Here is a 144179-nt window from a genome sequence, read left to right on the forward strand (position 1 = left end):
GAGGGAGATATGCAATTGTCTTACTTTAATCCATGTAGCTAATAACTGGTGATGCTTAGGACACAGGTCTACTTCAAAGCCACAAAGATTGACTATTGTTCATACAAAGAATACACACTTCAAAAGAACCATAAAAGGGGCTCTTGAATCCTGATCCCTTTTATCTCAAATCTGCTTATGCTTCCTCAAAGGAAGCATAAGCTTCAAAACTGAGGTTTCCAATTTCATTTGAATCACCATCGGATTGGATATTGGACTGAATGGATGGACTAATTATGAAAGAACTCTTTTGCAACTCCAAAGCTCACCATCTCTTCCATGAAACTGCTCTGAGAACTGTACTCATGTCTGTATGTATAATGATCTTTAAACCAATACTCTCTCTCTCTCTTTCTCTTCTTTTTTAATAAAATTGTACTTTAGTTAATTTAGTTAATAAGAACTGGCTGTGAGCATGTATTTGGGTAAGATATGAAGTATCCATTAAGCTGGGAGTGGGTAATGAATCTGAACTTTTGGGACTGGTAGAGCTTTTTATATGATGACAAGATTTCCAATAAACAATTAGAAGTCCTGTGGCACCTTATAGACTAACAGATTTATTGGAGCATAAGCTTTCGTGGGCAAAGACCCATTTTGTCAGATGCATTATTTTCAATAATTCTCATCATATTTGACTTGGTAGTCTGGGAAGAAATGCCAGGCTATGTAGCTTTAAGAGAACTGTGCTTTTGGCTTCCAGGTAACCAGTAAAGAATTGGAGAAGCTGTTTTGTTGCTGGACTGATAAGTCTAAGTATTTGAACAACCACCAGTCTTGGGGAGTGTCTGTCCAATTCTTTGCAGTTTGCCCTGGTTTAAGCAATCCCAGAATGTCCTCCCTGGGATCCCAGTCACAAACCTAATGTAACAAATGCTCTAGAGTACATTTATGGAGCCTGTATAGAAGTAATTTTAATATGTAAAAAGAACAAATCAAGAAAATTTTATTATTGCCAATCTGTGATGCAATGAAACATTTCTTCTCAGAAAATAATAAGTTATTTTGTATATTCAATATGGTCAATGATGGCAAAAACAAATCAGGTTCTCTATAACCATACGGCTGTCATGGCTCGAAAGGGTAATTTCTGAAACAATAGTGGTGCTTTGGAGTGTTCTCCATGGCTGTGTCCAGACTCAGGGTTTTTTTCGAAAAAAGTAGCCTTTTTTCGAAAAAACTTCACCTGCGTCTAGACTGCAGCCACATTCTTTCGAAATTAAATCGAAAGAACACGGCTTTTCTTTCGACGGCGGTAAACCTAATTTCACGAGGAAGAACGCCTTTTTTTGAAAGTGCTCTTTCGAAAAAGGGCGTTCTTGAATGCAAACAGGGGTTTTTCGAAAGAGAGCATCCAGACTGCCTGGATGCTCTCTTTCGAAAAAGCGACTTGCTTTTTTGAAATTTCCGCTTGCAATCTAGACGCTCTTTTTCTAAAGAGACTCTTTCGAAAGAGGCTTGCAGTCTAGACATAGCCCATGAGTACTTTTTTTTATTTTTACATTTTGTCTTTCCTCAACCTTCTCATCAATGTTAAAGTCATTCATATAAACCTTCAGACTTTGCAGAATCTCACTCACCTTTCCACAGGACAATTCTGTGATGTTTATGGCACCCAACAGATGGTGATGGAAGAATCACCTTGCAAATGGCTTTGTAAAAGTTTTAATCTTGGCACTGTCAGAGTGGCTCAGAGTTTGCCAAAATCCACTAGTGAGTATAGTAATTATGCATCAGTTTACTTAGAGCATGTCTACATGGCAACATTATTTTGAAATAACTAGTGTTATTTCAAAATAACTACCTGCTACGTAGATGCAGACTAAGTTATTTTGAAATAATGTCAAAATACTGTCAAGCCAGAGAATTTCTTCCTCTGGCTCCTATAACCCTCATTGTATGAGGAGTAAGGGAAGTTGGAGGAAGAGTGCTCTATTTTGAAATAAGTGCTGTGTAGTCACTTTCAATTTTGAAATAAGCTATTTCGAAATAAACTACACAATTGACATTACTCAAAATAAGCTATGCAAACTGAGCTAAGCCCTGCTGTGTCGACATACCCTTAGGCTGTGTCTACATTGGCACCCCTTTCCGGAAAAGGGATGCTAATGAGACACTTCGGAATTGCAAATGCCGCGGGGGATTTAAATATCCCCTGCGGCATTTGCATGAACATGGCTGCCGCTTTTTTCTGGCTCGGAGTTTTGCCAGAGAAAAGCGCCAGTCTAGACAGGATCTTGCAGAAAATAAGCCCTTTTCCGGAAGATCCCTTATTCCTACTTATTCCTACTTATTCCTACTTACAAGATCCCGTCTAGACTGGAGCTTTTCTCCAGCAAAACCCCGAGCCGGAAAAAAGCGGCAGCCATGTTCATGGAAATGCTGCGGGGGATATTTAAATCCCCTGAGGCATTTGCAATTCTGAAGTGTCTCATTAGCATCCCTTTTCCGGAAAGGGGTGCCAGTGTAGACACAGCCTTAGAGACTAGCTCTTTCATGGTGAGCAGAAGATTCCTTCCTCATGCTTCATTGACCATCTTTAAGATCTATAGCACTATAGATATATAGACATGGTATTATGTTTGTTTGTTTTTCCCGTAACAAGTATTGCAGGGCATAACAATCTGTTGGACCAATAATTATACCACCATATTTCTGTCAGGTTCTTTCACCCCTTTCTTCCCCCTCCTATTCAGCTTTTGAAATAGCAGGACAGGCATTTTCCAGTGAGATGAGCACTTGATCTCATTTAAGCAGCCCATATTTTCCCAGACACCATCTTGATTTCGTAGCTGCATTTTATGAGGCCAATTTCAGTGTCTATGGTTCAATTTAGGAGGTTACTTGCAGTATCACACATATAACCCTGGCCTTTATATCTGATGAGGTCTTTGAATGGATTTAGGAGACATATCTGTCTCCCTGGGTGCTTTTGCATTTTCTTGAGGTGCATCAGCTTACAGCTCATCTCCTCAAAAGCATCTTTACAAAGAAGTCACCTCTGCTCCTGAACCAATTTTAAATGTAACAATATTGTTTGTCTAGCAATCATTGTCCCAACATGAGCATATACGTTGTTTTTTAACCCAATCTCAGAAAGTCCAAGCCAAAGGTAAATGATATCATGTTCCCAGCTTCCTTTGATATGGCAGGCATAGACTCAATGTCATTTATTTCACGAGTCCATTGGATGGGGAGATCTTGTTTTTCCACCATTCTTTCAGCTCCACTGTTTGTAACTATAGTGAAAGTGCTAATGTAGATAAGATGCTGACATATTATCCATTCTTATGCAGTCCTATTCTAAGTGGAGTTTAATGTAAGGATGCTTTAAATGCTGGAAGCTACCTGGAGCCATGTCTACATTAATGCTCCCACGCTTCCTCCCACTGATGGAGATTAAATTAATTATAGCAACAAGAGGAAATTTTGAAGAAGTTATTCAGACATGCAAGTGAATACTTATGTACAATTTTGTACTGTATTCACCCCATCATGTTACAAAGAGACCTCAACTGCCTATCCTTGTACAAAATCCACCAGAATGCTGGTTTCTCAACTGGGTACATCCAATGTAAGCAGATGGAAAATTACTATGTAAACAGATTAGTTGTGTCTTAAAATATCTCAAGTGCAAAAAAGAATCACCCAGGAGAAGACTTTTAATTCTTTGTGTGTAAGCAGACTGAAGCTATAAATCAAACATAAGTTTTCAATTTGTTTACCAATTAAAATTTTAAAGCTGGTTTGATTTAAATTCTATTTCTCTGACTTTTGGGCCACAATATTGGTACTTTTTGCTGTACGTATTTCTCACTGTGCATGCTGAGACTTTGGCTAGTCCCATGGCTGAAGTTTAAAGAAGATAGGTATGTGTACTATGCAAGAAATGTTCATAAAATCTTTGTTCAGGAACACTACAATGAGTGGTTTCTTCAATGAAAAATTTCCTCTTGGATGGGTTCTTTCCTCTTAATCCTATCTCAGAATAAATCATGCTAAAATTTCTGAGCATAAATACATTCACTATACAACCAAATTGCTGTTCAGATCACATTAATAAGGACAAAAATATTTCTAAGTAGATCAGCCAAAAATCATTCTGAAACAAAGTAATTCTGTTTGGTGTGATCATCTCTTAAAATATTATTTACATTTTTAGCCAAGTAATAGATGCACCTTCAACAAGCCTTAAGGATAAAAGGAATTTTAAAAAATGATATTACGTTGATAAAAATCCATACTGTTGTCAAAACAAAGTTCTAAATTTTCTTTTAAAACAGAGAATTGTGTGTTCCCATGGTTGGGATATTTAAAAAAATAACGTGCACTACTACTCAATCTATCTCAATGCTACATACCAAAATCTCCGGCTAGACATGTTCTCAGGCTGAAGTCAAAGACAACAACTGTTCCATATGAAGAAACACAAAATTCAGCAAACTCCACTAGGGGCAAAGAAAACACTATCAAGGCAGAGACACCAACACACATCATAACATTTCCTGATAAATAAATCAGAAACACTCTGTTCAAAGAAGGATTGATCAAAGAAAAGTGGCAGGGGGTGACCAGGACAAAGCCAAAACACTATGTAAGCTGAACTGAAGAAGCAAAAACTGCATCACACCTCCCATTTTTAGATGTGAATGTGATACAGGTAACATGAATAGTAGCACAATTAGCAGACATGAAAATGTAAAACAGATAAAACAGCAAAAATCCTCCCTTTCTACAAAACCTTCAGACTCGTCTCAATGGGTGTGTCTAGACTATATGGCTCCGTCGACGGAGTCATGTAGATGAGTTTACTCGGCAAAGGGAAATGAAGCAGCGATTTAAATAATCGCCACTTCATTTACATGAAAATGGCCACCGCGCTGTGCCGATCAGCTGTTTGTCGGCACAACGCGGCAGTCTAGACAGGGATCTGCCGACCCCAGAACCCTTCGTCGGCAGATCCTGTAAGCCTTTTTTACAAGGCATATAGGATCTGCCAATGAAGGGTTCTGGGGTCGGCAGATCCCCGTCTAGACTGCCACGTTGTGCCGACAAACAGCTGATCGGCACAGCGCAGCGGCCATTTTCATGTAAATGAAGCGGTGATTATTTCAATCGCCACTTCATTTCCCTTTGCTGAGTAAACTCATCTACATGACTCCGTCGACGGAGCCATGTAGTCTAGACACACCCAACGTGAAAACATCATGGAGGGGCTCCATGTAACCTTTTGGAAGAAAGCAACCAACTGAAGGATGGCTGTACCTAGGGCACAGCTTCTCAGCATTCTTCCCTTTTGTACTTTGCTGTTTTCACTCCTTTTCTGAGTCCTGCAGACTATCCATGGGAAATTCATTGGCTGTTAATTACAGCTCTGTTCCATTAGCTGTGCAGCTGCCACACACATGCATACATACAAAAGGACTGGGTAGCCTGGCCATGGCAGCACATGTTCACAGGAGCCTGCTGTAAAGGGGAGTAGTGAAGAGGGACAGGTCCTTTGCACAGATGTATTATGACCTGTGGGATTTTCTGGTTATCTCTAAACATCCATGTTGATCTAAAAGGTCATGCCTCCTTTCACTCACTTCTATGTCCTTCATACTTTGCTCCACTCTGGATAGGGGTCGCAGAGGATTACCTAAAGTGTAATGGGATGGAGCTTCTCTCCACCCCACCCTTACTCCTTGTAGTCAGTGGCATTTCTCCCCTGCTTTCCTCCCGCACATGCTCTGTGATACAGCGGAATAAAGCAAAAGTTCCCAGCCTGAAACCTGGGAGTAGAAGTTTACATATTCAGTTCTCTTGTTATGCATGCCAAGTGCTCAGTGTTGCACGGTAACTTGACTATCCCGTTTACAAAATAATGAAGGAGATTCTGATCCTGGCCCTGTATAAACTATTATGGAGGAGAACTCTCCTAACTTCAGCATGCCTAAAGAGGAGTTTGATTACAAGCTAGTACAGTAGTGTCATCTAGTGGACAAAGAAAGACTTGAATGCTAGGAATAAATTGTGAAAGAACTTCAACATTTTTTTTTTAAGAACTGTACTGTGATTCAGGATATATAACACAAACATCTATTATCTCTCCAGTACAAGAATGTGCAATAAATATATAATGGGATACAAACTGAAGATAAGCCTTGGGCTGAATCATTTCACAGAGGATGATCCAGCTAGTAGTGCATTGTGCATACACCAGTGTAGCTTCTACCTAGAAATTTGTCAAACCCTGTGTTGTAGCCCTGACATATAATAATAATAATAATAATAATAATAATAAATTTCAGCTATCTCAGTAGATCTGTGTAATTATTTTTAGCAATCCTACTTCTCTTTCTTTTACCACTACTCCTTGGTAGTGGCCCCCAAAGTAAATGGAAGCTCAGAAGATCCTTCTTTCAAACTTTTATGAGACATTTCATCTTTCCATCATTTTGTAATACATCACTTTCACATTGCTTCAATAGAGAACACGGTCACAGCTCGTGGGGTAGATAGTATGTTAAGCCTAAGAGGCCTTCCATTTTACCATAGATATAGATAATGCAACAACTAAAGCAATATGGTGCTTTTTCCAGCTCTTTGTCTGACTCTTCACATCTTTGCTCCTTTCATTCCCCATCTGTAAAATGAGAATAATTCTATTTGCACTGGGAATTCGTTAAAGAGTGTGTGTAAGGGGGTATATGGTTTTCTTAACAATGTTCAAGGAAAATTTTCCAGTTTTTCAAACTCTTCTATTTGCACTCCTTTGAAAAATGCTGTGAGAAGTATGGATGAAAGTGAACAATATCAACTTTATTCATGGACAGCTTTGGGGTGTTAGCAAATCATATAGTTCTCACATGCCTACCTATGTGCAACTTTTGAGTCTTTCATTAAAACTTCTGAGATTGGCCTGATACACGTATTTCCCTCTGATTTATCTTTTTTGAGGATGTAGAGCCAAGATAAAGTCATTTCTGTAAGACAATAAAAGATGTATGAATAGTTTAAGCAAAAAACCCTGGCTCATTTTTGTTCAGAGCACAAACCTTGCACATAATCACATTACAGAATGTGCAAGAATTCTGCATTAATGACAGACCCGAGGCCTTTTCAGAGAGGAAAGGTCAAACTTCTTGATGCCAGATCTTAAGCTGGTGTAAATGACTGTAGAGCCACACTTTGGTGGAATTATGACAGTTTCCAGCAGCTGAGGCTCTGCTCCAATGATCTTATTACCCTGGTTAGTAGGGGGCACTTAGTATATATTTCTGGGTTTAATATAGCTATTCATTTTGGCTTTTGCAGTTCAACTGTCATGTAATGACAAAGTTGGATACCAGTCACAGTATGCAGAACAGCAAGATCTAAAAATAATTGAAAGAGATCTATTGTAAAGTTTAAAGATGTTTGTTATTGATATTATGTTCTATTTGGGTCTGGTAGCATCCACAATGTGGTAGGAGGCACTTTCAAGGCATAAGGAGGGCAGACTGGGGCATAAAGAGCTTATGAACTAACCCACGCTGCCTCAATAAGAAACAAACCTACTGTGTATAGATGTGTGTGTGTGAGGAGAGGTACAATATATAAATTAAAAGGCCAAGATGGTAATTGAGAATGGTGGGTTGTAATTATTATTATTTGTCTTGGAGTAATGCCTACAGGCCTCAATCACATTGACCAATTGTGCTGTCCACCATAGAAACATATCCTGATAGAGAATGTAAACCCTTTGGGGCAAAGAGTATCAAAGTTAATGTAATGTATCAATTATTATTAATTATTAATGTATTAGTTACAGCCATACAAAGCTTACTCCTAAGTAGTTATATCCTCTACATAATCAGCCACTTAGTTTCTTGGAGATACCATAGTGGAAGTGAGTCTCTCTAAGGTTTGCAAACTGCTGCTTTGTGCTTTATTGCTAAATATTTGCAGCTGAGGAGAGCAACGGTGACATCAAGTGGCCAGCACGAGGTTATCGTTATAAATGGACTCATTTTTCAGTGAACTGAATACAACACAGGAATCACAAAAGATGTGAATTAATTCCTATCAAAGGTTAACTGAGGTTTCAATTAGATTTTCCCCTCCTAGAGATCATAGTTTGCATTTTGATTGAGCATCTTGGTTCTGATTTCAAATGAGCTCATCTTATTTCCATACATTTAATTTCAGAATATTGTAATAAAACATCAAGAAGATATAGTTGCATTTTGAAAACTTGGCTGTAATTGGGAAAAATAATAATTCGTCCCACTGTTCAGCACCTTGAATTGCATATGAGCTGAAATTCAAACTATGATTAGCTGGTGATATCAGCGGATGTTTATTTTATACTAAGGTTTATTCAAAATGATCTAATTGGGAAAAAGCCAAGAGGGCAACATGGTAATGTTTCTTCCTTTGCTATATTTCGTGCCTTTTTGAGAATGTAAATATATAATAGAGGGTATTATAACTGAGGGTGAAAAGTCTGGTGACTTTGTTTGTTTATGAGTTCAAACAATTGAGTCATGTTACATTAACATCCATTCTACATTACTGACTTGCACTTGTTCGTGATCTGGGGTAAATTTTTCACAAGTGCAGAAGTCCCATTTTCAGTAGCGATTTAGGCACCTACATTTCATGCAAAGTCAGTGAGACATGGAGTCCTAATAACATGATTTTCAGATGTGCATAAGAAGTTAAGTCCCCATGTGAATGACACACCTTTTGTAAATCTCAGTGCTACCAACCAAAGTCCTTTGGCTCAGAAATCACAAAGATTCTTTTGAAAAAATGTACCAGTGGTGCCTTACGGTGAAGCTTCAAAAGTCTTCAAAATCTGAAAAACGTGGTTTTCATAAACAATTTAAGGGTGGTAGAAATATGAGAGCAGAGAAGAGAAAATGCCTGCATTGAACCAGTCTGCGCTAAGATTTATAGTTCTTATGTCCTGTGTGAAACAGTTCTACATCTTCAGAGTGATGGTCTGGGTGGCTTAATAGACTTGCTTCATCTCTGACTAATATGAAACCATAAGTCAATGAATCCATTGACCTTTGACAGTGCTGCCCCTTACCATCTGTAATATTCCAGAGTGTAGTCACTTTATTAAAACATCTCTGGGCATATGGGTTTTCTTTCTTGATGAACAATATGTAGCGATAAATAGCCTTTCATCATGCTTACATAAGTTTGTATGTGAGTGTTGATACGGAAACTACTTGAGTAGCTTCTGTAAACACAATGCTCCTAACAAAGAAAACAGAATATATACACCACCATTTCTGTCAACCGTTGGCAATCAGAATAAGGTGAATGGCATTATACCACTCTTAAATTCCCGTTCACAACATTTAACAGCCTAAGCATAGGCTATCTATCTTAGGTATATATATTCCCCCTTATCAGAATGTCACAATTTCAATGTATTTATCCCTACAATGCAAGGTAAGAAAGTACTATTGCTTCTGTGTGAACATGATCATGTAATTAAAGACTATGAAAAAGCATAAACTCAAGGGAATTGAATTAAGACAAGCTTAATACTGGCATTTCTTAACTTCAGAACACTTGACATTGAAACTATAACATTCTTTTAATATTGTTTTTGGCTATAATTATATATATATGCAATACAGATTTTGTCTTTCAAAGTTATGTATGATTTGCCTCTTTGAAAGACATATATTTATGAAAATATGAAAGCAGAGTAATTTGGGCCAAGTCCACCTCAAGCAGGTACTGGTGGCAACTGAAAGCAAATGGACAGTATTAGTGGTCCCTCACCCCAGTGTCAGTATAGAGTCATGTTTCCTCCACCTCATTCAGACATCTTCTTTATTTTGTTTTATTTAGCCAGTGTTCTCCTTTGTCTTCACTCAGATTTCCCGTTTCCCCCTTCATACCCTTTTCCTCTACTCCTCCTTCTAGGTTTCCTTGTCCACTGGGATTGCAGCACCGTGCTGCACTTTGGGTGAGCTCTGCTTTGGTTAGAGGAGCTAGCAGCCATGCTGGGCCCCTGGGCAAGGTGTGTGGGTGGGGTGGGGGCTGGCTTTGCACTCCCAGATGGGGGAGAATTGCTGGGTCCCAGAGCCACTACCCACTTTGCCCCCCCATTGGTAGGCCTGGCTTTGGGCAACTTCTAAAACTTCCTTTTCTCTCAGAATATATAGGCAAAGTAGGAAGTAGATTTGTAGTTTTTTTGGGTCCAAAAGGGTCCTTTATGATTACCTGGTCTGATCTTCTGCATAGAACAAGTCAAGGGATCGCACCCAGTATTTGCTGCAAAATGGTAGCACAGACCTATATACATCTGTCTGGGCAGTGAGTACAATAGAAAAGGTGAATGGCACATGTGGACCAGAGTGATTCTAAGCTACAACACTGTGGTACTTTGGAAGAAACAGTCAGGTTTAGCAAGACCGTGGGAGACATCTGGGCTTTTGTCATGATGCAGTAACACAGTTCAAAAAGGAAAATTCATTTCAGTGGTGACCCTATTGCTATCCAAGAGCAAATTCTGGAGATGCAAATGAAAATCATCCTACAAGCAGGAAAGATTAATGTAGTCATCTACAAATATTACCAGCCATGGTCTTTGTGCTTTCAAACTGCATTAAATCAAGTTAGTAAGGAGATGGACGGGGATACAATGTGAGAAAAGAAATCAGCCTGTCCATTCTCTTCTCTCTGCGAGTGTCAGTGGGGTGACACACAGCATCTCTGAGTTTCACCTAGCGCCATCTGGGGAGGACTGTGCCACAGCCAGAGCTGGAACATGTATAATGCATGCTACAGAAAAGAAGCTTATTACAGCAGACTGCTTACAGTAACCTGGCCCTGCAAGTATCATTGAACTAAAACAACCCTGTAAGGGAAAGGGAAAAAAATCAGCAAAGATAATACACTAAAAAAAAAGTCTCTTGGTTCCAAGGCAAAGGACCCTTAGCTACTGCTGCCTTGCCATCATATTGTACCAGACACCACACAATACCTGGGAAGCTAACTACCATAAAGCCACAGACATACCAAGGGACTTCCACAGTGCTGCTTCCTCATTATTCAGAAGGGCTGAAGGCTCACTATCAGGGGAGCCCCTCATTGCTAATGCTTTGACACAAAGGTTCTGGCTCCTCGAGCCTCACACCACCTTCATACTACTAATTCTACAATTAGCCAGGCTCTTGTTCCTCCACCATCCCCGCTCCTCTTGAACCCTTGCCCTCATGTTCAACCTTGACACCAAGCGGCAGACTCTCTTACCACGCAGGAGGGCATGGGGTCTCTGGTGGGCTAGTCCATATTCCACTCTGATTCCATTGACCCCAAGGGATATTAGTGTCTCCTTCACTGAGCTGTGAGCATGGGCCTGTATCTGGTATGGGTCACCCATCCCTTCTGTAGTGAGAAGACCCTGGTGCACATTTATAGGTATGCCAGGTTGCAGGCCCTCTTCTGGCTCCTCCAAAATTTTCTCAAACCAAGATCTATTCTCACAGTGCACACAAGAGGATACAATCACCATAATTACCCAGAGGCATTGAAGGTGGATTGGCAGGCCTGGCCTTACGGCAAGGCGAGCAAAATGATTAGCTTGGGCCCCACAGCTGAAGGGCCCTGCACTGCCTGGCACCTGCCCATCCCCACCACATGTTCACTGCCCTGGTTGGGAGCCACCTGGCTGCATGATGCGGTCAACCACAGAAACTAACTTCGTCAGTTCCTGCCCCTGCTCCCTCTCCCGCAGGTACCAGGGGAGGCGCTGGGCTCAGTCCTCCGCTCCTGTAAAGGGGAGGAGACAGAGATGGCCACCAGCCCATCCTGCAACTGCTTATAACACACCCACACCCTGAACCTGTTCTGTGCACGGGATGCCTAGGCCAGGCAGAAGAGATTCCAAGTCTGGGATCATCTCTGTCTAGGAGGATGCCCTGGTCAGAGTGAGGTGAAGAGAAACCCTGCTCCATTGAGAGAATTCCTCCTTCCTCCCCATATCCTGTAACATCCTCCTCCTGTGTAAGGGACAGGAACAGGGGAGAGGGATCCCTGGGTCTGACACATGGGGTAAACTTACACCAGCTCACTGAAACATGAAGCTGACTCAGTCGTCTTCAACTGTATTGAAAATGGTCTCAAGTCACAGAAAATCGTACAATAATCTCCAAAACCAAAACATTTACCTTCAATACAAGTCTTTTACTCTGTTAGGGTATGTCTACACAGCAAAGTTATTTCGAAATAACAGCCGTTATTTCGAAATAACTTTACCAGCGTCTACACAGCCAAACCACTATTTCAAAATTAAATCGAAATAGCAGAACACTTATTTTGAATTTGGTAAACCTCATTCCTGGAGGAATAGCACCAATTTCAAAATAGCTATTTCAAAATACAGCCGCTTCCCGACTTACGGCCACCTCCACTTACGACCATCCGCACTTACGACCAAAACGGTCATAAATGCGGATCTGAGTTACGAAGGGCGATCTGCGCTTATGAACAGCACAGTCGCCATGTAACTCTATGGCCATAGAGCCAGCAGTTGCTGCACCTGACACATTGGCCACAGCATGAGCCAGGCAGCCAGTGCCAGCCAGCCCTCCACTGCTCCCCAGGACCAGTCTGCCAGCTCTCAGGAGCCTGCCAGGGGCCGAAAAGGCAGGCACCTGTCTGGTCCAGTGCAGAGATCAGGGACCTAATTCAGGTTTGTGGGGATTCCTCCAAAGTCCATGATCTCCGCACTAAATGGAGGAATGCAACCATCTACAGGCAGATGGCTGCCAGCCTGGCCACCAAAGGCCACATGCGAACCCAGGAGCAGGTTCGCAAGAAAATAAAGAAGCTGTGGCAGGCATATACCAGGGACACAGGGGGCAGCTCCCAACCGGGGCAGACCAGACCCCTGTCCCAATTTTGGTGCCGTAGACTGCATCCTGGGGGGCAGGACACTCTGTGCCCCCCAGGTGGTCATCGACCCTGGGGCAGTGCTTGCTGCCTCCTGCTGCTCCAGCCCCTGCTGTCTCCCCAACTACCGCTCTTCCTTTCACTCCTTCTCCCCCTCCCGTTTCTTCCTCCCCACCCTCCCCACACCCCCAGGGATGCCGAGGTCCCCATACTCTCAGTGCTGGGAGACAGTTGAGCTGGTGAGACCTCCAACCCTGAGCCCTGAGCTTCTCCTCCCTGTTCCTTCCCTTGCCTCTCCCTGCAAGCTCCCTCCTCCCAGGTTTTCCCCTCCCCTTTTCCACCCTCCCCTCTTCCACCTTCTTTCCCCAGTCTCATCTCAGTTTCATTTGCCTCCACCCGAGTTTTGTTCAATAAAGAGGATTTGTTGTAATGAATACACGTGTCTTTTATTGTACAGCAGGAAGGGGGGTGAGGGAGGGGTAAATGGAAGGACGTGAGGGAGAAATGAGGCACAAGCCTCCAGTGGGCCACTCCAGGGAGACTGTTACTGCCTGCAAAACATGCTGCTAGGCTTGCAGCAACACGTCTAGGAGAAGCACCAGAGTGCCCCGGGGCAGCTCCGGCACCATGCTGCAGAGTGCTGCGGTGTCCTGAGTGAGGGCAACCAGAGTACGCAGAGAAAAAATTGCTTTGCTGTCCCTCAGCGAGGTAGGAAAGCAAGCAAGCAGGGAAACCTTAGAACCGGCTGTCGGGGGGAGGGTCCCTTTAAGCACAGGTCTCAGGTAGCCTCAGGCAGCAGCCACACAAGGTAACTCCTGACCTGATGCCCTGCCAGAACCAGTTCCGACCAGCCTTAAATGCGATTCAGTGTCCTATCAGTGTGGATGCACTATTTCAAAGTAGAAAAATGCTATTTCAAAATGTATTTTCTGTCTAGACACGTTATTTTGAAATAAGCTATTTCGAAATAACGCTGTAGTTAGACATACCCTTAGACGCTAGGAGTACCGACTAAATGTTTAATAGACACCAGATCTGTTTAAAAAAAACCTGGGTCTCTAGTATAAGCTGGAAGTCTTGGACAGTTTATACTAATAGACATTGGGGGCTTCTATCAGTATTGATGTCATAGGGTATGTCTACACTACAAAGTTAATTCAAACTAACAGCCGTTAGTTCGAATTAACTTTGATAGGCGCTACACAGGCAAACCACTAGTTTGAACTTAATTCAAACTAGAGGAGCGCTTAATTCGAACTAGGTAAACCTCATTCTACGAGGACTAATGCCTAGTTTGAATTAAGTAGTTCGAATTAAGGGCTGTGTAGCCACTTAATTTGAACTAGTGGGAGGCTAGCCCTCCCCAGCTTGCCCTGGTGGCCACTCTGGGCACCACCAGGGAAACTCTTCTGCCCCCCTCCCAGCCCCAGAGCCCTTAAATGGGCACGGTCTGGCTACGGTGCCTGTGCCAGGTGCAAGCCTGCCAGCACCCAGCCAGCAAACCCTGCACCTGGTACGGCACGAACCAGCCACCTGCTGTCACCCAGGCCTCCGCCTCTTCCCAGGACCAGGCTGGTGGCTCCCAGGAGCCTGCCCGGGGCCGCAAGAGGCGGGCGCCCGCCTGGTCTAGTGCGGAGATCGTGGACCTCATCCACGACCTCCGCACTAGGTACAGGAAAGTGGTCGTCTAGGGCAGGATAGGTGCCAGCCTGGCCACCCAGGAGCAGGTTGGCATGAAAATCAAGGTGGTCCAGTGAGACCCCCAACCCTGAGCCCTGAGCTTAGAATGGCCGTACTGGGTCAGACCAAAGGCCTGTCTGCCGACAGCGGCCAACACCAGCTACCCCGGAGGGGATGGACCGAAGACAATGACCAAGCCATTTGTCTCGTGCAATCCATCTCCAGCCTTCCAAAACAGAGGCCAGGGACACCATTTCTATCCCCTGGCTAATACCACTCCATGGACCCAGCCTCCATGAATTTATCTAACTTCTCTTTAAACACTGTTATAGTTCCAGCCTTCACAGCCTCCTGCAGCAAGGAGTTCCACAGGTTTACTATTTGCTTTGTGAAGAAGAACTTTCTTGGCCATAAAGAACTTTCTTTATTAGTTTGAAGCCTGCTACCCATTCATTTCATTTGGTGTCCTCTAGTCCTTCTATTATGAGAACTAATTAAGAACTTTTCTTTATGCACCCTCTCCACACCACTCGTGCTTTTATAGACCTCTATCGTATCCCCCCTCAAGTCTCCTCTTTTCTAAGCTGAGAAGTCCCAGTCTCTTTAGCCTCTCTTCATATGGGACCTGTTCAAAATCCCTGATCATTTTAGTTGCCCTCCCCTCTCCCACCCTCTCTCTTCCCCTCTCCCACCTCCTTTTCCCAGTCTCCCCGAGTTTTGTTCAATAAAGAGAGTTTCTATTTTTGAACACATGTGTCCTTTATTTTGTACATCAGGAAGGGGGGCTAAGGAGGGGTAAGTGGAAGGAGGTAGGGAGGAATGGGGTACGAGCCCCCAATGGGGAGGACTGCGGTGGCTCTGTGGGCTCCTCGGGGTGGAAACTCTTCTGCAGCCCCCCGATTGACCCCTCCCAGATGGCAGCCTGCGGCAAGTGCCGCCGGGCTGATGGCCAAGTGCTGTGATGTGCCGAGTGTGGGCATTCAGGGCACTCCAAGGCAGGACTGCCTTGCTGTCCCTCATCGAGTTAGACAAGCGAGCAGGGAACCCCTGAGAACTTTCTGTCCGGGATGGGGCCGGGTCCCTTTAAGCACAGCCCTTGGCTAGCCTGAGACATCAGCTCCACGCTCTAAGTCCTAATCTGATGCCCTGCTGGCACTGCTTCCGGCCAGCCTTAACCTAAGTTCAGGGACCACTCAATGTGGACATGCTAGTTTGAATTAGCAAAATGCTAATTCGAACTAGTTTTTTAGTCTAGATCCGTTAGTTCGCATTAGTTTAGTTCGAATTAACTAATTTGAATTAAGTTAGTTTGAATTAGTGCTGTAGTGTAGACATACCCATAGTGAACAATAAAGCATGGCAGATGACATTGAAATCGATGCCTGCGATGAATTAACATGGTCTCCAGTTGACCTGGAAGGGGAAACACTTCATAAGACCCCTTGGTGGATGGGGTCTGAGCTGGCCAGTCCCACCCTCAGGAGCCAGAAGGGCGGGGCTGGGACTATAAGATTAGGGGCTTAGAGTTCAGTTAGAGCCCAGCAGGTGAGCAGACCAGATGCTCTCCTGGCCTCCCCAGGAGGGAGGCACAGCTGTCCCACCATCTGAAGGATGACTGGATTTGGACCCCGGGACCACTGCCTGATCTTGGAGACAGGCCAAGGCCACCCCAACCACCACCAGACGCCCACAGGCCGAGAGGGCCAGGTTCCATCCCAGGCCCTGGAGACTGGGTTGCACCACCAGGACCTGTGAGTGACCCAGACCCTGAGCCTATGGACACCCTGCAAGCACATCGTCTACAAAGGACCCTGAGAACCAGCAGGTGCACCAGGAAGGCCCCCAGGGGAAACTGAGAAACAGCCCAGGAGTAGCTGACCCAGTGACAGCTGATGAAATGGAGGTCGGGTGGGGCAGCATGTTGTGGCCTGGACCTTGCTGACCCACTGACCAGGTCATCATATTGTGGGAAGGATCCCCGCTGACCCAGTGGCAACCCACGCTGCCACTGTTAGGGCCCTGGGCTGGGACATAGTGGAGCAGGTGGGCCTACGTCCCCCCCTGCTACTCTACCATCTGGGGAGGCAGGTTCCCCCTGTAGAGAAAAAATGCCCTGTGCTTGTCGGCTCTCCTCTAGAGCAAGGAGATCTGACTACCACTTAGCCTGCAGACAGGCCTGAGCATTAAACTGTATAAACTGCCTTTGTACTGAAATGCCCTGACCTGGGTATAGCTCCACAAACTGCTGCTCAGTCTATAATCAGACCTGAGCCTTTAACTGTTTTGCTTGTCTGTTTGTTGCCCCTCCCTGAACCAGGGCCGTGGCTACTGAACTTTATAACTGCTTGCTTGTTTGTTGCCCCATCCTGACCCAGGAACCGGAAATTCCTATTTTGCTTAGTCACTATAGCAGGTCAGCATGTTCTCCCGCTGACCCGGACTGTTATAATGCCTTTTGACATTTTTCTTACATCTAGAGATGTTGTGGACTATATCCAGTGAGCGACTTGTGCTGCCTGGGCTGGACTCTGTAACCCCTCAGCCGGGTTTGACTTAAACTAGAGCATCCAGGGGCCAGGCCCTGCTGTCAGCGTGCTGCCTTGGGCCCCACAACTCCTTGACTGGGCCTGTGGATTGGCTATGTGCTTTGGATGGAAAGTGATTCCCTGATCAGAGTAGCAACAAGATGACAAGCAGAAATGAAGCTGCCCAAAAACAACATAGCAAAGAGCTGTGGAAACTGAGCTGAAAAGTCTGGGCACAGCTGGGGGACCATTGAAAGGCTTGATCCCAAGCAGAAGTGGAGGAGCTTTGTTGTTGCCCTGAGCCCCAAAGGTGTAATGGGGACATAATGATAATGATCCCTGACAGATGTTGGTCTAACCTGTTCTTAACTGACTGGTCTTATCTAAGCACTTGTGGCATTTAATTTTCCTACAGAAAATTATGTCAAATGTTTGTAACAATTTCCTATGTCAGGGGAATGGCCGGTAGTCAAATGTAAATGAAGAAAGTCTCCCTTACAGATCCATTTAAACAAAAATACTTCCTTCCTCGGGAAGAGAGAAGCCTGGACAACAATGAGCACAGACACCTTCCATTAATAACAAAGTTCATTTCAGATGTTACTATTATGCAAAGTACCATTCCAAATACCTTATATCAATAAAGTGATAGCTGAGTCACTTTCAGTCTTGGTCTCACAAATCCAGTAAAAGGAAAATTACTTGGCCGAGGAGCTAAAGAATCAATGACAATTGTGAATGGGAAGAAAATAGGACTCATAGGGTTAACCCAACATTTTTAAACCTCCAGACAACCTAACTTGTAATGCCTTCCATAACACAGCAGGATCATTCTTCCACATCCTACTTAGAGAATGGCATGTATGAAGTGAATAAATTAATTAGCTGGAGATACATGGGTAGAGATAGATAAGGATTTTAAGTAAACTGCCTATAGAAGACAGCCTGCCTTTTTTTAATCTTTGATCTGCTGATAATCTTCAAAAGGAGTGTATGATTTCCACTAGCCAAATATTTTTATCTCTGTTGGGAGTGTTTTGGCAGGTTTTCCATCTCTAGGAAATGAATTGGAAACATGAGTGAAACTTCAAAGCAATGGCTTAAGGTGATCTTTCATTTCATGAACTGCACACTGCTTCTGCAGTTTAACAATATGCTCAGTTCTTCCTGTCTAATGTGCTTTTTTAGCCGTCGAAGAAGTTACATTCATGAAAATCTTACTTCGGTACGTGAAATATTTTTGCAGAAATGAATGTGGAGTATTTTCCAATTTACAGGTGTAAAGAGAAGTATTTTATATTCAGCTTACATGTTGTCTTTTACCAGTTTGTTCACTCAAATAAGATAAATTTGGATTTCATTAGTTTTTTTCTTCTTTTATTAGAAAGTTCCAGTTCAATTAGACTGTTTTCCAGTAAAGAATAATAAATATTACATACCTTATCTGTACAAGTGGGAGCCATATTAGTGACTATTAAAATTCTAGATATTTATGTGTAAGTAAGAGAAACTTTCACTGTATTTGAGACCTAAAATACCAATCTTGCAATTACAGGGCATCCCCACTCTACATCCAAGATATGTTCAAAAAAGTGAACGTATAGAAAAAGGACATAAAGCAGGGAATTTTTTTCCCACGGCTGACTTCCTTTTGCACAAATTGGTCGTGTGTGTGTGTGATGGAAGAGCGGAGAATGGGAGGACTTAAAATAGAACAGTTCCCACAAGCGTCAATGATGCTACTGCAAAACCAACGTATACTGGGGAGATTTATGGCTGGGACGCCCTGTAGTTCAATAGGATTTCAGAACAAAAACTGTGATTCATTCATGCCATGCTCTGTTATTGGCTTACTGTGTGATCTTGGGAAAGTTGCCATGCCATTCATTTTTACTTCAGTATATCTAGTGTAAAATGCAAACAATAGCCATTAGATTTATTTATTTATTTTGCTCAGAAGGAAATGGGAGTAGCCCTGAAAACTTCTCTGGAGGAATCAGAAATATAAGAGGGATGTTCTTCTGGTTAAGTCTCTCGGGGTACATCAAAACTGCATGGCTATTTCAAAATAAACTATTCTGGAATAGTTTTTCCGAAATAGGTTATTTCAAAATAGCACATCTATGCTGCAGGGAAGCCTCAAAATTAGTCCAAGGCAGGCTTCCCTAAAGTAGATGTGCTATCTCTATTTAGAGTCCCAGGAGGCACTGGGTTGGAAGAACTTAGAATGGCCCTGGTGAGGGGCTATTTTGAAACAGCAGCAGTGGAGCATCTACACATGCCTTATTTCGAAATAGTTATTTTGGAATAGGAGTTATTCCTCATAGAACAAGGTTTACAGATTTTGGAATAAGCTGTACATTATTTCAAAATAATTTTAAAATAACTGAATGTCTGTGTAGATGCTCACATTGTTATTTCAAAATAACATTTGTTATCTCAAAATAACAGTGCAGAGTAGACACACCCTGGGAGATCCAGGCTCTATGAATACAATCTACCATATATCTTTAGACTTCATGAGTAAACTTAGGAAAATCATTTAATTTCTCTGTCTCTCAGCTCGGTAAGGTAGGGCTAATACTTCCTTTCTTCCCTTGCCTACCTTGTTCATTTTGGCTATTTCTCCACTTGTCACACCAGAGATCAATCTTTTGGCATTCAATTTAGTGGGTCTAGTAAGGACCCGCTAAATCGAATGCTGAGGGTGCCCCCGGTTGGCTCCAGTACTCCTACTCCTCACAAGGAGTAAGGGAAGCCGACGGGAGCATTTGCTCCTGTCAACTTCCACTCTATTGTGATGGCACCATGCTTGGCTTGAGCTATGTTTATTCCAGTTACATTATTTATGTAGTTGGAGTTGCATACCTTAAGCTGACCTTCTAGACCTAATATATACCTGGCCTTCGAGTGTAAACTCCTCGGGGCAGGAACTGCCTCTTATTGAATGTTTGCATATTGCCCAGCACAACAGGGCACTGATGTTTTTTGTGTCTTATAGATACTGCAGTAAGAATTGTCCTCTATCAGGCTATGTCTAGACTACAGGCTTCTTTCAGAAGAGATCTTCCAAAAAAACTTCTTCTGAAAGAGAGCGTCCACACACAAAAGTGCATTGAAAAAGCAATCTGCTTTTTTGAAAGATAGCGTCCACACTGAATAGATGGTATCTCACATTTAAGTTGATATTACTATGGACATAGTGACCACCAGGACACCTGTGCTTTTTCCTCTTTCTTCTTCTTTTCAAAGAACTCCCTCTTCCCCATTCACATATGCCTTTTTCCTAAAGATCTCTTTCGGAAAAAGGCTTCTTCCTCATAGAAAGAGGATTATCAACACCGGAAAAACCCCTCTGTTCTTTTGATTTACTTTCAGTAGAACGCAACTGTGGTGTGGACGTAACTCAGGTTTTGTCGGAAAAACGGCCATTTTTCCAACAAAACTCTGTAGTGTAGACATACTCTTAGTTACACTAATACTGTAAAAAACAACAAATGGTCTGGCGGCACTTTATAGACTAACAAAACATGTAGATGGTATCATGAGCTTTTGTGGGCACAGCCCACTTCTTCAGATGACCGGACTATGAGTTCCAGTCTCAGCATCTATCTATTTATTTTGATCTGCTTAGGTTTAAGTATGCATTCTTCAGATACTTAATGATGTCTCACACACCCATTTCCTTTTTCCTTTTTTTTTTCTTTCTTTCTTTTTCTCCCCCTCCTCCTTTCCCTCTCCTATTTATTTCGAATTTTCATATCTCCTACTCATAGTCCAGTCATCTGAAGAAGTGGGCTGTGCCCACGAAAGCTCATGATACCATCTACATGTTTTGTTAGTCTATAAAGTGCTACCAGACCATTTGTTGTTATTTTCTGTAATAGACTAACTCGGCTACCCCTGAAGCCACTAATACTGTAGTTCATTTTGTTATATGTTATATATGGATCCTGACTACATAAATTAATACTATTTGCCTCCACTCCATGAATTTCACTAGGTGAAATTCTACGGCATGTGTTGTTTCAGGAGAAAGTCTTGATAATCATGGTGGTCCCTTCTAGTCTCTAAGGGTATGTCTACACTACCCCGCTAGTGCGAACTAGCGGGGTAATGTATGCATACCGAACGTGCAAATGAAGCCCGGGATTTGAATTTCCCGGGCTTTATTTGCATAAGCCGGCCGGCGCCATTTTTAAATGCCGGCTTGTTCAAACCCCGTGCCGCGCGGCTACACGTGGCATGGGCTAGATAGTTTGGACTAATGTTCCACGAGGCGTACAGATAGTTCGGAATAGCTTGCTAGTCCGAACTATCTAGCCCGTGCCGCGTGTAGCCGCGCGGCACGGGGTTCGAACAAGCCGGCATTTAAAAATGGCGCCGGCCGGCTTATGCAAATAAAGCCCGGGAAATTCAAATCCCGGGCTTCATTTGCACGTTCGGTATGCATACATTACCCCGCTAGTTTGCACTAGCGGGGTAGTGTAGACATACCCTAAATCTATGGAGGACTTGCTATCTCACCACTGCTGTGGTTTCCATGCATGATTTTAGCAACTAACTGTGGCTATTTAGGTTCCAAAAGTGACAGAGGAGAATTCATCTTGTTTAGGAATAGTGTGGGACTCACATAACTGGCCCTCTCGCAAGGCCTGATAAGAGCAAAGACTGGGGTGGGAGAGGGTGTGTCTGGGGTGTTTACCATGTTCACTGTTATGAGATTCTGGGTGATGATACTGCTGGTGGCATCCCTCTTGAAGCTGTCACAAATTAGAGCAAATCCCAGGGCTGCTCTCACTTACAATTTGGGCTGCTCCAGTCCAGAATTCAATGGGCACAAAGGACATCCTCTACCAGAATTAAATTAGATTTATGACAAGTGGATATAACAAACAAATTGAGTGTGAACAAAGAAGGTACAGTATGAGCAACCTACTGCCACATAACTTAGCTCCTACACAGTTTAGGTGTGTGTGTGTGTGTGTGTGTGTGTGTGTGTGTGAGTGAGAGAGAGAGAGAGAGAGAAATTAAAAAGTTCTCACTTGAACTAGAAGATATATAAATGAACAAATAAAACAGAACTCAGTAATCCCTGCCAGCAATCTCCCTAGCCTTGGTATGATGCCCTCTGGAACCCAAAACGGAATAATGTATGTAGATTTTTCAACTCTACCTTGCCCTAGAGAAACTGTGCCTGCAATTAATTAAGAGTATACAAACAGTTTTACACATTATCACAAAATCAGCATAGTTTTGACTATTAGAGTATTCATTCCAACTCCATTTTCCTTTTTCACATTCTCTAATCATTATTTTTAAGAGACTCAGCTTCCTACTCAAAAATAAAAGTGGCAGTTCACAGCAGAGGATATTAGCGAAAGGCAGAGAGAATACTGTATTCCCATAATTATTGCTTCAGTGTTTAGCTAAATATTTAATGCCCTACATGACTGGCAGGGTTCAAATTACTAGTGACCATGATAGGTTGGAATCATGCAATGGTATCTCAGGTGAAAATAAAATCCATACAAATGTTGAACAGATTATTAGTTAAGAAAAAGATGACTTATCCATATTGATATTCTTAGCACGTTAATTTGATAGTAGAAGGTTTGAGATGGAAGGGGTGAGAGGTGTAGCTCTATCGGCACATCTACCCAGCAGAGCAAAAGTCAAATTAAGCTATGCGACTTCAGCTACATCAACTGCATAGCTGAAGTAAAAATAGCTTATTTCGGCTTTTGGCACTGTCTACACAGCAGGAAGTCAAAGGAAGTGCACTCTTCCTTCGACTTCCCTTACTCCTCATAAAATGAGGGTTACAAGAGTCAGAGTAAGAAATCCTCCAGCTCGACATTATTTCAAAATAATGGCTGGCTGTGTAGAAGCGCATTTTATTATTTCAAAATAACGTCAGTTATTCTGAAACAACGCTGCTGTGTAGTCATACCCTATTAGAGTAGTTTTTTCCCAGATAGAGATAAAAGCCTAGGATCCTTTGTCCTGATCCCACTGGTGCATCAAGTCCAGTGCAACTGCCTCTGGTGTTTCCGAGGAAGGCAAAAGCAAACCAACCAAACAAAAAAATCCAAGAACAACAACAACAAACACAAAAACCCAAGGCCAGCTGGCCAAATCTTTGCAGTATTGGGAGAGGATAGTCTCCAAGCAAGAGATCTGATTACTCTTTAGTCAATAAAAGGATGGACAAAAGTATAGAGCAAGTTAGGCTACGTCTACACTACAAAGAAAAGTTGGAAAAAGATATGCAAAGTGCAAACCACAATTTGTGTATCTTTTTCCGCTTTTCTTTTGAAAGAGGCTTTTCTGAAATGTGGTACATGTACACGGTGCCAAATTTCAGAAAAATCTTCTCTTTCGAGCCATCCCTTCTTCCTCATGAAACAAGGTTTACAGGGATGGTGAAAGAACACGTCCACTTTTTTGGAAATTTTTCTGAAAAAGCAGAAAAAAGCATGATCCTTAGACATGGCGGAGCTTTTCCAGGATACTAAAAGGAAAAGAGCTGAAATCTAGATATAGCCTTAGTGTGTGGAATGAGAGGAATAATAATCGCTGTCTTATTAAAGGCACATTTGATAGGGAGAGGGAGGCTCTAGAAATTAGACATACAAAGCAAAAGCTTCTTCTGCTCTTCTAAGCAAAGATTAGTAAGTATCTGTTTAGGAAACAGAAGAAGGTAAGTGTGGAGATGATTGGTCTGGCAGTGCCCTCATGCCACTGAAAACAGGAGTACGTGTAGCTGTACGCTCTCAGTGTTGATGACATCTTACCGCTGAGTTGAGCTTTGCTGCAGCATCTAGAATCCCACACTACTTTTAGACAGAAATGAGCTTGATGTAGCTCCTCAAATCCTGGTTACAAACTCCAATCCTATTGTTTTGAGTCCAACCTGGAAGCTATGATAATATTTATATTTATATGGTCTCCATGCCCACTGTTTCTGAGAACCTTTCAGATGTTAAGAATTTATCCCTCGAATTCGGCCATGTCTACACTTGGGGTGCGTCTACGCAGCACCCTAATCTCAAAGTGGGATACGCAATTGGTGCTATGCAAATTCCATATCTTATTTTGAATTGATTTCAAAATAGCTTATTTTGAAATTTGGCGTGTCTACACAGCTCCATATTTTGAAATAACACACTATTTTGAGTCATTCCTTATTCCTTGTCCAATGTGGTTTACTGGGATGGAGAAATAGCGTGCCCATTATTTTGAAACATATTTTGAATTAATGGGAGGCTTGTGTAGACATAGGGTAGCTATTTCGGGATACCTTAAGTATCCCAAAATAGCAGTGCAGTGTAGACGTACCCTTGGAAACTATTTTGAAATAACTACATTCAACTTAATAACTACTAAATTTACAAAATTGAAATAGTGTGTCCCCTCTACAGGGATGTCTCAAAATTAGTCTGAGGCAGGTTCTGTTAATGTGGACATGCTCCCTCAACTTAGAGCTCCAGGAAGCACTGCGGAATAATTAGTTCTAATGACCCTGGAAAGTAGTTATTTCAAAATAGCAGCATTGGCGCTTCCATACTACCACTAATCTGACATAACCATTTCAAAATTAGCGATATTCCCTGAGAAAAGCAGGAGTACAAAGTTTGAAATAAGCAGCCCCTAGTTTCAAAATAACGGGCTTGGTAGTATGAATGCTCCACTTATAAATTCGACTTAAGGGGGGTTATATCAAAATAAAGCCCTAGTGTAGACCAGGGCATAGTCTTAGATCTAGAGGCCAGAACTGACCACTGTGATTAACTAGTCTGACCTTGAGGGTATGTCTAGACTACATGCCTCTGCCGGCAGAGGCATGTAAATTAGACATACCGACATAGTTTCACAAGGCATAAGGGATCGGTCGGCAAAGGCTTTCCTTGCCGACCGATCTGTGTATCTGCGTCTTTACTGCCCCGTTGTGTTGACGATAGCTGAGCCGGCACAACGCGGCGGCCATTTTTATTTTAATGCAGTGGGGGATATTTAAATCCCCACTTCACTGACTAAGTTGGTATCTCTAATTTACATGCCTCTGTCGGCATGTAGTCTAGACACACCCTAACAATCCTAGGAGAGAGATTAACAGAAAGAGAAACTGAGGTGCAAAATAGCATTAGCAGGTTCTGTAACAGAGCTGGGAAGTGAACAACAAGCTCTTGAGTCTCCCATTCAGTTAACAGCATCATTTTGGCATGAAAGAGGCTTGTGTTCTAGTTATGGTTTGGATGTAGCTTGAGATGTCAAATTATTTTTATTATAATTATTATAGTTTTGTGATTTATTTTATAGTAGTGTCCACAGGCCCCAGTCTGATCATGCTCCTATTGTGCTGAGTGCTCGTCCCATGGGCTTACTACTGTTTAAGGGTGAGAGCATCTAAGAACAATTTTTGATAACTTTTTGTTATCAAATTGCAATCCTGGGTTAAACTCAAACTCAAATTTTAAACCTGATTCATATCTAAACTGTCTCCTTGAGTACTGAACCCAGTTATGCTACTGATTCTGTGAGAAATGTTCATCCAGTTTTAACATCAATGAAGGGTACCTACAATTGGTCACCATCAAGAGCGATATGAGTAGCAACTTAAGTAAAGTGACCTTGATCATTTGCAACTAAATATAGCCTTTACGTTAAATATGGTGCTTCTTTTTTGACAACCATGTATATATCTTATATCTATATGTATTTATTTAGGCAATTATATAACTTAAATTACACTTATTTAGATTCTTAATTTTACATTTTGATTATATTAGAGAATAGTTAATGATGACATTTTTTAGTTACTAGATTTACTTGTGATTTGAGTCAGTAAAGTTCAAATTAGATGGCAACTTGAATTCAATGAAAAATTAACCCAAACAGCACTTTTTTTTTTTTAGATTAAATAGCACACTTTACCAAAAAGTTTATCAAAACATGGGTTTTACATTTAAAAATTATTGCTGCCTAGGAATCTTTCACTGCAAAAATGTAGGGACTAAGTAAGTTTAGACACCCACAGAATATAACAGCTGAGCAGAGCTTTTGAGAATCCTAGTGGGGCCTGATTTGGGATTTAGGCACCTAAAGTGGCAATTAGGCACCAGCAGTTTCTGCTGAGCACGCCTGAGAAGATGCACTGAATCATCTCAATCCACAGCTACCTTGTTTATTCCCCCATCTTCAGGAAGAATCTCCTGGAGGGGAGACTTGTGAATTGACCTATACTATATCATTTATCTTCTTCCTCACCTGCAAAAATCTATTTTTTCTATAACAAACTGGGCAGGACTTAGTGATTCTAGAGACAATCTATCATTTGCTGGTTAATTTGGCAGCTCTAGGGACTAACAACTTTGATCCCAAGAGGTGATGAAAATACACATTAACATTTGGGTGAGTTCAACACAGGGCCAGATCCTCAGCCAGTGTAAAATGGCACAGCTTCTTTGAATCAATGTAGGTCTCCCCTTCTATCCATCCAAATGTTTTTAATCACTTGGTGCTATTTCCCTTGTTCCCGTCCATATGAATATGCCCATCCCTGAAGGTTATAAATTGACAGAAGAAGCATTATAATTATAATTGCACTTGGTAAAATTAAACTAGGAAAACTTTGCTATAGGTCACTGCACCATCCACAGTCAGAGCTGGAATGGGGGCATTTCTACTCATGCCTTTGAAATTGGATCCATAGATTTTTCAAATGAAAAAAAGGAAAGCCTAGATATTCCAGATTTACTTTGGATCATTTTAAATCCTAAATCATCAGAGGACCAAAGAAATCATACTGAAAGGGGGTTCTTCTTTTCCCAATGGCTAATAATATTGATGTGTTTCTATTCTGATGTTTTAATCTTGTACATTCATTTTTCTCCAAGTAGCTTGCTCTGTAGTGTTGATTCAGTGGGAGAAAAATGGCAGAAGGGGTCAGCCAGCAGCAAAATGAGACGTGAAAACTTGAAAGCTGCTAGATGAATATTTATGCAGAACAATCTTCACCTTCATATTATGGTGCATAATGGGATCAGCAAAGCTAAGAGAATTCATGCTGGGTGAGTTTCCTCTGTAAGAACTCAGCTTAATCTGTACATCAGACTGACAAACCATGAACACAGAGAAAACATTTGGTGGCATGTAAAAATGTTATTAAAAATAATGTTTCTGAATACATCCAGAACTTGACAGAGGCAGAGCAAATACGAGCCATCCATGAAGATTTTAAACCCACAGGCCACTTTGTAACATGCCAGCTAAGCACTTGGGTAGCAGGCTTTGTTCTTTTGGTTCATTTCTGATTTGGTACTTCATAATGGCAAATGAAAAGCACCCTATACATATAATGAAACGGTGTTCCTAGAAAGTGTGACATTGATCACCAGTTCATGACTGATTATTAAAAAGTACATGTGGGCAAAGCTTCTGTTCTTGATATTGCAGGATTGTAAGAGAACACTTTTCAATAAAAGATTCATGCCAGGTGCACTTATGGTATTCAAGCTGTTTTGCAAGATTATCAAATAATACAGTCAAAAAGTACTTGCAAGTTCAGAAAGTTATATGCATTCCCACGCAGAGAGGACAGCACAAAGCTGATAAACTCTTTTGAACGTTTAATTGACACACACACTTTGGGTACTTCTACATACAGAGGAAGATCGAAGCAGCCTGCGGTTGAACTTCCAGGGTTCAAATTAGTGGTCTAGTTAAAACAGCTAATTCAAAGTGAGAGGTGCACTCCGGTTGATGCCAGTAACCCTGCTTTCACGGGAAGTAAGGGAAGTCGAACGAAGAGTGTTCTTCTTTGACTTCCTGCATTGTAGACTGTGCCAAAGCCAAGTTAAGCTACTTCAACTTCAGCTACACAATTAATGTAGCTTCAGTTGTGAATCTTAATTTGACTTTGTCCTGTAGTGTAGATGTACCCTTTGTTCTGGTTCTCTATAATGAAGTAAATGTCACCCTGAAAGAACAGATCCTTCTTTTTTAAGTGGGTGAGTTGTAGGTGCTGATACTCTTAATACTGATAGGCAAACCTTAAAAGAATAAGAAGTGCCATGTGGAGTAAGCAGTCAAATATTTTGTCTGTTATCCAAATCTGCATAACTGGGCAAAAAACATTGCAAGCAGAGGTTGTGTCTTGAGATGTCTGTTTCCTCCTGATGCTTTAGATGTGGCTGTAGATAGGGCAGTAACAGTTTTTCTCACTGTATTTTAGCATTTCCTCTTCTAACCTGAGGCTGTGATAATTACTTAGCTTTTAGTATGTAATCCTGCTTTTCATGCTGCCTTCATACCTGCGAGATGGATTCTATCATGGACTCCACAGGGGCCCAAGAGATATGTATCTTCTCTTGAGATACAACCCCCTTGATGTAACAAACTTGGGGTTCATTACATTCCAAAATCTGGTGAATGAGAAAGAAGGCCTCATAGTCAGGTTCTCTTTGATTTTGTAGTGAGAACACCTGTTTCACTAGATTGACATTCTCACATGTAGCTGGGCTAAAACTGGCATCACTGCCTTTAGAATTACCATGAAAGGGGACCTATGGTATTTTTATGGTTGATGCTTGTAGTGTACCACTCCTTCATTGGCGTATTTGTTTCAGAATAACCATTTACTTTTATTTTTGCTGGTTCCAGTTTTGTTCTTATTTTCAGTGTCTCATAATTTAGTTCAGACAGAATATTAACCTGAACTCCTGTGTCTGGTTTCAATGGAATAATTGGTCCATTCACTGTTGTAGCCAGTATCCAGTTCCTTTCATCAGACTTGCTTGATCCCAGTACATCTATGAAAAATCCTCAGCCAGATTGTCTTTAACTGATGCACTTGACTTTTCTCCATTTGGTATCTGTAGCATTTCACAGAATGATTATTTTCTCCACATTTACTACAGTTTCCTAAGGGCAACACAGTGCTTGGGGCCATTCTGCGATCCACACCTTCCACATGACATAAGAATAGCCATATTGCTTTCAGATCAAAGGTCCATCTAGCCCAGAATCCTGTCTTCCGACAGTGGCCAATTTCATTTTATAGGTAACAGGTTTAAAATAGACAAAAGGAAGTACTTCTTCATGCACCACACTCTAGGCAGAGTAAGTATGTTCATGTAAACACAGATTGCTCCTGAAGTCTCTCCCCCTCCGAGCTAGTTGTTGGGAAAAACTCATTCAGATTCTGCTTACATCTGAAAATTGCAGACTGGAAGGAAGTTGCAACACGTCCATTTTTGGCTGTTCCCCCTCTTAAGCTATGAAGGCTACTACAGTGCTCATCAAACACAAGCAGAAGCCTCTATGCCTAGTGTTGCATGGTCTACTCTGGTGCCTCCCTTTGTCTCTGCTTTCGTGCGCAAACAAAGAAGTTAACTCCAAAATAGCTACAAGGTGCTTCTCACTCAACACTTCTGACATCATGTCACAATCTTTGGTTCATTAAATAACAAACCAGTGAATGAGAAAGGAATAAAACTTTAATCAAACAAACTGGAGACCATCTCTGGGGAACTGCTGCACACAGCCATGTGGTGTTCCCAGCCGCCATCTCCAAGGCACATCTTCAAATTCCTATGTTCATACTGCTGTCCCTTGTGAGGCAGCATCTTCTACAATAACATATCTCTGCATGCAAACATATCTCTACAGTCACCTGATGAGTTTAATTGAATTAGTGTATAAATGAAAGTGCTTTGTTGAAGTTGGGTCTAAGCCAGCAAAAGCAGAGACAAACATCTTAATAGTTATCTGAGGGTATGTCTACACTACCCTCCTAGTTCAAACTAGGAGGGTAATGTATGCATACCGCACTTGCTAATGAAGCCCGGGATTTGAATTTCCCGGGCTTCATTAGCATAAGCGGGGAGCCGCCATTTTTAAATCCCCGCTGCTTCGAACCCCGTGCAGCGCAGCTACACGGGGCTCGAACTAGATAGTTCGAACTAGGGTGCCTATTCCGAACTACCGGTACACCTCGTTTCACGAGGAGTAACGGTAGTTCGGAATAGGAACCTAGTCCGAACTACCTAGTTCGAGCCCCGTGTAGCCGCGCTGCACGGGGTTCGAAGCAGCGGGGATTTAAAAATGGCGGCTCCCCGCTTATGCTAATGAAGCCCGGGAAATTCAAATCCCGGGCTTCATTAGCAAGTGCGGTATGCATACATTACCCCGCTAGTTCGAACTAGCGGGGTAGTGTAGACATACCCACAGTTAAAACTGAAGATTTTTTTGAGATTCAGGTTAAGATTATTTGATCAATAAATTGATTAATTGGGTCAATAATTCTAAACTTTCTATTAAACACAAAGCAATAGCCATTCAGGAAAGCAAAATTATAGACTCAAAGGACAACTAGACACCACATTACACTCCATGTGGTTTTATTTCATGTACATAATCACAAACTGGATCTTGAAATATAAACAATTTAGCCCACTGTATGGATTACAATATTTGCCTCATATTTATTAATGTACAATAAAATCTTACAGACTCTCATGCATCTAAACATCATAGAAAATTATTTTCATGCTTTCATTATCTTTAATAACAAATTCTATATATACATTGTATTCATGAATCTCCCTAAATGCTTTGTTCTGTGAATTTCATAAATTCCATTTGCAGAAGCTTTTTTCTAGAGAGAAAGGTAACATGTCCTTCACACTATTCCCTCTGCCGCCAAAACATTTAGAGCGTCAGGTGCCAACTATATGTATTGCACAGATGTTTAAAATAGGCATTTTAGTCTTTCAGAAGTCACAGTTTGAACTGTGTGATCCTTTCTTGTGCCAAAAAGAAATTTAAAAAATTAAGAAAACAGAGAAAATCATTAAGGAATAAATGTGTATGTCAGCAAAATGACATCCTGATTTCAGATGTGATTACTTTTGTTTTAATTTAAAAGCCCTGTTAATTGCATTCTTTATTGTAATTTCTTGGAAAAAAATAATTTTAATAAGTAAATCAATATATATTCTTTATTTAAAAACTAGCATCTAGCATCTTTCTAGCAATTCAGGTTTTATTTGAAGCAATAGTATTTAAAAAAAACCGCCTGAAACTGTTTGCTTTTATTCTGCTGACATTCATTTTTCGTATCTATCACTCTGAAACTCTGTCTGTGTGTATGTGTGTATGCATGTGTTTTTGGTCATGCTAAAAATAGACAGGGCAGCCTAACAACTAGCTTTCCATTGGCTACAAGCAAAATCCACTCAACCTATCAGAGACGATGAGAACCAAAGCAATCTATTGTGTGTGAAATACTCTACCCATTTCAAACAGCTCCAGGCTGTAGAAATGATTTTGGTGGTGGTTTAACAAGGTAATAAGACATTTCAAAATGGTTTGAGATAGAACAAAGGAATAGATAAATCTATAAAACAAATATAGGATTTGCCTCTAAAGGCATGAATCATTCATTGTCTCAGGAAGGATTTGTACACTGCATGATTTTTACAGACAGCAAAGAGACTGTGTAAATTACAGGCGTTCAATAACTTGCTGCTGAATATAAGAGATTTTTCTTGATTATTGTCAAAAATTTCCCTCAACTTTGACAAAATCTTTTAAAAATAATAGATCAGCCAATATGCCACGAAAGATTATGTAAATTGGTCCAGTGTCGATAATCTTTAATAATAATGGTATCTTGGTGTCATGTACTGAAATGTGACCAGAGACAAGTCAAACAAAAAAAATCCCCCCAAAAATAAATGAGGAGATGAAGAGAGTCAGAGTATGGTTTATATAAGTCTATAGTATTTTGCTCAGCTACCTCAACACATTAGTCCTCCAGGGGCTGCTGTTACACAGCACAAAATCCTTTGTTTCATTGCCTTTATATTTAAGAGAAACTATTATCGCTATGAGGATTATTTCTGTTGGTTTAGTCATGTTCTTATATTTGTACTCATTGAAGAGTAAAGGCCTGGCTCTGTTTCTTTGTACTCCTCAAACTCCCATTAAAGATGTTGGAAGTGCACAGAATGCAGCATAGGAAACAAACTGCAGAAGTACCATACAGGCAGGAACTAGCGGACATACTGTGTATTTGAAACACAGACTCCTGTTAAATAGTGCTCAAGTGCTGTGAACATTTATAGTACTATACAAAAGATTGCTCATAGTAATATTGTATGATTTATGCCACAGTGGTATACAGACAACTTACAGCTAAACAATGGAGATGAAAAGTGGCTGACGGTAACTAATGTTTTTGTAACAAAATGAAATTTTCTTTGAACATATGATAATCCTCAAGAAATCTCTCAGTAGATCTTCACACCTTTCACGATACATTACAAGTGGTATACTGTATCTATGATAGAATCAAGCCCTATATACAAACATCTTCAACAAAAATCCTGTTAAATCAAAAACACTTAAGTTGCTCACCACAACTTCACACAAATCTCTCCAAAATTGTCTTGATCTTTTGTGTTAACTGAAACCAGCTACCTATAGTCAAAAATCTAGTACTGTTTTACACGTATGAATATAGCTGGACAAAGAAATCTTTCAGACCCCGATTCCGCCAAACAGCAAAGGATATCCCTAAGTTTCTCACTGCTTAAGGACCTCAGGCCTAATGGTGGTAATCCACGGGCACATTGCTGAGGCTTATTCATTTCCATGGGAACATTTTACAGATAAATAAGAAGATACAATTCCTGCCCCGGAAAGCTTAAAATAGAAGACTTGGGGTCATGTAAACAGCACTTGCTCACCTTTGAATCAATATGACTAGTCATGTCTAGAAAGGTAAGCATGTTGCACAGGTGTTTGCAGGATCAAGGACTAAGCAAGCAATGTATTAATATATATATATATATATATATATATATATATATATATAATGTGTTGTTTGTTTTTTAAAAATGTTACTGAATTGTTTTCAAAATAAAATTATCTGTCACTCGTGGACAAACCCTCATGCAGCATTTCTTTCTCAAAAGACAGATGAACACGACAAAGGGATAATGTCAATACCGTGTACAAGCCCTTCAGCATTTAGCCTTTGACGCTTTTCTCATATATGCTTTAGAGTTTAAGTATGTATATGTGGTGGTGTAGCTGCGTTGGTCCAGGGATATTAGAGACACATTGTGGGTGAGGTGGTATATTTTATTGGACCTATAAAATAAATAACATCTTGTAGATATTAAGAACATTTCAAATAATTCTATGTATAAAACAATATGATGTGTAAAATATTGAATGTATAAATCAAAGGGGTATACAGAAAGTGAAATTGGACCCTCCCGAAACACAAGTGTTAATCACTGAATTAGAAAGAATAACACCTATTTTCTTATTGATGAGTTGGAGCCCCGCGTCTCAATTTTTTTTTTAATCACAAAGGTGTTCACTGAGAGCTCTTGTGAATCTAACCATTGTGATGGGGGGAGGGGGAAGGGCCTCTCTAACAGCAGACAAAACAAATACTTGTTCCACATTAATCTTTTTTTTTTTTTTTTGGCTTACATCGATACCAACCAGTTGCATGTTTTGTTCATTCTCATATCTATGTATTTATTTTAAATTCTGCTTATCTTTAAGGACAGGTGACCAGCAATGCATGAATGAACCATTTTGTATTTCCTACATAGAAGCACCCAGTGTCAGCTCACAACTTATATAAATCTGCTGAAGCAACCTGTGACTTGCAACCTTCATTGGTAGAAAAAAAAAGTTAAGTGGCAACTATGCAAAGGGTTTCTTAATTATGAGACACAAGTGCATATGAGAGACCAGCATAATTACCCACCATCAAATTTCAAATATCTATGAAATGAACACAAACTTTTGCTGACAGAGAGAAATTATTTATTAACATACCAATTTGAGTCTTGTAACAGGAAGAAGAAAATCACCATCATTTATGTACTAAATTAATTTCAAATGGGAGGATATTTTGTCAAAAGTTAATGGCAATGTTACAGATAAAATAAACTATTATCTAACTGGGGCATTGGTATGTGAGTTTTCTGTGCATTCTCACTAGCCCTTCAAGCTAGTGGGATTTTGCAGGTGTGGATAAAGTCAACAACACCATTTGGGTAGGCTGAAACAGGTTTTCATCAGCCCTACAATTTGACTATAACCTGTACAGCACAGTATGTAACTAGGTGCAGATCTAGAGTGAGGATTTTGGGGACTGTTAGTAAAACAAATGTTTTTGTTAGGCTTCAGATGTAATTGATGTGTAAAATCCATAATTTTTACATAGGAACAGTTAGTGGGTTTATTCTTTAGATTTTCCCCATTTTCCTGCTGCAGAAGACAATTCAAGCTGTTTTTGCTGTGGGTCTGTGTGCAACTGGAAATGTTTTTACAGTTGTACAAGACACAGTAAGAGATCTATTGTGAGTGAAGTTTGTATTTACCTATGATATGGCATTGCCAGATATTATATAGCCCCTATCCTACAGATCTGCCATTTAACAGTGTTGTATTTGCACTCTCATACAGTGTAATACTAAATAACTATTGAGATTAGTCCCCCATCAGGAACCTGCTTAATTTTTAGAACAGTTTTTCTAGTGTGCTATAATGAAATGAATTCTTAACCCTCGTTATTAACATATCTTATTATCTTGTTATGATCAATCTACATCATAAATACACTTCTTAATTTTTCATCATATATTTTTCTTGTTCGTCTGCTTAATCTTCAGCATAATTTCTTATAAGTGAATCAGTCTCTGTACTGTGAAACTCACATACAGCCATTTTAAGATGGCATGATCATGTTGTGCATATTCTTTTTTTGTTTTCATATTCATTTAAGTTGATTATATCCTCATTGGTGTCTGAAGGGCATCTGTTCAGAGGCCTATGTATAATTTCTTTTCCTGCAGTATTTTAGTTAGTCCTTTTCTTAGATGCTGGCATTATCCTTCCTTTATCTTTCAGCTCATCTTATGCCTGCAGGCTCTTTTTCTCAGGGCTTTAATTTTCTGGTTGTCTCTGGAACAATTACATAATTAAGTGGATTTCATTTTTAGCCTGTATTTGGTAATTATAACTGCAACTCTGAAAAGTGCATCAGCTGCATTGTGAAGAAACGAACTCATTAAAATAAAATGTACCTAAAGGAGCAAAAGGCTGGAAAAGCGGTTACTGATAAAGAATATATGAAAATGAAGATCCCAGTGTGCTGTAGCCCCTAGAATTCATTGCTTTAATTGACAAACCTTTAACTTCAATAATTTCAAAAAGACCCATAAGGTAGATGTGTAAATATACTCTATTTCTTCCTCAACTAATAATTATAATGACTGCTCCTGGCAAGGAGTAGGGATCCCAAGAAAACGGAATTTTGTGATCATTTGTTATTTTTCCATAGGTGTTCTTAATTTCAGCTTTATAGGTGGATTTTTTCTCTTCTCTTGCTCCTCCTCTCATATCCCTTTTGTGTGTGTGTGCATTTTAAAACTGTGTTCGTATTGCACTATTTGTCATACATGCATGCCTTAGCAAGGGGAGGGTAATAGGTACCTTATGAATAAAATTATGTTCAGATAAGGCAAAGTCAGTTCCCACATGCACCTGTTAAGAACAGGGCTGAGGAACATTCCAGGTAGATTAAGAATAGGGAGTAATCTTGCAAGAGCCTGTACACTGCATAGTTCTACTGATGTTCCTGGGTGGTTAGGTCCAGATCCTGAATGGTATTTAGACTCAATCCTTCCAGGACACATTATTTTAAAACAAGCCCTATAGTTGGGCTTCTAGGCCTGATCTACTCTAGATCAGGAAAGTCGGCTTAAGGTACGCTACTCCAGCTATGCAAATGCAAAATGGGTAGCTGGAGTTGGCTTACCTTAAGCCAAGCCTTGGCAGTGTCCACACAGCAGGAGGCAGATGCTCCAGTTGGCTTCCCTTACTCCTCGCAAATGGAGGAGTACTGGATGCTGGCAGGAGCTGCTCTCAGTGTTCGATTTAAGAGTCTATCCGAGACCGCCTCAATCAAATGCCAGAAGATCAAGCTTCAAAGCGTTGATCTTCTGATAAGTATAGACATGCCCCTACAGTGAAATCCTGGCCCCACTCAAGCCAGAAGTAAAGTTCCCGTCTATGTCAAAGGAAGCAGAGTTAGGCCAATGCTGGGGTCTCTTGCAAACTCTCAACCCTAATCCCACTGATTCTCTTTGTGGCTCAGTTAAGTCACTTCTTTAGGCAGCTAAATGTTGGCTCTGAAGCCTAACCTTAAACTTCTCTTCTTGAAAATCCTGGGCTATATACTTATTTTTCTATAGAATGTATGCAGAAACACTATAAAGTCAGGAATTCTAAACACATAAAACACATGTACGTGCTCCAAAGGAATTTCTTGATGCTCTGAGTAAGGTGTATTTTTCTTGTCTCCAGAGTCTGATTTTATTTCACTATATATGTGAAAAGTATTATCCATGCATTCCTAGGATCCAGTACCTTGTGAATGCCATTGTAGTGAGTTCTCAACAGCAGTTAAGTATAGAATCAACTTCACAATTCATTAGTATTCCCACTGCTCAATAAGGATCCTGCTCCAAAGCCAATTGAAGCCAATGGAAAGTCAAGCCCCAACTGAGAAGATGGCTGAAGCCGTTTAAGTTTCAGCCACATGTTTAACTTATGTCCCATTGGGGTAACTGAAAGTTGAAAATGGCCTGAAGTCCTTGCTGGTTCATGGCCCACAATGGAAAATGAAATGGGTATATTATATGCTATCTAAAAGAGTTTTTCCAGCAAGAAGCATTGCTAAAAATGACTGTGTAAGAGTAGATGGAGATATCTACAAGACTCTCAAAATAGTGCTGCGCGAGTATTTTGATTGTCAATAAATATGTTTAAATGGTTATCTTTATTTAAAATACATTTATGAAATCTACCAACCATGTTTATTTCATAACTCAGTTTTACCATATTATGGGCAAAATGCATAATTTTTGTGGAAAAAGGGAACACTTTACCGAGTTCCTGAGGCCCTGGGGAGCCCAGCCCAGGCTGTAAATTGTGATATGTGTGTGGGAGAGGATGTGTTATATGTTTGTAGTGGGCCTGAAAAAATTATGCTTGGGCCCTGCAGGAACAGATAAGTAGGAGTGTGCACATATGTGTGCATGCAACTAATAAATGGACCGGAGAGGAAAACTGGATAGCCATCAATTTATAATTATTTTATTTCCTGATAAGAACATTCATCTAAAAATGGACTGTTACAAAATATTTACACAATGATTTTATGAAAGTAGTGAGTCTCTAATTGTGGTCTGTGGATCAACAGCCAGACTTTGTAAAATGCTTAGGCCAATCTCTAACTGGTAGAGAGAAAGGCAGGAACCACGGAGGCAATACTGCTCCCACCTGCATATTGCAGGATTCTTACATCTTTTTGTGTTGGCCACTGTCAGGCTATATCTACTCTGCAGAGCTTTTCCGGGATACCAGAGGTCTCGTCCAATCTCTACGACGTTCAAGGAATGCATCCGCTTTTCCGAAAAAAATGTTGGAAACGTGGACGTGTTTTTTCGGAATCCCTGTAAACCTTGTTTTATGAGGAAGAAGGGATGGTCCTTAAAGAGGGTTTTTTTTTTCTGAAATGTGGCCCAAGCAGATGGGCCAAATTTCAGAAAAGCCTCTTTCGGAAGTAAAACAGAAAAACGTATGCAAATTCTTTTTTTAATTTATCTTTGTAGTGTAGACAGCCTCAGAGACAAGCTACTGGACTAGATGGACTTCTGACAGAGTATGGAAATTCCTGTGTTCCTAACGATTGTCAAAAGCCTGTTTGTGTGTGTGTGTGTGTGTGTGTGTGTGTGTGTGTATGTATTGTGAGCCAAAGACTAGGAATACTCATTTAACAGAATGAAAGGTGGGCCATCGAGAACATCCCTCATGACTATTTTGTGGCTCGACAAACTCCTGATCTATAGAACTATATGGAGACTATTGCATCTTCCTAATAGCTGATAGAAATATGTTTGCACATAAAGGTTCTGACTTTGCAGTCTGATCAGTGAGGGTGGATCCTGGAACCAGTGTAGAACACTATTGATTTCAGTAGGACTCCATGAAGTTTGGTTCTTATGCCCATACAGAATCCAAGAGAAGAAAAAGGGGTTATTCTTAGGTACAGGAATCCATCAATGACTGTAAGATCAGGGCCATATTTTGTAACCCTTTATTTATTAAGTTAGTTTTCATAGCAGAAGAAACATAAAAATAATGTAATGTATCTCCAATGTTTCTCATATCAAATATTAAGCTGCACCAAAACATGCTTCAGCTTTCACATTCATATTTTAAATCAACCTGATTTTGCTTTCCTGCATACACTGAGCAGCCATCATTGGCAGAGCTCCACATACATGTCAGTAATAATTTAGTTCTTGGGAAGGCAGAAATCCCATAGATATGCTGACATTCATTATTGATCAAGACTCTGTCTCCTCAAGTTGAGGCTATTATTTTCACTCGAGTCAGATGTCATAGTACTTTGATGAGGAAGAAACATGGACTTGGTCCAGCTATTGATATTTCAAAAGTGATTATCTGGTGCAAAATCTGACCACAGTGATGTCTAGCTTCACCACACAGCTCTTATTACATGCGCCTGTTATAAAGTAATGCCTTTGACTTTGGCCTTTTGCATACCTTGTGCCCACAGAGCCTAGTGGTTGTAGGCTTAATTGGTTTTAACTGTAAGATTATTCAGCCTTTTTGTTCTTATATGTTATTGTCAGCAAATCAGCAACTGCTCATATTCATTAACAGAAGGCAGATTTTTGGAGTTAATGGCACGTATAGGGAATTTGTCATTGGAGGAAGAGAAGAGAGTGTCCATGGCATTTCCCTCTTCTTCCTTTCAAGGCAAGCCACTGCCTCTTTTTACCAACATGGGGGTCTTATTTGATTCATCATTAAGACTCTACCAAATTCACAGATCAGTCTAGTCAATTTCACTGTCCTAGTCATTTAAAAAATGTGTAAGTTTCAGGGTTTCAGAGTTTTAGATCTGAAAATTCACAGTGTTGTAGCTGTTGGGGTCTCAACCCAAAAGGGAGCTTCAAGGGGTGATCACAAGACTATTGTATGGGTGTTTTGGATGACTTCCCCTACTTCCTGTGCTATTGCTGATGGCAGCTCTACCTTCAGCAGTTGAGGAGTTTTCTGCAGCTAGCAAAGGTTTCCAAAGGTAAGTCAGATCTGGCCCTGGCAGTGGCCCCTGAAGAGGAAGAGGAAATCCAATCCTTCCTGTGCCCATACAGGACTAGCATCTGAGGCCTGGCACATGGGAAAAGCCCACATACATGTCCTACAGTAGCCAGATTTCACAGCGGGACATCAGATTTCACAGTCGATAACGTATTTTTCATGGCCATGAATTTGGCAGGGCCCTACTCATCATTGAGTTTCTTCCAGCTAATTCTTTTTTACAGATGAAGACTTTGCCACAGTGCTCTATGCATTTGTTGCCTCCAGACTGGATTACTGTAATTAATCATATCTGAGAAAGGCACTGGCTGGTTCAGAATGAGGCTACCCTTCTCTTCATGCATTACTCCACTGTACAGTATCATGGTCCAGTACTCTGGCTCTCAGTTCAGCCACCTGAAGATTTTGGTTTTCAAGACTGTTAGTACAGAGGAAGTGCACACTGCTCTTGTGCCTTTTCTACATTAGGTAATCTTTGCAGAAATTTCCACTGGTGTTTGAAGGGCTCTGATATTTTTCAGCATTTTTAGACTCATATCTATTAAACCTCATATATCACCAGTTCTAATAATTCTTCCTGGAAGAATAGTTTGTAATAAGCAACTCTTCATCCTCCCAAAAGCTTTAATGTGGAATTTCCCTTCAGCATCCCACCTTATTACCCCACCCATTTAGCATTTAAGTAAGGCTGCTAGGAAGAATTTAAAAGTGTCTTGGTCCGCTGTCCTATCATATGCTCATGATACTCAGCTCTACCTCTCTAAGTATTATTATAATCAAACTCAAATTCAGTACTCTTCTTGCTTTTCTGGGATATTGGCAAATCAAGATATAGGATGAAATCTAGTTGACTTGACTTTGATCTGAATCAGATGTAGTTGATGATGGTAGGAATAGACTTTCTACCTCAGTTATTTGGGGGTATACCCACCCATCCTTGTAGTTTGCAATCTGAAGACCCTAATTAATCTTTTGTTTACCTTAAATGCCCTGGTAACAGTAAAGCCTGCAGTGCCTTTTACCCTTGGTCCCAAAGCTATTCCATAAGTCAATTGGCAGGACTGTCTCTGTGAATACTGTCATCTTTGCAATTAATTAAATTTTCCCTGGCACAAGGAGCAAGAATCCGAAATATATTTCCAGCTTTAAACTTCCACATTAATTCATAGCATGCATTTGTCATATCTTTAGGCCTACTGGGAATTTTAAAAAAATGAAGATAAATTAAGCCAGCTTCAAACTCTTAAGCAAAAATACATATAATAAGGCATTTGTTTGGGTGTTACCCTGTCCAGAATACTAATGATCACTGTTTGCCTTTCTGGACTTTACTCTTCTATATCTCATAGAACTAAAGTATCTTTCAATACTTAAATAAAATGGATATCAAATAAATTCTCAGTATGCACTTCATCCTGCAGTCTTTTAGCTCATCCAGTGCAGCAACTGAAATGAATAATAATGCTCATAATAACAATAAGCCCCAATAGCAACAAGTAAAACTAGCATGATTCAAAAGGAGATAATTAAATTGCTTGGTTGTCATGAGGCCAGCATAAAAAAATGAATTGACTCATCTCCCTTCATGTGCACAGATTATATCAAAGAGGGGGAGGGAGGAAGAGAATTATAGAGAAAGAGAGGGAGAACATGCCTGGTTTTGATTCTTTGGCCAAATGGTGTTACTTTATAACGTGGCTTAACTATTTAGCTAATTTTGTTCAAAGAGTTTATTTCTAGTTTTATCATTAAACCACAAGAAAGCTGCATGAGCACAAATGCAATTAAGTTGTATGGAAGTATTGTCAATTATCTTACTTTACATGAGTGCATCAGTTCAAAGACAGCTCTCCCAGAGAGATCAGATATGTTATGTGGAAGAATGAAGGCAGCTTTAGAAGAAAGCTAACTCTACAAAAAACAATGCCTACCTATCAAACACAATTAGTTCATGATTTATACCTGAGAAATAAAAAAGTCAAGACATTCTCATGTAAGGTTCCAATACCAACCTTCTTTCCTTTGTAGCCCTCATTCTTGCTTTTACCAGCACAAAGTCTAGTTATGAGCTTGTCACTGAGGGTGCTGCACCCGAAATAGCACCACAGTGTAGACATAGCCTGAGAGTTTGGGACTCAGGACATGTCACGACAGGGTGGATTTTGTTGCCAAGAATGGGGTCAGAATTGCACAATCAGTTAGAATGACATGTAGGTCAAAAAGGTCTAAAAGGCCATCACTAGTAGAGTGCCAAAAGGTTTTAGGAGCAAGTTTTTTCATACTAAATTATGAAAGTCAAATAGGAATTTAGGGTCCTAAGTCATTACGACACTTTATAAAACTTTTAGCCTAGGCAAGTAAGTTCCATTTTCATAAGGGACTTAGGCCTAGATTTTTAAAGGCATGATCAATGTTGCAATGTCTAACAAAATTAGGAGCCTAATCTTATTTTCAAAAGGGATATAGGCAGTGAGGAGTCATGGTTCCATTGACTATCAATGAAAGGTAGACACCTAAGTCACTAGACAACGGGACAAAGATTTTGAAGGGTATGTCTACACTACAAAGTTAGTTCGAACTAACGGACGTTAGTTTGAACTAACTTTCATAGGCGCTACACTAGCGCTCCATTAGTTCAAACTTAATTCGAACTTAATTCGAACTAACGGAGTGCTTAGTTCGAACTAGGTAAACCTCATTTTACGAGTATTAAGCCTAGTTCGAACTTACTAGTTTGAATTAAGGGCTGTGTAGACCCTTAATTCGAACTAGTGGGAGGCTAGCCCTCCCCAGCTTTCCCTGGTGGCCACTCTAGCCAACACCAAGGAAACTCTACTGCCCCCCTCCCGGCCCCGGACCCCTTAAAGGGGTACAGGCTGGCTACGGTGCCCGTGCCAGGTGCAAGCCTGCCAGCACCCAGCCAGCAGACCCTGCACCTGGCACGGATCGAGCCACCCACCCGATGCCCCCCAGCTCTCTCCCTCTTCCCGGGACCAGGTTGGCGGCTCCCGGGAGCTTGCCCGGGACCACAAGAGGCGGGCACCCACCTGGGCTAGTGCGGACATCGTGGACCTCGTCCACGATCTCCGCACTAGGCACAGGAAAGTGGCCGTCTAGGGCAGGAGAGCTGCCAGCCTGGCCACCCAGGAGCAGGTGTGCATGAAAATCAAGGGGGTCCACTGAGACCCCCGACCCTGAGCCCTGAGCTTACAATGGCCGTCCTGGGTCAGACCATAGGTCCATCTAGCCCAGTAGTCTGTCTGCCGACAGCGGCCAACCCTAGGGATCCTGGAGGGGATGGACCGAAGACAGTGACCAAGCCATTTGTCTCGTGTCATCCCTCTCCAGCCTTCCACAAACCTTGGACACCACTCCTACCCCCTGGCTAATAACACTCCATGGACTCAGCCTCCATGACTTGATCTCACTTCCTTTTAAACTTTGTTCTAGTTCTAGCCTTCACAGCCTCCTGCAGCAAGGAGTTCCACAGGTTGACTCTTTGCTTTGTGAAGAACAACTTTCTGTTACTAGTTTGAAGCCTGCTACCCATTCCTTTCCTTTGGTGTCCTCTAGTCCTTCTTTATGGGAACTAATGAAGAACTTTTCTGTATGCACCCTCTCCACCCAACTCCTGCTTTTAGAGACCTCTATCCTGTCCCCCCTCCGTCTCCTCTTTTCTAAGCTGAAAATTCCCAGTCTCTTTAGCCTCTCTTCATAAGGGACCTTTTCCCAACCCCTGATCATTGTAGTTGCCCTCCCCTCTCCCACCCTCTCTCTTCCCCTCTCCCACCTCCTTTTCCCAGTCTCCCCCAGTTTTGTTCAATAAAGACAGATTCCATTTTTGAACACAATTGTCCTTTATTTTGTACATCAAGAAAAGGGGCTAGGGAAGGGTAAGTGGAAGGAGGTGAGGGAGGACTGGGGTACTGGCTCTGCGGGCTTCTGGGGGTGGAAGCTCTCCTGCAGCCCCCCAATTGCCCCCTCTCCCCAGATGGCAGCCTGCGGCAAGTGCAGCCGGGCTGATGGGCGAGTGGTGTGATGTGCCCAGTGTGGGCAGTCCGGGCAATCCAAGCCAGGACTGCTTTGCAAGCGGGGCACCCCTGAGAACTGTCTGTCCGGGGTGGGGGTCGGGACCCTTGAAGCACAGCCCTCGGCTAGCCTGAGACAGCATCTCCACGCTCTAAGTCCTCCTCTGATGCCCTGCCGGCACTGCTTCCGGCCATCCTTAAGCCTGGTTCAGGGTTCACTCTGTGTGGACATGCTAGTTCGAATTAGCAAAACGCTAATTCGAACTAGTTTTTTAGTCTAGATCCGTTAGTTCGAATTAGCTTAGTTCTACGTTAGTTCGAATTAATGTTGTAGTGTAGACGTACCCGAAGTTACTTAGGTGCCTTTGAAACATTTACCCATTATCTCAGGGTCCACACTGCAAAAACTTAGAGCATGTGGAAGAGTGGAGGAGGCAGGATAACAACATTTTAAAATCTTTGACAAATTATTTGTCATTGGTTCTAAAAATATAAATGAATTGGTACATTGGGTAGAGACTGAGGTCTAAGTCGGACAGCTTTTCTCTTCCTGAAATGATGTTCCACACTTGTGGCTTTTAAAGTGATCCTGTAAAGCAGAGCCGTGCAAAATGTGATGGTTTTGTTTCCTACAAATTTATGTAAATATTAATACTGACAAAATAGTATTCATGCTTATTTAACCCTGCTTTTTGTCTGGGAGTCACTCCTAGTTTCCATGGATGTATTTATAGTTCACATTGTTCTCTGGAGTTTTTTAGTTGACAGTTTTCAGCCAGTGAGTCATTTACAAACTGTTCACTTTGATATTCTCCCAGATTTGTTAAATATTTACTTCAGTTCAGTCCATTTGGTCAAATGAATCAACATTCCATTCCAACAAATTCATTGTCCACCAGCACAAGTTATAGAGGAACATTTAGATTGCTTTTTCTTACAGAAAAGGCTGGTTTATCCTCCAGGGGCAGAAAACAACTTGTGCCTCAATTTAGGTGCTCCAAATGCTGCTGTGGCACACCTAGCGACCTTGCCCTCTGTTTTGATTTTGTTTTTCTAAAGTATGAACTGAAACCTTTGCATGACGTTAACAATTACAGAAAACTGTTTGAAAAATGTAAACATTTCCTGTGAAACCAAACTGTGCTAGCTGAGCAGAACTACAGATTGAAGTGAACCAAAATCAGACATTAACCAACCAATACATTTTTTCTTGTCTAAGATAAGCAAAAAGCTACACATAGAAAATCAACATACATAGTGACATGTAAATTGCAAGCTGGACTGTTCACTTTGTGGCACCAATTTTACGCTACTACAAATCTTCTGAAATCACTGGAGTTACAGCAGTGTTGGACTTGTGAAATGAAGCAGAGAATCAGACCATCAAGGGCAGATCCTCAGTTGGTTGCTCCAATGATGTCAATGAAGCGATGACAATTTACACATACTGAGAAACTTTCCCCCTTCCCATGACAGTTTTTTTTAAGTTGTCTTTCTAATTAAGCCACAGTGGTATTATAAATGCAGGTAATATTAGTCGTATATTGTCCCTTTAAAGCAATGCATACTCAGAAACTACATAGCAGCAAGTCTGGCAGAGATATGAATATCAGCAGCTTAAATTGCAATTTATTGCAAATGTGACACAGCTGTGTGTTTTCACACTCTGTGCTATATTTTCTTTTTCTTTTCTTTTTTTTTCAAATTCAGGTTTAGCATAAAATCTGCAGGTTTTGCAAAGGGAGTTGTTTTAGAACATATATGTGAATGGAGAATTTGGTCCCGTGTGCTGTAGGACTGAAAGAGGGATCTTTAAGAATTTTAAACCAAAACATTTAAGGTATGTATTCTGAACATCCTCATGTACAGGTAAAGTCTATCTGGCCATGGTTCAGTAGTAGTCATGAGATGCATGCGCTGCTCTTTCTCTAAATTTTTGGAGGGAGGGAGTGTGCCAGAGAGACCAACTATTGGACAGAGGTTGATTTTTACGATCCAGTTATTATTCTTGACATTAATCTTCACATCTAGGCTATGGCTAGACTGGCCCTCTTGCGCAAGAGAATATGCAAATGAGGTGAAGTGGTGAATATCGCCGTGGCTCATTAAGTATGCAAATAAATACTTCCTCCCCTTCCTTTCCCCTCCCGCTCACCCCCGACCACTTGGCATAGGATTATATCAACCACAAGGGTTACTTTTCTATGGTGCTGTATGCCCTAATGGACTAGCGAGGTTGCTTCACGAATATCGGGTGGTATGGGAAGGTGCACGACACCTGCATCTTCAGAAACTCCAGTCTGTTCTAGAAAATGCACACCAGCACCTTTTCCCCCAACTGCACAATAAGGGTCGGGGACGTGGCCGTGCCCATGTACCTGGTGGGGGATTCAGCCTACCCTCTGCTCCCCTGGTTGATGAAGCACTATACTGGACACTTAGACTCCACCAAGGAACATTTTATTGCCAGGCTCAACATGGCCCTCATGGTTGTGGAAGGTGCCTTCAGCTATCTGAAAGGGAGGTTCCAATGTCTCCTCACTTGCTTGGAATTTGGCAAGCGGAATGTCCTCCAGGTGGTATCAGCCTGCTGTGTCGTCTACAATATTTGTGATTATAAGGGGGAGACATTCCTTCCAGGGTGGGGGTCAGAGGCCAAGTGGTTGGCCAGAGTCTTTGAACAGCTGTGCATGGCTGCCATCCGGCAAGCCCATCAGGGATGGTGCAAATCCGGGAGGACCTGAGGGAAAGTTTCAGACAAGGACACTTGTGACACTCTCCCCTTGGCCTCCCCACAAGGGAGGCCTCTGAAGTGCCCCTCTGTGCCTTTCGTCCCACACCTTTCCCTTCCCTTACTCCCCCCTGCCCCTTTTCTTCTCCCGCTCACTGCAGATACAATTGTTTAGAACATGATATCTTTTGTTTTGGAACAAGACACCTTTTTTTCTATTTGGGGTAAATGGAGCCTGGGAGGAAATGGGAAATGGAAGGAGAAGAAGGGAGGAGGAGAGGCTCAGGGATGGGGTTGGGACAAGTGCCTGCCTTGGCTGGTCCCACTTCCTCATGTGCGGGGCCCTCAGTGGCCAGGGGGGACTAGTGGGAGAAGCTGTAGGGGTAAGGGAGGGAGCAGGAGTGGGTGTGAGGAGGGTCTTGGGAAGGAACAGGTATGGGAGTGGGGTGGCGGCTTGACAGCTCAATCATGGTGACCACACGGTCGATGGTGGTGCTGTATGTCGTGCACATGCTCCAAGCCTATTGGGACAGCTCCTGCCAGGTAAAGTGGCGCAACTCTGCATGACGCTCCTGCAGGTCCATATCTAACCTCTGGTACTGCTGGTCCAGAGATTGCTGGAGGGAATGCAGGCAGGCTGTGTGTTCCTGCTAGAGGTCCTTGTGGGGTCGGCAGGGCCTCTGGGTCACATGGGGTCAGCAGGATGGTGCAGGAGATGTGGCTCATGTCCCATTCACAGCTGGTCCAGCTGTAAAGAAAAGAGACAAGAGTAGTCATTCCAGGAGACAGTGTGCCTGAAGCCTAGTCCTCAGGTCTGAGCCGACACCAAAAGGTCTTAGGTCAGATGATGGCGATGTGCTTGGAGCAAGGCCATGTGAGGCCTTGACAGCAGACACTTTCCTGCAGGGGCACGGCTGTCCCCGGGGGAGCTTCACTACCCACATGTCCCGGGGACAAGCAGGCATGGGAAGGTGCCAGCCAGGCACGAAGCCTCCAGGCATGAGGAGGATGACAGGGTGACTCAGCTTGCATCTCTGCCATGCACGCTTCGGGTCTCACAGGGAGAGGACTTCTATCCCTGCCCTCTGGAAGAGAGGGAAGGAGGGCGTTGAGGGAGCTGTGTGTGAGTGGCAGATGCCACTTGCTGGGGTGGGTGCTAATAGGGTCCCTTCTGTTGCCTCCCCATCCTGGCAGACTTTCCTGGCAGGGGACCGGTGTCCTCCCCCTAGCCATGCTTGCCCGGGAGCGGATGCTGCCCTAAGAGTGCAGGCCCGATCATGTGCCATGTGCGGCACTTCTGTGCTTGTGTCCCTGACCAGAGCCTCCTTAATGGTGGCTTGTGGGGAGCAGGTGTCTCACCACAGGGTTGGGAGTAAGGCAGGCCTGTGCAAGAACCCCGTGAGCAGGAGTGCAAAGTTCCTGGGTGGCAATCTCATTGTGGCTGCCTGCTCTCGACTAGTGCTCCATATGCACCCACGTGTACAGGCTGCTGTGTGATTCCCAGGCTGAGAGAGCCGGGCGAGGAGCACACAGCACCTCACCACCCTCCACTTCCCCCAAGGTAAAGTAATGGAACTCACCTAATAGGCCTTCCCCAGCCTCATCCAAGTCCTGGGACACATCCTGGTGGGGGAGAGGGGGCATGGCAGCTCCAGGGAAAAGCTGAACTCCTGGCTGGAGGGCATGGTGTCAGTGCTGGCCTCCTCATCTTCCTCCTTCAGAACCTCTTCCTCCACAGCCACACCCTCTGGGAGGCTGATGATAGGCATCTCCCGCCCAGAGTCCACCACAAGGGATGGGGAAAGGGACTGACCACTCTCCCAGGATGCGGTGGATCTGGTAGAAGTACTGTAAGATCTGGGGTGCCACCCCAAAGCAGAAGCTGCATTCCCCGGGCGTGGTATAGGCCTGCTTCAGCTTATTCAATTTCATCCTGATCTCCTGGGAGCAGCTGTGGCCCTTCTGATCTGGGCTTTCAGCCGTGTGGCCATAGACATCAGCATTTCTGCATCTGGTGTGGATATCCTGGAATAAGATGCCTGTTATTTCGGAAGTATTTTGAAATAATGGGCTTGCTGTGTAGATGCTGACTTTTCAAAATAACGCTGATATGTAGACATGCCCATGATAAATTATATGTTAGTAATCATTCCAAGAGATAGTCAAATCAGTGTTTTCTAATCTTTTCATGATATGTGCTATGTTAATCAATAGCATGTCACAGACCTATCCTGTGAAGGTCATTTAATAATTACAGCCAACATAGGACAAGTGATGACAAATCAGGACACCTTTATTGCCACTTATCTATATATCCTGTTTCTGTAGCTCAAGTCTGGCTGGGCACCAGGCTGAGGACTTTCCTTGGCAATGTTGCATTCACAAGAAACTGCACTTTTTCGTTCTGCTATTACTGAGATTTATGTTGGGTCTGCTGGGTTGTGTGGATGCAGCTGCAGCTGCTGCTGCTGAGAAGAACTCCTGCCATGAAGTTGTTGTTGTAAGGTGACCATGAGACTCCAGGGATATAGCTGTGCCTGCTGAGATCAGTGTTTGGGGGGCATTGGTACTGAGAATCCCAGGGCCTTCCAACTGAAGTCCTCCTTCTGAAATCGCTTCTTGCTACTGTTTGCAAAGAGGATTCAATTCTGAGGACGCTTCTGGGGCTCTATATTCATTTCCATGTCAGAGGAAGGCAGAAGATCTGTGTCAACCCTGAAGAGGGTCAATTCTACCAGGTTGGAGGGTCCAGGAGAAATTTGCTGGACTTCTCTGGATTCTTGACCTTCCAAAGCCATGTCTGAGAGTGACACAATGCTTCATTAGCCATCACTGCTTCCAATTCTGTGCTATGGAACCCCTCCTTTGGGGACAGCTGCTGTATATGGGAAACTTCGGCTCAAGATCCAGAAGTAGGTAGTGTGAAGCCACATGGATGTTGCTTATCTCTTATGCATCTTCCTTCACCTATAACTTACAGGAATGAAACTCCTGACTTTACTGAGAAAACACCTTCTCCTGCAGGAGGGAGGAACAGAAAACACTATGGCCTGGGACTACAGCTTGGGATTTAAGAGCATGATTTCCTTTGAGGGACAGAAGTTAACTTGTACCTCTCCTCAGGATATTACTTAAACGGCACCACTCTCAAGCTACGTCTACGCTGCAGAGTTTTTGTGAAAAAACGGCTGGTTTTGCGCATAAACTTGTGGAGCGTCCATACTACAAGCACGTTCTTGCACAAGAAAGAGTACAGTAGATCATCAGAAGACAGGGCTTTTTGCGCAAGAGTTATTCCTTTTTCTATGAGGAATAAGCCTTTTTACACAAGAGCTCTTGAGCAAAAAGGCATGTGTGGATGGAAAACAGGGATTTCTTGCACAAGAAACCCCTGTGGCTAAAATGGCCATCAGAGCTTTCTTGCACAAGAAAGCATCCACACTGCCACGGATGCTCTTGCACAAAAGTACATCTCTTGTGCAAAAGCACATGGCAGTGTGGACACTCTTGCTCAAGAACTTTTCACGCAAGAACTCTTGTGCAAAAAGTTCTTGTGCAAGAAGTCTGCAGCATAGACGTAGCCTCAGTGTGTTGGCTTTTTTACTCCCATTCTTAGGCACCACATCCCTCCCCATTTATTGTATAGAAATCCGAAGTGCCTAACTCAGAATCCCAGTGCCTTTCTAGGCACCTCAAAATTGGGCACTGGGACACTAAGCTGGTGGATGAGAGGCTGTCTTCAATCGCAGCAGGCAAGGGTCATGTGGAAAACAATAGTCATGTAATTAAAGACTGTATCGTAATGCCTACACATATGTGTAAACATGAATTGTATTATGCCCAAGTGTTTGTGTCAGGCTAGCTTCATAGCTGATGGTGATCTGCCCTTTAAAGAGAATGCACAATGCAGCTTTCTCTTTAATAAAAGAAAAATCAGTCACTATTCAGCAATGCACGAAGACTTGTGGAATGGTGCTTTGACAGCAGTAGCATCTTTGTTTACATTATGCATTGCTGTAAAATGCACTTCAAATCTAGCAAAACCTCAGGCCTGGAATGCAAATGAATATGCATAGCACTGATGAAGTGGAGAATTGTATATACAATTTAAAATGAAACCAGCAATCATTGGCAGATTACCTATGGGGCTGAGGAGCAGTGTTTCCTGTAAGCTAGGCATCTGGGCAGCCACCCAGGAGAGATTCCGGTGCCATCCAGCCAATTAGCAGAGTGCCCACAGCCTCCCACAGGTGAGAGCATGTGTTTCTATTGGAGGGACACCTCTGCACATGCCTCAGTGCACATTACAAAATTTATCATGCACCCGGATAATTCCTGGATGGAAAAAATTAGAGGGACCATTGCTGATGAGGCCTGTGCTCAGGGGCCCCAAACAACTGGGGGACCCTGGTAAAATTCTGCTTTGGGCAGTGGAAGCCCAGATCCTCATCCCAGGTGGGTGGGGTGAGGAAAGCCCCCTCCCCGATGTTGCTTCCCAGCAGCAGAACCAGAGCTCTGAGCTCACACCCAGACTGCAGCACCAGGAGATGGGCAGGTGGCCACCATCCCCAACCCTGTTCCTGGAAGAGGCCTTGGGTGGGAAGAAGCCCCAGCCCAGCACTTCCCAACCCTGTCAAAATGGTGGAAGCGGGGGGGGGGGGAACCCTGGGTGGAACAGAGATGAAGTCTTGAGGAAGGGGCAAAAAGGGATGCAGCTGTGGGTGGGGCAGAAGGGGTAGAAAGTAGGCAGGCATGTAGGGGGAAGGGGTGGAGAGGAGCCACCATGTGCTCTGTCCAGGGCCAAGAAAACCTTAACTCGCCTCTGAGTAGAGTTTAAAAATGAAGGAGAAAATATTGAATACCAAACTCTAATAAGTTTCAGTGCAATATAATGCCTAATAGCTGTACAAAAGCCATGAACTTTTCTGGGTTACAGACATCTGGTAAGCAGATCACAAGTAGCTGATGTAATGTGTTTGGTTCATTCATGTTAATAAAGGCCTCATTTGTTATACAAATTTAGATTTGCAAAAATGCAACTGTTTTGACTTTCTTCATATGTTTTATTTGCCAAAGGGCAGCTCAAACATCCACAAGTCTTCAGCCTAGAAGTAAATTCTGGATTCCTGAAATACCACTGGAGCAGAAATCCTCTAAGAGTAGATGCTGAAAGTATAAAAACTAAAAGATTTCACAACTTTTCAGGCACTAGAATGAATTTATCCATTCACATTAAGGGACCTACTCAGGACTACAGAGCTAGATAAAACAGGTATTAAGATTCAAAAATCTCTTTCACACATACCTGTTTTTAGAGCACATCCTCTCCAAAAAAATAAACAAAAAAACCCCCCACATCCTTAAATTGCTTATTAAGGGCTAGTAGCCCTTGGGATGCATATCTGAGTTTAAAAATTCTATGCAAAAGCCAATAGGTTTTCCAATAACTTTGCCTAAAATATCTATCCATTTTAAATATTTACCACTATGAATGATGTTTCCTAACAGTGGCTTCACAGTACAGTATACAAAATACTGCAATCAGCAGAACTTATCAATGAAAGGTCTTATTTCAAAGATTGGACTAAGAAGTACCTGAAAAAGCATTTTCACCCTATAGGATGTATATGACAAACACGAGCTAAAAGATTCTTAATACTAATGCCTCTTTGCAAAGAATCAGAAAGACATTTCCCTGTTCCACAAATGCGCTAATTGCTTTTTAGGTCTTCCATTACATGCTTTATCCAAGTCTTGAAATGTATATTTCTACAAAACCAGTCAAGCCGTGGTCTACATATTTGAACACATCGAAATGTGGAAACCTAGAACTTCTGGGTTCTAACCCCCTTTGTGACAAGGCTCTTACCACTGTGGATGATGTAGCTGGCAGAAAAAAAATCAAATATTAAGATAAAACTGGAATAATGACACTGACCGGCTTGGTAAAGCACCTGTGAAGGAAAAACACTGCATAGCAGCAAAGCATTATTATTATTCTCCAACAAGGTCGGCTACATTGTCTTGTGATAAAAATAGTGGAATGGGGTCTGAGATCTAGGTTCAGTTCTGGGCTCTATTCATTCATGACTTCAGGCCAGGATCTTAAGTCACATGATCACTCTGACTCAGGTCCCTTCTGGATAAAATGAACATATAATTTTTCTTCACAGCTTTGGTCGGTCTCTGTGGCCAGACAGCCTGCCTCCATATTATCCATCTTATTTGCCTCTCTGAAGCACAGGGCAGAGAAGGAGCAATAATATCAGCATAGTCTATGCTGGCTCATCTGATCCTGAAAAGCTGAAACACAGATATGTGGATAGAGAGTAGCTAAGTCAATAAGCTGGCCTCGAGGCTGCGGCTGGCATCTATGTTGATTCGAACACACACAGTCCCAGGAAGAGGAATTTCCCACTGAGAAAACAATGTCCTGTACTTCAAAATTTAATCATCTCAAATCTCTCTTACAAGTGTAAATTAAGTTCACAACTCCCTTGTAAGAACTGGTCTCACAGCAGACAGACCAGCATCAATTGGCAATTAAGATAAGAAAGAGAAATACGTGACCCCATGATTATAAAAGATGGGCCCAGCACACACTCACTTTGAGTGTCATTCTACCCTCTACCTGCTGGTCGGGTTAGGTGTTTGACCTCCCGAGGTTCTATGGGGACGCCCACCTCGTATTTTCGTCTTTCCTAGGAATTGAGGGACCGGCCCTGGCCTGACATGCTGGAGTCGAGAGGCACAGAAGGGGGTAAAAATGGTACCTGGATGTGGTCCTCTGTCTTAAGTGTACACATAGAAAGAGTAAGCTGTTACTTGGTACCATTATTTCTATTTTTCTATCTTTATCTTCTTTGTAACCATTTTTAAGCTTTAATAAACCTGTAACTGTTTAAGCTTTAACCTGACTCCTTCAGTTGCTGTAACAGAACCAAGCACAATTTAAAAGAACTTCAGCCGGTCATAAAGGGACAGTTATAGGAAGAGCTTGGGCGTTTGGATCTGTGTCACTCCCAGGTGACAGGACCCACTGGGGCATCTTTCAGTCTTTCCTCAAGGCTGCCCGCTGCGAAGGAATTATGAAATTCTAGCAGCTGAAATCTAAGATGTAATAAGCTCTTCCTATATAACGGGGCGTCTGTTGGCCTGCTGGCCACCCTCTGCGATGGGACCCCGGTCCTAGCAGTAAAGGCACGGACGTTAAACCTTTTCTCGGAAACATACACACACACACTGCCCTGACCGTCGGCTGACAGTCTCCTAATTACACTGAAAATTTTGAGGGACAGGAACTGTCTCTTATGAGGTGTTTTCAGAACCTCTAATATAGTGTGGCCCTGACTGAAACTGGGATGTGGGAATACTATTGTATAGAAATAATAAATAATTATTACTATAATGATTACTATAAACTACTACTATTACAATAATTTCATAAATAAATACATAACCTCTTCTTTAGTTTTCCCATATGTAAAATAATTTTTTACTTTGCAGAGCAAACCAATACACTAAATGCTAAATTCAGCTCTGAAGTAAGAGGTTTTTTGTACCTACTAAGCATTAACATTGTTCTTCTTATTATTAATCTCAATTCATCTCTTACCCCCTTTGCTTTACTGGAACTCTTCTAAATGACATCAGCTTCACTCAGTGATTACAGGCATTCCCAGAAGTGCCCCCTTCCACATTTTTGAATGAAATCATAACACATAGGCCCTCTGATCTGAGATAAAAATAAGTCAGTACTGCCTGGTACACTGTACCAGAAAGGAAATGGCCAGCAAAGTCCAGTATGCCAGACCAGTTATTTACAGCAGGTGCAGTCTATCGGAGAAACACCACACCTACCACCCTGACCCCTCCACCGAGTTGCCTCTCCTCTGGTTCCCTCTGTACGACAGCAGCCCTGCAAGAGAACAGGGTGGAATGGGGGAAATGGGAGTGGCACAACAGCTGGAGCAGCTGTTGGCAGTTCTGTGGTTTTCCCTGCTGCCCCTTCCAGCCCCTGCAGCTTCTACTCTTTTTCCCATGGGCAGGAAAGCTGCAGAACTGCTGGCAGTTCCTCTAGTTGCCATATTGCCCCCAGCCTCCTCCCCTCAGGTAGCATGGGATGGGGAGGGCAAGAGCTTAGGGTTCCTGGGCTGGGGGTGGGGCAGAGTCACATGGAGGGTCACAAAGGGAAGTTATGTGCTTCCCCTTAGCTGTTGTTCCCCTCACCACCTGGGAATTTTCAGCCCTGCCTCTGATTGTATGGATTATCATCAGTTGATATCTGTATCTCCTCTATGCACTACTAGCTTAGTCACTGAAAGATTTCAGAAAAAAACAACAAATGGTCTGGTAGCACTTTATAGGCTTAAGCTCATGATACCATCTACACGTTTTGTTAGTCTATAAAGTGCTACCAGACCATTTGTTATTTTTTTCTGTAACAGACTAACTTGGCTACCCCCTGAAGCTCCTGAAAGATATCAGTTACAGTATTTCTGCAGGTTCAAGAAGAAATGGATCCTAGCCTTCTCTTCTAAGAAATCAATTCTCCTTTGTGTCCTGACCCAGTGACCCCTTTCTGTCTCTTTCATATTCAGCTTGCAGAATGCTAAATACGAACAATATCTTTTTCAGGCTTAAAGGGTGCTCTAAGCTATATAAAGACAAAAGTCATATTATTTACAAGGCCTCAGTGCTCATTAGTGTGTGTGGGGGGGGGGGGGGGAAGGGAATCTGTATAATTCCAGTTATCAACACTGCTACAAGAAAATAAGAGAAAAGCAACATTGTGTATGAAGTGTATTGAATTGCAAACTGCTTTCTCAGCAATCAAAGCTGCACTCTGATTCAAATGAGATGCTTACATAATGCTATTATACGGGAAGTGTGACAAAGAGCTGGAGTGATTAAGATACTCCTTATGTGTTGCTACTGTTCTGCCTTTTCACCTAAAGCAGAACATTAACAAATTGCCATTTTAAATCGACCATTCTAGCACTACACACAATCAAACACATCTTCATCCACTGTTTGTAGCTTCCTCTCAAACAGTTTTATTTTTTAGATATGAGACAGAGCATAACAGGAACAAACAAGCCACTTCTCAAAATTCACATCTTGGTGTGGTAATCTAATCTCAGATGTACATTTACAGGCTGCAGTGGATTTTTTCTAACTATATAGCATGTCACACGGCTAAGACTAGGACCTGGCCTTTAGCACACTTCTTGATGTAAAGCAAAATTGTGACTTCAGACGTGTGCTGTGCATCATAGGGCATCTTAATACCCCTTCCCCCACCAAAAAGACTAACTTTATAGAGGCCACTCAATGTAAGGTGATGCAAAACCCCATTAAGAATTGGTAGTTAACAAAAATATGGTTCTGTATAATGGGATCTCTGTAGTCAAATCAGATGCAAGGACATAAACTTCAGGAATAATATCTCATTTTATTTTATAATATTTAGTTTTTAATCCTAACACCAAAGAAAGCACAGAGGTGAATGAAATTCACCTCAAATCTTTTGCTATTGCAATAAAACTTTGAGAGGCCACTATCAAAACCAAAAAACCTAAAGACTTTTCTTAAATAAATTGTGATCTTACTTATGAATGCTCCTAGCCCCAAATGAAGTCCAAGATTCCAAGTGAATCTAAGTCATTTTGTATAAAATAATGCCTGCTTCTCAGGCCGAATAAAACAGGTCCCTTTACTTTTCCTGATTTGACCATAAACTCAGGCATCTGTGAAAATAGAAAGACATCGTGAACATACACAGGGCATTAACTGTGCACATATCAGTCCCTTCAGATATTTTGTTGCCATCTTATGTTTTCATGTCCAGGATGTGTATTAAAACTCATTCACTTTGCCCCTTTAAAAATGCCTTATGTTGGAAACTGACTAAACATAAAAAAGGTTTCTACATATGTTGGCCATAAATAAGAGAAAATAAAAAAAAAGAAAGGGCATAACAAAAAGATAACGAATACTCTCCCCTCACTGCTTTCTTCAAGTTATGATTCAGAAGAGATGTATCATCCTGATAGAATCACAAATAGGAGGAAATGCAATATTAGGAACTGGAGTCTACAGGAATGAAGTAATCACTCTGGTCTTTTGGCACAAATTCAACTTAAATGACCCTACAGTAATTGTAAAATGTGTCAGGTTATTTTATTGTTTCATAAATGAATCAGAAGAGTGAGCATCATGTGTGGTTATTAGGGAGTTAAACTGGAGACCATGAGGGAAGAACTCCTAACAGATTCGGCCATGGCACTTAATCAGTTAATAACCCATGACAGATATACAGTACATTTCAAAGAAAGGGGATAGATACCATTCAAGAGGAAAGGGAATAGCTTGTCACACATAACATAACTGTCACATGAATTTGTGAGCCAACAGGATGCTCTATACCATGGGATTAAAGATGAATTTTCAAAGTGGTTTGCAGGAGTTTATTTGTCAGCAAGATATAACCAGCTTCTTGTGCATTGGTGCATGACACTGCTATGATAGATACATCTGATGTGGTATCTGGTTCTCAGGCCAATTTTTGCCATGAAAATGGATTAATCTTTTTCAACTATTTCCATTTCCCTCAAACCTTTAAGACTGAGCTCAGGTTTTTAATGGGATGTTCCATTCTTATTACTATCTCTGTCCCAAGTATGAAAGTCAGTAACAAGACTAACTGGTGTTGCAGTGTTATAACTCATCTATCTGACAAAGCCAGAAATGAGAACTGACAATGGCACAAAATGAATCCATTCCCACTCCAGCTCCTCACATTGTAATGGAGAAGGAAGACGGCACCACATTTACTCATTCTAACTGTGACAGGAATGAGAAATGGTACAAAGACAGTCCCAGTCCCTTCTCGCCAGATGCTCTGAAATGTGTACAGTCCTTCCAGGAGTCTCAAGCAATGACTTTCCCATTGTTCCTCTATGTTTTCTGTATTGGCTCACCTTTCTAACAGAAACATTTAGGAGAATGAAAACTGCTTACAATGTTAATTTAATTAGGGCTTGATCCTGAAAGCATTGGTGCAGCACTTCTACAAGTTCAAGTAAAAAGCAATACACAGAACAGAGGATGGAAGGAAACCTGATCCTACAGCAAGCACTGCTACTTAGCTACCAAGTTAATTCTAATACTAAGAAGGGGTAAAGTCAGTAGCTAAGAGCCTCAAATTGTTGGCAACGTACTTATCATAATTGGGTTCTAGTCCATGATTCCTAGGCTCCTAGGTACTATGATAATGTAAATTTGCATGCTGAAGATCAAGTTTAAATCCATATCTCCACAGTCTTATCCATATTCTGACCTCTCTTCCTGTTTTTTGCCCTGCCCTCATCCTTGTATGAGAGCAAAGTAGGCAGCAGACTTGAAATTTCATGTAAGTGAACAGTACTTACTATTGCGTCCTGTTTGCCTCCATGCTACCATCTGTCATCCTCTTAACGAGCACAACAACTTTGCACTCCCTTCCACCCTTCGCCACAGTATAGAGGGAGATGAAGAACCAAAGCCCTCCAGACTGAAATGATGGTGCCTTTAAGAGGACAGACCTATGTCTTTCAAGTCATAAGCACACATAACACTCATATTTTGTATGAAATATGAAGTTAATTCTGAAATATGAGTGGTGATGTGCTTATGACTTGAAAGACTTTTGTCTGTCCTCTTTAGAACCACCATCGATTTAGATATAGATATAGATATTGAATAACACATAGGCCTAAGCCCAGAAAGTAGGAAATCAATATGAGCCAGCTGTGTTCTGTTCTTGGCTTTGTCCTCTTGTGTGACCTTGGGCAAGTCCCTACACTTCTCTCTGACCCTATTTCCCCTCCCATACTTTGTATACCTACTTTCACTGTGAGTTCTTTGGGGCAGAGACTCTCTCTATGTATCTGCATAGTGCCTACCACAAGGGGATGCCAATCTCCAGGTGCTACTGCATGACAAAGAATGAATAACAAGTGAAAGGGAAATGAGGTGCATTTATAAAACACCAGAGGCACGACCATGTGTTCTCATCAAGAAAGCATATGGGCAAACAAAACACATTACTAAATATGTCTCAGCTTGAAATGTAGTTGGGAAACAAAGGCACAGAGCCAGTAGGATGATGGAATGGGTGGGGGAGATGAAAAAGGAGCTAACTAGAGCCCTCTCAGAGATGATATGGAAAGAACGCCCTAAAAGAGCTAGACTATGTTTGAGAAGTAGCAGTGGCAGCATGATCCCAGCCCACTGAGAGGAAAGGTGGTGGCTGCCTTGTGAAACTGCTCTGACACAGGGGCTCTGAGCCACCTGCTCTACTTTGTTTCCTTAGAAAATGACAGAAAGCATGACAGGCTGCTCTTTGCTACACTCAGCACTGAAAAGAAGCCACTGATGGGGAAACATACACCAGGGAGAAAAAGATGAAGCATGAAACTGATATGAACTTACCAAACAGGCAAACAAATGTTTATAAAACCCTGTTGTGAAAAGTTGCCAAGAAAGACATCAGCTATGAACTAACTATGTCAGGGTCTCAAGGAATACCATGTGCTCACCCTTCATTGATTTTCTCACTGCAGCATCCACCTGAGCCTAACTAAAGACTCTTTCTTGTCTTATCTGATTTCTACCAGGAAAATAATTAACTTCCTCTCATTTCAGGAAACAAGAAAAATGAATAAACTGTTCCTCCAGCGGTTAGCTAGCTAGAAATTCATCTATGCCTGTGATCAGACTACAAATTAACTGAAAGTGTAAACCAGGATCCAGAACTCATATCCTGTCTGCTGTTTATTTAATATATACATCTGCAGCCATAATATAAATAAAAAACAGCTCCCCCCAAAGATCCAAATTACAGGGTGAAGCAAAACCAGACTCTCATAAAATAAGAATGCTCTGAATCTTTGCCTGAGGCTTGATCGGAACTGAAATAAAAAGTCTTCTGAGGTTCAGAAAATTCAAGAGTTTTTAATTGCCATTTGCCTCTTTTCATTGCCAGGGACATGCGGCAGAAATGCCAAAGCTGTCCTGGAGAATTTCCACCAATATTTATCTGAAATTGTAACTGAATTTGATTTGCCTGTTGAAAAAGGATCCAGGCCAATATACATAGGACAGAAAAAGAGGTAGAAGTGCTGGGGCCTGAGAGAAGAATCCAAGAGTATTTTTCTTTTACCCTGCCCTTTACTGTATCTCTCTCTGTTTTATCCTAAAAGTGGGAATGGTGAGATGAAGGCAAGGAAGATGCTTCACTGAACAGACAATTTTTTCTTTTTCCAGCTGCCCTCATTTTTCCATAAAGATCTCTCTGACACCTATCAAAACTGCTCCCTACAAACCACTTACACCCAAATCTAGTATCATAATCATAATCTTTGCAGTCTGACTCACCACACTGGAAACGATGATGTTTTAAATGTCTTATTGCCCCAGGTGACTACCTGTTATGCTTTCTATGGCTATGTCTAGACTTCAAGCCTCTTTCGAAAGCGGCTTTTTCGAAAGTATCTTTTTGAAAAAGCCTCTTTCGAAAAAGAGCATCTAGACAACAAGAAGATTTTTGGGGAAAGCCCTGTTTTCATGCAATAGCACCTTTTTTCAAAAGATGACTTTTGAAAAAAGGCATTATTCCTTGTAGAATGAGGTTTACCGCTGTTGACAAAATCACCATGTTTTTTCGATTTGCTGTTGACAGAACATGGCGGTAGTCTAGACGCAGGTAATTTTTTTTTTTTCAAAAAAAGGCTGCTTTTTTCAAAAAAAAACCCTGTAGTCTAGACACACCCTATGGTACAGGCAATCCTGAGCAAGTAGCATTAACTGAAGAGAGGTCAAAGCTGTGAAATTCAGAGCCAAAAATACTATATCCTTCATTCATGGAAAGGATACTGCTGCCATGGGGGATGGGATGTAGGGTCACAATGGGTTTCTTCAGAAATATTGTCTCGAAGGTGAATGTTTAGAGTTGCATGGGCTTAAATAAAGGATTGTGTAACACTGATTCCAAATGAGGGCTTATTGCACTGCTTTTAGGACATTGTGTTGGAGCACTGATACCACTGACTTCCAGCTAACCATGTATTTGTGTGAACATGACATTTTACAATCTCAGATTTGTACCTATTTTATTAACTGGTTGTTTTCGGCCCTTTTTATGGACATTTTTGAATGCAGTCTATAAGGTATATGAGGCATGAAGGCAACGGAGTGGAGGCATAGTAGATAATCAAGGACTATTTGCAGGTATAGTCTTGTACCACACTTGGTTTCCCATAATCCTTATTAATAATAATGGACTAAATCAGATATTCTCTTCCACCCCCAAAGCAAACAAATAGAACAAGACAATATATGCCACAACCATAGTTTTATTTTATGGAAACTGAAGAAGTACAGGGAAACCTGCAAAACAAATGTCACAGCTTCACACAAAAGAAAAGAGTTTAATAAGGAAATAGCTGACTGAGAAATCACTGCCAGCAAGATAAGGCGAGTGAAAACAATGAACAGGGAGTTTTCATTAGACAAACACAAAAGAAATAGTACTCGTGTCAGGAAGATGTTGCCGTTGTCATTCACACAGGCATATAATCTACATAAGGAGTATTCTATATGTTTGTAATGTCATGTAACCGTAATCTATTATTAGACTACTGTAATAGACGTCAGAAAAAAATTCCGTGGGGTTTACAGTAGAATTAAGAAACTGAACATGACCAGTGTGTTGCTGCCACAAAAAATGAAAACACAGCATCAGGCTGTGCAAGTGGAGAGGTATTGCATGCAAAACTAGTAAGTTAAATACTTCTCTCTCTTCAGTACTCATGGGTGTGTCTAGACTACATGGCTCTGTCGACGGAGCCATGTAAAGTAGTTTACTCGACATAGTCAATGAAGCGGGGATTTAAATAATCCCTGCTTCATTAAAATAAAAATGACAATCAGCTGATCCGGCACAGCATGGCAGTCTAGACGCAGTGCGGTTGACAAGGGAAGCCTTTGTCAACTGCTCTGGTATGCCTTGTGTAGTCCATGTAGTCTAGACAGACCCCATGAGACCACACTATGTATAGTAAAGGTGCTATTCTAAGGTTAGAGGGAGTGCCAGAAAGGACAACTAAAATAACCATGCTTGGAGAAAATGACCTAGAAAGAATGGTTAGGAAAGCCAAATATGCTGGCAAGTCTGGAGTCTGGGGGAGAAATAAAAAATGACAGAGATTTTAAAGTTTATACATTATAAACAGGTCATATTTGACAGACTGAGGAATAATGGGTCTAAGTTGCCAATAGAAATATTAGATTACATTGTAGGAATAATTGTGTAATCATAAAATGAAGTAGGCCATAGAAAGTGGTTCCCAAGAAAGCAGTGGTATAGGGTTTGCTAGAAGTTTTCAAGCTAGAACTTAATGATTTGGAGAGGATTTAGAGATCTAACATCTCCTACAACTGTCCAAGAGACTACTTTCAAGAGATTCTATCTGGGTTTCCAGCCCCTATGATTCTCAGAATGAACTAAGCTATTCTTCTTTTACATGGCAGGGCTGGATTCAGTCAATCTGGAATACCCTGTATGATTCCCAGTGGGGCTGCCCTAGCAGTACTGTGATTCTAACAGTGCTGGGGTGTGGATGACATAAACTACCCACACATGCCTGCTGAATGGTCAAGACCCTACTGGAACTCCTCTTTGGGCACCAAAAAGGGAATTATAACTTGGCCAGAGGTAAAAATATCTATGAGAGGAAGTAATTAAATTACTGATACTTATTTGCAAAATTGAGAAGGTCAGATGAAAGGTCTTCCAAGATACCAATAATTAAGACTATTTTGTAAGGATTGTCTTGCTTATGCACTTAGTTGTGGATATTCTGAGACCAATATTTCCACTAATTTTCTTTATAAAGCTCAACTACTATCATTGCCTCAAGTGAGATGAGGGGAAGATTTATGTTTTGATTTTGTATGACTTCCAAGTCCCCAGACACACTTCCCTCTGTCTCTGTTTTATCTTCTCCATTTTGTGAGGTCCCTTCCTAATTGTCCCCTTCCTATATCTTACAGTGAACTCTGAAATCTAGGTAATATGGTTCATAGACTAGGCCAGAATGAACCATTCTGACTTTAATATTACCTTCCAGATGAGTATTCCAGAATGCTTTATAAATATTAAGCCTAACAATGCTCCTGTATGGTATTATATATAGTTTACAATGGATGAATTCAGGCATATGAGATTAATGATTAGCCAGGTTAGACAGCAAGAGCTTTAAAGTCAAGTAGTATGGATTACAACTATTTGAGAGACCATCACTCACTCTATGTTATATTGCAGCATGTGAGGTCATCTAAAGGTGTGTCTAAACAGCAGGGCTTCACTTAAAATGAGCTACACAAATTGAGCTATGTCAATTGCATAGTTTATTTCAAAATAGCTTTTTTCAAAATTGGGAGCATCTACCCTGCACTTATTTCAAAATAGAGCACTCTTCCTATGACTTCCCTTATTCCTTTTACAATGAGAGATACAGGAGTCGGAGTAAGAAGGCATCTCCTCCAGCTTGACAGTATCTCAACATTATTTCAAAATAACTGCTTGCTGCGTAGACACGACTAAGTTATTTCAAAATAATGCTAGTTATTTTGAAACAATGTTGCTGTGTAGACATACCCTAATGCACTCAAGTTAAGCCGTTTCCTCCTCTCCTTATTTATTTTATATTTGAGAAAGTTTGTCTGTCTGTCTGTTCAAGAATTCCTAAATAGTAAGTGCTAGGACCACCAAATTCGGTACATAGGTTCCTCTCATCATAGCTTAAAAGCAAGGCAAAATTAGGAAGGGACCTCACAAAATGAAGAAGAATTCCTGGCTTGGTTGTGCCCGGAAAATGGGATGTGCCTGGAATGGGATTGCTTTTCATAAAACCATACAGAAAAGAGACAGAACATTCAAGGAGGTGAAGGGGACTGACTGGGGAAGCATTCCCCACACCTCTGTGTGCAGGACTGCCCCAGCCCTTTAGGGAGGAAGCAGTGGGACTGAAGCTTTCCGCTCCCGGTTCATATGGCTGTTCCCCTTCATCAGGGAGTGAGGGGAAATTACACAGTTTGCTGCATTCCACACTCTGCCTGGGAAGTGCAAAGGTCACATGAACCTGGACCTGCCTCAGATGGGTGACATGTACCCCTCTCCCATCTTTGCCCACTGGAACTGCAGCAGCCATGGTAATGTGCTTCTCAACTGGCCCCAAGTTGCTGTGGTAAAAAAGGACTGGGGCTGTCCTCTCTCCTTGGGGCAGCCTGCATACTGAAGCCCTCATCCCCAGCCCCACCAGAGCTCAATGATTCAAATGAAGCATGTACATTTTCATTTTATTTTCCCAAAAAAACAGAAATTAATTGAGTTAAGGATCCAAGCCACACTGAATAAATCTTCTAGTGGTATAAATAGGAAACAGTGTTCAACTAGTCATCAGTGATGTGCCTCTTGCACTGAAATTTGCTGATCAACATGGTAAGTTTTAGGACCCATCTACCTATAGTCCCAAGCACCTCTTCCATTGCCAGATCTGGGCATATCTTGATCCTGGAGTTGGTGAGGCTTGTCCAGGAAGCAGAGTTACACTGTGATGATGGAAAAGGTACAGCACCTTTTCTCTGTGATTCAGTGAGCCGTGGCTGTGTTCCGTTATGGTGGCAACGCAGGGGAGGTCTTTTTGTGATCTTGTATGAACCATTTAAAGTTTAGATACACCATTCACAGCACCAGATGGGTGTATTATAAACAAGAATGAATATAATAACTAAGAGTCTGGATGAGAGTTAATACAGCATATGTCACAGTTCTCTTTCTCCACAAAGACAATTGCTTTACTAATTAAATCTCTGGCAAGTATAGAATTAGGACTTGGCCTTCTTTTGGGGGGTGAGGGAAAGGGGAGACTCAGAAGAGTTAAAAAAGATTAAATCAATGTAATTCTGCACTAGTCTGAAACCTTTCCAAAGAATCTAAACCTACATCCTATATCTGATATGTGGACTAAAGCTTGACTATATTAGTGGCACAGCACACGAGGGGTGACAGTCCAAAAAATAGCATCTGTCTCAAGCCCATAGCAGTGAATTTCAAAAACAATTTGCACTTTATCTCTGTGAAACCCAGAAATCACACATCAACCAACACACTGCCAAGTAGCAAGAACAAATCAATGCCTGGCCTACCTCCCAAGGTCTGTCCCCTGGTTTTATCATCACTGGCCACTAAGTCTGTGTTTTAAGGGTAGTGAAAAATGACCAATTTATAGATGTGCTAGGTGTTGCACAGTTGCTAAACCGACCAGGGTATAATCTCCTTGAGAATGATGGTGATAATTAACAATTTCTGGCACAAGCTCTCAAAAGGGTGACCCGATTTCATTCATCACTTGAAGGCCATAAAACTCTTCTGGAACAGCAGAATAGAAAGTATCCAGCCATGTACAAAATACAACAGGATGTAACTGCTCAACTTTTTAAATGTTGGAAGCAAAAAGCCACATTAAGCATATGCAGGCACATAAAGTAGGCAAAAGAGAGGCATCTAGCCACTGGAAAAGTGTGCCAGGTTTTCCCACCCCTTTTAGAGGAGGCCACACATGTTGCCAGTAAATGGGAACCAGCTGGAAAGTAATCTTTTTATGTCTCAAGCATACTGGCAATCGAAATAGCAAGCTATATTTTGCAAGTGATACTACTGAATCTGCTATGCTGGAACATGGTTTATCTGGGGTATTTGGTATTAAAAGAATTTCCAAACTAAAACTCAGACCAAGCATTCCAAGTTCATTTTCTCTCGAAATGACTACATAAGTAATTTTAATAAATGGGTAGAATTATTCCCTCACAAGCATCTGCAGTTTAGCGAGCAATCCTGATCCTACTGAAATCAGTGGCAAATTCCCATTGATGTCAGAGAGGGACAGACTATTAAAATTCATCTCTATTTATCACACTGACTTGTATCCTATCATTGCCTCCTCCATTTACAATCTAGGGGTAACCCACTTATGGTTGGGCTTCAATTATCTTCTAGTAACATATTTCAAGTTTTAACCCTTTATATCCAGTATCCTACTTACTTGTGCTTTCCTACTTCTTAGATCTCTCCCCATCTTACAGAATTTATTACCATAGTCTAAAGTCGCCTGACAAACACTTATAGTGTGGGCAAATGAACAGATGATAAGTGCCCTGTTTGTTTGCACCTGACTGATTTTTTTAAGGTTTCTAATGGAAGAGAAGAGGGACAAGGCATGTGAAGTAATATCTTTTATTGGACCAACTTATTGGACCCAAGAATGAATAGAAACAAAAATCAAGATAGGGCTTTAGTATTAAGTAGTACTCAACATGGGTGACAAAAGAAGGTAAGATGGGCTTTTTTAAGCATTTGAGGCAAGGTGTTTTGATCTTCTGTGGGTCATAGTTAATTGCTCCAATTTAGATCCAAATATTTTGGAGGGATTGAGTAAATTGCTGTGAGGCAGTAGAGCTTTGAAGATAGTTTTTCACCTTCTCCCCTGCACGTCCCATGAGAAATTAGTGTTCCTGAAAGGAGACATGAATGAAAGTTCTATAATCTAACTCAGCTTTGCCTCAAGACAGTAGGAAAACCTCTTTATTATGAGAGAAGCAGACACTCTACTGAAAAATATGGTTTAGTTCAAACTCAGGTTAAAGAGCAGCGCTGGTCAAAAACTAAGAAGAACTAACTTCAAATCTTTGAATTCTGCCTTGTCCTAAATGAAGGCAGCACTCAGTCCTTCTGGTGCTTCAGGCTGACTCCACAGGCCCATGCAGAGGACGATGGGACCATGATCCTGCAAACTTTCCAGGTCCTATCTGTGAGAATATGCGTGTCCCTAGGGACTCCTGGAAGGAGAAGTTCCTGAATATCTTTGAGTGAGTCTGCATGGGTTGTGCAGGGGTGAGGTAAGTTTGGGGAGAAAAGTTCCTTGCCCTTTCCTACTCACCCATTCAATGTCCTATCATAAAACAGTGCTTTTGCTTTGTCAGTGAAGAGCTTTCACATAATACCAGGGGCTCTGACAAAAACCTCAGTCTCAGCTAAGATCTGACTGTGTTTGCAAATTGTGAGACCTTTTAGTCAAGCTAAAGAAGTATCAACATTAATTGCTCAAGGAGAGGTGAAGGCACAATTTTGCTTTCAATGTGCCCCAAAACTCAGCAGCCTCAGAAGAGGATTTGCATTAACTATAGAAGAAAAACCTTCAGCACTTCAGCTGAGAGTTCTCCAAATACAAATGCAAGAATATATCCCCCCCAGATCCTAGAAGTTTTTTCTTTTAATTCAGGAAGACTCATTTTATCTCTTTTTCACACTCAAGAATATTTTAATGTCATGCTTTCTCTTCTGGTTTCCATTCTATAAGCTTGTGATTTGACAAGAAACTTCTGCTAATATCTGACTATAAGCTGGAACCTACCCAGGAAAACAGCTTACTTACCATATTGATAGCCTTAGGGACTTGCTAGTTTCTTACTACCCAATGCATAGAACGATATTTAAAGCAGAGCACAGCTTTAAATACATATTAGATTTAAAATCTAGGTCACCCTTCATATTAAAGGACAAATAAGAGTTTTGTTCATTTCCTATTTTTACTGGTTGACTTGGTCATTTGAAAAGGGAACAAAAGTTAAAAAAACTGATGTAGGTGACCATGCAGTTAAAAATCAAGAGTAATTTCTCTGCATTAGGCTGGGCAGTGTTCAGATGCCAGGGATCAGAATGATGAAGACATATACCCGACACTCTCTTTACAGTGCTGCTCGTGGAATATAGTTACAGTCAGGTACATCTTAATGAGGGTTTTCTAATAATTTTCAAATGTTGAATTGTTTAAGAACCAAGGAGGCAGGTCCATGTGTCCAGGAAAATGATACTATAAGATCTAGTGCACAGCACTCTGCTAGTGGCCTACGTGTTTGTTCTAATATAAAACCAAGCTGACAGAGAATTGTTTGTTTTTAATTATCTTAAATCATAGCTCTGTGTTATCTGATAAGTGTGCAGATTTCCAGCTTTATTATTTGTTTCACATTCACCCACTCACTCTCTCACTCTCTCTCTCTCACTCACACACACATGAAATAATCAGATTTTTTAAAAAATTACAAACACTGAAAGGCAGAATGGTTTGTTAATTTGTTGTAAACAGCTTTTTAATTGATGCAATTAAAATGTAAAAAACCAGCTGTTATGCACATGTGCAGGAATAGTAAGATGGCCACCACGTCACAGACACTATAAATAAATCTGCTTATCACTGAGATTGATAAACCAGATCCTCAGCCCACTGCACCATTTTTATAGCATGAAAGGGACTTCAAATGTCTTAAGTGCCAGTCCTTTCAGCACTGCACAGTGGCAAAGGAGGAAGGTAGGAGGTTGTAGCATGCTGCACTCCAGTGACCCTATTGCAGTGTAACATTTTTTCAGGAATATTATGAAGTGGCACAATTTAGAAATGTACTGAAGCTGCTGTGAGCTAAGCTGAATCCAATCTGGCTCTTGGATCCCTCAAACCCAAAGAAAGGTGATAGAAAAATAACATGCCTGGGAATGGGACAAAGATATTGAACACAACTATGACACTAGGATGAGTATGTGTCTGGTTTTCAACCAAACACCCAGTTAAAAAGGGGCCCTACCCAACCCTTCTGAGCCCATTGAAAATGAGTAAGTGAGGGTGAAGGGAAGCCTTGGAGGTGTCTTAGAGAAGGGGCAGGGCAAACATGTTCAGTTTTGTTCATTTAGAAACCCTGATGTGTTGAAATTGGATTGGTCCTAAGTTCTATCTTTGCACCTCTGTAACAGTCAAAGAGGTTTCTGCCTGGGAGAAACTGATGGAATATTGGGCCCACAGAGGTACCTTAGCATCTAACTTGCTGAGTACAAAAGCAATATAAAGCTGCATAAAAACTCAAAGAAGTGTAACACAATTTGTCTAACAAAGTGTTAGAAAAGGCAACAAATTCACCAGTAAATGAGCCTCTGGTATCTACATTTTCACTTAACTCTGAAGAAGAAGGATGAGTCAAAAGAAACATCCTACAGAGCCATGTCTCTTCAAGGTGACCACAGAACGTTGTTTAAAGGACACAGATTTACTTGTGAAACTAAAATTAAAACATATACCAGAAGTCTTCATAGAAGTCTGTCATCAAAATGAAAAGCCTAAGCTCAAAGCAACCTGAGCATCAAGCTGCATTTGACTACATCTTGCAAGATTTCTCTGCATTTGAAGCAACTGGAAAATTAGAATTCATCACACACCCCTCTAACTATATCTATCAGAAAGCTGCAAAAAGGTGGTGCTATACAACAAATGTGAACAATAACAAATTGATGGTAAATGCTGCAAAAGAAACATTTTGACTCACAGTAGTGCTTCAAAAATCCAGTGTTTTAAATTTAATTCCACCATTAATTCTGTGCCCTTTAAACATCTTTCACATATCTGATTTATCAGTTCCCCTCATCAGAGGAAACCTGCACAACACTTTCAAAAGACAAGGCTTTGGAGCTTCATTTCATAACTTTGCAAGATGCTAAAAATCTTGGAGTGAATAGAGACACTGAATTTATGACTTATTACAACAATTAATGACTCACTAAAAACTACCTCAGCTGTCTCTCTGTCTCTCCCCTCTCCCATGACTGAAGGGCTGTTAATGGACCGCATCACCTTGAATAAGTCCTTGAGATATGTGTTAATTACTTTTGCTACAATATTTTTTCCACCTTGTCTTTAGCTGTGACACAGTGAGTACTTTTTTCAGACCTGAGGAAGAGATCTGTGTAAGTTATAAAGCTTCTCTCTCTCACCAACAGAAGTCGATCCAATGAAAGATATCACCTAACCACCTTGTTTTTCTTCCCTTTTATCAGACTCATAAGGAAAAATTAGTCCGATGCAAACAAACAGACCAGTGTGCTTACCACCTGTTCATTTGTCCTTGTTTGTCAAGAGACTTTAGACTATAGTAATAAAATATGTATACAGTTCAAAGTACTTTTTTATATAGTGTTTCTTTAACATTGGCAGAAAAATATGTAAACACCATAAATTAGTTTGTAACATTACAATCTACCCCAAGTAAAGGATAGCATACAGCTATTGTACCCCATAAGCAGTCCAGAGAACCAGCTGCTTCTGAATCACAATTCCTGATCACCTTGTTCTTGGGTGAGAGATTAAGGTCCGGCATTTCAAAGGTTTTTAGGCAACTTCTCCCTTTAAAATCAATGGAGGTGGTTGCCGAAATACTTCATCACTTTTCCTGAAGCTGCTTATTCCATGCTGTTTAGGTTGTGCACCGGGCCAGCTGGTCTGGCTGATGAAAAGGGAGCAGAACTAGAACCCCTTCCACGTCCTGCTCCACACCTGTAATTAAGACACAATTTTCTAATTTACATACTTCATTTTGGGGAAGGGGAGGTTCATTCTGCTTCTTGGTTCTCTTTAAAAATTACCATCATTGTGTGAGGGACTTTGTATTAGTTAAATTGTCTTGACCCTGCCCTCAGGAAATGAGACACCCACATGCGAACCGCCATCCCCTTCCAGAAGTAGATTGCCATTGCCCTCTGGAAGCTTGCCACACCAAACAGCTACCATGCCATCAGGTCAGGAACCAGTTCGGCATGGGGAGATCAACCGTCAAGGGCATGGTCATGCAGATATGACTCTATCATGCTATTGTCCCAGGAGGGTTCTGAACTGCTGGAATGGGGTTCCCTAGGGAAGGAAAGGGGGAGCAAGTTCCCTCCCTGGAAGGTTTCTCAATCCTGCCTTCACAAAGCCCTGCCAGGGGATGGGATTAGTTGGGGGTTGGTCCTGGTGTGTGGGAAGGGGGGTTGGGTTTGGGGAACTCCTGAGGGCTCTTCCAGGTCTATGATTCTATGATTCTATGAACTCCCGAAATCCCTGGCAACCCTGTGATCTCTGTTTGTCTCCTTCTACAGGTGGTGAGGGCCATCAACACCATCCTGCTGCACATGGTCATCAACCTTGTGCAACATGGACCTCAGCATTGCCGGCTTTGCCAACACAGGCTTCCCCAACTGGACCCCCAACCACCTGGCCTTTGATTATATTATCCAGAAAGGATACTTTTCTATGGTCCTGCAGGCCATCATGGACTACCGGTTCACAGACATCAACATCAGGTGGTCGGGGAAAACACACGATGCCTGCATATTCAGGAACTTCAGTCTCTTCCAGAAGATGCATGACAGCACTTTTTTCCCTGACCACACCATCAGGGTTGGGGAAGTGGACATGCTGATGTGCATCATAGGGGACGCAGCCTACCCTTTGCTGCCTTGGCTGATGAAGCCCTACACCGGGCGACTTGACCGAAGCAAAGAGCATTTCAATGCCAGGCTCAGCAGGGCCTGCATTGTTGTGGAGGGTGCCTTTGTCCATCTAAAAGGGAGGTTCTGTTGTCTCCTCACCCACCCTGCACCTTGGAAAGTGGAACGTCCCCCTCTTGGTGGTGGCCTGCTGTGTCCTGCCCAACCTGTGCAATAATAAGGGGGAGACATTCCTGCTATGCTAGGGGGCAGAGGCTGAGCAGCTCAGAAGGGCCTTTGAACAGCCACACACAGCTGACATCTGGCAGGCCCATAACTATTTTGAAATAGACATTATTCTTCGTGAAATGAGGGTTATAGAACTCAGAATAAGAATCCCGTTTTTTCAAAATTATCTCAAAATAACAGGCTTGCTGGGCAGATGCTCACTTTGTTATTTCGAAATAGCACTGCTGAGTAGACATGCCCTAACAGATTTATTTGGGTATAAGCTTTCTTGGATAAAAACTCACTTTGCCCAATGTATCTGACAAAGTGGGGTTTTACCCAAGAAAGCTTATACCCAAATAAATTGGTTAGTCTTTAGGATGCCACAGGACTCCTCATTATTGTTGCTGAGAGTGTCATTTTTAGTGTGAAAAGGCATGTAGGTGACAGTAATATACAAATAATCTAGGCATTATTATCCTTATAATGTATTTATTGAAATCATTTTGATATTTGAAAACATGCTTTGTATCAATATTTTCCAATGTTGCAGGACCACCTTAAACTCTCCATTACATTTGAGGTAAAATACATGAAATCAGAACAAAAAATGCATTATTGGAGGGGGTGGGGGGAATAAACAGTAGAGGCTGATACTGAGCAATATAAAAACAATTATAACTTGCATTATAAACACTTCAGAGATCTTTGTGGAATCTCTGAACGTTCTTCCTCACCTCCACAGTTCCTAACTGAAGGTTTAGCTGGACAAGCACAACATATGCAGGCCCAAGAACATAAGTGGTTCTTATGAAAATACCATACCTTTTTAACACAGCCTATTTATTTACATATTATGACATATTCCAAAATGCACACACAAGTCTTCTCCCCACATTTCACACTACAACTTTGCATGAAGAAGGCAAATTAAAATTATGTAAATCCTTTTGAAAGCTAATTCATTCTGCAACTGGTATTTGGAGAAAGATGTATGTGTTTGTGTGCATTTAAAATACAATGGGATCAGGCCTTCTACTTTAAGTTATGCTCATCTGACAAGCTATCCTGACGAAAATAGCGTGCAGTCTGAATTAGCTCTTGTCAAAAAAGAAGATGGACAACTTAATTGATTTCTGTATTGCAATGAGCTCTGTGACTGGCAATCTGAGGGTGAATGGCAGATCCTAGTTTCCTCCTTCTATTAGATATTTTTCTGCAGTGACAATTATTGAAGCTTCTAAAATTTAAATAGATAAAAAGATGAATACTGTTGCCAACTGGCTAAGTATTGCGCATGCAGCTAGTCCATGCTAAACAATCTTTTTATTACTTGTCCCTATCTTTATTACATGTCCCTATTTGTCTCATCTGCCTTGCCTTTTAGACTGTAAGTTCTTTGAAGCAGGGACTGGCATTCAATGAGGCCAGATTTTCAAAGGTGCATTTAGGTGTCTAGTGGAATTTACTAAAACACCTAAGCAGGTTAGGTGCCTACTATACTGACAGTGCCATACCTATCTAGTCTAGTAGATACACAGTTGCATGTTCAGATGGGGCAGGATGGACATCAGTAAATCTATTGCTACAACTAGATAGAGACATTTTTCCCTGGCAGAAAAATGATATTTTTTGTCAAAAGAAAAGAAAAGAAAACCTATACCTGATTTACTTTTCAATTTTGGGCTAAAAAAACCCTGTAGCCCAAAACTGCCAAAATCTGAACAATTTGGGGATTTGGGATTTGGGAGTTTGGATAAAAAATTGACTTTATTTGAGGAGAGCAGACATTTTCCATTAAGATTATTTTTGTCCCCAAAATTAAATTGTTCATTAGAAAAAGCAAGTTGATGGACAAATTTCAAGCATTCCTACTACCTGCAGCTCCATGACTCTGTGCCAGCATGGCCCAGTCAGCATCTTTGTACTTCTAGGCTACGTCTATACTGGCATGATTTTGCGCAAGAACTCTTTTGTGGAAGAGTTCTTGTGCAAAATCTCTTCCAGAAGAGAGCATCTACACTGGCATGTGCCTTTACACAAGAGCATCCATGCCAGTGTAGACGCTCTCTTGCGCAAGAAATCTCTGTTGGCCATTTTAACCACAGGGCTTTCTTACGCAAGAAATTCGTGTTGCCTGTCTACACTGGCCTCTTGCGCAAGAACAGTTGCACAAGAGGGCTTATTCCTGAGTGGGAGCATCATAGTTCTTGTGCAAGTTCTTGATTTCATACATTAGAACGTCAGTGTTCTTCCGCAAGAACTCGCGGCCAGTGTAGACAGGTGGCAAGTTTTTGCACAAAAGCAGTCGCTTTTGCGCAAGATCGCACCAATGTAGACACAGCCCTAGTGTTGCGCCATTTCCCCTGCCATGGGCATGTGTTGGGCAGCTGGTGCAGTAGCTAACTTCATTGTCTTTATGCCAGCAGGGAGCTTCTCCCCTGTGCTCGTGGAATTCTCCACTGACCACAGAGGTCCAGAAGCCAGACACTTTGTTCTTAAAAAATGAAAATGTTTGGAGTAGAACCAAGAATCTGTCCCAGAAAGTACAAAGAATGTCTGTCAATGATTCAAATGAATAATTCTGAGTTATCTCTGATTAGCTAAGTGGAAGCCAGTGTTTCCTCACAGCAACAGAGATGCAGTTCTGCAATTATGTCGTAACCGATCTTTATGAGCCCATTCTCTCAGGGTTCCTTCCTTCCTTCCAGATTTTTATAAATGAGACTTAGCAATTAGCAAAGTTAATTAATTTCCCCTGAAGAGGGTCTGCGTTTGCCCACTCAGACACTGGGATTGGAATAACTTTTAATATGTTTTCTGAACCTCAAGGGTAATTAAAATATTTATTTTGTTGTTCCTATCCTATGCAGAGTGCTGTAATCCCTCTCATTACAATACATGTATTGGAATAAGCAACATACTGCAAACCAAACAGATAATAGACAATGAATGTGTAGGATGACACTCACAAGGAGCTACCAAAATCCACAAATCACCGAATGTCTTCTTCCTCTGTCAGACTGACTTTAACAGCCAGTGCAACCATGCATACTCTTTTTCAACAATCCCCAGGAGCTGTAAACACCATTGGATGGAAGAGCTGTCTTTCATCTCTCTGGCAAGTGCTGGGGGTGACAATGGGGAAGGGATGTTAGTGATGTCAAGGTTTCCTCGTCTATATGATTGTCTGAAAATAAACTTCAAGTTTGAGGAGGTGGACTCTAATTTGGCAAACAGATCCATGAGTGGGGACTCAGATGCCTGTGCAGAACTCCATGGAATTCAAAGAGACCCTATGAAGGCATAAGGGTCCATGTATGTGGAACAGATTGCAAGATGAGAATCTTAAGAAAGGTTTTATTTCTTTGAGCTTCTTAAAATGAGACCTTTCGCCACCTTTCACCACCTTCGTTCAGCAACATTCTAGAAAAGCTAGTTTAGGAGCAAACAATCCATGTGGAAAAGAAGAATTAATAGGGAGGGAAGAAAATGAGAAAAATTAAGTTCAAGCATAGGTGCTGGAACTAAGGCTGCTGGAAATGCTGTTGCATTCCCTGACAGGAAGTGGTTTCCATTATACATAGGGGGTATGTCTAGACTACATGCCTCTGCTGACAGAGGCATGTAAAATAGGCTACCTGACATAGTCAATGAAGCGGGGATTTAAATATCTCCAGCTTCATTAAATAAAAATGACTGCCGTGCTGTACCAGCTCAGCTGATAATCGGCACAGCGCACGAGTCAAGACGTGGATCTTGTCGACCGCTCCATTATGCCTCATGAAATGAGGTTTACAGGAGCGGTCGACAAAGGCTTTCCTTGTCGACTGATCCGCGTCTTGACTCGCACGCTGTGCTGACGATCAGCTGAGCCGTCACAGCATGGTGGCCATTTTTATTTTAATGAAGCCGGGGATATTTAAATCCCCGCTTCATTGACTATGTCAGGTAGCCAATTTTACATGCTTCTGTTGGCAGAGGCATGTAGTCTAGACATACCCAAGGGGTGCAGTTTGGTTCAATGGCTCTCATCACCCCCACTATGCATATTGTTCCAGCACCCTTGAGCATGTCGACACAGCAATGTTATTTCAGAATAACTGACATTATTCCAAAATAACATACTGCACATCTACACAACAAGCCTTTATTTTAGAATAATGTCGAGCTGGAGGACTTCTTACTCCGACTCCTGTAACCCGCATTTCATGAGGAGGAAGGAAAGTCGAAGGAAGAATGTTCTTTCTTTGACTTCCTGATGTGCAGACAGCGCCAAAAGCCGAAATAAGCTATTTTGACTTAAGCTATGCAATTGACATAGCTCAAGTAGTGTAGCTTATTCTGACTTTAGGCTGCTGTGTAGCTTTATCCCCTGAGTTCAAGGTTAAAAAGTACAACCAAAAAAGTTCAGTAAGGTCTGAATACCTTAGGCAGTCTGCATTTTGACTAAATTTCATAAAGTTTAATAGTTAAACTGCATTGATGAAAGAGCCCTGAGAGTGCTTATTATTAATCATAATCGCCATCAAGGGCAAAAAGAAGCAGTAGTCTAAAGTGGCCATTTCTGACAAAAGAAGATATCCATAGCTACAGCTAATGCATTCAAAACTGCAGCAATCTTCAGAGATCAGAATTTCAATTTGCTATAGCTAAGCATTTTATAACCTTTTTTTTTTAACTAAAAGCTATTTACAGTTGCATAGGGCATGGCTTAAAAGTGAAGACCTTGACAGATGCACTGCTGCTGAACTGAAAGAATTGTTCAGAACCATGCTCCTGATGACATGAGGACCTCCATATGTGAACTCTTACAGACTGAATGATTCTTAAGGTTCATCTGGTAACACTGAGGCCAATGGGAGTTTGAACATTGCTTTAAATGTGTGTTGGATCAAGCCCTTAGCTCCTGATTCCAGAAACACTCTTGCACATGATGAGAAACTTATAATAGAATCATAGAACCATAGAGCTGGAAGAGCCCTCAGAAGGTCATCAAGTCCAGCCCCCTGCTCCAGGCAGGACCAATCCCAACTAAATCAACCCGGCCAGGGCTTTGTCAAGCCAAGACTTAAACACCTCTAGGCATAGAGACTCCACTACTTCCCTAGGTAACCCATTCCAGTGCTTCATTACCCTCCTGGGGTGTGTCTAAACTACATGGCTCCGTTGATGGAGCCATGTAGATTAGGCAGATCGGCAGAGGGAAATGAAGCTGCGATTTAAATACAGGCAGTCCCCGGGTTACGTACAAGATAGGGACTGTAGGTTTGTTCTTAAGTTGAATCTGTATGTAAGTCGGAACTGGCGTCAGCCACTGCTGAAACTGATCAGTTTCAACCGCAGCTGAATCTGGACGCCAGTTCTGACTTACATACAGATTCAACTAAGAAACCCAGGCGTCCCCAAGTCAGCTGCTGCTGAAACTGATCAGCGGCTGATTCCAGGAAGCCTGGGGCAGAGCAACTCTGCCTCGGGCTTCCTGTAGTCAGCCGCTGGTCAGTTTCAGCAGCGGCTGACTTGGGGACACCTGGGGCAGAGCAGCTGGGGTGCTGCCGGGTTGGTCTAGAGCGGCGCTGCGGGACCAACCCGGCAGCCCCCAGCTGCTCTACCCCAGGGGTAGGCAAGAAAAGCCTGGTCTGCTGGTCAGACCAGGGAGACGGGGAGCAAAGCCTTGGAGCACGCCCGCAGCGGGACAGCCCTGGTGCGCTTGAGCTGTCCCCCTGCGGGCGTGCCCGCAGCGGGACAGCTTGGCTGCCGTGCTCGTTTCACAAGAAATACCTGCACTGGTAGACAAAGGCTTCCTTGTCGACAGCAGCACGTCCAGAATGCCCCGATGTGCTGACAAACTGCTGATCATCAGCTGGTTGGCAGAGCATGGCAGCCATTTAAATTTAAATGAAGCCCCGATTATTTAAATTGTGGCTTCATTTCCCTCTGCCGATCAGCCTAATCTACAAGTGCCTCAAAATGGATTCCTTAAGGATCCCTTCCACGATTTTTCCAGGAACCGAGGTAAGACTGACCGACCTATAGTTCCCTGGATCGTCCTTTTTCCATTTTTGAAGATGGGCACTACATTTGCCTTTTTCCAATCATCCAGGATTTCTTCCGATCTCCATGACTTTTCAAAGATAATGTCCAAAGGCTCCTCAATGACATTTGCCAACTCCCTCAGTACCCTCAGATGCATTAAGTCCGGACCCATGGATTTGTGTATGCTTAGCTTTTCTAAATAGTTCCTAACCTGTTCTTTACCCACCACGGGCTGTCCATCTTCATCGCATCTTGCGTCACTTAGCGCATTACTCCGGGAGCCCACTTTGTCCGTGAATACAGAGGCAAAGAAAGCATTGAGTACTTCAGCCTTCCCCACATCATCTGTCACTAAGGGTACGTCTAAACTACATGCCTCCGTTGACGGAGGCATGTAGATTAGCCAGATCGGCAGAGGGAAATGAAGCCGCAATTAAAATAATTGCGGCTTCATTTAAATTTAAATGGCTGCCCCACTCTGCCGATCAGCTGTTTGTCGGCAGATCGGGGCAGTCTGGACGCACCGCACCGACAAAGAAGCCTTTCTTGATCGGCACAGGTATGCCTCGTGAAACCAGGTTTACCTGTGCCGATCAAGAAAGGCTTCTTTGTCGGCGCGTCGCGTCCAGACTGCCCCGATCTGCCGACAAACAGCTGATTGGCAGAGCGGGGCAGCCATTTAAATTTAAATGAAGCCGCGATTATTTTAATCGCGGCTTCATTTCCCTCTGCCGATCTGGCTAATCTACATGCCTCCGTCGACGGAGGCATGTAGTCTAGACACACCCTAGGTTACCACCTTCATCCAGTAGGGGCCGCACACCCTCTCTGATCATCTTCTTCTTGTTAACATGCCTGTAGAAACCTTTCTTGTTATCCTTCACATCCTTAGCCAGTTGCAATTCCATTTGCGCTTTCGCCTTCCTGATACCCCTCCGGCATTTTCAAGCTATACATTTATACCCCTCCCTAGTCATTTGTCCAAGTTTCCACTTTTTGTAAGCTTCCTTTTTGTGCTTAAGTTCACCAAGGATTTCCCCTGTAAGCCAATCCGGTCTCCTACCATGTTTGCCTCTCTTGCTTCACGTCAGGATAGTTTCTTTTTGTGCCTTCAATAAGGCTTCTTTAAAATACTGCCAGATGTCCTGGACTCCTTTCCCCTTCATGTTAGCATCCCAGGGGATTCTGCCCATCAGATCTCTGAAGGAATCAAAATCTGCTTTTTTGAAGTCCAAGGTGTGTATTTTACGACTCTCTTTTCTTTCTTTGGTCAGGATCCTGAAATCTACCATCTCATGATCACCGCTTCCCAGGTTGTCACCCACCTCTACTTCCCCTATTAGTTCCTCCCTGTTTGTGAGCAGAAGGTCAAGCTGCACACGGCCCTGGTCAGATCCTTCAGCACTTGTGCCAAGAAGTTATCCTCAATGTTCTTCAAAAACTTCCTGGATTGCCTGTGTACTGCCGTATTGGTTTCCCAGCAGATGTCAGGGTGATTAAAGTCCCCCACGAGAACCAGGGCCTGCGATCTGGAAGCTTCTCTCAGTTGTCCGAAGAAAGCTCATCTACCTCATCCACCTGATTCAGTGGCCTGTATCAGACACCAACCACAACATCACTGCTGTTGTTTGCTCCTTTAAACGTAACCCATAGACTCTACACAGGTTTCTCTCCCTCTTTATACTGGAGTTCAGAGCAATCATAGTGCTCTCTTACATACAGCGCAACTCCTCCTCCTTTTCTCCCCTGCCTGTTCTTCCTGAACAGTCTATACCCTTCCATGACAGTGCTCCAGTCATGCGAGTCATCTCACCAAGTCTCTATTATCCCAATTAAATCATATTTCTTGGACTGGGCCAGGGCCTCTATTTCTTCCTGTTTGTTGCCCAGGCTTCTCGCATTAGTGTACAAACACCTCAGATAACCAGTTGATCACCCTATCTTCTCCATTCGAATCAAGGGTCCTCCTTTGTTGCTTGTTCCTCTTTGCATTTCTTCCCGGTATCCAACTTTCCCACTCCCCTCAGGGCTTTGGCCACTGTCTCCCAACGAACCTAGTTTAAAGCCCTTCTCACTAGGTTTGAAAGCCTGCCCGCGAAGATGCTCTTCCTGTCTTGGTTAAGTGGATCCCATCTCTTCCTAACAGTCCTTGTGCCCGGAACAGAGTCCCATGGTCGAAGAAACCAAAGCCCTCTCTGCGACACCACCTGCGCAACCACGCATTTACTTCCTCAATTCAACGATCCCTGCCCAGTCCTTTCCCTTCAACAGGGAGGATGGACGAGAACACCACTTGTGCTTCAAATTCTTGGATCCTTCTTCCCAGCGCTACATAATCCGCAGTAACCCGCTCAAGGTCATTCTTGGCCATATCGTTAGTTCCCACATGGAGAAGCAGGAAGGGTTCTATACAAAGGTTTGATCAGGAAGGGTTCTATACAAAGGTTTGATCAGTTTGGCAAGCCTCTCAGTCACATCCTAAATGCGAGCTCCCAGTAAACAGCACACCTCTCGAGATTCCAGGTCCAGACGGCACATGGATGGCTCAGTCCCTCTTAGGAGGGAGTCCCCGACCACCACCACCCGTTGTTTTCTTTTGGGGGTGGTGGCCGTGGAACCCCCATCCTCGGGACTACGCATTCCATGCCTTCCAGTAGATGGTGTTCTCTTCCGGTTTCTTCCTTGTGAGGTCCCTTCCAAAGCATTCAGCACTGCAGAGCCTGTGGAGAGAACCTGAAAGCGAGTACTTACCTCTATAGCATTGGGGGATTCCCATGCTGGCCTTTTTCCCCTTTAGAAGTTACATGCTGCCAGTTCTCTTCCTGGTCCCGTACTGCCCTCTCTGGCTCTTCCGCCGACCGTGATTGAAGGATTAAATGCTGCCTGCTATCAAGAAAGTCTTCATCCTCTCTGATCGAGTCTAGGGTCGACACTTGGGCCTCCAGTCCTCTAATTTTTTCTTTCAAAATGGCGACCAGCTTGCACTTAGTGCAGATGAAATCCATTCTTTCTTCCAGGAGGAAGACAAACATGGCATACTCCATGCAGGTAACAACAGCAGATCTATCACCATCCATCGCTGCTGTCCTGGAGAAGGGATTTAAAAAGAAAGGCAAGAGAACCTCACACCCTTCCCAACTCCCTCTCTAAACTCCCTGTTAGCACTCACCTGTTTGCAAGCTCTTTGGTCACTTGCCCACTGCCTTATAAATCCCTGGAGTTCCTGAAAGTCCCTCTCCCTACCAAGGCTCAGCCAATCAGCAGAGGCTTCTAGGATTCAAACTTTAATTAGAAGCCAACTGTTTTCACCTGCCATCACAGCACACACTCCATGAATGGGAAGGGAAGGGCAAAGGAGAAGTGGAAAAGAAAAAAGAAAGCCTCACTCACAAACACAGGGGAAAAAACAAACAAAAACAAAAAAAGAACACACACCAACCCTCACTCACAAACACAAGCTCAGCACACAGCAAGAAAGCCCCAGACACAACACACACTTCCCGCAACAGTCCTTTATCTGCTTCTGCTCTACCTGGAGAACTCCCTCTCTAAAGCCTCACTCACAAACACAGAGAGGGAAAAACACACACACACACACCACCACACACCAACCTTCACTCACAAACACAAGCTCAGCACACAGGAAGAAGCCCCAATAACAACATGTACTTGAGTAGCTCCATTCACTCAGTGGCACTTCTCCCATGCGTAAGTGTTTGCAGGTAGGGGCTGGCATTCAGAAACTGAATGTTTGTGAGGTAGATGATCTGAGTAGCAGCCATTGGAATCACATCATCCTTAGTCTCTATTGTGAAGTCTGAATGTAATATAAAGCATTTCAGTAACGGAAGCAGAGACCAGTATTTTAAAATAACAGAGATCAAAAGGAATGCAATAGTGTGATAAGAGCACAACTCAGATTAAGGGTAGCATATACATTGCAACTGGGATATGAGTAATTGGGTAATACAGCTAAGATTTGTTAAATAAAGGTTTGTGGGTCGCCACTGTAATTTAATCAAGTTTAACCTGAAATACACAATTGGTTTCCTGTTCATGCACTTCAATTTTATTGTGTGAGAAGGCAATTTCTCCCAGGGCTTGTCTAGACTACATGGCTCCATCGACGTAGCCATGTAGATGAGTTTACTAGACATAGGAAATCACCACTTCATTTACATCAAAATGGCCACCGCGCTGTACCGATCAGCTGTTTGGCGGCACAGCGCGGTAGTCTGGACGTGCCACGGTCGACAAGGGAAGCCTTTGTCGACCGCTCCGGTAAACCTCATTTCACGAGGCATACCGGAGCGGTCGACAAAGGCTTCCTTTGTCCAGACTGTGGTGCATCCAGACTGCCCCGCTGTGCCGCCAAACAGCTGATCGGCACAGCATGGTGGCCATTTTGATGTAAATAAAGTAGCGATTATTTAAATCGCCGCTTCATTCTCCTATATCTAGTAAACTCATCTACATGGCTCCGTCGATGGAGCCTTGTAGTCTAGACATACCCCCAGTGTCACAAAGCATAGGATTCTCTCAGACCCATCCACCTATAAAGTCATTCAGAGCCTTCCTTTACTGACAAGAGCAATCATGGTACTTTATGTAGAGCAAGGCACTACACATAGAAATAGCAGAACTCCCAAAACTGTTATGAAGTCTTCTGGGGCATTATGTTGCTTCATGAGTCACATTTCAATTGACAGGCAATAGTTTTCCATTATAGACTTCCTCTCTTAAATACACTTTTCATATCTTTCTCTCTGGGATCCCTTGAATCAAGCAAGATTTCCCCTTGGACACCTATAACTGATGAGTGTGAGGATGAGAAATTAGGCCAGTTCTGGCAAGGAATACTCTCACTTGAGGTCTCTATCTCCATTGGTGCCGGCTCTAACAGCACCCATTCAGGCCCAGGCACCTTCTTTATGTTGCGCTTTCTGATCTTCTTCCTGGAGACAATGCTTGATCTCAAAGTTATGGGCACCATTCTTCATGGTGGTCCTCCAAGTTACCTGATCCTCCACCTGCCTCTCCTAGGCATCAGCATCAATGTCACACTTTACCAAGGTGTTCTTAAGGATGGCTCTGCAGTGCTTCCTCTGCCTGCCACGAGACCTTGCCCCAGACCTCAGTGGGGCATAGAAAATCTGTTTAGTCAAACATGTGTCAGGCATCCTGATCACATGACCAGAGCATTGTAGCTGCTTGTGGGTGATTATTGCCTCAATGATGCAGGAATCAGCCTCTGCTCAGACACTAGTAATGGTCCATCTGTTCTGACACATGATGCCCAATATTCTCCTCAGATACCTTTGGTCGAAGTTCTCCAGATTTTTAATATGACGTCTAGAAGGGAGTCCAGGCTTCAGCTCCATACAGCGACGTTGGGATGATTATGGCATTGTAGACATTGATCTTGGTCTGCGTCTTGATGTCAAAGACTTGCCTCTGTAAATGTTCATAAGCCGCACTGGCACTGGAGATTCTGTGCAAGACTTTTCATATACTGCAATGGTGGCTATATGCATGCACATAATAGTGGCAAGATGTTTATCTAAATTAAATTTAGAAGACAGGCTTTTGATGACAGCTGGATTACAATGAATTGCTAGAATGCGGCATTAAACAATGTCTCCTTTGTTTTGCAGTTGGCTAAAACCTTCTAGAATCATAGAGCCTATACTTAATAAGATTTAATTATTTTACAACTTATCTCTTTCACATTAGTGATCCTGCTACATTTGCAGTCTTCAAGGGAGATAACTCCAGTGTAGCAATATCGGTAATATATACAAGGTCAAAAAACAGGCAAGAGTAATTTGCAACAACTAAATTGCTTGATGTAATAGTTTGGCTTGATAGACTTTAAGAGGAGGCTTTGCATAAGTCAAAGGTCTTTAGAGCAATATGCAAATCAAAATCCTACCATTTTCCTAAATCCTTTTAATCCAGCAGTTAATCTCAATAATGACCTAGTTTTTCGAACATTTTTACTATGCCCAGACACTTAATCTCATTATCTAGTTTTTCCTATGCAGACTTTGAAAGGAGAAAATGTGCATGCATATAAAATCCTGCTGACATTTAACTGAAGCTCATGCTAAACAAAACAGTGCTTCAAAGAAAAGAGCAGAACCTAGTGTTGTGTCATACAGGCTCTCTAAACCACTCTTCTATGCAGTTTTACAGTATGCAGAAGAGCATTGTCTATTACAAACCAAAGATGCTGTTGCCTGCACTGCTACTTTTGCTTAATGAATCTTTGAGAAACATCAAAAGGGGTGCTTTTATTCAGAATCACAGAAAAGTTTTGGCCAGTAAAGAGCAGGGTTAAAAGGTTTGGGCCTTTGTGCTTATCCATCTAGCTGTCCTGTGCTGTACTGCTGTTTTCCAATCTGAAATAAACAAACTGCACAGCTGACGGATGGAAAGGACATTTTGGAAAAGTAAATGGGAGCAAAGGATTAGTGTGGACTTTGAAACTATAAGGGAGGAGGACAATGAGCCACACAAACAAAAATGCATGTCTTGCCATTGTTTTGTGACTCCTTTGGGGAAAAGACAATACTCCCTATTTCAGAAGAAAATATTTTAATATGGGAGTTCTTCGCAAAGAGAACTTGTAGGGTCAGGCTCAATTCTAGAACCTACTAGACAAAAACATAGGGGCTGTGTCTACACTGCACCCCTTTTCCAGAAAAGGGATGCAGATTAGACACGTCGGAATAGCAATGGAACGAGGTGTACAGCCTAATCCGAACTAGCCAGTCCGTGCCGCGTGTAGCCGCGTGGCACGGGGTCCGAACTAGCCGGCATTTAAAAATGGCGCCGGCGGCTTTATGCAAATGAAGCCTGGGAAATTCAAATCCCGGGCTTCATTTGCAATTCCGTATGACTACATTACCCCCCCCAGTTCGAACTAGGGGGGTAGTGTAGACATACCCTTTCACAGCCAACTGTATACAAGTGAGCATGCTGCCAACATCACCTCCTGCTACCATAATCCAGTAGCCCACATATGTGGGTATCATTTTAGGATAAGATTGCGCATGACTCAAACCCCTAACCTCCAGGATTGTACCCTTCACCACTCAGCCATCACACTTCTGTGCTGGGGTGTAATGGGAGCCTTTGCCCGTGGAGAATTGGTAAAAGAGAATCGAGCTTGGACACATCCCCTGGTCTGTCTGACACAACCCCCTCAACATGCCCCCTGTGCTAGGGTTGGAAGGCAATGGCTCTACTGCTGCAGAGATGCATCAGCAGGGAGTTCCCTTACACCAGTGCAACCGGCTGCTGGTTATGTGTGGCTGAATTACAACCCCCTTTACACCAGCTGAGTGGCAGAAAAAGGCTGGAACTAAACTTAGAAACCAAGCTACAACTGCATTCAGGCTTGCCAATATGGGGTCCAATAGGGAAAGTTGCCCCAGGGCCAGTGAGTCAAAGGAGTTCAGGGCTTCCTACCAACACTGCCACTTTAAATTGCCATCAGAGCCCTGGGCAGTGCTTTCTTAACAGCATTGGGGGGGAGGGGGGGACATGGTTCCCGTGCTGCTAAGGGTCGGCTGTCCAGGCCCCGCCTCTTCTGCCTGAGGCCCCCACTCTTTGTGGGAGCACAGACCTGCCTTCCCCCACCTTCCCAACCTTGCCCAGGGGCCAGCAAGTGTCAACTCGCCTGGCTGCATTTATTAGAGCCTGCTGGGTAGCTATCTATCTGGATAACTACCAACATACCAAATGGGTCAGGTAAATTTCCAGATAATCTTATAATACAACTTTTTTAGGTTCAGTTTATAAAATATCAAATCTTCTCTATTTACCATTCACAACCATCCCCTCCCCCCAATGTTTTGGAAATATCTACAAATAATATTAGAACAATATCTCAATTCTTAAAAACGTTTAAATATTTTTTTCTAAGAAAATACTTCTTCTCAAACCAAAATTGATTGCTCTTTTGGGTAATAATTCATAGCCAACCTATGCTACCTTTAAAAGTGTTTGTAACTTTGTGCCTTGAAGATACCATATAGTGAAAAACAAATTGCACCGTCTTGAACTGGTTATGAATACAGACATTAATGTATGCACTCTCTCCATGGAGTCACAAAAGATAAAAGCATGTATAAGTGCTATAGGGCCTGAAAGGGTATGACAGATACAGTACATGCTCTAATAACTAGACATAACAAGTCTGAGTTGAGGGTTATCTCTTATGATAAATTCATACAGGCAGAGCCTCAGCTAGCATGTACATATAAGTTTTTCCACTGATTTGAATGAAACCTTCCTAGTTGACCCAAATTGAGAATCTGGATAATAGACTTCAAGAGTGATGATACCAAAGGTGTTCTAAAGAAATTGAATAGTAATAGAAAATTACTATAATGCCTAGATTCACAAAGGAACTTGGCACTGATCATTGCTACATCTAACTGTTAGTGCTAGAAAATCAGTGGGATTCTAGAGAAAATTTTCAGCATGAAGGGTGCTAAGTATACAGATATGTTTCCTTCTGAGAGCAAGCCACATAGCCCTGGGCTACAGTAGGACTTTATTTTGAAATAGCTCCCACAAGGTCGAATGTATAAGTGGAGCATCCGCGCTACCAAGAATACCAACTCTATACTCCTGCTTTTCATCAGGAGGAACGCTAATTCCAAAATAGTTATTTCAAAATAATGGTAGTGTGAATGCTCCGGTGCCACTATTTCGAAATAATTACTCCTCAGTGATTCCTGGAGCTGTAAGTCTGAGGCAGCACATCCACATTAATGGAGCCTGCCTTGGACTACTTTTGATGCTTCCCTGTAGTGAGGCCATGCTAGTTCTAATATGTTAAATCAGGAGTTCATAAGTCAAATTTAGAAATTTCTAAATAGTTTCCTAGAAATCTCCATTGTTGGGTGGGATACTTATGGTTTTTCCTCCTCCCTCATGTTGACCCATTGCTCCAGGCTCTGTCCTGACAAATATAAGAGATGTCTCTGTTCTGAAGAGATTACAATCTAAATACACATAAACTGACAGTGGATAGTGAAGGAAAAGAGCTATAATACACAAATAGTTACCAGAGTGTCGATTGGAAAATACCATGTTCATTCAAAGGGATTTTTATATTTTCTTTTGTGGAGGTGCATTCCATTTTTGTTTATATACACTCACACATATGTTGGGGCCCCATTTCTGAAAATACGTAATCACATTATGTGCATGAATATTCCCAATTAAATCAATCTGAATACTTGTGTGAATGCAGTTAAATACATACAAAAATGTTTTCAGTATCAGGGCCTAATGTAAAATGGGGCAGATGTAAGGTAAAGGAATGGGGGCAGATGTGTTCATAGACGCCCAAAGGAGCAAAGAACACCACAGACAGCTATAGGGTATCAGGTTGGTAAAACAAATGTCATTATTTTCCCTTTCAGTGATGTACTGGAACTTCACAAATGTCAGACATAATGAAGCAGAACATAACAAAATCAAGCTATATTTTGGAAGATTTCGCGTAGCATGAAAAGCTTAGCTCACATAATGGGGGGGAGGGGATTCTCTCTCCATATAAATCCATATAAATAAGTGCAGATTAAATGCTTTCTTTACTGTTCATTTAGAGCTATGTGAAAAACTGATTTTCCAGTTTGCTGACAATTCCAAACAGATCAAAAATAAATTTTGTTTCAGATCAAACCAAGTAAAATTGTTTCAAATTTTTCAGCAAATAAAAAACATTGAAGAATTTCTTTTGATGATGAGTATTTTTGACTATATAAAGTAAAGGATATTAAGGGCTGGATTTAAAATAGCACAGCAGGGGCCATATGCACCACAGCTCACTGATTAGAGCATTCATTTGCTACGGAGAAAAACTGGGTCCAACTCCTTGTTCTAGTATTCAAATCTGGCCCTCCCACATCCCAGAGGAGTGCTCTAAACACTGGGACATGTGATTAGGGGGTGCTCTTATCCCTTAGTGAGATATGACAAAGGGCAGAAAAAAAGGTATTTTCCTATATTTTTTCTACGTTCTAGTAGCATTTTAATAGCAGTAAAATCTTCTCCCACAGTGCAGCAGGCTCTGTGTATGTAAAGCAAGAGTAGCCTTTTGTTAATAGAAATATGTCTAGCATAGGAAGGAACAGATGGTTGGTAGAGCAGGCGTCAGCCTGCCACCAATCAATAATGTGAAGCCTGATGCTATATGATTCTAATAGAATCTGTGGGAACGAAGAAGTGTGTGTTGGCTCATAATTCAGACAGATATGATTCAGACATAGAAAGAAGAAAAGAAAAATCAATACTAGGAAATCTCATCTGTGGTTGCCATCTGCAGGCTCTGAAGATTGAGCTTTCTGTAACTTGAAACATTAATCTTGATGATCTGCAGGGGTTAGGGAGGCAGGAAAGGGAACACTGGATAACAGAATAAGACCTCTTAACAATTTCATCACATCCCATCCTCCATGTCACTCAAATAAAAATTCAGATGGAGAGCACAAAGGTGTCCATCCTTTCTGGTAACTTGAATGTAAATGGAAATAATCAGGAAAACATCGTTTTGAAAAGTCAGAAATCAAGATATTGGTGGGGCCATCATTGCGTTCCCCCCACACCTGCTTCCAAGTAAGAAGCAAACAGCTTTTTCTACAGCACGTTTCCCAACCACAGATGCAGAAATATCAAGAAGGCCGCTTGCACTGCTCATAATTTAACCTAAAACAATTTGTAGCTCATCTGCCTCTGCAGCTTAATACAAAAAAGACACTAATGCATTAAGTACAATCAAGGGTAATTTAAAAGTTGAAAGGGCAGAAGGACTAAAGTTGTAATCAACTCAAATCCCATCTAGGGTGAAAATGATTCAGTGTCTGGAAGGAAATACAAAAGAAAAAGAGAAGTTAGATACAGTAAATGATGATTTTTTGAAGTGCTATTGCATCAAGGCTGCACACTATTTATATCTGAAATTCTCAGACAAGCTTAGCCAATCTCTCCAGATACATGATATAAATGGTCGAAAAATCGGGTTGATTTCCAAAGCTTTTTTAAATGCTTACCGGTACTTTAATTCGGTTTTTCTGGTTTATATCTTCATCAAATAATCCTGTTGGAAGTTAGCCAGGGGACACAGCTGGATCAAATGGTAGGAAATGAATATAATTTTCCTGATACAGAAAGACTGAACATTTTAGGGTCAGAGTGCTTAGTCAGTAGTGACAGAGGAAAGGGGTAATGGAGAAGGACAAACTAACTAAAAAATGTCTTGGCTGAGAGGAGAGCACTTCCACTGCTGTGCTTATAGTACCCTATTAATGCTGGCTTTGTAAGGTCAAAAGAATCATGTATATTTCTCATTATAAGTTCTAGGCCAGTGGTTTTCATCCTGTGGTCTGCAGACCTCTGGGGGCCCATAGGCTATGTCTAAGATTTCCAAAGGGGTCTGCACCTCCATTTGAAATATTTTAGAGGTCTGCAAATGAAAGAATGGTTGAAAAGCACTGTGCTAGGCCATTGGTTGGCAAGGGAATAAAATAATGCCATGTGAAGCCTCCTCTAGCAGCATGCAGCTGCAACAGGGTTTAGCAAAATCTAAAGAACAGCAAGGCATCTCCTAACTATTTCTATAGTTGCATGCTGGCTGCTGTGAAAGAATAAGGCTTTTCTGGCTTGCATAATAGGGTAGAAGAAAACCAATACTTGACCCTGTGTCTGATTATGAAGAAAAAACGTGTTGGGGCCCCTTCTTAAGTGTAATACACTTTATTAAGTAAGGAAAGTCTCAGGCTAAAGGGTCATATATAGTGTTTAAGGCCAAAGAGGCCCACCGGAATATCTAGCTTTAGCTGTGCTCCACGGGCCACCCAGCCACCCCACGCCAGGCCACCAACCAGAACCAGGCCAAAGTATTATAGTCCTCAGGAGTGTTCAGTTATGCTGCCTAGAGCAGAATCACCTCAACAGGAATGCTACTTACTACATGCCACAGGTGCCTAGGGGAATCCACCGACTGCTACTCACCTTTCAGAGGGTGCAGCATATTCTCCCCTGGACAGCCAGCCAGCTGTACTAACTGCTACAGAGGAAACACAGTCATAGCCACTTTGGAGCAGCTAGCACCGCAGCCAATGTTGGCAGGGAGTACTCCCTTCATACAAGATAGTGCAGAGTGCAACCCAGGCACCCCGGCCGCATTGTGCTATGCACTGTACAGATTTATACAAAAATGTGTCCATGAGATACAATATAAGAAATTGTGTCTCTCTTCTATCCACAGTGAGGAATGACATCCTGTAGAGTCATGTGGAAGTGAGCCAGCCACTCTTTATTTTGAATTTTTACACGGCAAAGCCTCTGTCGACAAAAGCCTGTAGTCTAGATGTACCCTAGGATATGGTAACCCAACTCAGTATTTATGAAGTGATTCCTATAATAGTTAAATAGGTTAATAAATATTTCTAAGTATATTTGGGCACCAGGTATTTCACAGAAATACCACTAACCTTCCTCCATTCCCATTGGACTCTATTCCTTTGTCTCAAGGGCCAGATTTCTTTCAACAACTGACCAGTAAAACTCAGTAAAAACCCTCCTTCCTCCTTCTGATTACAGGGAATGCAAGTGACATTCTTATTATGATATCTGTCTCTCACTGGTTCTGCGTTCACCTTCAGGGAAACTCCTTACATGTGAGTTTTCTTAAATAGAGGGAGATTTATCCTATGTTGTTATATTTGATTGTTCCACACAGTTTTCTTTACAGGGCATGCCTGTACACTAGGGTTTCCCAAACTTTTTCAGCTGCAAAGCCCCTATGGAGACCTAAAAATTTGGCAGAGCCTTTAAAATAATTCAATGTGTACCTAAATAAACAGACAAAATTTTGGAATTCTATTTTTATTTCTTATAAATATTTTTTTCAATAAAACTATCAGAAAATTAGTAACAAAATAACAGAGTCATACAACTGTCATTAATATTTTCTCTTGGAGCCCCTAGACCCATTGTGTGTAGCTCCAGGGCTCCACGGAGCAGACTTTGGGAAACCCTGCTGCACACTATTATATCTGGGACCAGCTTCTTAATGTAATTCACAGAGGCCTGTGCCAATAATACTAATTAACTGAGACAACTTTAATGTTGTAGAATCAAGGACAAGGAAATCCCTGCTCCTTCTGTTTTTACTGTACAAGTGGGTGAGACTCCATGTTTAATTTATTATTATTAACACTAGTGCAGTAGAAGTATGGAGCCTCAGCGAGGTCAGGATGCTTTTGTTTAGGGACTGTAAAAACCTAAAGTAACAAATAGTCACTACCCCAGAGTTTATAATCTATAATCTAATCAATAGTCTATAATCTAATTCTGCTTGTATTCCCCATCCCATCCTTTTTTTCTCTTTCTGTCTCTCGCACACACTCAGCTAACACAAAGCTTCTCCAGAGTTCCTTTTAATTATATAAACATATATATATATATATATATATATATATATATATATATATATATATATATAATTATTAAAATATTGCAATTTAAAACCTAAGCCTAGGCATTACCAACTATGGAAACGTTCATTTAAGGATCCTGCCTATCATATTTACAGAATTACTAGTGTACCCATAACTATAAATTAGCAAAGTCTTTTTTTGCATGGAAATTTCCTAGTTTTTAAAATTGATCCGTAAATAAATATAAAGAGACCTGAAATTTAAAATCAAGTTGGGTAAAAAATGTATATAGCGAGTGGCATTTGTTTTATGCACTTAAACATTTGCCTAACAAATGAATTTATATACAAAGGGACTGTCCAAGTAACTGAAATTATGGAAGTGAATTGGAGAGCCTTCCTGGGGCAGAGTGAAGGAGGAGAATAACAGCAATTCCAACATCATTCTTGGTCTGTCAGGGCACATCTACACAGCAGAATTAAAGCCAAAATAAGATACGACACTTGCACTACATCTTTTGTGTAGCTTAAGTGGAAATAGCTTATTTTGGCTTTTGGTACTGTCTACACAGCAGGAAGTTTGAGAAAGAGCACTCTTTCTCCAACTTCCCTTACTCCTTATAGCGTGACGGTTATGCTACAAGAAGTCCTTCAGATTGACATTATTTCTAAATTATGTCAAAATTACTGTTTTCTGTGTAGACGAGGACTATTTTATTTCAGAATAATGTCAGTTATTCTGGAATAATGCTGCTGTGTAGACATAGCCTCAGTGACACATGCTTTGCTATGTCCTCATGAGCTGTCTCACAACTTCTCCTTGGAAAAGTTTTAAAATGAAAACACAGTCTGTTTTCTCGTTTCTTCCCCCCTCCCCCCTTAATCATGCTAAATCACAGTCGGTAGAAGAAAGACAACAACCGTAAACTGAAATTACCAATAACGATAAACTAAAATTTCCCAATACACCAATCAGCTTTCTTTGCCCTTTCTGATCCATGATGTGGTATCACTACTCTGTAGCTTTGCCCTATTTTCTGTACATCATATGATGGGTGGATTTGATGAAAATAAACATCTTACATAACAACCGGGCTGTGCACTCAGCCTTCTTGTTTCAAGGAGATTTTCCCAGCATGAATTCTGCACGTACAATTAACATTTGCCAAATTTCATCTGCAAAATCTGTTAGGAAGTAAAAACAGATTAAAAGGTACAGCTGGCATACTCCACTATCTTTTTTCCCCCTATAATCACCACAGCTTTGTATTGGGGTTGGGGGAGAGAAAGAGGCAGGTTAAAATTGAAAATCATTCTCTGGCAAGAACTCATGTAGAAGATTGTGGATCAGAATGATTGTGTGGTTGGGATTAAATCAGACCTTTTCAGCATCTGTTCACAGAAAACATAAGGGATCCAACATAGACTAGCAGAACAAAATATGATGACCTACTAGCTTGCAGTGTTCTGTTAATAGTAAAGACAAAGATGGATTTTTTTACATATTGTAATCATTAACACAGGCTATCAGCTCTCTTTGATTTTATTGCTTCATTTCTATGTACCTGACTGAGGAATGGGGAAGAAATATATGAAGTAATTATCATTACTAAAAAATGATTAAAAAGAGAAATCTCCCAAAACATGAAAAAGGAACTACCATTATATAGTGTAAAGAGTTTTAAAAGCTTATATGCTAAATTCTTTCACAGATAAGCAGGGAAGTGTATACTGTGGTTGAGATTTCCAGAAGCGTTTAGCATTGGCCTCTTTTCATATTGAAGTCAATGGCAGTTTTACCATTGATTTTAATAGAAGGAGAGTAGAACCAACATTGAGGCTGTGTCTAGACTGGCAAGTTTTTCCGCAAAAGCGGAAAAACTTGCCAGCTGTCTACACTGGCCGCTTGAATTTACGCAAGAACACTGACGATCTCATGTAAGAAATCAGTGCTTCTTGCGGAAATACTATGCTGCTCCTGTTCGGACAGAAGTCCTTTTGCGCAAAAGCTTTTGTGCAAAAGGGCCAGTGTAGACAGCTCAGATTTGTTTTGTGCTTTTGTGGAAAAGCGTCCGTGGCAATCTAGATGCTCTTTTCCGCAAATGCTTTTAATGGAAAACTTTTCCGTTAAAAGCATTTGCGGAAAATCATGCCAGTCTAGACGTAGCCTGAATGTTTTGGAAAACAGCATTGCCAGCCCCAAACTTTTAAAATCATGGGATTGGTTTAAATTTAATGAAATTTTAAAAGTTAATATATTTAGGGTACTTTTTCTTTGCCTTCTGGTTTTGAACCTTAACATTTCATATTTACAAGCTTTCCTCCACAACCACGAAGGCTGGTTTTGGTTGTGGTTTTTTTTTGGGGGGGGGAGGGGAGAGGAGGAAGTCACAAAATAAAGTTTCATGTAACCACATCACTCCAGGAGCTGGAGCTTTAAACACATGCAAACAAAAACCAAATATCAGCAGACTGACAATAAATGTCAAGAATTGTCAATGTTCTAAAAATAGCACCCTGAAGCTTGCCCTTGTAGCCTTTATTTTCCTTACATGCTTGCTATTTTCCCCCATTGGAAAAATGCTTAGAGGCCCATGTAACTTAGGCCGCACCAACTCCCATCTCCTCCATGGACTTTGGTATTCTTCCATTTGTTCTTCTGTCAAAATCCTTTGCAGTGCCCTTTAGTGATAGAGGACATCTCTATCCATGTTTAGTTTGACTGAGTTCTTAAATGGGGACTTGGGCTCCAGGAACTCTTTACCCATCAGCCTCTCCCATTACAGGGTAAGGCAGTTTGCATTAGACCCCTTTCAAGAGTGGACTTAAAACAAGAGTTATGAAAAGCAAAGAAAAATAGAAGTAAAACAAAAGGAATGGTTTATATAACATAATTCACCTGAATAATTTGCAAAGCCAGTTAAGTTACAGAAAAAAATGAGATAAAACCTTGTGTCGCTCGAAACCAGATCCCCTCACACCTTTCGTTGGTCAGGCTCCTTTGCTATGTTCAGAGATCTCCTCCCCCTGCCCTCACCCCCTACTCTCTTTCACTCTGTTTATCAAGTCCTTAATGCTAGAGTTCATAACCATATCAGAATGATGTCGCATCACTACTTCCAAAGGACACAGTTTTATCAGGAGTACCTTCTTCCAGAATTGCCCATGTACATTTTAATTCCCCCTCATCACTTTCAGTTGTTCCCCACCTTCCTGTCTCCAGGTCCAGAATTTCAGAAGCCATCTTTCCAGTTTTCCAAGTCAAGGTGACTGGCATTTTTCCTTATATCTTTAGAGGGACACAGCTCCCCTCCAGTGCCCTGAAGGATTGCCCTTCAGTTCAGTTCTAAGACAAAGAAGGATCTGCCGACATTTAAAGCTAAATTCCAGGGATACAGCCATGGGAAAGGTGATATAAGGCTATGTCTAGACTGCAAGCCTCTTTCGAAAGAGGCTCTTTCGAAAGATACTTTCGAAAGAGCCTCTTTCGAAAGAGAGCGTCTAGACTGCACGTTGAACTTTCGAAAAAGCGGCTTACTTTTTCGAAAGAAAGCATCCAGTGAGTCTGGATGCTCTCTTTTGAAGAAGCCCTATTTACATTGAAGAACGCCTTCTTTCGAAAGAGGAACTTTCGAAAGAAGGCGTTCTTCCTCGTGAAATGAGGTTTACCGCCATCGAAAGAAAAGCCGCGTTCTTTCGATTTAATTTCGAAAGAACGCGGCTTGAGTCTGGACGCAGGGGAAGTTTTTTCGGAAAAAGGCTACTTTTCCCGAAAAAACCCCTGAGTCTGGACACAGCCTAAGAGAATATACCCTCAAACATTCAGTGCTGCTGAGACCACCAGAAACTCAGAGCTGGCATGCTGAATTGTTTGATTTTACAGGGGCTGGGCAACCATCGCTTCATTTGAAGTCAACAGCAGCTGCAAGTGTTCAACATCCATGAAAATCACAACCCTTATATTAAATTATAGAACAAAACTTTCCCTATACTGCATTTGCACATTAAAAGTTCCCAGCTTGCCAGTGCATTCAAAGGCAAACTAATCAGCTTTAATGCTGAAATAAAAACAAATACAATAGAACTCTTGACCACCTAATGGAAAATTATATTTATTATTAGCTGGCCTGGAGTTTAGTCAGAAGTAATCCTAGGTGTACGTTAATGTGGGTCAGGTTGCCATGAGAATTAATATGTAGTGAGAACATTGGTAAACCCTGAGCATCCAGGCCTTATCTAATCAGAAAGGATACATATTGGCTGTGTCTACACTGGGCGACTTATTCCGGAAAAGCAGCCGCTTTTTCGGAATAACTTGCCAGCTGTCTACACTGACCGCTTGCTTTTCCGGAAAAGCAGTGATGATCTACTGTAAAATTGTGTGTTTTTCCGGAAAAACTATGCTGCTCCCATTTGGGCAAAAGTCCTTTTCCGGAAAAACTGTTCCGGAAAAGGGCCAGTGTAGACAGCACAGTAGTCTTTTCCGCAAAAAAGCCCCGATCGCGAAAATGACGATCAGGGCTTTTTTCCGGAAAAGCGCGTCTACATTGGCCATGGACGCTTTTCCGGAAAAAGTGCTTTCCTGGAAAAGCATCCTGCCAATGTAGACGCGCTTTTTCCGGAAATACTTATAACAGAAAACTGTTCCGTTTTAAGCATTTCCGGAAAAGGGTGCCAGTGTAGATGTAGCCATTGTGTATGATTTATGAGTGCTGGCAGTTAAACATTGGACTGAGTCTGTTCCTTAAAATAATTGTGCATGTTTGTGTGTTTGTGTGTATGTGATATAAACGACAAATGCAAAATATATTCTCAGAAAAGAAAGAGAAATCCAATCAAAAGGATTAACAAGATTTAATATATCAAAACTCTCTCTTTTCCAATTGCTACTCTAGAAAGTACAGAACAATCAACTTTAAAAAAAAAACCTCAGAACTCAGACTTTGCCAGTCCTCCATTCCCCAAAATGATACCACACAAAAATTCTGAAGGCAGGAAATGAAAACAAGTTCACTTCATTCCTTTGGGGAAAATATGGGGTTGTCATTGCTCAGACTCAGTTCAGCAGATTTTTTTTCTCATCAGCCTATTTCAAAACCATCCTGATTAATGAAAAGACAATCACTGACTTCAATGGGCATTGGACCAGGCCCTTAAGTGAGAAATCATTCTGCAGGCCCTAAGAATACTAGAAAGTAGTGCTTTAATTGTGTTTCTCTCTGTGTTATGGATTTTACACAAAGTGCTTCAAAGTAGGAGTGATTCAAACATTTTCAGAGGAAGACTTTGTTCATGAGTTTCTTCTAGCTTCCCAGCCAATTAACCACCATCATTAATCAGTTTGATAGGAAATTAAAAAACATTCTTAAGGGTGAGATTCTGTAGTGCATGTCTAAGTCATCTTTGCACCATCCTGATCCTGGATTGTTTCAGGGACTGGAGCCTTAAGACCTTTCACTGGCCTTCCTGTGCTGTCCTATGGACCACAGCTGCAACCCCACCCTCAGAACAACCCTATCATTTCCAACATGCCCCTTATATAACATCCTGCAAAGGGTCCTTCAATAATAGCCTTATGGCTGTCTTCCACAGTGCCTGGGCCAAGGAAATCCTTCTCTTCCAGGACCTGGGCTTTTTGGACTCCTTACACCCCTTTGACTCAGTGTAAAGGGGATGGAGAGGAGAGTAAGAATCTCACACTAAGCCTCCTACCTAAAATTCAGTATTATTTTCCATTATTGTCTTCTATCTTTCCCCCATACACACCTCCATTGTTTAACTCTTTGGAGTGTTTAGTGGCCTCCTTTCTTGTTGTTCCTTCTAGCCCCAACTACCAGATGAAGCCAGCAGAATGGAACTAAGATCCCATGGATTCCAGCCTCTTGTTGGGCCACTGGCAAGACTACTCTACATAGGAAATTAAACTGACCTGGACCAATTTAGTCTGATTCTGGACACAAAGAAGTTTTCCTGCAGCCCAGTAATCCTTGAGTGAAATGGACTGTGTTGTGCTGATTTCTTTCCAGTGCTGTTATTCTTGCCAGCTCCCTTGGGAAGAATCCAGTGCAGGAGTGTCACTGAAAATGTGGACTACGTGCAATCACCTGAGTAATTCTAGTCCATGGAAGGGTTTGTGTTATAGTCCTTCAACCAAACTGTGCTCTTGATCCACTTTTATATGTTTCTAATGCCAAGCATGAGTAGTTCCACTGAAAGCAATGTGATTATTTATGTGCTTAATGTTTATTATTATATACTTAAGTGTTTTGCTGGATCAGGCCTAGTAACAACTGGTGCTGTGACAATTACAATCTTAATGTGACTTTATTTAATTTCTGTTTAAAGTTGTTTTTTAAAAAAAGGTGGGGGATCATGCAGTGCCATAGCCGTTGCCTTATCTATGGGGAAAAAATAGAGTCCAATAGCTCAAAAATGCCCCAAGTGCACGCCCTTAAATTGTTCACCTAGTTATAGGTGTCTGAAAATGGATTTGTTTATTCTTTCAAAGTTCATAACAGAGGACAGAAAATAAATTAGCAGAATCCACCAAGGTTTTGTCACTCAATTACTTCAGCCAGATTACCAACGGAGTCAATGCTGCTGCAGCTGTGTTTGCACTTCCATACAGTCCTCCTCTTTTTCTAGTTCTGAGGAAGACACACACTGGCAGACTGTTGCCTGCTTGACACATTCATTGTTCCCCTTGTGCTAATAAAATAAATGACTTTCTTCAGTTTCTCATTCGGTGGGTAGGAATTTTATTTCATTAGGGATGGATTGTGACCCCCCTGGCTTCTTCTTTGAAACTCTGTATTCACTAGAATACTTTTTAAAATTCTTCACAATGACTGACAGTTAAAAACATTGTGGAGTGTATATATCTTATTCCCTTAGTCACTCAACTGTTGGTAAAAAGAAATGCAAGGCCCCTAACTGAAGAGAGATGAGCAGTAATAATTACAAGCAGTATTAACCACCCATATCCTGGTGAAAGCATCTGAAGGAGCGATGATAATGATAGTGATCACCTTTCATAATAAATGTCATTAGCATTTGGTTACTTTGAAAAGAAAATCTCTTAAAACACCACGGGTTTTTCTCTAGGCTCTTTGTCAGGCACATTTTTAAAGTTTTGAATTTCCCACAGATATAAAGCTCCCATCATTAGTATGAGCAAGCTGCACTTCAGTTTTCATTCCCACAGTCCTTCCACCAGTGTTTTGAAATGTAATATTGTTTGCACAATGGATTAGGTGTGGTTCTTTCATAATAGAGCAAACATAGCCATATCCTGCAGGGATACAATTATTTATACATGGGCACTTACGGTTCTTGACCAATTTATGAACATGAATCCATTATCGCTGGTTTGGATAAAATGAAAAATTCTTACTCTGCCACCCAAAACTCAAACCAAATCTGATTTGAAATAATATCTCCTCATTCTTTGTCATTTCTACATTCACAGACAAGATCAGGAATGAAAGTGCCAAAGTACTATGTGAGAGGCTATTTCTATAGTATTTCCAGACTGACTAGAAGCCATCATTATATGGGGGCTAGACTGTCCAATGGTTTCCACTGTATTACACGAATGTAACTCACTAGCCATATCTTTGATGAAGACTCCGAAGATCTAAGTTTAATGCATGACTCTACCACAGACTTACTTTGTGTGATCTTGGGGGAGTCATGTAGGCTGAAATTCACAAAGGTACTTAAGTGCCTAACTCCCATTGGGAATCCAATTTTGACCTCCATTGATTCCTAGTTCCCTATCTATAAAATAGGACTACTAATACTCCCTTTCTATTACCCTTTGGCTATGTCTACACTGCCCCCTCTTGTGCAAAAAAATATGCAAATGAGGTGAAGCATGGAATATCGCTGTGCCTCATCTGCATAATTAATGAGGGGACTTTTTGCTCAAGAGGCTTTTGCGCAAGAGCCATTCTTCCTCTTTTTTTCAGGAAGAATGGCTCTTGTGCAAGAGGGGGGGTTTGCGCAAAAACAGCCTCTAATTAATTATGCAGATGAGGTGTGGTGATATTCCATGGTTCGCCTCATTTGCATATTTTTTTGCGTGAGAGACGGCAGTGTAGACATAGCCTTTATGTGTCTGGTCTATTTAGATTATAGTACACGCTTGTAGCCAGAGCTGTCTTTTATTTTGCTTCTATGTGAGTTACAGAAGAACAAAGTAGCTCCATCTTATTTGAGCCTTTTAGGTACCATCATCATATAGATATGTCTATATTAGAATGTATCTAGATGTCTGCACATCTGTTTGTCCATTTGTTCAAGAACTTCTCTTAAACCATAAGAGTTAGGCCCACCTGATGTGGTAAACAGCTTCCTCTTACTCTAACGTAAACCAAGGTCAGGGTTTCTTTGTGCCTAGAAAACAGAAGTGCCAGGAATGGGGCTGGTTTTGATAACATGGAAAGGGAGGGAACAGAGAGTGGAGTGACACGAAAGGGAGGGATACAGAGAAGAGGGACACAATATTGAGAGTGATCACTAGGGGCAGCTGCAGCACCAAGAGAGTGGCCAGCAGGGCTGAGACTCCACCATCTTTTCTGCCTCCAGACCAGGTAAGCAGCCCCTGAAGCCTGGCCCCTCCTCAGATGGTCTGCAGGACATGGCAAGGGAACCCACTGGAGGAGGCATCCCCTGAGCCTCACACACACCCACCCCATAGACAGCCTGCAGACTGGGAGGTGGGGGACAGTTGGAGAGGTGGGCAGCCCCCGGAGCTTGCATGCCATGGAGGGGCTATTGGAGGGTGGGGCCATCCTGCAGCGTGCTGTGCTCCCCCTCCAACAAGCTGTAAGACAGGGTGGCCTCCTCTGGAGAAGCTGCAGACTGGGGGGTGGCAGCTGTAGGACAGGGATTGCCCCCCTCAACCGTCTGCAGGCTTGGGGGGGGGCAGCTGGAGGCCAGGGCCAGCCTGCAGAGCCCCAATCCCCACCCACCAAGCACACAGACCCAGATCTCCCCCTCCCAGGAGGATCTGCCCTCCAGGGAGCACAGGCCTGGCACCTCAGGAGGAGCCGCTGGCCGGGGAGCACTGCCATAGCCCCCTGGGAGGAGTTGCCATTGGAACAGCCCCGGTAAGCCCCTTTCTATCCTCCCAGTTCCCTGTCTTGAGCCCCCTGCCTTGAGTCCTGCACCTCCCACCTACCTTTACTTCTGCATCTCCACATCCTTCCTCATGAGCCCCCCAACTCTTTCCCCCTGCCCTGAGGCCACTACTCCCTGCCTTGAACTCCCCACTTTCCTCCGAACCCTCTGCCCTAAGCCCCTCTCCTTACCCCCAAATCCTTACTCCAGCCTTCTTTTCCCTTCATTTTTAAAAAATATAATAATTGAAATAAAGCATGAATACTTTTCTTTTATTTTCCAAAAAGCAATATCTATCTATCTATCTATCTATCTATCTATCTATCTATCTATCTATCTATCTATATTAATGCTCAGGAGTGGCCCTAGATGAGCTGCCGGCAACTGGTGCCCTAGGCGAAGCGCGTGATCGGCGCCCCCGCTTCCAAAGCCCTCAATGACTGTTTATCTTGGCGCCCTAGGCGACCGCCTAGTTCACCTGTATTGACGGGCTGCCACTGTTAACGCTGGGTACATCTGCTAGTGTTAAAATAAACTGCTTTTTGACCTGTCATTTTCTAGTTAGTTTACCATGCTCACGTCATTGGTTCCAATAGCTTTATTTTGTCGTAGTCATTTCATACTTAACAGCATTTAGACATGTGGTAATAAACAGTCCTTACCCTGAAGAACTTGTCATCTAAGAAAATATGCTCAGTTGACTACTGAAGAAATGAACAATTTTTCCTTATTATTAGGCGCAAAATGGTTTATTTGCTCTTTGGTAAAATAAAATGTTAAAAAAGTATAGGATTATTGTTGTATGAGTGTGAATCAGGTATTCTTTACAATGCTTTTTCCTCCTATCTTTTCATACACCGCTAGAATTTTCCAAGCCTTTAAAATATCTAATGACATACCATGTTGCAACTTAGTATGAAACATACATTTTCTTTCCAACACTATTTTTAACCTTTAAAAAATAGTTTGTAACAAGCTACATAAATAGAAGAGATACCGTTAAGTACCAGCAGTTTCTGTTCATGTTTCTTAACTAGGAATCAGAACTGAATAGATGCTTGTCAATAAATGTGATGGTCCTGCATTATACAAAATATTACAATGGGCTTTCAAATGTGTATGCATGTATAATGCATAAATCTAAAAGTGATTGTGTTCATCATTTGTCCAATAAGGTGTCGTTTGTTCACAATAAAGACTCAGGGCATGTCTACACTAAGAAAGTATTTCAAAATAAGTAAAATTGAAATAATAACACTGGATATAGCAAAATCAAAATAGTGTGTCCCCACTACAGGGAACATCAAAATTAGTCAGAATGATTTTGAATTAATAGCACCGGATCATCCACACTATCACTATTTCAAAATAATGGTTTCAAAATAAGGAAAGCAGGAGTACAGACTTTGAAATAACTGGCCCATTATTTCGAAATAATGGGCTTGGTAGTGTGGACTCTCTGCTTGTTATTTCAAAATAAGGGGGGTTATTTCAAAATAACTCCCTAGTGTAGACCAGGGCCCATTGACCTTATCTCTAGCTTTATGCTACGTGTTCCTTACTCAAACTTGTTGATAACAATAAGAATTTTCCATTACAAATGCAGTATGTCTGAAGAGAAGACTGTTTCTTCTTCTTTTCTCATATATTTTTTTATTCAATCAAGCACTCTGGGGAACAGCAAAGACTGCATTATGTGCTTGCTGTTAATTTACAGTTCCACCACAGCCACCTTTTCAGCTAAGTAACAACAAATTCTTATTTTTAAATCAACATCCCTGGTTCACTAAAAGACATGTGTATATGGAGAAGCATAGGTAGTTGAGGACTCCAGTGCTTGCAGAAGGTTTGCAGTGGAGTTAAGAGAATAAAATGAACGGTGTCCAAAGATAAAAAACCTGGGATTTTGGTATTGGGCCTTGAGCTAATGTGACAGGGTGAGACATTGTGGCCCTTGCAGTCTGATTTCCCCACCCTGTCCCGTGTGCATGAGGGGAAGGTGCATGGGAATAATGGGGGGAAGAGAGATCTAAGTATTACATGGCAAGGACCCTGTAACTCTAGAGCCAGCTACATGTTATATGGTAAGTAGTGCTGTAACCCCTAGACTGGAACCGTATAAATGCCTGGTTTAGGAGAATATGAGTAATGATCAGATAGTGCTGAAGTTTAATAAACATTGCTGCCTGATGCCTAATTCCAATCATGTATCTGTCCACATCTTGCCACTGTGCTCACATGACAGTCCAAGACCATTTGTAGAACTAGAAGAGAACACAGGATGAAATCCTGACCCTACTGACATCAAGGACAAATTTATTTCAATAGGGCCAAGATTACACTCAAATTTCCAGTGCCCTAGCCATTAAACCACACTACATCTTACTGAAGCTATCCTGATTTACACCAGCTGAACCACCAGCTGACCCAAGACTGTGTTCAGCTCTGGGCAAATGATTTTGCTTTTTGTCTTCTTACACAAACAGGTTCATGCACGAGTCTAAACATTAGATATTTAAAATGTAGGCCTTACTCTGGCAGAACAACCATTGACCAAAGAAGGCATCCAGGATTTGCCCCTAATTTGAAAGAAACTGCATGCATCAATATGAAAAATAAACAGCTGGAAAGCCCCTGTATTACAGTTGGTAGATAATAGCCTAAGATGAAAGCACCTTGAGATGGCTTTATAGAAAAGATCGTTCAGCAGAAACAAAGTCTAAACCTTTCCAGTGCATGTTATTGGTATTTCATGAGTGTTTGAAAAAGAGAGGCATTAAAAAAGATGATGTTAAATTTGTGAAGGACAATATGTGCCTTTGGAAGGCAACAGAAGGCATTGCTTGAACTTTGCAGGTACAAAGTACTTGAAGTAGTTAATTAATTATGTTAATGAAAGAAAAAACACTTCAATGGTTGCCATTTACATACAAAGAGAACATGAATTATTCAGTACTATTGATGGGAGCTCTCACTGTCAAGCCTTTGTGTGTATGTGTGAAAACATTTTTGGAGGGATCCATTATGACTGCCTCTTGTTGAGGGATATATAACAAGGTTTATGAAATATTCTGAGTTAACTCTACTACTCGGCACCAAATGAAAGATCTCCATGGATGGAGAATCTCCCTCAAAATAGAAAAAATTGAAAAATATGTCCTAGATGCTTTCATTATGAATAGCTTTAGCTAAAGCTTCTCATCAGAACAGTTTTGTGTACATAATGCAGTGTTATCCAACTCCAAACATTTCCTGGAAGAGTATTGATTTTGATTAATTTGTGTTGTAACAAATCCAAGTGGATCATTTTGACTGTCTCATGTTTTTTAATACTCTTAAAAATGTTTCATTTCAATAAGGTAAATGTTTTATTTTGATTCTCTCATTTTCATTTATTTCATTTTCATATTTTATTTCATTTTATTTGTATATATGTACATTGTATTTATATTTTATATGATATGTATTATGCTTTGAGCTTATCAACAGGTTTTTTTCTTATCAGAATGAAATGTTTCAATGGTTACACACAGAAATTTTTCAATGGGAAATGTGTGTGACATAAAAACAAATTTTAAAATGTTCAGATTTTGTTCAGAAAGGAAATTCTACTTTCTGGCCATTATATTTGAATCATACACAAAAAGTAAATCTGACAGTTTATCAAGGAGGGAAGCACCGTTGTTTTTTTAACAGAGAAACTGTCTCTGCAGAACCTACCAAAACAAACCAACTCCCCCATAGCCAGTAAATGTCTTTAGAGCCCCAGCCCAAAGGGCAAATTTATTCACAGAGCAATAAATAAATACATGGCTTATGAAATGTGAAGGATTAGTAGCCTTGGAAACTGTGTAGTCCCTGCCCCATTAATATGACTGGAAAAAGTCAATTTTAGAAACGAGAAAGGCAGCTTAATTTCAAAGTCCATTCAAAAGTTGCTCTCTCTGCTGACATTGCTAACAAGGTTGTTCAATTAGGGTGTGTCTAGACTATAGAGTTTTTTCGAAAAAAAGTTGACTTTTTTCTAAAAAACTTCACCTGCATCTAGACTGCCACTGCGTTCTTTCGAAATTAAATTGAAAGAACGCAGTGATTTTTTTCAAGAACGATAAACCTTTATTTATGAGGAATAACGCCTTTTTCAAAAGAAATCTTTCAAAAAAAAGTTGTGTGTGCATGCAGGGGAGCCTTTTTTTTTTTTTCAAAAGATCTCATACTTCTAAAGTACTTGCACCTCTGTTGTTCCTGTGTGAAGCCATGTTTTCAAGGCACAGGCAGCCAGGAGAAGCATTGTGGCAGGAAGCCATATTCCAGCAGGACCCTGACCACAAGGCTCTCCCTGATAGGCCAACAGAGAGCCATGTCATAGGCACAAGCCCTCAGACATCCCCCCTGGCCCTTCCAGGGACACATCCCATGAGCAAGCAAGGGGCACCAAATGCCAGGCACCATCTTGGTCTGGCCCAGAGATAAAGATCCTCTTGGAGCTGTGGACTAAGGAGGAGTCTCTTCAGGCCCTGCAGTCCAGGGGGAGGAATGCGGACATTTATGGCCAAATGGCCGATGGTGCAGGGTGCGGGGGTGATGGCCTTTCTTTGCAAGGCCACATCAGAGCCAAGGTCAAGGAACTGCAGCAGGAGTAAGTGAGGACCCGTAAGCGCAGCTCTCGCTCTGGGGAAGCACCACAGTACTATGCATACTATCAGGAGCTGGACAGAATCCTGTGGGGTGGGGAACCCCTGTCTCAGGAGAAAGTTGTGGAGTCTGGGATGGAGAGATCTGTTCAGCAGCGCTCACAGCTCCAGGATGACAACCCTGATGACCAGCAGCTCCTGGACGAGGAGGCGGATGCCAGGAGCATGGTGACCCTCACCCAGGAGCCGGTCCCCCAGACGCAGGAGGCCTCCCAGACATCTTTAGACACTGGGGAGGAAACATCAGTTGAGTGCTGTGAGGTCGCAACACACACAGGTCAATGGAGGCAGGAGCACAGGGGATAGGGTGCTACCGTGATGCGTCATGCTGATCACAGCCTGGGAGGCCCCACATATGTCCGACCCCAGGGAAGGCCATCTTACCCTCGCATTGGTGCAAGGCATCATCTACTCCTGCAGACAGTGCTACCAGGTGCAGGCATATGGGTTGGGGGCCCTGGGAAGGCCAGGGTGCTCCAGGCCTCTCTGCAACCCATAGGAACCAACAGTGGCCAGACATTTCTGTGCTGCTTGACCATGGTGTGTGGGATGGGGAGGGGCAGGTTGGGGCCTGTACACCTCTGGGCTCCAGTGAGACTGTGGCTGCTGGCCAGGCTACACTAGGGCTTCCTGTGAGAACATCAGCATCCCCTGTCCCTAGAACAGGTACTCACTGCTCTCAAGAAGGGCATGCCCTCAAGGGCAGTGTGAGCATGCATGACTGACTACTTCGTCCTCCACAGCCAGACCAGCTGTCCAGGAGGGGCGAGCCACACCTGTCCCACCACCCATCCGTCGGCATAGAAACAGCCGGCAGTGTCACACATATCATGACCTTATGCACCAGCACATCTGGGTCCTCCAAAGAATGCAGGACACATTGGCAGAGAGGATGCAAACAGAGGCAGGGTGGTACAACCGTTTGCTGAACGAGTTTGTCCAGCAGTGCACCACTGTTTATGCTGCTGTCCCAGGCCCTGTCTCTGTTGCCGCTCCTCCTACTCAGCCTGCCCTTCCACTCCCTGCCCCCCTCACTCTCTGCCCCTCCCCCCCACTCCCTGCCATCACAGACACTGGAGCAGCCCCACCTCCTGCCCAGCCCCTTACTGTCCCAGGCCACGTGCAAGACCATCTCCGACTAGGCCCCCATACCTGAGGTGACAGGAGCTATTCATCCAGGCAGCACCCTCAGCCCTGTGCCTCCCTCCTCCTCTCTTCCAGGTTTAAAGCCTCCTCCCCCCTTCCAGGTTTATAGCCCCCTTCCCACCAGCGAGTGAAGCACTTTATTTTGTAATACAAAGTTTATTTTTCATTTAAAAAGAGTGTTAATGTTTATTACACGCAACTTTGCATTACACTGTAAGCATTTTGTAAACCACACCTGGTGTCTCTCTGTGAATGTCCACAAAGTGGGGCAGGGATGGGTTTGGGAGGGAAGGTATTGGGGCCCAGGAGCAAGTCCCCATTGGGAAGGCCCTGGGGAGAGTTATTGGCGTCCTTGGGAGAATCTCTCCCTCAGGGCCTCCCAAATACGCAATCCTGACTGGTGGGCCTAGCAGATGGCAGCTGTCCGAGGCTGCTCAAACTGCCTCCCCTCCACATCAGTCTGTGTCCCCCACCCTGGGAGGAAGGCTCCCCTTTCCTCTCCAGCAGGTTGTGGAGCACACAACAGGTGGCAACCACCTCGGGAATGTTGTGTTCCCCCATGTCGAGGTTAGTGAGCAGGCACCTAAACCTCCCCTGCAGATACCCGAAGGCGCATTCCACCTGCAAGCAAGCCTGGTTCAGGTGCAAGTTAAATTGTTCTCTGCTCAAATCCAGATGGCCAGTGTAGGGCTTCATGAGCCAGGGCATAAGGGGGTAGGTCGCATTGGCCACAATGCACATAGGGATCTGCACATCCCCGACCGCAAAGTTGCGCTGCAGAAAGAATGTCCCAGCCAGGGCCAGCCCGAGGCATTCTGGTGCCCCGGGCTGGCGCCCCAGGTGGGGTGAGAGGGCTCGTCCCCCTAGGGTGCGCAGGCCCGCCCCTGGGGCGCACGGCGCAATCGCGGCCCAGTCTGGCCCGGCCGTCGCTGCTGGCGCATGCGCTGGGCCATTTAGGGCTCCGTGGCCGTGGGGGGAAGGGTGCTGCTGGCCAGCACTGCAGGGATGCGGGCAGGCCAGTGCTGTGGGAGCCGGGCGTGCGGTGCCAGATGGCAGCTGTAAGGGACGCTGCGCGCCCCTTACTGCTGCCGTCAGGTGCCCCCCATCAGTTGGCGCCCTGGTCCCAGCCCTGGTCCCAGCCTGCAGCCTGTGGTACAGGTAGGAGTTCTGGAAGACAGGGGCATCATGTGCCTGGCCTGACCACCCAACACAATGTCCGTAAACTGTCCCTGGTGGTCGACCAGGGCCTGCAGCACCATGGAAAAGTAGTCCTTTCTGTTTATGTACTGGGCTGCTCGAAGTGGTGGCACGTGGATTGGGATGTGAGTCCCATCAAGCACCCCACCATATTTCGAGAATCCCAGCCCCACAAATCCAGCCACGATGGTATCCAGGTCTCCGAGGCAGACAGTCCTGTGCAGCAGCTCTGAATTGATGGCACTCACCACTGCAGAAAGGGACAATTAGAAATAAATAAAACAGGAAATTAGAGGGGGTGCCTGAGCCCTTGAGAGGTGCTGCCCCACCCCTCTCCTCCAAGACTCCAAGAGCCCCCCCCTCATGCGGCCTCCCCAGCAGCAGGACAGGGTGAGGCCAGGAGGGCTCCTGCTACTCCCACGCCATCCCCCATTCCCTCTACCCTTTCCTGATGGTCCCCCTTTTCTGCCCCCCCGAACTGTCCCCCAAGAGTGACTTACCTCCATCAAGATGGCCCCAACAAGAGACCTCCCTATGTCAAACTGATGTGTAGATGCTCACATTGTTTTATTTTGGAATAACAGCCATTATTCAAAAAAACCCAAACGCTGCTATATAGACACATCCTACCAGATTTATTGGGCATAAGCTTTCATGGGTAAAAATCACTTCATACATGCATCTGACAAAATGGTTTTTACCCATGAAAGCTTATACGCATAGGACTCCTCATTGTTTCTGCAGATACAGACTGACATGGCTACTCCTCTATGATTAAACTCAAAAGAACAACAAATAATCTAGGGCACAACAAAAGCTCATGATACCATCTACATGTTTTGTTAGTCTTGAAAGTGCTGCTAGACTATTCATTGTTCTTTAAGTTTTTCCTGTTACAGACTAACTCAGCTACCCCTCTGAAATCTCTATGATTATTTAGTTATCAGGATTTTGCTTTGTTTTCTATGCATGTTTTGAAGCCCTTAGTCTCAGTACATTTATAAAGCAGATTTTAAGAAATGTGCCTAAATCTTCAATGATAAGTAAAAAGTTATCTCATTATCTAGATATTGTTTGTGGGATTTCATCTATCAAAAATGCTAATGGAGAAAAAATTCTTACTTTTTTTTCCTGAGAGCAAACTTAATCTTGGACATGTAGCTCTTCTGAGTACATCAACACCTGCAATACAATAAAAAGAGAGTTTCTGCATTCAGCATTGCCTTCTAATAATTTGTAATAATTTGTGATTTTGAGCAATGTTTTAAATTATGAAAAGGTCAATGAAGTATATTGTAGCAAAGCTGAGTGAAATGTTTCTATAACGCACACATAGATTTCACATATTTATCGTATGATTATGATTTCTTGTTATTCATGAGCCCTGTGATTCATTTTCAACAAAGACCTGATTGACGCCAACTGATTTGTAAAAAATGTTCACAAAACTCTGATCTCATTCCCATCAAAATTTGTAGGAAAATTCCATTAATGTTACTAGTACTGGATCAAGCCCTAAAAGCAAACATTTCATAAACTCAGCTTGTGAAAATGAATTTTCATTCCAATAGTCACTCTGGAAATGGTCCCATGCACATTTCGAAAATTCTTTCCTGATGCGATGAGTAAAAGAGGAAGGAATTTTGGATGGAGGTGAGAGAGGAAGTGTCAGGAAAATAAAAGGAATTCATTGAACTAATAAGGGCTTGTAAAATGCACCCATTTGGAAATGGCATTGGTGAACCACTACCAAACTACTGCTGACTTCAGCTGACTATAGTAAAGAAACAATAAGGCAGTAGAAAATGTAGAAAACATGTAGTAAAACATGGTAAAGCAACAGATGCAAGAAATGTAAAGGTTAAAATGGTAAAATACATGTCCAGTGAATGCCTTGTGCCACTGAGGAATGTTCCTGAGGCCCTTGGTCACAGAATTGCCACGTACAGTTTAAAGCCAGATTTGCGAAGGTGTATTTAAGTGACTAAAGATGCATATGGAAAGATAATGGATCAAATAATTAAGTAATCAAGTTGCAGACACATCAGTATGGATTTGTCAAGAACAAATTCTGTCAAATCAACCTCACAGCTTTCTTTAACAGGGAAACAAATGTGGATAGAGGAAAATATCAGTTCTGGTATATTTTGCCGTTTGATACGTTCTCTCGTGCCTTTCTTGTAAATGAGCTAGGGAACTACAAGCTAGCTAGAGTTACTATAAAATAGGTTTATAATTGGTACGAAAACCATTCAGAGAGAGAAGTTATCAATGATTCACAGTCAAATTGGAAGGGCATATCAAGTGGGGTCCCAAAAAGATCAATTCTGGATCTGGTTCTTTTCAATATCATTAGCAATGATTTAGATAATGGCATAGAGCAGGGCTTCCCAATATGTGGCCCGTGGGCCACATGCCCAAATCCATTTGTTTGAGGCCTGCAGTGCAGTTTGGGTTTACGAGGGCTCAACACGTGGCCCGCGGGTGGGATGCTTTGAACATGGTCTCCACTGGGAACACGCTCCACAATGGCGAGGTGTCTCCCAGGTGGGGTGAGCATTGAAAGATGCAAGTGGCTGGGTGGCTGGAACAGACGGGTACATGCTGTTGGGATTTCTAGCCTCCAGTGAGGAGGTGCCGGAAGCACCAGGGCATTGTTGAAAGTGCTTTGTATTCACACCTGTCAGTTGGAAAGAAGCTATTTATTTGCATATCTATTAGCATGTATATGCAACCACACTTAAATTGAGGCCCTCGGCATGTGGTGATGTAATCTTGGAAGGGCTAGACTTCACTGCCCTTCTCCAGTGTCTAAAGAAACCCTTACTTCCACTGCAGTACTGGAGACCCAGAGTTTAGTCTGTTAGGAATTTCAGCAAGGATTGTCCAGTGTCAGCCTCCCTACATTCAAAATAAACTAAAATAATAAATTTAATTAAATAACTTTATAACATTTTATGAAGAAACAAATTGTCTAATTCTTACAACAGAACACAATTATTTCATAACCCACAAATAATGTCTATAATTACACTAAACATGAGTAAAGAGAAAACTAAAAGTGAAATGTGAACAGTTCAGTCCACACAAACATAGTAAGAAAAGACTGAGAGGTCCCAAGAGCTTAGATTTAGTTCACCAAAGTCTCAGTTTGTGCCTCTGATATCAACTCTGCACCCTGTGCTGAGTCTGAAATCTCTCTCTCCACTTGCTTGTAGGGAATCCTCAGCTGGAGTCCAGGCAGATTCTTCCTCTGTTATGGTCACTGCTCGGCAGCCAGCTCACTGATTAACTAGTCAGTTAGCTCACAAGTGAACAGACTTAAAGAAAACCTATTATGAGAAAATACAAAAAAAATGAGAACAACAAAATAGAAATGACTCTTTTCCCCATTGCTACATTTACAGAGGAGCTGAAGAATCACACGGACTGAGAAAGTGAACTAGAACAGTGTGATTAAAATCAAAACAGCATTTAAAGCAAACAATTAACACAGAAGTTATTTCCTCTCCCAGGTTCCCCTAGTTCTAAGTAGCATTGCTCGTGATCCCGGTTGAGGGTTAACAACATCACTTCCTGCTGCAAAGTGCTGCAGAGTGATAACAGCAGCCAGTTCTCTGGTCCTGGCTTAGCTTCCTCCAGCTCACACAGGCCTTAAAAAATCATCTGCCCTGCCTGTTTACTCATGAAGTCTGAGCCCAAACTACTAAACCCAACTCCAGAAGCTTGTGGGTGGATGCTGAATCTGCCCAGCAACAGTAACACTTAACTCACTCCTACTTCCCCATGAGAAGTCTTTTAATGAGATAGCTCCCTATTAAGTGCATGGGTTACACTAAGGCTACGTCTACACTGGCCCCTCTTCCGGAAGGGGCATGTAAATTTCAAGAGTCGTCCTAGGGAAATCCGCGGGGGATTTAAATATCCCCCGCGGCATTTAAATAAAAATGTCCGCCGCTTTTTTCCGGCTTTTAAAAAAGCCGGAAAAGAGCGTCTAGACTGGCCCCGATCCTCCGGAAAAAGTGCCCTTTTCCGGAGGCTCTTATTCTTACTTCAAAGTAAGAATAAGAGCCTCCGGAAAAGGGCACTTTTTCCGGAGGATCGGGGCCAGTCTAGACGCTCTTTTCCGGCTTTTTTAAAAGCCGGAAAAAAGCGGCGGACATTTTTATTTAAATGCCGCGGGGGATATTTAAATCCCCCGCGGATTTCCCTACGACGACTCTTGAAATTTACATGCCCCTTCCGGAAGAGGGGCCAGTGTAGACGTAGCCTAAGAGTATCATTGTGGCCCCTACTTGAAAGTAGGAATAAGGGATCCTCCGGAAAAGGGCTTATTTTCCGGAAAATCGCATCTAGACTGGCGCTTTTCTCCGGCAAAAACCCCGAGCCGGAAAAAAGCGGCAGCCATGTAAATGCAAATGCCGCGGGGGATATTTAAATCCCCCGCGGATTTGCAATTCCAAAGTGTCTCATTAGCATCCCTTTTCCAGAAAGGGATGCCAATGTAGGCACAGCCATACAGAATGGGAAATGACTGCCTAAGCTGCACTGTGGAAAGGGATGTGGGGCTCTTAGTGGATCACAATCTAAGTACATACCTCTTTCGAAAGAGGGATGTAAATTAGACATATCGAAATTGCAAATGAAGCCGGGATTTGAATTTTCCATGATTCATTTGCATAATCTCGTCACGGTGGTTTTTTGAAAATGCTATTTTGAAAGTGAAACCGTGGTCTAGGCATGGTTCTTTCGAAAAGAAAAGCCTTTTTCGAAAGATCCTGTACTCCTCAAAAAATGAGGTTTATTTATAATATTTTTATTTCCCTCAATGCTTAAGATTATCTGGCAAAGAAAGCTGCTTGCTGGTGCTTTTTTCCAAGGAATTAATGTATAAATTAATAACTCCACTCACTGTTGAAAGACTGTTGCAAGACTCTTAGGAAAACCAGTCAAGAAATAATAATGGGAAAATTATATGGAAATGTTCAGAGGAAAAAAAATCATTCACATATTTATTTCTTACAACTTTTCATTTTGTTTAATAGCATGGATGGCAACAGTTACTGCTTAAGTAAAATGACTGCTAATCTTGCAAAGATTTCTGCATGTGCTTAATGTTACATATTGTGGGCCTGATTCATACTAAGGACTTTTTCAATCTTTCTGGTGTGAAAAGAGGTCTTAAAAAGAGTGCAAATGTACTACCTACTTTAATACCAATTTATGTTGGCAGAGCACGATAATATTGCCATAGAGTAAATGAGAAATAGCCCTTATGAGTAGAGCCATTGATTTCGAAGGGGACAGGCACAGTGTATAAAGTTAAACATGCATGTAAATCTTTACAGAGCTCAATGGAAACAATCGAGTCTCTAACATACAACTTTTCCTGGCAAAGACTGGAAGAGAACTCTTGGTAAATATATCCTCTCAGTCTTCCTGGCCAATATCACATACTGAGTTATTGCTCCCCTTCTTTAACTATTAGGGATTGTATTGACCCTGGATCATTGCCTGTTAAAGAGGTTACTTTTGATTTTAAAGTGTGTTACATATGGGCTAAAGTTATTATCTTTAATATGAAAAGCTTTGTCAGTTTGCTATCGAGTATGGATTACCTCTATCATTGCCTAGCTAGCTGCACATGTTGGAGGTAATTCTCCCCATCTGTGACCCTTTACGATACATTAAACACACCTTTTTCATCTGCATTTCCATTACAGTTAATCACATTGTGGAACAGATTACACTGAATGTATATCAAGACCCAAACATTAACCAAATGTCACTCAGATTTATCAGTGGACAATGGGCTGAATCCAATGACACATGTTTTTAAAAGACTTTGAGCTTTCCCGTCAATAGTAGTTCTGCCTGCTTCACCCAGCAACACAGGCAAGTGCTGTCGATCTAAACACAGCTTAGATGGAGCAGCTCAATATTTTTATGTGATCAGTATTGTAATTATCTGAATTTGAATATTAATTTTTAAGGTAGCCTTTCTGGGTTTGTGCTCCATCTGGCAGTGTTTCATGTAGCATAGCTTTATTTTATCTATGGTCTAATGATGACTAAAGGGTGTGTTTACATATATTGAAAAAATAACTTAATAGACTGTGATGTTATATTTCAGAATTATTGACGCAGACTGCCAGATATGTAACTGTTAATTTATTAATTTTATTATTTAATTCAGTAATTCCTACTTTTTGAAATACAGTTTAAAAAGATATAGGTCAGGAAAGCTACCTAAATGTATGTCACATGCAGCTCTTTGAAAGGTGGCATAGATCAGATGCATATTTTTAAATTACAATTTCCTCCTGTGTAGTTTAAATAAAATATTGCATATGTGATTTTTAATTAGATGAAATTCAGTGTGTAGGTAATGGACTTTGGGAGTATCAGTCTGAACTAATCATAAATTGATGAGTTCTCAATTAACTGGAACCACTCGGAAAAAAAATCTAAATGTCACTGAGGACAGTTCGTGTTGGGAACAGCTGCTCAAGCACAGCAGTAGTAAAAAAGCAAACAGACAAGACACTCCAGGTCAGCACTCCCCTCCCAGTATCTCCTTAAAGTTGTGAGGTAGCAATCTGACTGCTTTCAGTGAGACATTAGCCCAGCTAATTACTGCACAATTTTTCTATAGTCACTTCAAGCATTTTTGGACAGAGATATTTTGGCTGGCAGGATCCCAAGTAGCTGCAACAGCTTAAATGTGTGTCCTCTACTTTTACAAGACGGAAACTGTGTTTCTGAGGCTCTTCCTCTTTTTCTCTTGGAAAAGGGTAGCTCTTTTTGTAAACAAGAAGGAGCAAGAATAATCTTCCATGATCAATTTTATTCATCTGAATCCTTCCAGTGTGTGAAGCTCCCTTCTACTTAAGCGTCGACCACCACTTTCCCTCTTCCCTCATCCTCTCAAAAACCCCTCCTATGCACAGAGGAAATGTGGTTCACTACTATTTACACAAGTTTCACACAGCTCACAATGGATCTCATTGCCATGGGATGTTGTGATGGCCAAAAGTATAACCGGTTTCAAAAATAAATAGATAAGTTCATGTAGGCAAGGTACCTCAATGGCTTTTAGCTAAGATGGTCAGGGATGCAATCCAATGCTCAGAGGAATGCTAACCCACTAACCACTAGAAGCTGGGAGCAGACCACAGGGTGGCTCATTCCAACAGCCTTGTTCCGTACTTTCCTCTGAAGCTGCAGTAGTGGCAAAGACAGGATACTGGGCTAGATGGATGGTTGGTCTGACCCAGGATGACCGTGCTTATGTTTATTTCTGAGAGTGATGAGAATATTCCTATTTTATGATCTGATTCTGCGAGTCCCCTGTCATTATTTACAAATGCTTCATATAATATAAAAAACTGTAAATAGAAAGGCATCAATTGGCATTAACAGTGGATGAGTGGGAGTAGTGCCTATAACACAGGGCCACTGATGGGGTGGGAAAAGCTGACAGTTACCCCTGGGCCTGATGATTTAAAAGGGCCCAGAGCTCTCAGATGCAACCACCACTACTACAGCATCAGTGCCAGCTGGAACCCAGGACCCTGGTGCAATTTAAGCGGTTCTGAGGGATAGCTGCCCCTAGCTCCCCCCCCACCCCCCTTCCACCTGAGGCCCGGTCCCTTCTGGAGCCAAGCCCACCCTCCCTTCCCCTTCCCCTCCCCCACATTACTCAGGACCTGGTAAAGTCTGTAGCAAGCCCTGCTCTCACAAATTCACAGGCATTCTCATGAGCTATAATCCCAACTATGCATACAATATGATGTGAACTAAATTAGCTGTTACCACTCAAGAGAGAGATCTTGGAGTCATTGTGGATAGTTCTCTGAAAACATCCACTCAGTGTGCAGCAGCAGACAAAAAACTAAACAGAATGTTAAGAATCATTAAGAAAGGGATAGAGAATAAGACAGAGAATACCTTAATGCCTATATAAATCCATCCTTATATCCTGCATACAGATGTTAAGTACATAAGAACCACCATACTGGGTCAGACCAAAGGTTCATCTAGCCAATAACTGACAGTAGCCAATACCAAATGCCCCAGATGGAGATAACGCAACAGGCAATCCTCACGTGATCCCTCACTTGCCACCCATTTCCAGACAAATGGAAATGGGTGGTTGCCTCATCTCAGAAAATATATCTTGGCGTTAGAAAAAGTTCAGAACGGGGCAACAAAAATGTGTTGGGGTATGGAATGGCTGACATCTGAGGATTTATAAGACTGGGACTTTTCAGGATGGAAAAGAGACTTCTAAGGGGAGATGTGATAGAGATCTATAAAATCATGACTGGTGTGGAAAAAGTGAATAAAAAACATTATTTATTCCATCCCATAACAGAAGAGGGGTCACCAAATGAAATTAATAAGCCACAGGTTTAGCAAAACACAAAATGAAGTATTTCTGTGGAACAACTTGCCAGAGGATGTTGTGAAGTCCAAGACTATAATAGGGTTCAAAAAGAGCTAGATAAATTCATGGTCCATAAATGGCTATTACCCAGAATGGGCAGGAATGCTGTCCCTACCCTCTGTTTGTCAGAAGCTGGGAACGGGCAACATAAGATGGATCACTTGAGGATTACCTGTTCTGTGACTCCATCTGGGGTACCTGGCAGACAGGATACTGAACTAGCTGGGTCTTTGGTCTCACCCAGTATTGCTGTTCTTATGCCCTTATATTCTTATGAATTATTAGCTCCCCCTATGAAATTATTTTCTTCAGTAAAGATCTGATGCAAGGCCAGTGAAGTCAGGGGAAATCTTTCCACCTATCTCAATGGTCTCTAGATTAGGCTCTATGAGACAATCTGCAGTTTATTCATCCCCAAGTGCAAACTTAATTGCCCATTATCTGGAAGGGCCTGCACAATCCCTTAAGGTAATTTCCTTAAATAATTGGAAATGTAAAAAATGGACATACCTCATATTTTGTACAGGAAATAAACACAAATAAGATTTACATGCTGCCTTTCCAATGCCTCATTGGCAAAGTGAACTTTTGTTCTGCAGCTTATACAGTCCTAGGCTGTGTCTAGACTGCAGGTTTTTTTTAAAAAAAAGTAGCCTTTCGAAAAAACTTCACCTGCACCTAGACTCCAGCCGTGTTCTTTCAAAATTAAATCGAAAGAACGCGGCTTTTCTTTTGACGGCGGCACTCCTCATTTCACGAGGAAGAACGCCTTTTTTCGAAAGTGCACTTTTGAAAAAAGGCGTTCTTGAATGCAAACAGGGCTTTTTCGAAAGAGAGCATCCAGATTGCTTGGGTGCTCTCTTTCGAAAAAGCGGCTCACTTTTTTGAAAGAAGAGGTTGCAGTCTAGATGCTCTTTTTCGAAAGAAGCTTTGTCAAAAGTATCTTTCGAAAAAGCCTCTTTCGAAAGAGGCTTGCAGTCTAGACGTAGCCTTAGTGAAAAGGAAAAGGGCTAATGGGCAAAGATAGCAAGATTATTTTTTAAAAGTAAACATTGACTATCTTCAGCACATAACAAACATAATTTGAAGCAAAACTTTTCTTTATTTTAGTTCAAAGATATAATACACAAATAGAACAATAGGTACATTGTGTTTATCTTTAAGCCTTACACAAATAAAGCCAGTGTTCTGCCAATATTGATAGAGCCAGAATTTCCATACAAAAGAATCAGCCCATTTGTTCTAGTTAAGCTGTAAAAATAACTATTACATAGTACAGAGGTTACCATTGTTCTTCCACCTAGTAACAGCTAGCTTGTTGTTTAAAGCATCACATTGGCCTATTTACAGGACTGATAAATATATAACTTGACAAATTCTGAGCAGGTGTTTTCAAACATCAGGGGATGGATGCAAATAAAAATGCGAATTTCAAGAAGTCATAACTTCTACCATCCCCTAACAAAGCAGTAGCAGATTGTACATTTGCATATATTTTCATATATTTGCACAAACCATTAAAAGCACCTGCCTTGAACAGTTACAGTTATCATGTAACAAAAACAACATCTCAAAGAAGGAAGACAAGTGAATGCTTTTATGGGCCACCTAATGCGTTTATGATACATGACATAAAATTAGGTAAAGATACGGGGGAGGGATTTCAATGCCATGTTTCCAGTATAGTTCTGATCATCTTTTGCATATTGACAGTCCCTAAGCATGCAGAGTGAGGAGAACCTGCCAGTACTAATTTAATGCCAAAAGAATACAGAAAAATCTAACTATATCATATGAGGGCCCAAGAAAGACAGTCCCACATTTTTCTTGAAAGGAATTTACTCTTTGCTCCAAGAAAAAAAAACCTAATCATATCTGAATGAGTGCCAGAAGGTTCTCTTGGCAAATTTAAAATCAAAGCAAGATTAAATGGAAAATCTAAGACTTCACTTAGAATTATGTCTCATGAGAGATCATGAAGCAATCTGGATTAAGATAACCTTGAAGTAAAGGAAACAGAGGATTACTTCTAAATAATTCCAGTGTCTGGCTATTTCTCAAATTATTCTGTCAGTGAAGCAGAATAAACACCCTCACCCCCATCCTCTACAGAAGAAGCTGGGGATTCAGACCCAGCAACCTAGTGCAGTGTTAAAATTAAGCTCTTTTTAAAAAGCCAATATTGGAATATATCGTGGATTTAAATATTTAATATTGTAGATAGCTTTTTATTTCCTTCCAAATTTTCTTATATTTTCCACAGCAGTGCTCTTAACATCATCATCCTTTTACCATTAGCACAACCAAGAAGTACTTGAAAGATCTAAGTCCAGGTCTACACTAGACCCAGAAGCTCAGCTTAAGGTATTCGACTCCAGCTATGTAGATTATGTAGCCAACACTGGATGTGGAGGAGCGAGGTACATTCTTCTTTCAGGGCATGTCTGTAATTGTGTGTGCATTAAGACGGTAGCATACTCCAGTCTGTGTCATCCACACCTCAGGAATGTCACACTTGACTTTGTGCTTATTTTCTAACCAGAAGACATTGACTGTTGGATTGAGGAAGTTAATAATGCTAACCTTGGCTTTGTATGTGACCACAATTTTAATATTATGTCTCATATATTACTTTTCATGCTCAAACAACAAAAACTTTTGGTCTTCTAATACAAAGCAGAACTGGTCACAAAACGGTATACATGCAAGTTGATGTTATTTTGGAGAAAGAGTGCTGTTAGAGAAAAGAAACTGCCCCCCAGTAAAAAAGTTTCGCCAGGCCGCTCTTGACTCCTTGAGAGAAACCGGCCGCACCCTTCCTGCATACCATTGCCTTTAGAAAAGGGGAAGGTGTGAAAAGGGGAAAATAGCCTGACTCTCCCACCCATCACCTTGGCGTGAGAACTGCGGGGCTTACCTGGTCGCATGAAACCTGCACGGTTTCGGCCCAACCCCTGGGACACACCCCACTTGGTGACCATTGGGCCATATATGGTAATATGCAAGCGCAGGAAAGCGATGTGCAGATTTGGGGATAAATACCCATGGCACAGTTCGCTCTAGGAGGTCTTCGCAACACACGTACCACCAAGTGTGTGCCTTCCCGTATGCTTCAAAGCGCTGCCGGCCTGATCAATGGACCACACCTCCCCCGACTCTCGGGCGTAACCAAGGCCTTCGCAACCGAACCGATATCTGTGAAATGTTCCATGTGCTGTATAAGTTGGTATGTATGATTTGATTTTTTCCTGTTGTATAAGCTTAGTGTTGTAGTTGTTTGTGAGTAGTACATAAGAGTTTGTAATTATCACTGTTATTTTATTACTGTAGCTGGATATTTTAAGATTAGAGACTATTCCCCTTGCCATTCCCATCCCTATATCTCTGACACGTTTTACTAGAAACCATAGAATAAATATAATAAATTCTGTAAATTCATTATTAACACGGTCTATTAAAAATCTTAAAATAAATACTATAAATTCACCACTGTCATAAATAAATAATTTTTATTTGCTAAAACTGTCCACCTGGTTCTGTCCTTCCCCCCTTGGGTATTCATCATCGGACCTGTGATTCTCGCGACAAGTGCTTTATCCAATCATTCATTTGAGAAGTGTAGTATCCATTATTCATTACTTGTCATTTGCATTCTTTCAGTTAAACAGCTTTAGATATCCAGTCAGGAACCAAAACAATACCACATGGGTGAGATGACAAATTCCACATCATGAATAACCACAGGAAAATGTCTACAATATGAACAAATTGAATAGTTCACAAACATCGCATAGGTTGAAATTCCCACACAAACTATTTGGCAAATAATTATTTACGGTTGTATTTATTGAGATCAACTTGCTAATCATTTGCAAACTGAAGAAAAGAGATGATTTATGTTGGATAATTGATTTGCATTGAAGAATTTCATTAGCTCTATACATCAGAGATATGGGTTAATGTATCATTTTAAATTATGGAAATATTTTGCATCTACTGACACAAAATATTTTGCAAGTTTAAAAGTAAAAATGATGTAAAATCACTGTTTTCACTTAGTGAAGTACCAAGAGTTGAAAAGCAAAGCAAATTCACCTAAGAAGAGCATAACATATTTTTCTAAACTATTTCTATGATATTTAATTAAATAATGCTCCGTTCATTATCACTCCTCTTCTAAGTTCTTACAGAACCCTCACTGCTCATGGAAAAGAGAAGTCAGGTAGTGTGCAGCTGCTTGTGTCTCTGATCTATGCTCTCCTATACACACTTAAACAATTAGATTAATATTTGTAATTAGTTTGATCTGTGACTTGGAATCTGTGGAATATTAGGAACTGTTTCACCAGGCATCCATAAAACTGATAAGCAGTGTTATAGCTGGAGCATATGGGTAAATTAATTCTCCCTCAGAAAACCTAGAATCAATACTATCAGCCAGAAACATGTTGTGTCCTGTATTTTTCCCCATTATCTTTAAATTGTGCTTTATGAAAAGTAGGTGGTATGATGTGGAGTTTAATGAAGGGAAGAGGAATAATTTGCTGGGCTGACATGATACACTGTAAAGACATAGAAGATACTCTCAATGTTTCTTTCACAAACTTGAGAACAGTAATGTGTTTGGGAGTTTTTGTTTGTTTGTTTTGTTACCATGGTGGTACCGAAACAACCCTCCAACACCTAATGAATACTATTCCAGCATGTTTTTCATCATAGAAAAGAAATGGGAAATAAATCACGTTTCTGAGATATACGGAAAGATAACAACAAAGCTGCAGCCTAAAAAGTAAACAATGGGACAGAATAATTGATCAATTATTAAAATTATTAGTTAAATATACCAACAGGTCAAGGGATCTATATATCTAATGATACAATCCTCTTCCCACAATTCCCTTTGGTGTACAAAAGAGCCTGTTCAGCTGCTGCAACCTCTCATATTGTTATACTGACCCCAATTAATGAGGGAATGACTGTAATACATATGCCACAGTATAGCATTGGTAACACTAAAGAAACAATCATCCCTTTCAAATCTGAAGTGGTCAAAGAATGATTTAAGATATTCTACGTGAATTAACCCTTTTATAGAGCTAAAATGGGGATGGGGAATTTAGGAGGGAAATCCATTCTTTTCTTAACTTCAAAATTTAAACCTTTTGCATTTTATCCTGTTCTATGATCAGTCCAAAGACATGGGAGAATGTTTATTGTGAATTTTGTTGCAATTTTCTCCAATATCTTTGTTATGCTTTCTTTTCATTTCAAATTTTGAAATTGGAGATATTTAATCAGCTTTACTATCTAAGTGTTACTGCGTGCAAAACATGCCCCATTTCAGGTACCTAGACCCTGAAAAAGGCTTTGCCTGAAATAAAGCCATTTTAATATACAACCATCCATTTGTCCCAGTAGGCTCTAGTTTCCCATTCACCACCACCAATTTCTCATTAAGCACCTTCAGAGGCTGAACTCCTGCTTTTCCCAACATCTTTAGTGGGCCAGCTGATTATTCCTTGCTCTACACTTTGGAGACCATCCTCAAGATCTTCAGAAATATTTGATATTTTAATCTACAAATTAATCTGTCCTAGAAATAATCACTCAACGCAGGCAGACAAACCATCGTTTACTGAACACCAGTAAAAACTGTTCACATGTCTCCAAACAAGAAGCTGAGCATGCTACATGTTTTATGGGAACACTAACCAATTTACATTGGAGTGAGAGATCTCACTCAAGAGGCACTCTGCCCATATGCATAATTTGAGAATAGGAATGATCAAATCAAAGTAGAGTTGATGCCCCTGTCATCCAGCCATCATCATTCCTTTTAGTCTGCCAGAGACCATCATGAGAGATAAAAACATCCCATAGTGAGACAGACATTAAAAAGTCAAAACTGTACATACTATTATGACAACAATGACAATGATGATAGCAAACAGCGGACCAAACAAGTGGGGAAATAGGGGGAAATTCTGTACATACATGAGATTTATAATCTCGGGCCTTTGTCTAGCTAACAACAAGACTATGCATCTGCAAAGAGAGTCACTGACTTCAGAGGATCTCCTATACAGAATCAGGTGCAGGTTAGAGGCTTAATAAGACAAGTGACAAAAAAGGGAGGAAAGAAATGCAATCGAATATCTGCAATTTTCATATATGCATACACATTTCAACAAGTGTTTCCAATATGGTCATTATATAAAGTGCTAAATCCCCCATCTGTGACCTTTAAAAGAAATATTTTTTCCACTTTTTTTTTCACAAAAGCAAGGGCGGCTTGTTATACAGGCCCCACCAGAGCCATTGTCCCACCTAAGAATGGGCAAACTGGTTTGTATAAGATCTAGCCCAAGCCCTCACACAAAGCTGATACTAAAACAAACACCTCAGCATTTCCTGGCTTTAGACTGCAAATAGACATACAGTAGAACCTCAGAAGAGTTGTGAACAGCAGTTACAAAGTGACTGACCACCTACACACCTCATTTGGAACCAGAAGCATGCAACCAGGCAGGAACAGAGACACAAAAAGCTAAAGAAACAGCAAGTACAGGTTGAACCTCTCTAGTTCAGAATTCTCTGTCCAGAAACATGAGGGCTGTGTCTACATTGGCACCCTTTTCTGGAAAAGGGATGCTAATGAGACAAGTCAGAATTGCAAATGCCGTGGGGATTTAAATATCCCCCGCGGCATTTGCATGAACATGGCTGCCGTTTTTTTCCGGTTCGGGGCTTTGCCAAAGAAAAGCGCCAGTCTAGATGGGATCTTTTGGAAAATAAAGTATTTTCCGGAAGATCCCTTATTCCTCTTAAAATCAGGAATAAGGGATCTTCCGGAAAAGGCTTTATTTTCTGAAAGATCCCGTCTAGACTGGCGCTTTTCTCCGGCAAAGCCCCGAGCCGAAAAAAGCGGCAGCCATGTTCATACAAATGCCGCGGTGGATATTTAAATCTCCTGCAGCATTTGCAATTCCGACTTGTCTCATTAGCATCCCTTTTCCGGAAAAGGGTGCCAATGTAGACACAGCCCCATAGTCTGGCATGATTTTAGTTAGCTGGATGTCCACTTTTCATGGGTGTGGCCAAGTTTCCTGCAGTCGCACAAAGTTTGTTTACAGCCGCCCAGTCCTTGCTCTCAGTGTTCTGTGCTGTTATTTAGCTCTAATTTACCCCTAAATGTCCTCTAATAGCCCAGTAAGCAGTGGAAGTGTTGATAATGTTGCTAGACAGCATTGACATCCCATGATCTGGAAAATTCTCTTGTTCGGAACCAGTCAAGTCCAGAGAGTGATAGATTAGAGCAGTTCAACCTGTCCAAAAAAAAGAGCAGCAATTTAATTGTACATAGTAACATTTCAAAACTGTAGTAAACCACTGTTCAGTTGAAAAACTTTTGAAAGAACCACAATATGAATTTGTTCAGAGTTACAAACATTTCAGAATTATGAACAAATTCCATTCCTAAGCTATCTGTAACTCTGAAGTTCTACTGTACTGCAATTAAAGGCTAGTCTCAGCATTTCACAACCTGGAAGTACTAAAATCTTCATAGGAAAGTGTGCCTTCTAGACTTCTCTAGTCCCAGATTTAGGAGATAGAAATACATTTATAAAAATTAATTGACTTTGGATGTTTATCCAAACTGAATCTGAAAATTCCTTATGGTTATGGAAACCATGTTATGTTACCTTCTGAAAACTCCTTTGATACGCTCTGAGAATTGGTGGACTTTATTTTTTAATGGTCTGAATTCCATCCATGCTGAAGTGATACTAGATGTACTAGCTGTATTAAAATGATAAAATAGCACTTTACATTCTCAGTGGTGATCTTGGTCCTGCTTACTGGGTAAGTGTTTCTGTAGAAGTATGTGACTAGAGTCTAGCAGAAGCAGTCAGTCAGAATTCAAAGAGTCAGACTAAAGCAAGATGGGATAAGTTGTGTCTCTCTGCCTTACAGATCAGCCTGCTTCTCTCTCTCTTTCTCACTCTCTCTCTCTTTGGTTTTGGTTCTTATGTATTAAGCAGTGGCGTAGTGAGGGAGACTGGGAGGGGGCAATTGCCCCGAGGTGCTACGCTACGGGGGCACCAATTTAGTCCCCCTTTGCTCCCCTTGTCATCCCTCGGCTCACCTGCTCCTCCTCTGCTTGCCGCCAGTGGCTGGAGCCTCTTTCCTGCCTCTCTGCCCCCAGCCTGGCCCTCCTCCATCTCTGCCGGTGGGTTAGTGAATGTGGGGACCCAACCCCAAACGGGAGGAGTTGGGGAAAGATGCAGTACAAGCTCCCCCTCAGAGTTGGGCTCAGCCGGGCACCAGGTTTGGGGCCTCGCCACATGGCGGTGGTGGCGGGGGGCTCAAATTTTGCCTCTGCCCCTGGGCATATCACACCCTCGCTACACATCTGCAATAAAAGTCCAGATTTTTAAAAAATAAAGTTGTGTCTCACTGAACTTTCCCACAAAAGGGCTTTATGTTTTTTATCTAATTGCACTGTGTGTATGCCATGAAACTAACTGTCCCTACAACCTCTGTCTTCCATCTCCCCCTCATACCTGAGTGCCTGCATGCTGGCGCTTTAAGAAAGTAATATGATTAACGTACCTGCATGGGTCTGAAAGTGATATCTAACAATAGAAAATGGTAGTGTGTCAGAGACCAGATAGACAAATGCACCATACGGTTACAAAGGATCTAATTGTATTTCTGGCACAGCCCTGCAATAGCAGATATTGCGGTGAGGAGTTCTACCATTGGTGGTGGTAACACTGGGAGGCACTTCAGCTCTGTGCTTCCTGGAGCATCTCAGCATGCAGGTGGAATGCATCTGCTGCCTGCTACTATAATTCTCCTCCATACCCTGCCTCCTTTTTTGGGATAGCTTGTGTCTCATGGGAATCTAGTTCCCTGCACTCAGAAGAGTGCCAGAAGTAACTAAATTATACCTGTCCTTCACACAGAAGAGGGAACACACCTTCTGCCCACTTCAGCCCACTTGCATATCCACACTAGGCTATCCACAATGTGGCCAAGAGCTTACCAACAACTAAGACAGATTTGTGCACACATTTAACTTATTTGCACCACACAATGCTTTTGTGGAATTAAAATGCAGTGTTATACCTGCATAAATTTGGCTGTCATTTCAACTTAAGAATACAGAAGTAAAAAAAAAACAATAAGGAATAGTTTTTTAAATAATTACCGATTAGATCTGAAAACATTCCATATATTTTTCAAAAAATTTCCAGGTCGATTTCAGATCCATTAGTCTCATAGAAATACAAGAGACTTACATGAATGTGTCTGTCTCTGTAACGTCTACCTTATCTTCCCCATTTTACTGTTCAGATTAATTAGTTGTAGAAATGATAATCTAATATGGTAGAGATCAGCAGGATTCTTAATGATTCAGAAGGCTTTTGATCAGCACTCATATACTAAAATCTTTACTATATACACCAAGGGCCAACATTTTTAAATGTACTACAATTATTGTACCTATTCAAAATGAAAGCTATTTGTTTCCCAAAACCAAAGGGAGATTTTTGAGTCCTAAATGGTGGCTATATCAAGTCTATTTTTAATTGTGTTTTGAATTCAACAATTGTTTATGGGAAAAATGAAGTTAGGCCTCATTAAAATGCACTTTTCTTTTTTTAATATGTTCAAACTACCCACTTGCAAATTTGCCAAGCACAAATACACAATTCTAGGGGGTAGCATATACCTCCTATCCAGCTAATGATAATTTTGACATATTTTCATGGCACAAGTAACATAAAACCTAGGGAAGACTCAATTTTTTATATACAAAATAAGAACAATAATATTTGTCTCTGTATGTATTGATTCATGACATGAAATAGTAGCTATAAAAGGTAACAGAAATATTCAACTAAGAATTCTTTTCTGTTACAAAGCAATAACCAAAACTTCAGGATAGCAAACCTTATGTCTTGAAACACAATTAAGTTAATATCGCAGTCAGAGAGGAATATGTTCCAACTTCCTATTGTATTCCATTAAAATAATTATGCCAGTTTGACAAGCCCATAAGAATTGTAGATTTCCATTTTTGCAAGAAATCTTTTTTTATCCAAATTCAAAGTGCTCTTAACTTTATGCTTTTCTAATGTTTAAAAGCATCTGTTATAGTATCCTTATGAAAAGCACAAATACTAATGCTTCTCAAGAGAAATCAGTACTATTATGTAAATGCTATCTGTCATCCCTGAATGTAAAATATATTAAAAATATTATAAAGGTTGCAAAGTCAAACATTCAAGATTTAAGAAATGCCAGAATTAAGGTTGCCTGTTCAAATTTAATTTCCCACTTCACCATACATATGTACATATTATGAGACAGACACCCACAAAGCACCTAATTCCCACCACACTCTTTAGTCATCTAAACTCATTTGGCACCAAAGGGTTTTCAGTAAAATGTTTCCTAAGTGCCTGTGTTTCTGCCTCTGTATATGCACAGTGCTACTTCCCTCTGGGTGTCCGACCACCTAATCCTCAGGTAAGCCCCAAGAGATATACAAACTAGGGAAAGATAGGCATTCATTTGCCTAACTTTTGTGCAAGGATCCATCTGATAGGCATACTCAGAGGCTACCTATTGGATAAAGCCACTATGGGGAAATGTATATAAAGTGGTTAGGGGCCAGGGTGCGGGAGATAGGGTTCTCATTTATAACTTCTAGCCCAGTGTTAGGGTATTTTCCTGGGAGACCCCTAATTCAAGACCTCCCTTCACATGATAAGGAGAAATCTAAATATGGATCTACCACTTATCAGGTGAGGGCTCTAACCCATGGAATATTTTGATGTGTAACTCCATCAATCTATCCTACTGAAGCTGTTCAAGAATCATTGGGGGTATAGAAAGAGAGAATGAATGACTCCATAGTGCAGTAATTAGAGCACTATCATTCTTGCTGTCTCTCGCTGGCCCCATGACTCTTCAATTATTTAATCCAAAGGAGAATATCTCCAACAAAATAGACTTAGGGTGTGTCTTCAGAGCACTCTAAACTCAAAATAAGATATAGTATCCTGAAATTGCCCTGCTGTGTAAACATACCCTAAGGGTATATTTTTTGTTGAGCTTTTGCTGTGTAGATGCTCTCTTCTAAAAAAGTTTTTCCAGAAGATCTCTTCCTGAAAAGCTTCTTCTGAAAGAAGCTTGCAGTCTAGACGTAGCCTTAGAGAGCCCCACATCAAAGTATCCCATTGCCTGTTAGTTAGCACTCACTTGTGAAGTGGCAGAAGTTCAAATCCATTTCTTAGCAGGCAGAGACTATGTCTAGACTGCAAGCTTCTTTCGAAAGAGAGCGTCTACACAGCAAAAGCGCAATGAAAAAGCAATCTGCTTTTTTGAAAGATAGTGTCCACATTTATTGGGTGCTATCTCGCATTTCAGTTGTGATTACTGTGGAGGGAGGGGCCACCAGAGCAACTATGCTTTTTCCTGGAGGCCTCTTCTTTGGAAAAAAACACTCTCTTCCATGTCCACACACGCCTTTTTCCAAAAGAGCTCTTTCGGAAAAGGCATTCTTCCTCACAGAAAGAGGGTTTACTGCTGATGGAAAGTCCCCTCCGTTCTTTCGACTTTTTGTCACTGGCACTCTTGGAACATAGGAAGGACAAGGGGGGCTTTGAACATAGGAAGGTTGGGGGGCTCCTCCAGTGGCACAGTGGAGCAGGTATGTGCTTCCAAGCCAGAGGTTGAATACTCAAGCCCACCCACCCTGGGTGCAACCACCCCAAGAGATGGAGCTAGCACCCCCAGAAGCTGGCAGTGGTGGCTGGGGAAGCTAGTGGTGACTTTTTGTCTCAACACAATTGCAGTGTGGACATAAGTGAAGTTTTTCCAGAAAAAAACATTTTCTAGAAAAACATTTTTCCAAATGTAAAGACATATCCAGATATAGAAAGTCTAAAATATCTGAGGGAGGTCATCTGCCTCCACCCAGGCAAAAATACCTTTGACTTGTAATTCCTGTTTTGCTAGCAAAGATAAGCACCTCTCTGCCACCTGGACTTTGGTGCCTATGTCTGTGAGAGGCGAAGCTTAGCATACCCCTGTCATCAGCCTCCCCTATTGCATAGATGCCTTTTGTAGCTCACATTCATGGGCAACTCTCTCCTTATTTATATGATAGGGAGTCTAAGCACCTTACTCAGGCTTTGTGCATTTCATCTAGTTCCTCAGACTTTCTAGGCACCTATGTACCTTTGTGAATCTAGGCTAGTCTTTCATTACATGATAACACACTATGGGTATGTCTACACTACAGTGCTAATTCGAACTAACTTAGTTCGAATTAGTTAATTCGAACTAAGCTAATTCGAGCTAACGGATTCAGAAGAAAAAACTAGTTCGAATTAGCGTTTTGCTAATTCGAACTAGCATGTCCACATTAAGTGGACCTTGAACCAGGGTTAAGGATGGCCGGAAACAGTGCTGGCAGGGCATCAGATGAGGACTTAGAGCGTGGAGCTGCTGCCTCAGGCTAGCCAAGGGCTGTGCTTAAAGGGACCCGACCCCCATCCCGGACAGACAGTTCTCAGGGGTGCCCCACTTGCAAAGCAGTCCTGGCCTGGAGTGCCCTGAGTGCCCACACTGGGCACAACCCAGCACTCGGCCATCAGACCGGCTACACTTGCTGCAGGCTGCCATCTGGGGAGAGGGGGCAATTGGGGGGCTGCAGGACAGCTTCCACCCCCAGAAGCCCGCAGAGCCAGCCCAGTCCTCCCCATTGGGGGCTCGTACCCCATTACTCCCTCACCTCCTTCCACTTACCCTTCCCTAGCCCCTCTTCGTGATGTACAAAATAAAGAAAACGTGTGGTTAAAAATACAATCTCTCTTTATTGAACAAAACTCGGGGAGACTGGGAAAAGGAGGTGGGAGAGGGGAAGAGAGAGGGTGGGAGAGGGAAGGGCAACTAAAATGATCAGAGGTTTGGAACAGGTCCCATATGAAGAGAGGCTAAAGAGACTGGGACTTTTCAGTTTAGAAAAGAGGAGACTGAGGGGGGATAGGATAGAGTTCTATAAAAGCATGAGTGGGGTGGAGAGGGTGCATCAAGAAAAGTTCTTCATTAGCTCCCATAATATAAGGACTAGAGGACACCAAAGGAAAGGAATGGGTAGCAGGCTTCAAACTAGTAACAGAAAGTTGTTCTTCACAAAGCAAAGAGTCAAACTGTGGAACTCCTTGCTGCAGGAGGCTGTGAAGGCTAGAACTAGAACAGAGTTTAAAGAGAAGTGAGATCAAGTCATGGAGGTTGGGTCCATGGAGTGGTATTAGCCAGGGGGAAGGAGTGGTGTCCCTGCCCAAAGTTTGTGGAAGGCTGGAGAGGGATGGCACGAGACAAATGGCTTGGTCACTGTCTTCGGTCCATCCCCTCCAGGGTCCCTAGGGTTGGCCACTGTCGGCAGACAGGCTACTGGGCTAGATGGACCTTTGGTCTGACCCAGGACGGCCATTGTAAGCTCAGGGCTCAGGGTCGGGGGTCTCAGTGGACCACCTTGATTTTCATGCACACTTGCTCCTGAGTGGCCAGGCTGGCAGCTCTCCTGCCTTAGACGGCCACTTTCCTGTGCCTAGTGTGGAGATCGTGGACAAGGTCCACGATGTCCGCACTAGACCAGGCGGGTGCCCACCTCTTGCGGTCCTGGGCAAGCTCCCGGGAGCTGCCAGCCTGGTCCCGGGAAGAGGGAGAGGGCTGGGAGGCATCGGGTGGCTGGCTCGAGCCGTGCTAGGTGCAGGGTCTGCTGGCTGGGTGCTGGCAGGCTTGCACCTGGCACAGGCACCGTAGCCAGCCCGTGCCCCTTTAAGAGGTCCGGGGCCGGGAGGAGGGCAATAGAGTTTCCCTGGTGTTGGCCAGAGTGGCCACCAGGGAAACCTGGGGAGGGCTAGCCTCCCACTAGTTCAAACTAAGGGGCTGCACACCCCTTAATTCGAACTAGTAAGTTCGAACTAGGCTTAGTCCTCGTACAATGAGGTTTACCTAGTTTGAACTAAGCACTCCACTAGTTCGAATTAAGTTCGAACTAGCGGAGCGCTAGTGTAGCGCCTATCAAAGTTAATTCGAACTAACATCCGTTAGTTCGAATTAACTTTGTAGTGTAGACATACCCTAAGACTCCTGTCTCATTGAGTGCAAACATTAGACTGAACGCATTTAATGAGGTGCTAGTCAATGTTTGTTTGTTTTTTCTTCTTGTTCAAGTTGTGGCTTTGGGCCTGCTTTACTGTACTATTCAAACCCTGCTCTGAAGACGGTATTGGTAATTTCTTCATGGGTTTTTATATAGTGCTCATCTGTGATCACTGTACTTTCTGTGCCTCATAGGATGCTTCACAAATGTTACTCAATTAATTTTCACAATTCCCCTGGGAGATGAGAGGTTAATATCATCCCCCAGTTTCAGATGAAGCATAGAGATTAAGGTCAGAAGTGCCCAGTAATTCAGGGTGCCCAATTTGAATAATCTAGGATCTGATTTTTTAGACTACTTAGGTATGTTAGATATTGATTAATTCAGTAATCATGTAACAGCACAAAATCTTAACAGTTACATGAAGTTGGTTTAGTAAAAGATATTATCTCACACAGCTTTGCTCAAATATCATTTATGCGTAATATCATCCTTATAGAAGTCTTGTTTGCCTAATCCACCTATGACGATGTTGGATACCTGTATGTGTCCATTGAGCTATATTATGTACACTGCATTTTTTTATCCTCTTTATGTAAAGTGAAAGAAAACTCGTTCAGCTTGTTTTTGTTCACTTTCCATAAAGAGGATAAAGAAAATGCAGTGTACACAATATAGCTCAACGAAGTCATACAGGTACCATTACTGTGAGCAGTGTGCTCCTGGCCCCACTCCCAGGGAGCCCCCTGCCACCCTAAGATGCTATCTCTCTATGGGTATGTCTACACTACCCCCCTAGTCCCCACCCTGCTGTCTTCCCTCTCATGGCAGCCCGGCCTCAAAGGCTGCAGCTTCTAGGATCAGTGGGAGGGGCTGATGCAGCACAACAGCCATGGTTGGCACCCTCGGCACTCCTTGGGACATCTATTTCCAGCCTGTTTGTCAAGGGCTGGAAATGGATGACAGGAGAGGGATCATGTGATGATTATCTGTTCTGTTCACTTCCTCTGGGGCATCTGGCATTGGCCACTGTCGGAAGACAGGCTACTAGTCTAGATGGCCTTTTAGTCTAACCCACTATGGCCATTCCTGCCAGCAAGGGAGACTGTAGGGAAGCCTGATCACTGCTTCTGTGCTGCACGAGGCCACGTGCTCAGGGAATGAGGCTTGGGGAACAGTAGTAAACAGCCCCCTACCTCAGCCTGCCAGAACTGCCAGGCTGGATTGCACAATTGCTATCCCCAGGAATGCCCCAGGAGCTGGGAATCTGAGACCCTTGCTTTATGTGGACTAACAGCAGCCAGGAGTGAGAGATGCAATTTGTCAGTAGATTTCACAGACATTTTCTAACAGGAGAGGAATGGGGAGGCTTAGAAATCATGGATTCCATTCAGGCTATGGAGCAGAGTACACATTACTAGTTACAGATCCTTCTCCCTGTTTTCAATTTCTCCTTTTCCATCTCTTTCATCTAGTCCCAGACTGACCCTGTTCCCTGTCTCTAGTCCTTCAGCCCAGCCAGTTCTCTTTCTTCTGGATCCTGGCCTGATCCAAGTCCCTGATCCCCAACTTCTTTCCCCCTGCTCCAGGGTTGCCCATTGTCAGTCTTCTTCTCAGTCAATTCAAGTCATGCATGTCAGTTTTCCATGTGATTTCAGCCTCTCCCCTCCACTAGCTCCAAACCTGCCATTTCCCTCACCAGATCCCAGTCTCCTTGCCTAGACCTTTCCTTCCTCCTCTGAGATCAAACTAGATGATACATTGGTCCCTTCTGGCATTAAAAAGAAATCTATGTGTCCTTCCTCCATCCAGTTTCCAGTCCCTGTGTCCTAGCCCAGCCAGCCCTAATTTCCCCTCTCTACTCACAATCCTAGTTGCCTTGTCCAGCCAGCCCTCATCTACTCCTTGTCCCATCTTTTCACTGTTCCTCCTTCCCCACTGGTCAATGTTCAGGGTTAGTTGTATCACTCCATTTCTCACCGGGTTCCTTATTCTAGTCGATTCCCCTGACCAAAGGGTGGCTTTTGTCCCCTCTGCCTTTGAATCAGATGGCTTCCTCCTCCATGGTGCTTGGGCGGCATCAGAGGGATCACTGAGAGAGACAGGCCGATTGCTTTCTGCTCTAGTGCCCAGCCCCAGCATCTTCCACAAAAGCCCAGAGCTGCAATTGCAGGGAATGTCTTGCATCATCTCAGACAGAAGCATTCCCAGCACAGATAGAATGTTTGGCTGTAAATGTCTCGCAAGACTCTACTAAGCATGTGGATAATGCAATTTTTCAACCAGTGTTCCCTGTAAGCTGGGCACTTGTGCAGCTGCTAAGGAGAAATTCAAATGTCACCCAGCTGATGAGCAGAGCACCCACAGCTAGGCTTTTGTTTCTCCTAGTGGTGTACATTTCCACACATGAATGGAAAAGATTAGAGGAAACATTTGTGATAGCATGGCCTGATTTGGGAGGATTTTCATGGGTATAGTAAAAGGCACGTCCTCGTCACAAAGCTTCTCTTTCCCCTGCCACATTTCAAGTTCCTTCTCCTGAACCTGGAAGTGCTAAAGCTTCTCAAATAAAAGCTCCCCAATATTTTCTAACATGGGGAAACCACATATTTTTTACTGGCCTCATTTTCAGAAATGACTGCACTTCTGAAAAATTCAGAGTGAGGCAGACACCAGGCATGGAAATTTCAGTTCCGACAGTTCAAGTTTGGCAAAATTATAAGTACTTGAAAATGGGGTCCTATAATGAGAAGTAATCAGGCAACCTTAATAATAGGTGGTGCTACCTGCCTTGCTTATAATATAGATAGCAAAGCGTGCAGACACAATGGCAATGGGGCCATATAAGCAGATGGCATGTTAATACACATAGTGTCAAACTATGTACACTGCTATGGTCCCCGTGTTCCATACCCATGCCAGCTGTGTACAGGAGCTGTACAGGGGACATAACAAAAGGGCAGCATAAACACAGTTCCACTCACTGTTCCCAAAGTAGAGGCTCTCCGGAAGGTAAGCCCAGCAGCAGAAGAGGGGAGGCTTCTCCATGTTCACTATTCTGCAGAGCACCTTCTCTATGGGTATGTCTACACAGCAGGGCTAAAGTCTATGTAACTTCAGTGATTAAGCTATGTAACTTCAATTACGTAGCTGAAAAAATAGTTTAACTCAGCTTTTGGCGCTGTCTACACTGCAGGAAGTCAAAGGAAGAGCATTCTTCCGTCGACTTCCCTTACGCCTCCTGAAATGAGGGTTACAGGAGTAAGAAGTCCTTCAGCTCAACATTATGTCTAATAGACTAGGGCAAGGAACCTGGTGAAAAACGGAGGGACACAATTGAGCTGTGTAGATGCACAGTATGTTATTTCGGAATAACGCCAGTAGACGTACTCTATGTGCTGCTATGACTTCAAACCTCCTTTGTCCCTCCTCCCTTTCCTCAACCTGGGCCACAATGCACTTTCCATCACTCTGAGCACAGCGACAGGCCACTGTGTATTCTGCAGACTCTAAGCCCTGTCTGTCACGTATTCAAATTGAACTTTAATGCATGCCATTGACAAGGAAACAGCCATCCAGAAATTCCCATTTGGCGCCTGAATAGTCTAATGTAGAAAAATTCAGAAACATAAAAGGATGATTCTGATGTATGAGGCAGCAGGAAAATAGCACAGTAGCTTCTGAGCAACCCTCTGCTCACTTAAGGATTTTATTTTATGTATATATAGTAAAACTGCAATACTGAATCAGGGCCTGAGGATAATTTCTAAGTTCTAGCCTCAGCACATTGGGTTAATATTACAAAGCCAATATTTTATTTTGTAAAAAAAAAGTTCTTGTGGAGACTTGAAATATATTCAAGCAAATGTTATTTATCTGCACTTAAATTATGTTCACCTTCATCTGTGCAGTGAAAAGCAGTACTTCAGGCACATGTCTGCACTTTCTGTTTTTCAAAAGGATGGGATTGTGTTATGGTATAGCAGATGTTTCACAGGGTTGAGTAGTGAAGCTTCTGCCTCTGCTTCAAAAAAAACAAAACCCAATAACAACAACAAAATCTCTTAGGACCACTCTGTGTTTGTTTCAGTAGTTGGGGAGCTGCCAAGTACAAAGAAGCCCTTGGTAATTAAGATCAAGTAGATCTCTTGCTGCTACTTTAAATTACAGTATCTTGGTTGGGTATTTATTTCCTTTGATCAGTTACATGTTGTTGTCTTCTAATATTCTCCTTGATGAGCTTTCTTCATTGCTTCCTCAGAATTTGGCACACTGGTTCCTTTTAAAATTTCAGTATCTAGGACATTCCAAGAATTCAATGGCAACATCTGTATTTACACCTTCCAAAAATCCAATCAAAAGGAATTTTCCATGGTGCTAGCTTAAAGCTGAACAAGATGTTTTCTTTTATAAGAATGTTATGGCTTTATATACATATTGTCTCCTTTCTACTTCTTTGGGATGAGTCCTCTGAGTCAAGCTGGATTTATCATTCCCTGTTGAAAGAACTGGGAATGTGACCCAAAAAATGCTGATTTGTCAACACTGAAATATTTGCAGGCACGTACTAGGTTTGATAAAAACTTTTGTTGGGAAGGTTTTTACAGGCTAGGCTGCAGGGGGAAGAAAGAAGGTGGATGCGCATGTGCAATAGCTTGCTGATTACAGCATTCATAATAGATGTGGCAACTCTAGGTTCAAGTTTCCCTTGCTCTGTTTTCCCCCCCAGGGCAAATATTCAAAAGATCTTCTTTCCACGGGATGAAATGGGAACAGTTTTCAAAACTGTGAAAATGTCCATGGGATGGGAAAACAATTTCCTTCTCAACTCTATTCCCAGATATACAATTTGCATTGTTAAGCTTTCCATCTTCTTCGGGCTAGGAAATGGTTTTACACCAAATCCGAGAAAATGAATGATTAAGCAGCAAATCCAGTGTGGCCAACTCTACCAATTTTACCATAAGTGTCATGATATTTGATGGCTTTCTTAAAGGCCAAGCTCTGGAAGTCTTTGTGGAGGGTAGCCCCACCACCCCCAGAAACCGCCGCGGTCCTGTGGCAACCCGGGGGCAGAGCCGGAGCTGTACCAGGGCAGGAGGCCCCGGCCGAGCCAGGACGGGCGATAGCGGCATCCGGACGCGAGGACGCCGGGGGGAGTGGGCGCCCACTCGGGACTGCGCCGGGGGTGACGTCACCAGCGCGCCCCGGGTGGAGGATGCAGGCCGATGACGCGAGGTGGCCTGTCATCTCCCCGCGCCCAGCAGGGGATTTAAAAATGGACTCCGGGTCAAGAGAAGGGGAAGGCCTGAGGAGGGGAGGAGCGGCACCGGCGGAGACGGACAGGACCCGGTACTGGTGGCCCTGGGTGCAGTTTAACCCGGGGGGTCAGGACTAGAGGTAGACTCTGGCTGGGGGGGAAGAAGCGGCCCAGGGCGGGGCCGCGGAACCCGTGAGCGGGGGAGTTTAGGGTTCCCAGACCCCCTCCCCCGTTTTGAGTGAGGACAGTCGTCCTGACTCTAGGGCCCTGGGTCGGGGTCCGGAGCGAGCGCGGGCCCGGACCCCCTTCCCCCCCAACCAGCCGGATAGGCTGTTGCGTGGCCTGGGCCTTGAGAGGCGCAACGATACCAGGCATAATCGACGTTGTAGTGGGACGAGAGGGGCAACCAGGGAGGAGGGTTATCAAGGGGAGGGGGTCCTACCCCCCCTCCGCTGGGACACCTTACAGTCTTGCAAATATAAGACACATCGGGATCATAAAGTCATCAAGTTGGAAGTCAAAGAACAAGAATACCAAATGTGTCCCTTATTTTTATTTTAATATCATGATTTTTAAAGACAATCTCATTATTATTTGGGGGATGATTCATGCTTCTGGAAGGCTTGGATTCAGCAATACTGGGAATCCTGACTATGAACCTCTCCCTTTGTTCTCAAGGCCACAATGTTTCCCTGTTCTTTTGGTCATTTATGCTAAGCAGTTCTCCCATTTCCAAATTTAAATCGGTACCAATTGTACAGTAATTATGTCCATATTGTACAGACTCATCAGTTTTATTAATCATCAGTGAGCAAGACATGAGAAGTCATTCTTCCACTCTACTCTCTGCTCATTAGGCCTCAGTTGGAGTATTGTGTCCAGTTCTGGGCACCACGTTTCAAGAAAGATGTGGAGAAATTGGAGAAGGTCCAGATTAGAGCAACAAAAATGATTAAAGGTCTAGAAAAAATGAGCTATGAAGGACGACTGAAAAAATTGGACTTGTTTAGTTTAGAAAAGACTAAAGACTAAGAGGAGCCATGATAGTAGTTTTAAAGTAACTAAAAGGATGCTACAAGGAGGAAGAAGAAAATGTGTTCTCTTTGGCCACTGATGATAAGACAAGAAGCAATGGACTTAAATTCCAACAAGGGAAGTTTAGGTTGGCCATTAAGAAAAACTTCCTACGTATCAGGGTGGTTAAACACTGGAATAAATTGTCTAGGGAGGTTGTGGAATCTCTATCACTGGAGATATTTAAGAGCAGGTTAGACAGACATCTATCAGGGATGATCTAGACAGCGCTTGGTTCTGCCCTTCCAGTTCTAGTATTCTATGATTCTATGGTTAGTTTTGTTTCTTCTTGGCTTTTGTGGCTATAATTTCCTGGTTACTTTTATTTGTTGATTGTACAGTTAATGAAAGTTTATGAAGCCATGAAACTATTCAGTACGAGCACTTTAATATTATACACCAATCATAACAATACCTAACATAATTAAAATATGCAAGAGTAGTAGAAATTGCAAAGTAAACAAACATCTGCCACTAAATACAATACATTTATTTTTGAATGAGTGTAGGTTTTAAGTATTTCTGCTTTAAATACCATATATTTGTGCTTTGTGATCATGAGATTCATTTGGGGGCCTCCTCTTTGCTAAGTAAATATCAATAGAAAGGATAATTTCAGCATAATTAGTGTTTTTGTCAACTATAAATAACATATTGCTATTACGGCATGCTTATTTAATTGACAGAGGACTATAGGCAAGCATGGACAAATGGTGAAGATCAGCAATTAAATGACACTGATTTCTCAGTATTAACTAGAACATGCACCCAGCATTGCTTGAGCCCTTAACTCAAATAAGTTTTGTTTTTCTTTATTTAAATCATTGTTCTGAGGAGAGGATGGGGATGAGGGGTTCAGTATGCAGGCTGCCCCAGGGAGAGAAGGCAACCCCAGGCCTCTCTCACCGCAGCAGCTTGAGTACAAGTGGGAAGCATCTGTCCAAGGCCTTTGCAGCTACAATGGACAAAGCCAGGGGACACTACTGGGGGCTAGATGGGCATATAAACAAACAGACACACAAACAGACACAGTCTCTGAACTATATAGTAGATAGCTGTCCCTTTCTTTGTCTCTGCCCCCTGCTGGCCCAATGAGGTTATAACTGTCCCAGTCCCCATCTCTGGCCTCCTGTTGCCTCCTATGGTTATTCTGCAGTATAACTGTTCCTTCTGCCAGACTCCTCCCTTTCCATTTTATGAGAAACAATCACATTTCAGGAACATCCCATTGTCCTGGCACAACCACACCTTGACCTTGCTTTTTAAAGATATAAGAGGAAGCTGCATACCAAATTCGGTGTGCCTAGCTCTTACCATTTAGAAGGAGTTCCTGAACAAATGGACTCACCAACAGATGGACAGACAAGCAGATATATGTACATTTCTAAAATTTATAGTAAAACTAAATTGGCCCTACTGTGTGATTTTTATTTTTTCTCTTTAAATGTGCCTATCCTCCTTCTATCTTCCATGCATAGTTATAGCATCTATTCCTTCTTTTTGGAGTACAAGTTGAATAGCTATAAAGAAAGGTTTGGTTTGGGCTTGGCTTTCTCAAACATTATATTTCCCCACCTTGGGCTCAAACCAACATGCTATTGGTAGCATGTAAATAATGTATATACCTCTGAAGTTCTGGACCTTTCCATCTTTCATCTTAGGACTTCTGATGAGCATGAATATCCCAATGTGTAACTTTATTTTGCTTACATATGCCATTTAAAAGTACAACCTCATCTGGTGTGAATTGTCCTAGCTTCATTGAACCCAGTGGAGCTGCAGCAATTTGTATTGACTGAGAAACATTTACCTGGCCTCTGGTAGGTAGCTCTATCCTCACACTTGTTTCTGTGGTAGTTGTAACATCACCTAGGGTATGTCTACCCTAGTTCCATTTCATGAGGAGTAACGGTAGTTCGAACTGGGAAGCCTAGTTCGAACTACCTAGTTCGTGCCCCGTGTAGCCGCGCTGCACGGGGTTCGAACCAGCGGGGTTTTAAAAATGGCGGCTCCCCGCTTATGCAAATGAAGCCCGGGAAATTCAAATCCCGGGCTTCATTTGCAAGTGCGGTATGCCTACATTACCCCGCTAGTTCGAACTAGCGGGGTAGTGTAGACATACCCATAGATAGTTCACATCAGGGTGCTTTATGAAGCACAAAGAAGGGAAACCCACTCAGAGAAATCCAATATTATTTAAAGAAATGAAAAGTTTTGGGAATCTAGAAAATCACCATGTAACTGATTCATTTAAGTAATACAATACTGCCCTTTCAATACTTAGCTTTGAAATTACTCTTCCTTGGATTGGATTCTGCACAATTGTATTTTGTCAGTTATAATTTTGAATAAGCGTGATAAATCCAGTTATTGAAATAGGCTTTAAACTAGACAATACTGTAATCTAAATTATTTTATTTATGAATAATAGGGGTATATAATCCGTTTCCATTAAAAATAATATTAATAAACCCAGAGGCTTAACTGACTGAAAACCTAGAATATAAATCTTATTTAAAATCATGCATTTTGAGTGTTGCTGGCCTATTTGCTGATCCAAAGAGTTATTCTCAAGAGAATACTTTATTTTTCATATAAGGACTGAGCAATTACAGAAAATAATATTTAGAACAACCTCTTGCACAGTATGGCAAGAAGCTGACTTTAACTCAGAAATACTTTAAGTCAGCCCTGCTGCTTCTGTTGCTTGCATATAAAGGAGGAGGGTCACACTGAAGTCACTAGTCCTCCTCTGAACTTTTGTGTTCAGAAGGCCCTTAGAACCTTCTAGGTTTCTTTGGGAACTATTTTTGGATTCCTAATTTAGTTTATTTATTAGCACCAAAACCATAAGGGTTACAGTGTGGCTCTGCTGAGACCACTGCCTATCATGCTGATCTCATTGTTGCTTTGTGCACCTATCTGTATACACTTGCTGTCCCTTTTCTTAAGATATGTGTACCTGACAAGCACTGCAGCCGCACACTGACAGAACTGCAGCTACACTGCTTGTAGCACCGTAGTTTTTCAGGGGCTATTCCATTGCTGTAGTAAATCCATCCCACCTACAGATGGAAGAATTTTTCCATCAACCTAGCTACATCTATCATGGAAGGTGAGGTCACCCTAACTATTTCACACATGCCGTGAAATGTTTTGTGGCCTTGACTGATGTTGCTAGGTCATCTGAAGTTTAAGGTGTATCCCAGGCCTTGTCCATGGACTGTATGCTTCTTGGTGCAATGACCGCCATTTTGTTCTGTATTTGTACAGCTCCTAGTTGGTGACCAGGGCGCCTAGGCCTGGCAATAATACAAATCATCATGTGTCATAATTCATAGGCACGGCTGGGCAGTAGAACTCTACTGAAAGAAGGCTGAGAATTGAAATAGCAAATTCTAATGATATGTTTCTGGTTTTTATATAACGTCTCATGGTCTCCTGCTATCTGGCAGCATCAAAAACTTTTGTGTCTACTTAAAATGGTCACCATGTCTCCCTGTTCTCCAGAAGACTGAAGCCAAACTTCCCTCAGTTATGATACTTGCCATTTACATGTAGCCTGTGCCAATGAAAATCAGGTCTCTATTTACATAGTTACTGTGGGACGAAAACCACTGTGTTCTCAAGAAAGACAGTCACTCTCATGTTTCTCTGGCTTTAAAGCTGGACAGGAAACTGTAAGAAGATAAGGAACCCCTGGACTGTGAGAGTAAAGCATGAAGGTTGAAGAGAATCAACAGAATGTGGGAAAGTAGGGCAGGAATGAGCTCAGCTAATCCAGGGAGAAGAAGAATACAGGATGGATGGAACTGAGGACTTGTTTAGTGCAAGCTGGGTGTAAATTTATCCTGCATTAGCCTGCTGCACTCTAAGGCAGGGGTGGGCAAAAAAACCAAGTCGGCACAAAGGGTTAGTCCCTGACGGGCTGCTATGTTTACCTGCACCTCTGCAAGTATTGGAGGATCGCAGCTCTGGTAGGCTGTGAATCGCCATTCATGGACAATGCGAGCAGTGGGAAGCTTTGCAGACCAGGATGCGATTCGCCGTCAACGAGAGCTGTGATCCTCTGATACCTGTGAGGTGCAGGTAAACATGGAGGTGGGAGCTTGCCAGGGACTAACCCAGCAGACCAGATCTGGCCCATGTGCTGGAATTTGCCCACCACTGTTCTAAATTACATAGCTGGAGTCGACATATCTTACATTGTGTTTCCATGTTGTCCACACAGCAAGAGACCAAAGGAAGCAAACTCTCCCATCAGCTTCCCTTATTCCTCGTGAGGAGCAGGAGTACTGGTGCCAACAGGGGTGCCCTGGGTTTCTATCAAAGGTGTCTATACCAGTTAAATTGAACACCGGAAGATTGACCATGGCAGTGGCTGTATGGACCCTACAAACATTCACTGAAAGTTCCTAGTGCACTTTGATCTCCTGCTGTTGGAAATGGGAGTACATGAAAGCATACTAGAGTGCTGTTAGTGTATGATAGGAGGGTCCACATGGCTCCTTACTGTGCAGTGGGTTAGACCAAGGTAGATTTACATCCCAGCTTGCCACAAACTACATGTTCATGCAGACAAGCCCTGAAACACATTCATAAACAAAGCCATGTCAGGAAAACCAATGGCATTGTCAAACTAAATTTGATGGAGAAAATTGAGTGATGCCCCGACAAATGACAATCAATGTAAATTATTCATTTTCTGGGTTTTGTACAATTCTAAAATCACAGGCAATTTCTCACCTACAAGTAAATAGGTTCTTGCTTTAGGAAAATGTTATCCTATTTACAAAAAAAACAAAAACAACCCAACAACCGCTTTTCACGTGTTTACTGAAGATGCAAGCATAGTAAATTGTCCGATTCACATGTAATTCATTATGCATGAAGATGTTGGTATGAACTGATTATAAAGTCTAGTGGACAGAGGAGCTAAATCAGGATAGGAAGTACACATCTAGATAAGGCTGTGCTTTGTTCCCATTTATTTCTTCCCTATCAATTTACTCTTTACACTGTTCTCAGATACAGGAAAATTCTAAAAAGCTGATGACGAGCATTTCCTAAGCAAAAAAAGCCAGAGTACAAAAAAGAATGGCTCAGCCAAACAAAGATGTGATATCAAGTTTATTAACAATATTCATTTGGAAAAAAAATCCCATAGAATCACTGCATAGAATGTATAATACCATTGCTTAGGAGCTACATTTTTCTCTGTGCTTATGGGATTCTCAGAACCATGAGTAGCTGAGCACTTCATTGCATTTTGTCCTCAGAGCATACCTGTGCAGCCAGGAAGTATGATCTCCATTTTACAGATGAAAGCTGAGGCACACGGTAGGTAGGTTAGGTGATTTGCCCAAATTCACATGGAAAATCTGTAACTGAGCCAAAGATCAAAGCTAGATCTCTACAGTGAGACATTCAGGAAAATTAATCCAAATTAACTAAAGTGTGTATTTAAAATGGCTTAGTTAAACCACATTCACTTCTAAAGTGAAATAAACTTCATTGAATCAATTTTGAACAGTAGCATCCAAGCCAACATGTGTAATTAATTTGGGTTAATTTTCTTGAGTGTGCCTGTGTAGGGGATCCCCATCCATAACTTGAGCATGTAAGCAGCAATGTTTTCTAATGCAACTGGCTTTGTATTTATCATGTCTTTCTATCACGAAATTTCATTTTTTTTCTAATTTTATTTTAAATGCTCCTCTTGCTCCCCCAAAGAAACACCCACAAGGGATCTGAAAAGAATATACTTAAAATATACATTGTCCATTTTTGTAAATCTCACATACACATCTATTCATTGAGTAGAATCAGTGTCATGTATTTTTTACTTGTGCCACATGCACTAGAGATATTTTAAATACTTCTACTATCAATTCTATTGATATTTTAAAAAACCCTCACACAGCAATATTAGAGAACTTAAGACTCATTCAGCTGTGTTTGCTGTAGCTGAATAATGACTGAACTTTTGCACCATTGCACCAGTGTTTGCCTTCAGTATTGAAATGCTGTTTTCAAGTGATTGTTTTTCTGTACAGAGTGAATAAAAAAAATAAAACAACATTCAGTGCATTGTACCTCCCTAATTTAACCACATATGTTAGCAACCATGCCACAATTTAATGAGAAAATGAACACTTGGACTTAGCCATGGATCATCTCAAGCAAATATGCTTTTATTTATTTCTTGTCTAACTGAAACAGATTCGCTGACAGCTACCACAGCAGGGTCCCTTCTCTTTGTTCAGCTTTCCCATATAACACAAAATAGATGTCACTCCAAATAGGCTGGTGTATCATGCCAACAGCACCTACATACTCTGTGAGTTTTAAAATATATTCTTGTTCATTACACTTCCAGGAAAGTAGAGCATTTTCCTGCTACATATTTATTTGTTTAAATCCACCACATACCCTTCTCCCTTTTCTCCTCAGTTAGTTTTACCGGACAACTGAAAAGTATAGTTCTAGATTCCCATTTTGTTGTTTTTAAACAAAATCCATTTTAAACTGTTCTACAAGTTTTTAAAATTAATAGGGATTAAAAAAAATAATGAATCATATCTTGCTTTTTAAGTATCACTGCTCAAAAGCATTAGGCAACTCTTTTGGTTTCATGTCATAATGAATGATTCCCCAGAGACCAAACATAAGCTATCAATCCAGTTTCTAGCTTTCCCAGTCTGATTCTGTAGAAATGGCGCTGTTGATTTTAACTGTAAGCAAACATGGTGGGGATAATAATGTTTTGGAAATTCTCAGCTGTCCTGCACAAACCCTGCATTTGTGGCTCAAAGTAAATATGTGGGTTCTCTGATTTTAAAACTATTACAGGGCCAGTGCATCCTTTGGTAACGCCACTGAAATAAATGTCCCACTAGGACCATCGTGTTGATTTCATTGAAGTCAGTGGGAGAAAGCACTAAGTCTCTTTGTATATTGATTTTGACCATTTTCCTAAAATACACATGACTTTGAAAAACAACATCTTGTTTTTTTAATAAGGTAGATCTTTTTTTTAAAACTAATGCAATGCTCTTTACCATAAATTAGTCGAAAATCTTATTTGCAGCTAGTTACCACTGACACATGTCGCTTGTAGCTACCTTTTCTGTTGTTCAACAGATATGTGCTAAGCCATAACCCATATTATTCTTAGCCTGAAAAAGGAAACAAAACAAAAGCTTGAAAACCACTAGGCAGATGATTACCCTCACTTCTTAAGAAAAGCCATCTAGTTCACAGCAGCCACAGGGCGCAGTCTGTATAAAAAGGGACAATCAAGTGTATTTTTGCCAATTCTATTTAAAATAGTCATTAAAAAACCCCTACTATTTCCTAACTTTGTTTCTCTGCTATTTATTTTAGTCCTGGTGACATTCATATATTAAACTGTTGTTATAACCCAGGTTAGTATTTCTTTTCTGAATTGTTCAGACTGGGTATCTATAGTTGGCTTACAAGGTCCCTATAATGTGGAGCTTGTTTTGTTTCAATCTCTTTATTTATCTCTTACCACTTTATCTCTCTGCAGAATGAAAGATGTTCGATACGTACAAAGCTAACTGTTTCACAGCAAATAAATACTGTATTAATGCTAGACACCATTGAAAACTAACAAATTCCAGAGCTACCTACAATTTCAATTTAAAAAGAATCAGTAGCCCGTAGCATTATAGCTCAGCATAAGAAGTGTTTTTGTATGACTGGTGAAGATTGTTAGTAGGAAATGCCCTATGACATTGAGGATAGTACTGAAAAAATAAAACAATTGATATAGATTTTTCAGATTAAAATCAACTGTGTTGTAGGACAGTAAGGGTGTGTCTAGACTACTGAGTCTCAGAACTCAGCAGTTTTGTCGACGCTGGTAAACCTCATTTTACGAGGCATAACACCTTCTGTCGACAGAGTTCTGTCGACAGAAGGTGTTATTGCCTGTAGGGTTGCGTCTAGACTACAGGGTTTTGTCGACAAAGCAGCTTGCTTTGTCGACAGAACTGAATGTGTCTAGACGCTCTATGTCAACAGAAGTTTTGTCGACAGTATCTGTCGACAAAACTTCCGTCGACAAAACCCTGTAGTCTAGACATACCCTAAGTGAGAAGAAATGGAACTAGCAAGAGATAGGTGAATCTCCACCTGTATTTGCTCCTATTTCTCCCATTCTTGTGTGTGTATCTTTTTGTACTGCAAACATTCAGGGACAGGGGTTGTATTTTCCTATAATTTTGTATGATTACAGGTATAATGCTAATAGAGTCTTTGGTCTTAATTATAATATAAATGAACAGTATTTGACGGATACAATGGCTACACATAGGACTTCAAATCCACTTTCCCTCTTAGGCTGTGTCTAGACTACATCCCTCTTTCGATGGAGGGATGTAAATTAGACACTGTGAAAGTGCATATGAAGCAGGGATTTAAATATCCCGTGCTTCATTTGCATAATCACATCATGGTGCTCTTTCGAACAAGCACCATTTTGAAAGTAAAACCACAGTCTAGACACGGTTCTTTTGAAAATGGCAGGCTTTTTCGAAAGATCTTGTACTCCTCACTTGTTCGAAAGAGAGCATGATACTATTATGCAAATGAAGCATGGGATATTTAAATCCCCGCTTCATTTGCACTTTTGAAGTGCCTCATTTATATCACTCTGCCTACAGAGGTTTGTAGTCTAGATGTTAGTATAGTAACTCAATATCACCTTTAGGGTAAAGTATATATTTCCCACAGCTATGCATCAACTTCGCTGCATCAATATATTTTGAAACTCAAACTGAGCAAGA

The sequence above is a fragment of the Pelodiscus sinensis genome, chromosome 1, assembly GCF_052426305.1.
Source record: "Pelodiscus sinensis isolate ZL-2025 chromosome 1, ASM5242630v1, whole genome shotgun sequence".
NCBI classification, from domain to species: domain Eukaryota; kingdom Metazoa; phylum Chordata; order Testudines; family Trionychidae; genus Pelodiscus; species Pelodiscus sinensis.